General features: G+C 39.8%; 3 protein-coding genes and 1 long non-coding RNA gene across 7 annotated transcripts; 1 reads left to right on the top strand and 3 right to left on the bottom strand.

The window, feature by feature from the left end:
- Positions 1 to 44055: 44055 nt before the first annotated feature.
- kif26ab (kinesin family member 26Ab) lies at positions 44056 to 109381 on the bottom strand. 3 transcript variants are annotated; one of them, XM_041972525.1, is made up of 16 exons: positions 109221 to 109381; positions 107235 to 107453; positions 84145 to 84612; positions 77365 to 77573; positions 59749 to 59932; positions 56853 to 57065; positions 55880 to 55973; positions 55092 to 55354; positions 54092 to 54275; positions 53031 to 53190; positions 52519 to 52681; positions 48104 to 51347; positions 47312 to 47505; positions 46554 to 46577; positions 46183 to 46333; positions 44056 to 46091 (listed from the first exon to the last, which is right to left on the bottom strand). In XM_041972525.1, the coding sequence occupies exons 1-16, from the start codon at positions 109353 to 109355 to the stop codon at positions 45907 to 45909; spliced, it is 6090 nt and encodes a 2029-aa protein (XP_041828459.1). In that variant the 5' UTR covers positions 109356 to 109381; the 3' UTR covers positions 44056 to 45906. The 3 variants fall into 3 exon arrangements, with proteins under 3 accessions (XP_041828459.1, XP_041828460.1, XP_041828461.1); XM_041972526.1 differs by lacking the exon at positions 109221 to 109381 and adding an exon at positions 107666 to 107864; XM_041972527.1 differs by lacking the exons at positions 77365 to 77573; positions 84145 to 84612; positions 107235 to 107453; positions 109221 to 109381 and adding an exon at positions 62165 to 62930.
- Positions 109382 to 110636: 1255 nt separating this feature from the next.
- Positions 110637 to 112763, bottom strand: LOC121631368. The gene is made up of 2 exons (XR_006008729.1): positions 112711 to 112763; positions 110637 to 112534 (listed from the first exon to the last, which is right to left on the bottom strand). It is a non-coding gene; the product is annotated as an uncharacterized LOC121631368 (long non-coding RNA).
- Positions 112764 to 113313: 550 nt separating this feature from the next.
- On the bottom strand, positions 113314 to 130483 carry aspg (asparaginase homolog (S. cerevisiae)). 2 transcript variants are annotated; one of them, XM_041972086.1, is made up of 17 exons: positions 130037 to 130483; positions 127381 to 127504; positions 123613 to 123724; positions 123270 to 123395; positions 123105 to 123188; positions 122239 to 122365; positions 122024 to 122136; positions 120317 to 120502; positions 120122 to 120235; positions 119881 to 120000; positions 119167 to 119262; positions 118453 to 118616; positions 116195 to 116281; positions 115618 to 115717; positions 115472 to 115537; positions 115295 to 115354; positions 113314 to 114350 (listed from the first exon to the last, which is right to left on the bottom strand). In XM_041972086.1, the coding sequence occupies exons 1-17, from the start codon at positions 130257 to 130259 to the stop codon at positions 114306 to 114308; spliced, it is 1947 nt and encodes a 648-aa protein (XP_041828020.1). In that variant the 5' UTR covers positions 130260 to 130483; the 3' UTR covers positions 113314 to 114305. The 2 variants fall into 2 exon arrangements, with proteins under 2 accessions (XP_041828020.1, XP_041828021.1); XM_041972087.1 differs by lacking the exon at positions 115295 to 115354.
- A 6226-nt stretch (positions 130484 to 136709) lies between these two features.
- Positions 136710 to 139300, top strand: arf6b (ADP-ribosylation factor 6b). Its single transcript, XM_041971989.1, has 2 exons — positions 136710 to 136871; positions 137118 to 139300. Exon 2 carries the CDS (start codon positions 137739 to 137741, stop codon positions 138264 to 138266), a length of 528 nt encoding a protein of 175 aa, XP_041827923.1. The 5' UTR covers positions 136710 to 136871; positions 137118 to 137738; the 3' UTR covers positions 138267 to 139300.
- Positions 139301 to 144179: the final 4879 nt, after the last annotated feature.

Here is a 144179-nt window from a genome sequence, read left to right as displayed (position 1 = left end):
ATGTAGAGGGCAAAAAAATGTCTGCCTTAGCATAACATTATGAAAACTAAATATTTTAGCCCCAACTGTGGTTCCTTTCCAAGTAGTTAAATGATGATACATCCTGTATCAACCATGAAATGGCAAAGCAACTTATTGCGTTTACATACAGCCATTGCGACACGTAAATGGCACCCATGAAGGTGGCAGTCAAGTTGGGAAAATAATGCATTAAATCCTACCAGGAAGTGAGAAAAGTGTTTTAGTAAAGTGTTGTCATGACTCATGGCTGGAAACATAACTCTTAGCTGCTCTATTTAACCACCTCCTTCCTCCTTATGCATGGCCAGTTAAACAATACATTTGACAATGACGTAAACTCTGGTCAGTAAACACTTACATGATGCATATTTACCCTATTCCACTTGCAGGAGCCATACTTTAAAGGGACAGAATTATAAGTCACATTTGAGGTTATAAAAAAAATGATGTATTACCATTTCTGTTGGGGGGATTGTTACTTTACGCTCAGCTGATCAGTGTAAATATTATTAAGGTTTAAAAATGCAATATTTGACACAAACTAGGACAAGAGATTTTCAGTTCGGAACAACTGGAACCAAATCAAAACCCAACTTCAGCTGTGTTCAGACTGCCAGCAAAATATTTCCACAGACGTGGGTCTATCTGAAGTCTCATTACTTACATTCAAAGTGTTTTGAGAATGAGGTGCACTATGATGATATGAAAAAATGTGGACAATTGCTGAAATTGTCTGCTGGCCCCCTGCTATGCTGTAAGGGAAATATTTTGTCTGATTGCTTATCACATTTGCAGCTCTCGTTGTTTTGTCCCTCAATGTTTGCCTGTAGATATTATTGCTACTATGAATAGTTGTTTTGTGTAAAATATCAAATTATGGTGATAAGTTTGTCTGAACTAGTCTGGCTACCTGAAACTGGTCCAGAGGATAAATAACTCAGATTCTTTTTGTCTATTTCCCGGCTCTACTTTATATTCTTGATATTTTTTTATTATCTACACTATTTCAGAAGGAAATCTTTCCTGATGGGAATGGATTCAGGGTCTTGTCAGAGAGTAACTGCTTTAATTTATAGTCCTGCCAGCATTTAGGATCCTGAGGGGCTAGCAATAACATGCTGACACCATTTTATCCATTTAGTTGAAAATGAGGGGAGAGTACCTTGCAATTTTATGATCTTATCCCACTTGGCGAGATTTCTGTCACTCCTGGTATGTCATTGGCCCCAGGCATGGAAAAAAAAGAAAACAAAAAAAAAAGACAAACAAATGCTCCTGTGCTCTCTCAGTATGGCTGTGTACATGCATGTGTAGTACAGTGTACTACAGTTACAAACGCCTACACTGTCTGCACACTAAAATATTTCTGTGTGGGTGTTGTAACCCCTAAGTGCTTGCGCTCTGAAATGAAAAAAAAAGAAAAAAGGATTGCTGTACCTGTCATCTCTATGCCTCTCAGCAGCTCTGTTTACCCGTTTCTGGTATCTCTTCCTCCTGGACTGAAGGGTCCACTATGTGCAGACTGAGTCAGCAGATCAGAGGGGAAGGAAGAGTTCAGGTTGAGTGCTGACTGCCTTTAGAGTCAGAACCAGAGCAGATCTCTGAGTGACCTGTAAAGAGGCAGTGACAGCAAGAGCAACAAACTGTACCTTCTATAGCTTTAGGCTACAGAAAACACTCTATTACCTCATGCAATATCATGACTCTGCTTGTATCTAATGCAGAAACATCCCTGGATAAGTGACTTTTTCACATAAAAGCTATGTAGCCACAAAATAATCAAAATAATCTCTAACGTTGGTCTAAAGTATTCACTTTGAAGAAATTTCTATGAGAGCTAACATGCTGTAAATCAAATTAGTCAACTTTAAACAGCATAACAAACAAAATTAGAAAGATTTACTCATCGCCCAATATGCCTGCACCTACAAAGTATGCTATAAAGATGACTTGTTTACATAATTCTAACAGCTTACAGGAGCCATTTGTTTTATGGGTTTGATAGAAAGACCCTCAGCCTGCATTGTCAGTTGTTCAAATTCTTTTAACAAATAATTAATAAGCATGCTTTGACCTTTATACCTGCAACAAAATCAAGTCCCCAAAGCTGAAGTTAATCTTAGAGATTAAAAATGAAAATTATGCTGTGTATGAATGAATAAATAAATAAATACTTAAAAAGAACAGCAACAGCAAACATTACTGTGTGATTATTAGTCATAACATACTAGGCAGGAGACAGGGGGTGTCCTGCCAGACTGTTAATCACTGCCTGGGCTCCCCTGAGCTTTTTCAGAAGTGACAGCTCCAGACCTCATCTCCACTACTCCGCACTTCTTCCATAGTCACAAATGGTCAAAACACAACTCATGCATAATGAATGTGGAGGCACAATGACATTTATTCAATTACTGTAGTATCATATTTGTACTGGCAATTAATCAAAACTTTCTGCATACAAATCAGGCAGAAGGGTGTTGGTGGTGAAGTGACAGGAAGCTATCTGCTCATAGGACACTCAATTTAAAACAAGCAAATCTTTCTTTAAATGAAAAGTTGTGTTGAGAAGGCAGATGTGATCATACATGGCCTTTGAAGTAATCTAGTTGGACTGGACCCAATACAAACTTTACAATACAGCATAGACAGTGCAGTAATAGATGTAGGGAATACCACGAAACTCAGTGGACAAAAACCAAACTTTTACTCTGTCACAAACATAATAATTATTAACTGTAGCAAGGAATACGAAGGCTTTGTAGCAAAAATACGACCATTTATCCCCCATCTGTGGTGGCATCTGTTTCACTGTTCTCACTCTCTGTTTGCCAGTGTTTGGCACCAGTGCATTCAAATGTTATTTCTATCTGAATATACAAGAAGGAGGGAGGTAATATTTCTCTTTTTATGTGATTTTCCTAGTGGCATCTAGCAATTTTAGATGATTTATAAGAATGACTGTCAAGTAAATGTTCAAGCGGTGCAAGCTTGAAGAATAAATGACTACCTCTTATTCTCAGCATAACATTTCTTTTAAAAAGAAAAGAAAAATAAAGATTTAAATTTGTCACTGTCAGTTGGAAGGGCATATAAAACCACTTTTGTTAAAAGCCAGGGTCACTGTGAACCTTATGTCTTCCATGTTCCATCTTCCACAAGGTGAGGATCCTGTCAAGTTAAATGACCCTGGCCAGGGGTCAAGATTATGGTCACCACACATGGTGCATTTTAGAAGAATCTCCATCTGGGAACTGGCGGCAAAGGTCATTGACGAGACACTTCTGAATTAATTTAATAGCAACAGTCCTGCACTTAGAGTGGCCTTACACATACTTGCTTTGGATTGCAGTGTGGTGGGCCATGAAGTTATAAATTTCCCCTCAAGACATAAAACTGTCCAATCAAGACTACATAAGCACTGTGGAGGTGTTTCTCCTTTTTCTGCTTTGCAAGGGCCCCTTAATAATATATTTAAATCTGCATTTTATTGTAAAAGAGATCTACTACTTTTACATAAATTAAAAAAAAATGTTTTCTGATGTGCTGTCAACTGTTCACATTCTGTATTCTGCTTTTAAGGTCCAGATTGAATAGTAATGGAGCCCAAAAGGAGGTGCTTTCTCCACTAAAAGAATAAGAAGTAGGATTCACCACATACCATTTCACACATGCTGGTCTCAGCCGAAGAATTAATGTCTAAGGTGCTGTTCAAAAACCTTGTGCATTTACAAAACCGTAACCCTCACCCACTAAAGAGGGGGGTGGTGTAATGCATGTGCCAACCATGAAATTAACCATTTCAGAGACACGTCATCTTAAAGAAACCAACACAATTCCACACACCTGCAAGGCTGAAAATTCAAGTAGAGTTTAAACCAAATGCACTTCTACTGAATAGGCCAACAAAAGAAATGCATTCAGCAGACAGCAGAGCCTCCACCATATTCACTGGGTTTTTAGCCATTTTTCCAAGACAGTGCACCACCGGGTACTGCTGTATGAACTCTATGCAAAACAGCATGAAAACTGAGAAGCACAATTTCAGAAAATATTAGAAAATAACAACACTTCCAAAAATGCTTACTAGTATTTAATATACTAATATTGTATTTTTTTGCTGTATTAAAAAATGTCCCTTGTATCTCCATTTTTTATGTTATTGATTTTTCAGAAATGTCACATTTTATATTTTATTATAGTGTTTTTTTTTAACATTATGGTTGGTGAGATGTGATGCTTTCTGAAAAGTTACTTAAATTTTGGTGCTTTTTCGTTGTCTGTTTGTTTTGTCCACATCAGAGCCACATGCAAATACATTAGGTTGATGTTAACAGGAACAACCTGTACATTGCATCAGTTCGTAAAGGACAAAAAGATATTTGGGTGATCCAAGGGGAAGATGTGTGTTGGATTGTGGTCTGTGACCAGTAACCAAAGTGTTCCAGTCTGTCAGAAATAAGCAGGGTAAGCTGTTTATACATTTCCAGTCTTCACTCATTAAACCTAAACAGCAGCTTCACACTGACCAGACGGGAACAAGTGTCATCAGTCTTACCTTACACCAACTGTTCCAGCAAAGGAATATGATATAGATTCATCTTTGTGCAATGGCAACAAGCCTTCTTTCCATGAAATGAACCCAAAATATCCTGAGAAATCCTCTGACATTGACAATTAGTGTGCGAGAAGCACTGAGCATCTGGGAAAAGGATTAAATTTGTTTAAATCTACACTGTGGGTAACAACAAAGGATGTGTCACTGCAAACCCAACAATGCATGATCTGATTCAAAGAGCTTGCACCAATTAACCAGAAACTTTCCTTATAAAACAGAGGAAGTGACAGAAATATGCCGGCTTAGTCATATTGGCTAGTGGGAGCAGCTTGGCCCCCCTCTCTTATACTTCTTGAGTGACTTAGCATTGAAGTACTTTGTGTCAGTGCACTGCAAACAGAGTAAAGAGATGTGAAGAGGGCAGCTTTACTATGTGGAGCTGTAAACCTATTTTATGGTGACTTTCATAAGGCTTTTGCTACTCACTCTTTATCCCCTAAGCAGCCAACAGGCTGCAGCTTGACCGCAACCTCTGATCTCATTTACATTTGCCTTTCAACCTTTGAATTCTTAAGTCCAGCTGGAGTCCAGGAAGTTGAAAGCTTAGTCTTTGAAGCTGGGTGTGATTAACACATTATTGCAGAAAACTTTCCTTTTAACTAATCATGCTAAGATTGACTTATTTCATCAGTAGCAGAAAATTTTGAACCATAGTTATATTAACACTAACTGAGCTGGTTTTATGTGAACGTTTTTTAACAAAAACTTTGTTTTTCTCAATTTATAGACAGTACAGAAATAGTGTTATTGCCCACAAAGGTGACTAATGAGGGTTCGGTGAGAAGTGAAGCTTGTCATTAGAGTGAAGAATATGAGGAGTAAGCTGAGAGGGTCAAGACTCGTGTGAAAGAAAATGGGGATGGTGATTGAAACTGCCAAGTAAAACTTGAGCTATGGGGTTGTGATTATACTGAAAGGACGGACATTATAGCCTTACTATCATCTAACACCTTCATTGCATGTCTGTCACCTCCCTGTCAGATTGACTGCTTCATCAAAGGTCTGTCTGGTTAGATGGCCCATTTGGTTCTGGGCAGCTCCCTGGAGACCACAGAAGACATGACAAAAGTAGCATGGAATAAAAAAAAAAATAGCCATAAAAATATCATAGATCCATGAGGCTTTATAGAATTATTCCATAATCATGTGAACTAAATTGATGAGAGTTTCTAACTATATCAGACAGCACAACATTATGATTACCATATGCGGCTATTTATCAAGAAACTAACCTAACACACAAATGAAATTTTTGTAACATTTAAGTCTCTGATTTTTCATCTAGCTGCACCATTTGCTCAAAGTTCAATTTAGTCAAACACTGAAAAAGTACCTCCAAATGTAAGTCTTGTAGCAACCTGCTAAGCTGAACTAACATCTTGAACATGGAAGAGGAATCTAAACATCCCCATGTCAATCACTGTCATTAGTATTCTAATTATAAAGCGTCAAATGTAATCCTTTTAAATCTGTGTTCCTTTTATAACAAAACAATCAATAACTGTTTTCACATATAAAAAGAATATGAGCAATTTGTTCAGTCTTTTCTCTGCAGTTGCTGTTTACACAACCACATCACGGCAGGAGTAGATGCGTTCTTCTGACTGCAAATGCAAAACGGGGGTAAAGGGCTGTCTGAAGTGCAAAGGAGACAGCACATGATGCAGAAATTAGGCTGCGAAAATTGCTGTGTTTTCTTTACAACATGTTGGGAATAGCAGATGAGGCTCCTTATTGTGTTTGGATTGCATGTATTTCTGAGTAGCAGCGAGTAGAGAGTGTGCAGAAAGCAGTGTACAGGTATCAGCTCATTCTCACAGTAGCAGCAAATACTTGCTAACATTGTCTCATCCAACAATCTGAGATTTAGAGTCTGTGCGGTAAGTCTCAGCAGAAATTCCAGGCTAACATTATAGACGTTTGTAATCAAATCTAGTTCATTTTGTCTATATAGCACATAATAAAAACACATGGTTGCCAGTGTGCTGTACATAAGGCATATGACAGTCAAAACAAGACATTCCATACACAGGCAGAAAATCTGTACTCCAAAAAGACATTAAAAGACTTGAGAAACAAAGTAAACTAAAACAAATTAAATATACCAAAGACATCTAAAAACTGTAGAATCTACTAAAAGAAATTAACAATTTAAGGACTAAAAGACACTAAAAAAGAAATTAAAATATTAACATACACCAGAAGAAATTTCAAGACCAAAACACTTAAAGAATGAAACACTAAAACACTAAAAGAAATTAGAAAATTAAATAAAAATACATAAAAAGATAAACAGAGACCACATAATTCTCATGCTCTGCTAAAAGCCAAGGAGTAAAAATGTGTTTTAAGAGGCAATTTCGATGTTCTCATATGCCACCATTCAGAACATGTCAGGACTCCAGCTCCTGGTCTGGTCTGTATTTATATAATGTTTTACTGTACCTGGAATGATGCCCAAAGCGCTTTACATCATACATCACATTCACCCATTCACACACTAATGGCGGAAGCTGCCATGCAAGGCACTCAACCACAGCCCATCAGGAGCAATTTGGGATTTGGTGTCTTGCTCAGGGACACCTCGACATGAGCTTGACAGGCCGAGGATCGAACCAGCAACCCTCAGGCTACAAGACGACCACTCTACCCACTGAGCCACATGCACAAAAGCAGGCAATGTTGTGTAGCATTTGATATCATAGTAATTCACAGTCAGACCTGTGATAAGCACATGCTAAAATAGAAGATGAAACTCAGAAAATTAAAGAACTGTTAATTATAATATTGGATACTTTTTTTTTTTTTTTTTACAAAGACGTCTTAAAATACTGATGACGTATTCCACATTTGTGTGTGGATGCCAGTTTTGTGTTCAATAAAACACTTTCTTAAGATTCTGATTTCAGGAGAGTGGATGCTTAATTAGCATTTATCTTTGTTATATTTAACATTATCTTTATTGAAGCCACAGTTTTTACATGACTGACAGCATAATTATCTTTCTTTTTTGTCTGCACTCATGTTTGCTTCTGTTTCTCCCACGTCTGCAGGCTCTTTGAAACTGTAAATGAACATTTCATCATCTGTCCATTATTTGTTGTTACTGACTGTTTGATTTTAGCGTTTTTCATATGCACATTAACTGTGTTCATTAAATCATAACTGTGTTGATTTCAACACGTTAAGCAACCTTTTTATTTATCAACTTTTTAAAAAAGCATGCACTTTTGTGTCCTGATTCGTAGCTCTTCCCTCCAGCCTCCTGTCTCATTCAGATGTATTTTAGGGGTCTCATCCTTCAACACGGTGCACTGGGATCAATTTTGGGTCAGACAAATAAAGAAGGAGGACACAACATTGGTGAGAATGGCCCCAAAGAGCCCAGACATCAAACACACTAATGCTGCAGTGATGGCCATTTATAATTGAATTTTTTTAACACCAATGAAAATGAAAGCATAAATACATGAATGCTCATGACTGCCAAACAGGCAACTTTAACTTTTAACTCTCACTTTTCTCACCAGTCTGATTAGGCCTTTCATATTCCCAGAAAACGAAACAAAAAAAGCTAAAAATGATGTAATTGTAAGGTGTGGCATCTGAGGCTCATAAATGTGTTGCATAACAGAAAATGCATGTTTGGTTGTTTGGAAGGAGACTTTGAAACGTTGCTGAAGGTACAGATTAGTTAAGGCACCTCCAAATATCCATTTAGGTTGACTGTCTAGTAGAAACATGATTTATCAAACACGTCAAAATGAGCTGATTATTCTAGCAAAACATTCAATTAACTGCCCAACACGACTGTAGACATTAGGTTTTGTTAACGAGTATATGCAGAATTATTCAATCCTGTCTTTAATTAGTTTTTTTTGTTAGTTTTTTTTTTTTTTTTTACTCTAAGGCTTTCATCATTATTAGGGCCAACAACAGAACAGTGAGTGAACTGACACAAAAAAATGCAAGTTTTGGTGAATAGTTCATATAAAATGAAGATTAAATGCCAATTCTAAAATGAGTCAGGGAGCAAATTATGTCCGAATCACTTCTCCTCTTAATGCATTCAATAAAATGCCTCAAAATTATTAAGGGGTTATGGGGTGCCACATCAAAATGACAGAATAATTATGGCCAAGGCTATTTCACTGGAATAAAAAGACTAATCTGACGAGGGAAGCCTCAGAGGTAATGCAGCAGTTCTTCTATCTGCAGTCTCCCAAAGTAACAGACAATAACAACTTGGCTCAGTATTTTGAGGAAAATTTGGGGATTAATTCATTGTACACCTTTGTTCTACATCTTAATTTTCTTGTCAGTATTTATAAGACTCATACACTCTAGTTTAGTACCCACCCAGGAAATTTGGCTCTCCCTGTGACCCTAGTGTACTCAGTTGGACAAAACAATGATCCTGGGTCACCTCCTCATGGCCCAAGACAGATGGCTGGCTCCTCTCTGCAGTCGTCACCATAACCAAGGTCACCTCCCGTGCGCATGATGCACCTGCACCCCAACACTCCCTTCATCACCTTCATCTTTATTCCTGCCACATCTTGGACACACAAACACACACAGTGCAACCCTTACAACGTTACTAGAAGAGAAAATAAACCACTTAGGTTCTGTTGTGTAAGTCACACATAAAAAGAAAATAATGTGTAAATGCAAACCTGTGGAAGAGAGGGTTTATTTTCATTTTAAAAGAGATACTCATCAGTAACAAAGGGAAGATGCAAATTTAGCAAAAGCCAATAGAAAAGAAATGACAAAATAATTTCATAATGTGTTAAATCATAACAGAAGCCTCCCCAGCAATACCTCAAATCAATTGACACCTTTGTCGTTCTAAGAAATGCTTCACAGCACAATACTGAAGAAAAGAAATGGTATTGATGAGAAGCTGTGATCCATGAGACAGGCTACCTGTCACCATCACAAGAGTTCCTCCCTCATCCATTCAATACGGCAAACCATCAGATCAATGTCCACATACACAGTCCCTCCCCTGCAAAACTAATTATCTAAGCATTTTATACTGCCAAGTCCCCTCCACACTTTGTTTATGCAGGCTGCAATTAGTGGCATAGTCAACAAAAAGCTGGAGGGGGTACTGGTGAGGGAGGCAGGAGGTGGATGTTGAGTCCTAGGAAAGCTGCCATGGCATAAGTGAGTTTGGTAGGCAGGAGGCACCACAACAGGGCTGAATGTGTGAATGCACAGACTGCAGACATGGGAATTTTTCCTGACACCAAGATTTGTTCCTGTGAGTTTCTCACAAGTCATGTCCCTGTGAGGTGCCAAAGTATTCTGTACTGTGGCATCAACTCCTCATACGTGCAACGCTGGTGGGTCTTTATATCACTTCAGCACGCACAATTAAGTTGCTGTGAATATTTATGACAGGTTTAAAAGACATCTTTCTCAGTCTCCCAGGTGTCACAAAGTGGCTGTAATCAGGATTCAGAAGGGTCTCCTGCCTTCCGTCGATAGCTTGCTAGTCACCTGGGAGCTATAAAATCCAGAGTTCCACTCTGCCTCTAAGTAGCAGAAAGGCAAGCTACAGCAGCTCAATCTGCCATTATCACCATTAATCCTACTTATACATGCAAGAGGTATCTTTCCAGAGAAGTCCAAAGCAATCTTTTCAAAATGGTAAGATTTTTAAGGTGGGATTTATGAGAATAATTGAATTTAAAAATTTAATGAAAAGTTAAACTAAATTAAATATCCTAATTGTAGCTGTGTTAATTTCACTTTGTGTCTCTAAACACCTGGCAAAGATGTGAGGTATCACAGTTCAACTGCTGCAATCTGTATGGGTCTAATTTCTATAGCAAAAAATCTTTCTGACATGACGTGATTAAATTTTGAGTCTATTTGTAAATGCACAAATAATACAGATTTTCATATAAAAATTATGAATTAGATTCGATTGTTTCTTGTTTTGTTTTTTTTTACCCAACATGATTAATAATTTACCATCCATCAGTTAGTCTGAAGTTTGCTCATTTTGCACAATTCTGGAAGCAGGTTAAGTGTAGTGAATTTCTGTGGACATTTTACCCCAGAATCTCTATCATACTAATTGTTTGTTTAGCCCTCAGCACTATTACTCTTAGGTCTGCAGGAGAGCTGATGCATAATGTTTGGTGTTGTCTTTTTGAGTCAGTGGAACCAAAGAAACAATCAGAAACAGTACTGTAGCTTCCCATTGGCCACTTCAAGAGAACTTTATGTACATACCAGTCATGTTTTTCTTTTTTTTTTACAACTCCATTAGCAGCACTGTTATGCCCCTGAAAAGTTAAGGTCTTGGACATCCGCTTGAGCACAGATAGCAGAAACATCTCAGTCCTGATAGTTCTGGATATCATCGCTGCATTTGACACGGTCGACCATAGCATCTTACAAGACCAGCGGAACAATGGAGTAGGACTTTCTGACACTGCAATTAATCAGTTTGAGTCCTATTTAAAAGACAGGGGCTACTTTGTGTCTATAGGTAACTATAATTCTAAGCAAACTAAAATATGTGGAGATCCCCAAGGCTCCATCTTGGGGCCGCCACTGTTCAACATCTACATGCTGCCATTTGCTCAAATTACAAAAAATCAACTAAATATGTTACCATAACTATGCTGATGACACACAAACATAACCATCTCACCAGGAGACTATAGCCTGATCCAAACACTGATCAAATGCACTGATCTGATCAAAGATTGGCTGTGTCAGAACTTCCTTCAGTTAAATTCTATTCTATTCTACAGTCATTTAGCAGACGCTTTTATCTAAAGCAACTTACATTTGAGAGTGAGGAACAACACAAGCAAGAATTCAAACAAAATGGGACGTCATCATTAAATGAAGACAAAAATGAAAAAATATTTTTTCGAGGATGATACATTAAGTCAGCTGCCAGCTTCCATAAGTTCAAAACTAACAACCAAACCAGAAATCTGGGAGTAATCATGGACTTAGACTTGAATTTTAGCAGTTACATTAAGACAGTTGTGAGGTCAGCCTATTATCACTTAAAGAACATATCAAGGATTAAAGGACTGAAAACTTTTCCAAGCATTTACCTGCAGTAGACTAGACTGCTATAGTGTTGTCTTTCCATGTCTTACTAAAAAGTCCATCAGACATCTGCAGTTAAAAAAATGAAAAACTTTTTTTTTGACACTTTTCTATTTCTTTTATCAAAGCAACTGTAAATTCTTAACACTAACTTTCATTTCTTGCCTTTTATAAATTTTACTTTAGCTTTTGTCTTTATGTTATTTTATTTCTTTCAGATAGTCTGCCATAAACCCCTCACCCAGCCACCTAAACAAGCCCCGAAGAACAGTTAATCTCCAGCCTACCTCCTACTCTTTTCAGCACCTTATTTTAAGGGCCCATCGCACCTTAAAATCTTAATGCATACATCCTAGTTTTTAATTCTATTTATTTTCTATTTATATATTGGTCTTTTATCTCTATTTAAAGGGAATATGATTTTTTTTTTATCTTTTTTTTGTATGCTGCACAGTGGCTCTGAGTGAATGCTCTCAATTTTGTTGTAACAGTACAATGACAATAAAGGCTATCTTATCTTATCTTATCTTAATAATTCCTCTGTACCCTGCTGTAATGCTTTCAATGTTTTATGTAAAGCACTTTGAATTGTCTTGTACATGAAATGTGCTATACAAATAAACCCACCGTGTCTTAACTTCCCTTGAAACTAACTTAGCCCTTTGACTTCCTTGTTAACAGTAGAGTAGTGTTGACTGTCCTCCAGAGTGCAGCCAAGCCTGATCCACCAGCTTGTAAAGAACTAACGACCTTCACACTGCAATCCAAGTGCGGCCATATATTTAATTAAATTAAAACCTTGATTTCCCTCAGCTTAGAATTGATTTCCTCCTGGTATAATTACGCTGGTTTAAAGTGTGGAGTGGTGTGTTTGGTCAGTGGCAGATGATGTATCCAGGGAGCACTGATCCCTGAACGTGATAGCCTTGAGCATGTATTACCTTAGTTTACATCAGTCATGGGTGTCCAAAGAACTTAATGTGCTAATGATAAAGCGGTCACTCTTTCTCAGTCACAAAGTGTTGAACAGATTTAATGATGTGTTTAAAACTATGAATTGCAGAATTAATACATTAAAATAAACAAATAAAATGTTGATAGTCACTTCCTTCCTGCCACACTCTGTTGTGCATTTTTAAAAACTGATAAATTTACTTTATTCATTAGATTAACTTGGACTTCTTATTTTATCTAAAACTTGGCATTAGAATGATTTGTGGATTGAGTTTCATGATATCAAAACCATATAAAAAATGATAAATTTATTTCTTATTTTATACAGTAAACATTGGACTAATGTTGTTTTCTAAAAATGTCCCTACTGGGACAATAAAGTGTATCATATCATATAGAACTGTGTTGTGTCATATCGTATAGCACTGTTTAATGTTGTATCATATCATATTGTAACTCATTGTACCGTATCGTATCATACCATTTTGTACTGTTTTGTACAGTCTTGAACTGTATTGTGTTGTATTTAATTGTATCGTATTGTATCGTACTGTATCGTATTGTATCATACTGTATCATATTGTATTGTATTGTATCATAAAATTTGTTGATTAATGTTGATTTTTGATTCAGTTTCATGATATCAAAACCTGCCAAGTGCATGTGAAAATTTGTTCAATTTTATTTCATACTTGGGCATTGAAATTATGCTCTTTTCTTCTAGAAATTTTCCAATAGGGACAATAAAGTGTATTTTATCGTATAGTACATGTCGCGTTATATTGTATTGTACTGTATCTTATCGTATTTCATCATATCATATCGTATTGTGTATTGTGCAGTAGTACCATTCCGTACCATTTCATACAGTTTTCTACTGTATCTCATTGCATCGTATTGCATCGTATTTTATCCTATTTTATCCTATTTTATCCTGTTTTATCCTATTGTATCATAAGATTTGTTGGTTGTGGTCTTTCATACACTTGTTATTGCTTTTGTGTTTTTACTGTTCCTGTCAACAAAGAATGGCTGTTTTGTAACAAATTTAATCAATATTCACATAATTAAAATGAGAACATAATTTGAAATATGATGTCCATGATCATAAATAAGCAAAACAAGTGAATTTTTTCCTATTTGTTTGCATTTGTCTTCCCTTTCAAAAAACTATATGTCTATACTGATGTCTGGATTGATATGCAGTGACTTCACAGTAAACATTATAGAGTTCTATTTATCAGTCTGCTGATTGCTGAGCTGCATGAACACTTTTCAAATATTATGGTTGGGAGCACCACAAATACAGAAGAAAATGCAGCAATATACAATGCCTTGAAATTGTTCCTTTGAAATGATGCTTTGTTCCAGTCACTGATTACACCAGAGGACATAAATAAATTCATTGCAGAGCTACAATACAAACTGTGGCCTACATGTTTTCTTAAGCTAAAATTAATTTCAGATATTTTTCTTATAATTGTTTCCTTTCATGCATAGTGAGTAAACAGAGCATGGCTAGCTGACTAAATTCCACTGCCCTACAGGTATGCAAACAATTACAAAAGCCTGTGTTTGGTATAATTCCCTGTAGCTGTTCTGATGAAGGCAGCAGAGTGGTGGTGCCTTTTAATCAGCACCAATGTAGGGAGCTCCCATGTGTGACCAAAACCCTTCAAGACAATCTAAAATGAGTCAAGACAAATAAGCATCAGCTTTTATTTATTTATTTTTTTTTTTTTGCCCATACTCCTTCACACTGATCCCCTTCTTGGTTTCTTCCACTGCTCTGCATTTGGCGGGTGACTCCACTCTTAATGTTATGTCAAAACCTTGTGTAGAAAACAAAAGCTCCTGTCTCAAATACTCCAAGATAGCATCATTATATATCGGATGTTTCAGGTTTAAGAACAACCTAAATAGCATTTTTATTCTCTATCCATATAAGAAATCATTCATTCTATTCATGTTCACTGGAGTTAGGGGCTTACACTAGCATAAAGTGGGTTAATTTTATGTAGACAATGTGTAAAAACACTTACCAGTCTACAATAGATAATTTAGTTTCTTAAGTCCTTTTTCTGTGTTGTTTGGTCAGAAGTCTCCCTCTAAAACTAGGAAATGAGAACACATTTTTTAAAATTGCCTACGTTTTTGTTTAATATGTTATAGAAGCAAAACAAAGGATTTCCCAGCTCAGGCATTTTCCTGACATCGGGTATGAGATGGAAGCATACTACCACATCACAGAGGAAGACACTCTTTGTTCTGAACATACTTGTGAGAATCTTTGACAGCATCAAAGAGTTGCGTCGCATTTCTCCGACTGCAGCGTTAATGAGATACGACTGTCCTGCACGAGCGTGATTACAGCAGCTTCATTAAGGGATGAACTGATATTGTGTGTTTGGCTCTGCAGCTGCCACCTTTGGGAGCTTCCCTCCTACACAAAACTCATACTCACTGAACATCAGGTGTTTCAGTGATGACTGTTTAAACACTTCTTTTACAGAAATAATAATGACTGGTTTTGATTGTTAGATCTTGATAGGATATGGCAAGCTTGTTGAAAGATGATGGCATGTATGCCACTGAAGCTGACAGCAACTTTTCTACTTTGTAGGAATTCTCAGCGGGGTGTAAAGATCTTGTGTGCAGCTGAGCTGTTTATTATTGCTTTGAGAGCTTGAGAGCTATTCGCTCAAAACAAAGGGGAAGGGAAAAACCAAAAGGGAGTCAGTTTACATTACAAGTCACAAAACATAAACCCAACAAATCACCAGAAACCAACAGAGAGCAAGAAAGACGAGGAGAAATGAGAACTTGACCCTGGATTTCATTCCTTCTCTGAGAGACACCAATAAAAGTTTATTTCCACCTCAGCCTTCAGCAGCCATGCATCACAGCAGCTAGCTGCTATATTTACAGCCTGGCTCCCTCACACTGATATTAAAATGGATTATTCTGTAAAATTGGTCTTTATAATTTATCGTAGTTTATGGTTAGATTAACTGCTTGACCTTTTAACCATGTGTGTGGAAGTTTTGGTGTGTCAGTGTAGAAGAGGTGTCGCTAAATGAACAACTGAACATTTGGAATTTCCACAAATAGCCATGGAAATTTTTAGATCAGTCAGCCAACCCATCACACACACCATCCCATCAACCTGCCACATAACCTCTTAGAAAAATCAATTATGAACAACAGATCTTACTTTACTTTTTGATATAGAAAACCTCCTATTTAAATTGCTCTAAACAGGGTTCAGTTTCTCTCCACTTCTTTAGCCTCAACCCATCTTTCTATAATTATTTGAGCTGTATTATTTTTCCATTTAAAATGACCATTGTTTCATGGTAATTACGTTTAGAAAAAAAAGAAAAGACTTGTTGCCGAGGGAGATTATTATCATGATTATTCAGGATCTCCAAAAGATACATAGGACACAGCCTCCAGTTTGCTTCAGGCCAATTTTACCCACAAGTGGAAATAATTGAAATGTGGCAGTGAAATGTTTAATTAGTGCCATTTTAAACACAGCAGTGAAGTGTATCGTTCTAATACTACCAAATATGCTAATCATACATTTTCATTCAGGCTGAGGGTAATTATTATCTTGGGTTTTCTAAATGTAGAATTAGTGAAATGTTTCTCAAAGATTATGATTCATTTTTTAGGAGATGCCTAAATTAAAAACAGTTTGCAGCAATAAATACTATTCTTTGTCTTCTTGTTTTTTTGAAGAAAACATGCAGCACTAAAATAGAAACTAATAATAATAAAATCTACAGGAAACAAGACTTAAAACACAATGATGTATGATTTGTGCAATGCCAGTTTTGAAATGGAATTTCCAGTTGGACACCAAAGGAAACCAGTCCGGTATGATCTGGTATTCTCTTAATAATATGTGTAGACACATGGGCACTGGTCTCAAAGGAAGTCATCTATAATTCATCTGAAGATCTTATGAATTAACAATGAGATAATACAACCATATATGTATCACATCAAAAAACAGGAAACATATTATTATCGCTATTGTTGTTGTTTCCTTACGATTAGAAATCTAAATGTGCTGCACAATAAAAACGAAATAAATTTGCATGTAGAGAACCAAGAAAACGTTTAAAAAGCACTTTCAATTAAAACAGAATGGTAATAACTGAAGGAGGTAAACAAGCCATATTCCCATGAGAAGCAACACCATAATTTTCCAATTAAATGCCACAATACTAGAACAGTAGTTCAAGAAAGAGGAACTGATGTGCATCAAAGGTATATCAAGATCATTTTGTCAAGGTGAATTTTAAATTACGTTGAAAGAACAAAGCCCAGAACAAGTCCTATTTGATGCTTCGCTCTGTGCTTATCTTCCTGTTTGCTGTTTCAGATTCTAAACATGGGAAACTATGAAAATATGACTTTAATAGGTTGGTTATTTAAAAAAGAAAGAAAAAAATTAAATGAAAGAAGAAGCCAAAAAGTTACATTTTTATTATCAAGAAGGATACGATCTTCCTCGTTACCTGCTCAAATCCAAGTTAAACTAATGGCATGAAAATACTTGAGCATCTCTGAGTTTCTTTTCATTCATCAAAGATACTCCAGTGTATTCTCTATATTCTATATACTATGCTAGTCTCTTCTTTGTTTACCCAAGTAAAGAAACAGGAAACTTGTCATATTTTATTTTAGCAGACTTAATTCTAGACTTAACAAGATGAAAATGGAAGTAGCAAACACATTTCCCCAACATTTAAAAAGCTTCACTGAGGGCATGGAATGGACAGCGAAGCTTTAAAGCAGTGGTTCCTGGGCTTCACCAGTACAACGCTGGGTAATGAACATAAACCACAGTGTGTCATATTCCTCTAAATACTAGCATGACAGCAAATATTGACTGACAGTTAGCCAGAAAAGTTACCAAGGCACCTGGGGTCGTCTTATCCTGAACACAAAGAAAAGCCTGTTGATTACCTCAGAAATAAACTACTAAACTATAGCAGAGCTGTTTTACTAAAGCAGCATATATCCCATCAAATGCTCAATTCATCTCATATAAAGTAATGTGCAGTTTCCAGTTTAAACATTGACATTATTGCTTGATAATTATTGTTGTTGATGGAAAAGGGGGCCCTGCAAAAAAAAGTTAGGGAACTACGGATTGAGAGTATTCCTCTGGCTTTTATTTGTGTTCCAGGTGATTTCCCTCAGCAAAGCCTTGCTTCTTCACATGGTCACAGTGAGATGGGAAATAAATGCAGGTCTCCTGAATGATGCAGATTTTTGTATTTCAAGGTTGGAAGGTATTGCGAATTTGATCATTTCATGAAATGCTGTGATAACTGAAAGAATTACAACACTGATTATGTAAATTACTTTTTCCCAAATTACTACAATGTTGGTATATTTCTTGACAAAACTACAAGATGGATTGCCTGCAGCTTTATCAGATTTATCAGGTATTGACTCAAAATCAGAAGTCAAAAATCCTCATATACTTTTATACTCCAGATCATTAATAAAACAATCCTATGTTTGCATTGATAAGCATAAGACAACCCCATGTAGATGTCCATCTGCCTTGGTGCTTGTGAGGGCAGATGTCTCTCACCCTATGGTCCACCTCTCACCCTCTGAGTGTCCCTCCTTTGAAGCAGGTCTTTTAATTAAAACATCGCACGATACTTTACCATGTGAGTATCACCTCTCCTCCCATTAAGAAAGCAGGTTGAGCCCAGCAGCAAACTGAAATGGATGCACAGGGCCTGCTGGGAGAGAGATATGATAAGAGTAGACACAATACAAGCACTTCACAGCAGGATGGAGTGAAGACTTAGAGATAAGGCTATAGTCCAGCTGGCTCTTCCTTAATGCCAAATAAAACAACTCAGCACGGACAAACAAACAGGAAACATGTCATAAAGCATTACTAGGGATAAACAATATGGTTAAGGAAAATCTGGACTGAAAGACAAAAAAACTCACTTGCATAGTCTGAGCAAAGATCTTGTTAGTGCCGTCAGCTAACAGATTAAATGCAAACTCATCATGTATCAAGTACATTGCACTCAGAGCGACAACTACATGTGGAGACACACTGGTGTCTTGTGGCTCTTCGCTCCTTATTTTGAGAGGGAACTCACAGAATCAGACAAACAGCTTTATCAGTCTGTATGTTTGGCAGTGTGAAAGCAGCAACAGCATAAAAGCCACTAATGGATGATGGAAATTACATTGATCATTTTATTATTATCAAATGTTCTGCTGGGAAACCTTGGCACGCATTTGGATGTTATTTGACATGTGCCACCCACACAAACATTGTTCCAGACTAAATATACACCTCCAGCATGGAAGAGATACTTGCGGGTGCCGGCAGTCTCCCAGGCAGTACAATGAGTTTCAGTATACTGCAAGAACTACACATTTAGTGATGTTTTTCTTTTTTTTTTCTCATTGTCATGTCTAGTAACTGTCATGGAAACAGTGTTTTTGAATACAAATGATTGTCAACACCCATTCATGGCTAAAGATGGTTTATGAAATCAGGCTTGTGGGCATGCATACAATTTCATGATGATTGATATTTATTAAAAAGGATCATGCATATGCATGGTTATATAAATCTGACAGAAACAATGTGTATGCACACACAGCTCACAACAAAACATGTATTATGTACATTTGTCACCATGCTCAAAATATATTAGTGTCACAATTCAGGGTTAAAAACGCTGAGATAGCAAAGTATGTTTATGCTCTTTTTTTATGTTTTATTTATTTATTTTATTTATTTATTTGTCTTTTTGTGTGTGTAGGGAAGCATCCATATAAATAAAAGATAATACACTTCCTAATTATTGTCATGTACAAATGAGAGTGCATTGAAAAAAGGTATGGATGTTGGAAAATGTGTAGATGGGTGTCAGATGTGTAACATGTACAGTATAATTTGTATTTTTTTTTTCTTTTTTGCATGTATTTCTCATATTTTTTCTGTATTCTAGTCTAATTCTCTGCCACTGCAATATTGATCATTTTGGGGACCTTTTAGGGACTACTAAAGGATTATCATATTCAGCCCTTTTATTCATTAATATTGACCAAATCAGCAATATGAGATGTATATTCTCATGTAGAAACCCCCCCCAAAAAATGTGTGAATGCTTAACCAATATGCAACTCCAATATTTTTCTCTTCAAGCCAACATGGCTCATGTCTGCCCTGTGCATGCATATAATTCAAGTTGTGCACCTACAGAGTTGTATGGCTCTGGCCCCTGATCAAATTAACTGTTATCATTGTGAAAATAGACTTTAACACAATACTTCATGTATACATACTCCAGTTTGTATCAGGTATAATGTAATGGAAATGGAAATGCTCTGATACCAATTTTGATTCTAAGACCAAGTAAATAACCCAAAGGAAATTATCTCAATACCTCAGCTCCATTATTAGCTCCATTTAAGAGACCAAATAAGCAAGCCAGCTTTCATCACACCAGCATTACTGTGGTTAATGTGGCCGAAGTCTGCACACACAAGCTTTGACTACCCACATCCACAATCTCTGAGCAAATCTTATTCAGTCAAGAATTAATGTAATTTAATAGGTAGGGAAAATGAACATATAGTTTTTGTGAATGAGGTAGGTAGGTGTTACACTGTGAGTGCATATGGGACAAGATTTGCATACAGGGTTTTTCTGGCAAATCCAATAATGTACCAATTTACACCTCCTCATGGTTCTGTGCTGCATTTATCTTTAGTAAAGTGCACTTAGGTTGAAATGAGGCACGGTGATGGTGCCCGTTATGAACACTATCAAAACACAGCTGAATTGTCTGCCATATGCTCAAACCATGCTCAGGTTTCCCAGCAAAATGGCTTCAAATTAGAAACAATTCATCCCCTGTGTTCCTATTTGGTTTGGGCTTTCACTCCAAATGCACTTAGTCGCAGCATATGACCACTAATTAGTGTCTTTCTTCTTGCCAGGACAGTTGACTTATCCTGTTGCTTCAGCATCTCTCATGTCTTGGTGCTTTAATGTCTTTAAAATGCGCTGTTCAGTTGTTAACGGTTTGACTCTGCGGCCCATTGAGTTGCTTTCCACTAACACTTGTTTGGGTGAGTGACTGAGGAGCAAGTGTAAATCACCTGAAGTAGTGGTGCGTCTACAAACACCATTTAACAATGCCTGATGAATATTCGGTGTTCTCCTGCCCAGACAGGAAATCCCTATAAGCCATTTTACAAAGTATAGCACGTAATTATGCCACCTCTAAAATGAAGATCCAACACCCAGTCTTGTCTGATGCCCCCAAGCTTTTAATTAACAAAATTACTGCACACCATTGATTACTGCAATGGGGATTGGGTTTTTTTTCACATGTGCACAAACACACACACACACACACACACAAAGAATTGCTGCAAGTGAGAAAACCACAGTTCTTTAAACATTATTCTGTTCTAGTGGTGTATGTAATCATAAAACTTTCAACAAAACCTTTACTCTGACTAAATAAAATTACACTATAGACATAGTGTTTGACTTTCATTCCACTGCTCGACCACATTTGCAAATAAAACGTAATTTTTTTTGCCTTGGTGGGTCCAAATCACTGTAAAGCACAGAACACAGAGAGCTACAGATTACCTGATATTGACTAGAGCAAAGGGGTGGATCCCATTTGTAGTGAGTTGGAGGAGATGGGCAGCTGCATCTTAAGCACACTATAAGAAAACTGTCACTCTGAACCAATGTTAAATTAACTTGGTGGAAATGTGTAGTCGCTGCTTTATCCATGGCAGTGTGAGTAGTAGTATTTGGTGTGAGCAGAACCTCGTGAATGGGGAGATGCTGGTGATTCTGGTTTTTGCTTCACCTTTCTCAATCTATCACCACATCTCAAGTAAAAGGTAATAATTAAAAATAATCATTAGACTTCCCGTCTCTTCTTTGTACTAATTTAGAATAGCAGAAAAAAACATCTGAGCAACACAATGACGCCAAATTTTAATAGCACATAATTTTCAAAGTGAAAATAAAGTGAAATTTTGAGTAAAAATCTACTTAAATGTGTAAATGCTCCATTTTTAACTTGTAGTTGGTGACCTGTCTACCTCATGACAACAGAAAAATGTAGGTGAATAATAATTTCAGGTCACCTTTTTAAATGACAGAGTATTAACTATTTCAATTAAAACACAAACCTGTGTGTCTTAAAAATTAATTAAAAGACAAAAACATGATTGTGCTACCAACCCAATGTGGGCCAGAATTAGCAAAGGTACAAGCTATTAACACTGATATTAAAAATTCAGAGCCTAAAGTTAATCAGACTGTGCCTGCTTGTCCGGATTTCTGCTGGCTGCTGCCATTCAGTAAACAAAGGTAACGCTGCATAATGAGGTTGTCACCTCTGTTGCACTTGAGGGTAAATTAGTCCGTTAAATGTGTCTGGAGATTTTTGTTTTCATCTTGTTCAGCCTCAGCAAAATGTATCTGTGATTCAGAGGATTTATCTGCATTTAAGCTTCATCTTGTGTGTCCAAATTTTCATCTTAACTGCAGTACATGGTGTTTAAATGAGAAACTGATTGGTTGCCTTGATGTCTTGAAGTACCTCAAAATAAACTAGATGTTATATGTATCTTTTTAATGCAAGTACACTAAATCTCAGCTTGATTAGAATATTGTGTTTCTTCCATTACTGTAAATGAAAATATTAATAATAATGAAAAAAAAAAAAACAATTTGCCTTAGACACTTGAAGGAATGGATGTATTTCCATTTACTGCATGGTTAACAAAGCTCACATCATCACACATAGTGTTACTGTGCCTGAGGCGCCCTTTGAGCGAGCTGCAGGGCTTTCACTCTCTGAAATAGTGAAGTCTTCTAACCACAGAAAGTCTGAATTAAAGACAATCCCAGATAACGTTGTAGGTTAGTTTAAAGACCTACTGGTGTGAAGATGCAGCAACTTTAAACAACTGTCAAACTCCACTGATTATGAACTTTGCCTTTCTCTTACGTGAAGGGACCGATCATCTGGTGACACATCTGTCCAGAAGCCTGCTGGTCATTATTTTCATTGAAAGGAGCAAATGTTGTAGCTGTATGCATATGGCACCTTTAGTGACATTCAGAAGAAAAGTGGTCTCTGCGCCACACTGACATTCAACAACACTGGTTCCATGTTATGATAAGACCCCACCCCCCTCTCTCTCTGCCTTGTTCTTCCTCTCCTGGGTTCTCAGAGATGGTACAAGCTGCAGCTGCCACAGCCCTGCTGTCAGACTGCCACGGCAGCATCTTTTTCTCCCTCTCTCACCCCATGGGGTACAGCTGACAACACACGATCCTCAGAGCCAGACAGTCAACTTGAGCACAGCAGGAAAGCCCTCAGCTAGTGCTGACATATTCTGGGGCCTATTTCAACAGATGGAGTTTTTACAGGTACCCTTTGGGGTAAAATACCTTGCTTGAGGGTACAGCATCTGGCCCATCGCAAATTGGATGGTGTACCCCGCCTTTCCCCACCACTCTGCCTCATATCTCCAAACCTTATCACGTAACCCGGGAGTCTGCAACCTTTACAATTCAAAGAGCCACTTTTTCCACAGCCCAGCTAAATAAAATACTTTTAGGGCCACAAATGTTTTAAAAAACAACTTGTGATTTTTGATAAATATCTACTATAGGAAACTTGTTGTCACCACATTTTTATTTCTATTTTTAGGTTTTAAAATGAAGAAAAATGTAAAACTTTTGAAAAAAAGAGAATAGACAGACTTTCTTCAATGGGATGTAGATATTTGTAGAAAATAATGTAAAACAGAAAAAGCCCATACTTTCCAACCTAATCACAAGAAAAATATATAAAAGATATATTACTGGTACTTTTAGTGTCTATATGTTGTGGGAATTCAACGCTATTATTCCATTAAAAAAATAGAAACATTGCTAAAAACCTGCATTTGTCATTGTATCTTTATTTAAAAACATTAGTTAGTTCTTTGGCATTTTTAGTCATGTATTAAAAACCATTGTGAATGATCCAGAAATCCACTTGGATCATTCACTCTTGAGCAGGTTGCATCCCCCTGACCTAACCCTTTCACGCTCTGTTCCTCCACTATGTGCTGACACACAGGTACATCCTTATACATGTAAAAAAAAAAATGCCCTGAAGTGGACAATGCAAAATATTGGATGCAATCCACATAAATTAGTATATTTCTACCATTAAAATGCATTAAATCTCTCCATCATCGTACTAATGAACACAACTCAGTATTACTCAGAATTCTTTCCCTTCTCTGAAAAGCTAAGGTTTCTGAGATGACACAGTGTTAAATCTAATTTGTGCAGCAACTTGAGCCTTGTGGACCCCTCCATGTCTCCATCACTCACACAGCGCTCAATAACCTTGGACTCATATTTCTTTGCCAGTGATTTAACGACTTGCAAAATTACACTGCGGTTGGAAGAGCCAGTGTGGATGTTGATATCTCTACTCTTTACTGTCCAATGTCCTGTCAGCCCCCTCAAGTTATTTATCATGACTTACGCCATGACACATGAGCAGCACCCAATCGGCCATTCATCTCCCTGTTAAATAATATGTGCCAGGCTGGGTACAGATCAGACGAGCAAGGTGAGCTACGAGGTTTTGAGAACTGCAGCGGGTGAATTACAGCCTTCCAGGAGTTCCTCTAAAGTTGTGCTGCTGTGCATCTATTCAAGGCTCGACAGGCTGTAAAAAGAAATTTACACATGCACAGCATTTTCTCTGATTAGATGAGAGAGCTGCTGCATCCCATTAGCTGCAATTTAAATGTTTTTTATGTTATAGAAAGCTACAAATTTACCATTGAGTTATGTGGGAACTGATGCAAATCTTCAATATAAAAAGGAGACCTGTAAACTAGACAGTGATCTGGCTTACTACTATAGCCTAACTGTGTTTTTACAGTTCTTGCAGGGAGGCTAAATCAGAGGTTCCCTGCAGAAAAACACTATTGAAAAAGGGAGAAAATCAATATTTGAAGAGTATCAGTCTGTGCATCTTAAGTAGTCCATGAGAGAAAAAGCATGCATATTCCACTATCTGAATTATTTAACAATTCATAGTTTGTCTCACCATTAGGCACAATGTAAGGAGGATATATGAAACATATGCTGTTGGCAATTTCATGTTTTTAAAAGTGTAAAATTGTATGCAAGTTGTATATCAATTTAATGAAATAGGCTGTGACTTAATAAAACTACTTCAAGTTTTACTCAAACTTACTAGCAGGAAAACACATTCACAAATATTTTAATACTCATGTGTAATTTAGGCCAACACCCCAGTTTACTGTAAATATCTGCTATTCCAGGAGCATTCCTTCCAGTTGACATCCCCAGTGACTATTTATTTATGCAAACTAATCATAATTCAGTGCACACCACTCCTTCACAACAATTACTACATACTGCACATTCTTGACAATTATTCACTGAAAATGTGTGCAGCAGCTGAAGCACATGAACATGTACATTACAGAAATACTTTATGCATGCAGTAATACACATTTGTACCTCAGTAAGCTGTATATGGATATTCTGCAAAGCTCACCTTGCTGCAGAGCTGCAAAAAACTCTAGTTCAAATATTTTTCTACAGCAGTGAAAGAGCTCCTCCCTGAGCCGCCACCTTATCGTGGTGGAGGAGTTCACCGGGGTTTGAAGCTCTACACCTTCTTCAGGGTCTTTGAGGGGGCATGGGAGTTTGCCCAACCAATCTACATGTGCTTTGTGGACTTGGAGAAGGCATTCAACCCTGTCCCCCGGGGACTCCTGTGGTGATCCGTGAGGGGCTCAGAGTAGAGCCGCTTCTCCTCCACATCGAGAGGAGCCAGATGAGGTGGCTCAGGCATCTGGTTAGAATGCCTCCTGGACGCCTCCCTGGTGAGGTGTTCTGGGCACGTCCCACCGGGAAGAGGCCCCGGGGAAGACCTAGGATGTGCTGGACGGACTACATCTCTCGGCTGGCCTGGGAACGCCTCGGGATCCCTTCGGATGAGCTGGTGAATGTGGCCGGGGAGAGGGAAGTCTGGGTTTCCCTGCTTAGGCAGCTGCCCACGCGACCCGACTCCGGATAAGCGGCAGAAAATGGATGGATGGATGGAAGCAGTGAAACAGATGTGGAGAAAAATTAGCATGTTTGAAGAATGCTTTACTTGAACCTGATTTTACTATGAATTTAAAGGTAACTAAAACACATGCACTTATTTATGACTAAGATTACACATGATTTCAAACATATTTCAAATATTGGTGAAAAGAGGTCCCATTTTGAGGTTTGAGTGAGAATACATGTTTGTAGACATAAAGAAAACATTACCTTGTAAACATAATAATTCAATTGAAGAACAGATGACCTGAAATGGGTATCCTAAAACAATGAAAATGATAATATGCTCTTTTGTCCTTCAGTCACATCTTATGAAGACATGTTGGATGGCACCCACAACAAGATTAACACTGATATGACAGCAAGACAATCATGACAGACAAATGGCCAGTAATTCAATCATTGGAGCAGGACATGTCGTGTCAGTCAGTCTATTGACTCTGACAGGCTGCAAGAGGTGATGGCAGACTTCTATTGACCCAGGGCACACAAAGTGCTGATGCACCATTGTGTAAATTAGGGTGAGTCTGGCCCCCTTTACCTTTGCCCAGCTGATTAGGAAAAAATAATTCAAATTTTTAAAAAGCTACACAGCCTCCATACACTCGATAAAGCTGCGTTATATGATCAGTTCTGTTAAAATCAATTCTGTTAAAAAATATGGAAAAAATGTTTCTTGGGAAAACCAGTATGAATTCAAACCAGTTTTTGCAACAAATACAGAAGTCTGTAAAAACTGTAAACAGCACTGAATAAATATCAGTTTGGTATTTGAGAGATGGAGGCACTGACATCCTCCATCCCTTCGGCTTGGACGCATACGGAGGCACACTAGTTCCAGATGCCATTCATTAAATAATTAACGTCTAGCTGAGATGAACTTTGATTTAATTGATCTGAGCAGGCCTGGTGGAGAAAAATTGATGGGCCACCATGTTTGGATTTGCTTCCAAACTGTGAGAGAATCACTGTGTCTTCAGGATTTATTGAACACATTACAGCAGGAAGCAGAAACAAGGGTTTTTCACCAGCATGACTAACAGCATTACAAAATGAAAACTGCAGTTTATGTTCAGCTAATGACTGTTCACAGTGATGGACCGTTTATTAGCACCCATGCTCATTCACCATGATGTGGATGTGAACCATAGCCCCATTCACTTTTCTGCAAATTCCCTGTTGGCAGTCAAATACGCCTCTTTCAAAGGTTTTGCCTTCTTTAGAGCACTGAAAGACTTTGATGCCTATAAGATTCAGATCCAGATTTCGATTAAGATTCTACAGAAGCGTGTTGTACTAGCTTAAAAAAAAAAAAAAAAAAGGCAAAAAAGCTCTGTTTTTCTGAATTAAAATGACAATTTAAAAAAAAAAATCTGTTTTTCTGAATTGTTGAGCTAAGTTTCCTCAGGATCAGCTGTTTACTGCATTCAGGCTACATACTGACACAGGAGACATTCAGGAGCTAGCTGAAAAAAAGGCTGCTGAATCTTGCAAATTGCAGCTGAGATAGGAGAACAAGTCAGAGCAGACGTTACTCTCCTTGCTGAGAATGGAACAAAAGGTTCACCTGAACGACCAGGATCCAGGATTACCACTGAAGAAACAACGCTTGTTGGAGAAGAAGTTGCTGGATAAAGAAAGGGACTGAAACCAGATTAAAATTATCATTGTATTTCCAAAGTGGAGAGCACTGTGAGAGCTAAAGCGGCTATGATTTGTGAGGTGTGGCTTATAACTCTTAGTTTTGGTCTACAGGCAGTGCACAACAGCAAACCGTGTGGTGAAGCGATTTCACTTTTTTCTCCTTAAAAAGGGATGTGATGTCTTTTGTTATTCATGGCTTGTTGTTTGGGTAACACTGGACAGCCTTGGCTAGAAAAATGGAGTTGGTGCGAAGACCATGCAATATGTCCTGTGCCCATCAGTATCCACACCAAATGCCTGCGTTTGTCACCTTAAAACACTTCCCTGTGCAGATGGGTTCTCAGCTTCCTGACTGGCAGACTACAGGTAGTTTGCGCAGACAACCACACCTCACCCCTTCTCACCTTTAACACTGGAGATCCTCAAAGGTGTGTACTCAGCCCCCTCATCATCTGCGAGACACAGGTGGAGTCAGCTTCAAATATTTGTGAGTCAACATCTCAGAGGATCTGAAATGGCCCACCCACATCAATGCTGTGGTGAAGAAGACCTGCCAGCAGCTGCCCCTTCAGACATATGCTTGATTTCAGACTCCCAATTAGGATACTCTAGAACTTTTACACCTGCACTGTGGAAAGTATCCTTACAGAGAGCATCATCACATGGATGTCCAAGCAGGACATTCTGGCCATCAGGAGGGTGGTCCACTCAGCTGAGCAGATCATCAGAATCACTCTCCCACACCTACAGGACCTTTATAACAAATGCTCCAGAACTTCAAGGCCACCAGAATCCTTTAAGTTTCCACTCAACCCTGCCATAGACTGTTCACCCTGCTGCTTTCAGGGAGATGTTACTGCTGCCTAAAGGCTTACACAGAGAGGATGAGGGAGAGTTTCTTTCCCCTGGCCATCCGCGTGCTCAATGGACACTGACACTTGCACGTATTTATATTTTCATTTGCACATATGATCCTGGTTTTATTATGTTGGTGTGTGTAAGCATCTAGAGATGCACAAAGCATTTCACTACCCATTTTACCGTATGATGTGTATATGAAAAATAATGGTAATTTGAAATTTGAATTTGAAACATCCCTGCAGTACCTCACAAGCCTCTTCAGACCAGCTCCTCACAGTCCTTGTGATCACTGGCTATCTTTTCACTAGAGGCACATTGCAGACAAAAGGTACATCAGGTTGTGATCTTCCCTTTCCAAATGGACTGTATACTTTTTTGTGTTTCCATGCCTAACATTTAAAGGTTTCTTCTCTCCGGTGAAACAGCTCTCTTGTTGGTTGAAGCTGGAGAGCATGTTGTCCATGGTAATGTGGTTGAAATGATCCAAAATAGCAATGAATGTACTTGGGTGTTGTCTTTTTAGCCAGGCTATGGCAGAGCGGACAATGTCACATGCATATTAGACAGGTTTATCTGACATCAACTTGTGTTTGCTGACAGAGAGAGGCATTATGAGGGTTTGTCCTATCATAGAGAAATACATTTTCTGTCTTTTGTTCAAAGGCACACAAAAAGACTTCACCACAATAAAAACAGAAGTGAAAATAAAGTAGGCGTGTCCTTGGCACAGTATGCGGGGTGATGATGGGTGAAGGTAAGTGGTGATATTTTAGCTGCACAGCTTGTCTGAGGCAGGTGTTGCCAGCCTCAGGAGTTGGATTCTCTTCCACCTTACTGTACATGATATTATTCCACCACCCAATGTATGCAGAATAATACAGACACTGCACACAGAAACATGGGCAAACAAGTGTTCATACAAAGAATATAGGGGTGGATGGGGGTGGATACACTGCCAAGACTACTGAAAGAAGGTACAGCACAAGAAAAGCTGCTGCTGCTTGTGTAAATTGGCTGATGCTGCCTCCTCTTTGCCAGATTAACTCCACAGGGCAAGGAAGAGAAGAAGGGAGGGAAAGGAGTGTGAGTGGGGGGCTGGGTTCTGTCCTTTCATCAAAGAGCCTTTCTTGTTGCCCCTTCTTTCTTTCTGGGTGAGGAAGTGCCAGCTCCAGAGTGGGCAATCTATTCTGTGATTGCATGTCTAGAAGTATGCAACACTGACTGCAGTGGAAATAACACCTGAGAAATTATATGCTTTGCCTAAAGTCTTGGAAAATAGTAGCCATCACACGTGTTTTAACAGTTATGATTAAATTTACTGCAACAAAAACAGACTGCTGCATTTTTATGGAAGCTAGCTTGGTGGATGTGTTTAAACCAATGGCATAGCACTGGAATACCAATGAATTATGTGCATCATCCGTATGTCCCATTATTCAAATGTTAGCTTCCTCTCCTTGTTTGGGTGTACTGTTTTCAGCCCCTGAGGCCAGGATGTTTTAATTTCTTGTGTGTGGCCTAAGGCCATGAGGGCGACCCTCACCCTGAGAGACAGGTCTGCTGACAGTCCTCTGCTCTCTATTGTGAGGCTGTCACATCCTTCTCTCAAATTCCCTGCCCACTTCTGTCTCCGTCTCCCCAGAGTGGATGTAATTACATTAAGGAGTCAATCCATGCCCAACCTGCCGTTACCCACATCTCCATCCCATTGCATATCTTGTTAGTTTTTCCATAATCCTGACCTAAGGCCATAATAATGACCTGTGTCTAAGGGGCTAACCTCCTTTAACCCCCAAAACATTAATCTGTTCACCTCTTCCAGAGGAAATGTCATGCCCAAAAAATAAAATGAAATTATAAAAAACATTTTAAAAAATATTTGACTCATGTTCTCAGCTTATTTGGCTGCGTTAGGAATAAGTCAAACATCTACTGACATCTCATCTTTGCAGCCGCTGTGGAAAAATAGATAAAACATGGAGGTTACTAAGGTAGGAATGAGAGATAATTTATTAAATCAAGTGTTTTGACAAGATTTCTTAAGGAACAACAGCTTTAAGTTGATTTAGTGAAAAAACACTGAGCATCAGTCTTGCTTCAAGAGACAAGTCAAAGGCAAACCAAGGTGTAAACATGCTCTCCACAGATAAATGTCATTGTCGACAATGTGGTAATGTTGACGTTCACCATCTTAATTTGATGTGGGAATATTCACTCATCTTGGTAATCGCTTTAGCAACCAGCCTGTTATAATTATATCATCTAGTTAATATCAAAACTCAGCTTTTGCTAATTTAATTTGGAGTGAAGTGGTCATGGATAGCTGTAAAGTTATCTTACCTGAGTTTAATTACATAATTTTCTAAAAATTAGGTGGGATCTTCACCATCCAAAATGATGATTGGCTGATGTGCAACATCCCTAAAGAACATCCTAACCTGATCAAACAAGAAACTCAAGAGGCAGAACCATTACATTAAAACAGATTAGTTACTGAAGTTAAATAGCTGATTTACAATTAAATACACTGCATGACTAATGAGTGTAATGATTGATGTTTCAAGTGAGGGGGAGAAACTGAAACTGAAGCTATTTTACATGGGTTATGAATCCATTTCTAAAAGAAAAGATTAGAAGGGCTTGCTCATGTCATTAAAAGAGTATGTTGGTTAACTAATAGTTTGAGATATTAAGTTAAAGATTTTATGTTTGTTTTCAACATATTTAAATATGTGTTATATAATTTAATCTAAAAACAAGAAGAAAACTTCACAATGCTTTATTTAATTTCATGTAGGATGTTTTTGTTCCTTCAAAGGATACTGTGACTTTTAAATAATTTGCTTTTTAGATTGCTTTTGGCATAAAGACTGAGGTGACTGTTGTTATCTGATAAGACAGTCAAGCAAGCAGCAAGTAGAGCCACACAGTTTGTTTTTTTGTTTTTTTTTTTACCACTTTTCTCTCACTCTATTTCTTGGAATTTTATATTTCATACTTGAGAGAACTACTGTACCAGTTGTACAAGTTTTAAGTAAACTGTTCAGCTGTATTCTGGGAATCCTGTGGAGTTGTTTGTAATTTGTTTGTTATTTGTTGTTTGTGTGTGTGTTATGTGGATTACAACAAGGGATTAGGACATCAAACTAAAGCTTTATTATTAATCTAATTACACTAATACAGGCATTATGTAAAAATATTTGGCACATTGAAAAAAGAAACAAGAAAAGAAACAACACATGCAACTGTCCCAACATTTCAAATAACGGTTGTCATTAAAATATCAGACAACTTCACATCCAGCTTTTCTTCTGTCCTTCTAACCTTTGGAAACAACTTAAAACATTTGATGAAATTATCAAACCAAAGCATAAAATAAATAAATAAATAAAAACCATCTATAGTCAAAAATGTCTTTTTTAGTGTGAATCAAAGAGAGTCTTGGAATTGTAGCAATAACAATTTCCACTTTGTCACTATTTCAGATGGAAGTGCTGCTGGTAGACATCAAATCACCTACAGTTGTACTTATTATTGCTCCATAACTCTTCAGTCGATTAGTATGGAAGGATCAGTGAAGTGCTTTTCAATCATCGATAACTTGCAATGCTGTGAGGGGGTAAGACAGACAGGAGAAAAACATCCCCACTAAAAGCTGAAGCACTATGCTTCACTTCACCTTATAGATATGTTTGAAAAAACTTTCATCCATCGTTTGCTTGGTGAAAACAATGAATTTTGCATGGCTTCCCTCCAAAGACAAAAGTAAAAGGTTTCTGAAGAGAGCAAGCATCATGGTGCCCCCCAGAATCCACTCCAGACCCCCTGCAATGAACTTCGTCTGAAGTTACTGTGAAGATGGGAGATGCCTGCCTCCCTGCCTGCTCGAAGCCCTGCTACTTCATATTCATGGCTGGAGTTGGGGGGGGGGGAGTCACCCATCAAACACTGCAAAAAGTCACACTCAAAGCATCTCCTTTTACTAGGGCTTGATGTTTGGAGGGATGAAAAAAATCTATACAGACAAAAGTCACATCAATGTTCTCTTCTGTGGTGCAAAAAATAGCCCAGACAAGTGGATGAACTACGATTCCACTGAAATGCTTATAAGGGACCATGAAAATACTTCACACAGGAGTCGTGTGTGCATACTGTACATGGCAGGGATTTTACAACAGAAAGACAAAACAGTGTCAGACAATTTCTTTTCCTTTGAATCATATCACCCAAAAGACCATAAATGGGTGGCATTATACTGTGGCATGTTCAAAATTTAGCCAGCAAAGGAAAATCTGACATTTTTTTGTAACACTTATTTATTGCAACTCCTTTGAGACTGAACCATATGCTTTTTGATGTCCTTTTTCTATCCATCACAAACCAAAGCCTGTTCAAAAGCACTGCAGATGGTTAGGAGGTCTTTTAACAGGAAACAATACGCACCAAGCATTTGTGTGTGTTTTATGACTGTGTATGGCTTTCTCTGAAAAGATAAAAGACAAGAGGACAGACTGTCAAAATGCCCTCAGTGAAGAGCTCAGCAGCTGCTGTTTCAGTGTACTCGCCTTTATTCCAGCAAATACATTTAGTAAAACAAAAGTTTAAACACATACTGTACACACTGAAACGTTACCCAGTTTAGAATTTAAATTTAGAAAATCACCCATCAGTTTTTTGGGATTTCTTTTTGGGCAGTTTACATCTAATAACGATGTGGGACTTGATCTTTATACAAAATAATTTTTTAAAAGTCCTACAAAAATATGTGGTACAGTAGTCAAATGTAAGTGGGTACAAAGACTGTAATATATGAGATAATCTTTCCTCCCTATGATGAGACAGGAGTCTGTTGCAGCTGTGCACTAGTGCCTTTCAACATCTCAGCTAAGATGAGCAGTCAGTGTATGAGTGCGTCCAGCAGTGTAACATGAGATATCTGAGGCTGTTAACACAACTACACAACTGCAATGTAATTTAGGAACTAATCAAAGTGTGGCACAAGAAACTAACCAAGAAGCTACAGGGCTTTTATCTCCAGGAATTATTTGTCTTCTTGACTTCAGCTGGTTGTTACCTTCTCTATCAGAGCATTTGGAGGTTTTATGGTGATGTGATTTATATGGGCTTGTGGCATGTTAATGATGCCAGGGAGCCTTGCTTGCCATCCATATTCATGAACAACTGTGTTTGGGGAGCTGTGGAGATGGAGGGAGGAAGAGGAGGGACTGCTACATGCCCGCCAAGTCTCCCAAGCACAAGGTTTGCTTGATAGAGCTGCTGAGCCCTCGAGTTCACACGCCTGTAGCCATGGACCCACCTGTCCACTCAAACTTGTCATATTCCCAGAGAGAAGATCAATGGTTACACATAAACAAAAAAATCCATGCTGAGATGAGGAAACTCAACATTCCGGTGCCAAACCTTTATCGTGCACAGTGGCTGCTTGCACTGGCACTTATTAAAATGGATAGCTCAGGGTGTTCAGTGTATTTAATTTTTAATTTAAGACTGGTAAGAAACACGAAACTGGGCAATATTTTAGCCTCTAATTTATTAACTGGAGGGGATCTAGCAAATAAGTCTGTTTACATGTTCACACACATTTAGTCTCCCTCAGAGGACTTATTGTACAACTGTTAAACATGGTCAGTTTCTTTCAGATATTTTCTAAGACAACCTCTCTGAGTGCTACAGTTTTTACTTGAACAAGTTTTAGAAACTAAGACAGAAAGTTTTCTGTAAGCTAATCTGCTTATATATTTTTATAGCATCTGTATGCAAGAAACAATAATTTGTATATATATATATATATATATATATATATACATATATCCAAGTGCTTTAAGTCATTTAAGTGTGCATGATTGAAAATATGTCTGTTTTTAATCATGCATATGATTTGTTTCTCTACTTCTGAGTTACACTTTCTTCACTTCCTGGTTCGGTTTGGACAATAACGTTCCTTTGTTAGGGTTAGAGAAAGATTGGAGGTTAGGGCTTAAATTATTTTACAACATTACTACCATCATTTTCACATATGCAGTTTTCTCTGGTTGCCTCAGTAATATGTAAATACAACGTCTTATGATTATCCACGTCCCTTGTTATTAGGGTTTAGCCAATAATTTTATTTGGATATGTTTAAAAAATTATCAAGACTAGGAGTAAAATGGATTATTTTTACAACACAGGTTTTACCTTCATGGTCACTATTTTTGCATTTCCCATCAGTTGCTCTTATGTACACAAAAGATTACTGGAATATTGAATATCAACAGCTGCTATCTTGGTTACAAAGCTGAAGAGAAAGACCATCAAAACATTTTCCACTAGTTAAAGGTTACGTTCTCTGAGCAGTTGGTGACATAAATGCTAAGTAGCCAGCCAGCAAACAAACACTGGTCAACTTAATGCTGCTTCACATGTGTTTGGGGTTTATGTCTGTTAAACTGTCCTCACTGTAGAATCAAAAGTATAATCAAAGGCTTGACAAGTTGTAAATATAGCAAAATACTGCAGCTCCTGTGACAGAGCAGCACAGTTAGCATTTTTGATAAGATCTTGATTGATTTGAACCATGTCAACTAAGTAAGCTACGTACTATACATATTAATGAGACAGCATAGCATTTCACTTTTTCCATTCTACAAAAATCTGATACAGACTCAACTGTTAAAATCTGATATCTTGCATCAACCTGAAATTTCCATTTGTTGTAGCACAAATCAGAAGGATTTCACGTACTGTTAGCAATCATGATCTAATCAATAGGTTGCTTAAAACAGCTGACTGCTAATTATGAGGGCAGATTGCTGTGAGTCATGTCATTCAGGTAACCTGTGGTAATTAAAGAGAGGAAAGAAATATCTGTTGAAGGTTGCTCATGGCAGAACAGAAGTCAAAAGGAGTGAATTGCATGTCTACTCCCGGGTGAAGCCTAATTTGCTCCCAAGAAAAATCAATAAAACCTTTTCATCTCGGTTGCTATGGAACTACATATAGTAAAACACAATGAACATTACCTTGGGGAAACTGGTTCCAAAAATGATCTCACAGTTGTCATTTTGAACAATGTCTTGTTATTTTTTTTTTTTTTTTTTTTTTTTGGAAAAGAGGCTCAGCTTTGTCAAGGACATAATGTTTTGTTCTGTTCTCAAATTTCATCCAGTTTAATTTCTGTTAGAAAAAATCAAGCTACTTTCTTTTAGTACAGAAAATTCAAACAGATAGTTTTTTTTGTAAATATTATTTCTGTGACAAATGACTGAATATAATTCTAACATATTTTATATCAGTAATAGATCCTATTTTTGAAAAAAAAAAAAAATAATAATAATAATTGCCCGATTTTAAGACATAGGGTGGCTGCATGGTTGCACCATTTTCCACAGTACCACAGAGACATTTAAACAAACTGTAGAACAAATATCATCCCTGGAGCCTTAAACATTCGGAGATCATATGTTATTACCTCTTTCCAATATTAGTGTCATTCACAAATGTTACACTACAACTTGACATATTTCCGCAATTAAACCACAATTTCTCAAATCATATCAAAGTTTATTTAGTTGTTTACCTGCTCTACAAAATCAATAAGACGTCTTACACTCAGACTGCAAGCATTTTGATGGTATCTCTGACAGGACAAAGATGGTCATGCTCTAAAACAAACTAGATGAAAGCTGTACAGATGTGAGTTCAAATGGCAGATTGATGGTGTTGACGTGCTGCAACCGGTGGCAGGTAGAGCTCTTTCAGCTGTGGATGAGGGCCTTTGTGTTAAAATGTCAGCTTACAAAGGTGGAACGGGAAGGAATACGGTTACAAGCTAGGTCATGGGCAACGCTAATTGGACCAACACCAAAGTGTAAGAAAATGAGGTTTTCATTTTGGTGACTAAATATCTTCAATTAAATGTCAATGTATTAAGCAGCCATGTTTGCATGATGAGCTCTAGTAGTAAGAGACTAAATGTAAGTCTTCCCATGTTGCCCATGTTGGTTCCTAACCTGCTTTTGAGCCAGCTGGTGCATTTAGACTGAAAAATTTTGATCTGAAACATAAAAAATTCTCTACTGCAATCTAAAAATAAAGGCTCCTCTATGCAAACCATGACATCATCAATGGGTCAAAGCTGGGTTCACTCAAGAGCTAGACTGCTGTATAATTTTGCTTCAATAAAATTAAAGAAAAAAAATACCAGACCAAATCACTGAAGAAATTATGCAAGTGAAAAGGGTATATCACAACAGTAAAAAGACAAAATTGGGCAAAAGTAAAGACGGACCTGGTTACATGTTCATCTTTTGAGCTGCTGGACAGCCATCGCAGCAACTACAACGGATGAGGCACCCTCTTTTATGGGTCTTCCACAAATGAGGAGAGTAGGTTGACTACAGATCATAAATAAAGTTCAGATTGGCTAACTTTAGTCGATCAAATACTGGACGCTTCCCTGGTGAGGTGTTCCAGGCACGTCCCAATGGAAAGGGGCCCCAAGGAAAACCCAGGACACGGTGGACAGTCTACACCTCTCGGCTGGCCTGGGAGCGCTTCGGGATCCTCCTGGATGAGCTGGTGGAAGTTGCCGGGGAGAGGGAAGTCTGGGTTTCCCTGCTTAGGCTGCTGCCCCTGCGACCTGACTCCCGATAAGCAGCAGACAAGGGATGGATGGATGACATCCTAACATCTTATGAAGCTATATTCAGATACGTCTTCAACAGTATTTCTTCACTGGCTTTATTAGCATTACATCTGAATGAGATCTTTATTTCTACAGATAGCCTGAGTCCTTTTTTACAAATCCTACTGCACAGCACCATCATGTTCATACATTAGCCCTAAGTGGACTTACCAGGCACTGAAGTTAATTTATTTCATCTGCTTGGAAAAAAAAAGGTAAGACACAATGTATTTAGAAAATGAAACCTCAGCTTTACTACATATTACCAAATCCTACACAATGTTCCATTGAACTGAGGTTGCAGTAAAATAAAAAAAATAATAATAATAAAAATAGGCCACAATGTCCCATGTTTTACAAGCAAGTTACTGGGATTAAAAAAAGTCTACTCATGTTGTAGTGTTTGAACAGTAGATAAATGGTTTGTATTTTTTACAAGAATTAATGGAGCAGAAACGCAAACAAGAACGATTCAGTCTGTCAGTAATTCAGAGAACACATTTATTCTCTTCTGGCTATGAATGAACAGCAGTAAAAGAGAAAGGGGGATTAGACCAGCCTGCCAAACAACTCAAACAGGCAAACAGCAGGACGTGTGCACCCTGCCAGACAAGCAACCATCACAGCAACATTTGCTATGGCGAAAAGCTGCCAGCCTGCGTTTGATTCGTATGTGTTTTGGACGTGATTGGCTACAGTATGAATTGTGAGGCGTGGAAGGGTCTTCAATTTTGTGTAATTAACCCCTTCACTTGCACATATTCCACTTCAGACATTACATCTACTGACAGCCTCCTGTCAGCAACCTGCACCAATCACTCTTTTATGTGGGAGACGAATACAAAGACAGTGTTTGGGCTGTCACTACTGTGGTGCCTCTGCAACTGTCTGATGAGACAATGTGCATGAAGACAATGAAGTAACCCTCACTGATGCAATGGAAATACCTCATTATAATCATCATTATATATAAACAAAAACAGCACTCGTAATGTAAAGGTAATGTAATGTAAAGTGATGGACAGGTCAAAACATTATAAATAAAAGAAGGTTCAGTCTAACTGGTGGGTCTATCCAAAGGTAAGTTTTTATAGTGGGCTAATAGTACAGTAAAAGCCTAATACAAAATGAGTGTGCATATCACATAATGAAACTAGTACAGCTTGAAAGCACTTTGCCATCACACAGGACTTAATTTTTCCTTAGAGAAACCAATTAGAGTAAAGTTTAGAACAGAACAGATTTAGTGAGGAATAAACTGTACCATACATCCTGCAATATTTTAAGCATTCCCATATAATAAAAACACAGTGGCTACTTCACTATCAGACATGTTCTTACACAGCTGCTAGTTTTGAGGCTTGGGCAACACCAAAAGGGGGAATACTATGGTAGAATTTATCACACTTGAAGCTTTGTTAGTGGGCATAAAGCCAGTTTTCATTGGAAGGCAGCTTGATTTGATGCAAACAGAATTCTTATAACACAATCAAAGCACTGAGGAGAAAAACATAAAATGCTCAAAATGATTGTTTCCTGTAAAAAAAAAGAAACAGAGAGAGAAACGCCCTGCTATCCACCAAGGGTAGGAAATCTAATTCATCTTATCAGTAGCAAAACAGACACCAGAAACTGCATTAACCTTTGCATTTTATGAGCTACAGTTCATCAGAACAAGCAGGGGGAGAGAAGTACTGTTCCATTTAAACAAGTGCTGATCTACTGACCAGAAATGGACAGAATTTAAGGTACCTGATTCACCACAAGGCTAAAACTGAATGTGAAATCATCCTTGCTCTAAGGAGATGCTTCAATAGTCACCTCGTAAATTGTAACCTACAATCTGCTGATGCAAGTATCTCACATCACCTATCAAAAGTGCATTCACAGGTGGTACACTTTGAAAGCTATCACATTAAGTTAATGGTTTTACTAATAAAGGGTCACCAGAAGGCTTCAGATGACACCACAACTATGCATTTTATATAATTGTACTATGTGTAAGAAGCAATTTACATTTGTTAATAGCTTTTTTATGGCCAATATGTGAGCAGATTGTAATGCAACTTAAATGAGACCTTGTGACTTTATTACCTGTATGTAACAGCATTAAAGGATGTGACAATGGCATTATGTTTGCTCTGACCTCAATGTTTCCTTATTGGTCTACAACAGGATTACAACCTCTGACAAAAAGTTATGGAACCACCACTCTTATTCATTTAGTTGTTTTGTTTTATCTAAACAAAAAAAAAAAAAAGAGGAACAAATTATACATATGCACATTTACTGTTAAGGTAATGACTGCCATCTCCCCTGGACATGCAACCATATATCAATAATGAAGCCATCATTGGATCTGTATACAACATAATTCCTGGTTTCTTCTCCTCACATAATACAGATCTATGATTCATCCCTGAATACTACACAATGTGAAGTTTGATCATTTGATCCCTGATACTTACACAGAGTAAAAGTATCACATATAAGGGAGTATAATCCTTTCAGAAATTGCTTTTTGTTTGTCCTTGGGCTATGTGACAGCTCAGTGGAGTGGGAAGCCACCCTATAGGCCGGGTTCTGCTGTCCACCAGATGGTTGCCGCTGTTCGGAGCCAGCTAAGAGTCTGCCTGGTGGCCACTGAAAGTACAGTGCAGGGGGAGCTGTCTGTTATGAAAAAATGTCTTCAGACATACTAATTAAAGAAGGTCTTTTTCACCACGTCTGCCCATCTGTTAAGAGAACGCAACCTGATGGAATGACTTGCTACTCATTTTCGCTGTTCAATTAACAGCAATATCTCACAGCAGTTTTTCTGCAATCAAAGTATTTTACTTCTTCTGTGGGAACAATGAAAATTTTAATAGCTACCTATTTCATGAGTACATTTTACAGACCTTTAAATGAGCCGAAATCTTTACTAAAATAAAGACTGTCAATAGAGTAAGTCATTAACCTGACTGTAATGTACTGTGACCTACTCAACAACAGGTGTAATCAAGGACTTTACACTGTTTATTTCTTCCTGCTCACTTGTGTAGAACCTGTTCTATAATGAATATTCATTGAACATTAACTCAAACATCAGTATTCTGAAAGCATTTTAAAGCAGTGCTTCAAAACAAAGCCTTTATGTAAATCTGTGGTTATCTACAAGCAATCTGGACCAAGGGACTTGAGAGCACAGAAAAAAACAAGGTTAACCCTATAGATGAAGGAATTTTTCATTTCTGACAAGGTCAGTGCATCCTGTGTACTTGTGGATAACCAGCATTGCAAATTACATAATAAATTCACTTTCATCGCTGTTCATAAACATATAAAGCATGCATGTATAAAAAACTTTTATAAAATAATGAATCATCCGACTCACCTGTGACTTACAGTATTCACCTACCATTATTAGACTGCATTAAAAAGGGGACAACACAGCCAGCTCGCTGTCAGACATCATCAGAGACGGGCTGTGTCAGTATGACTACGTGAGCATCTTCATCGCTTAAACACTCATTAACTTGGCAGCTCACAGGCTGTTTGAACTCATGACCCACATCGTGCTCCTCATTACCGTGCAAACCTGATAGGATGGATGATGGCTTTGGGAGTTCAGTAACAGTGCTACAATGGAGGGGATTCCCATTATAATTTGTTCAAAAGTATTAAATTATTAGCTGTTCTCATTTGGATTGTTACAACTTCTAATGGCAAGTCTTGCTAGTTCCCTTGACTCTCATGCCCCTGATGCTCCGCTGTATTAAATACAGAAAACAAGTTTACAGCTGTACCTAAAAAAGCTTGTAAATCCTCCCATAATGGATTTTTTTTATTTACAGTATGTATGGGGGGAAAGCTTTCTGGACTCAGCCTCTTCAAGGTTTCTGCGTAACTCCTCACACACATGCAATCTGTTTTGTCAATAGTTACGACCCTCATGAAGCACAACCAGAGACTATGTGTGTGCGTGGCTTACATTTTGCATAGCCTCTGAAAATTTAAAGACTTTTCTCCACACCAGCTTGTTGTAATTACATTGAAGAAGTGGCAGCATGTGGTTAGGTTTATGAGTGTTCTTCAAAAAGAAGGCTTGGTTTAGACAGACCCATCTGCAGTAAATCCAAAACTGAGCAACAACAGCCACTAAACGTGAGTGTTCAGAAAGTCTGCGTTCCTTATAAAAACACATCTGAAGCCAAAGTTTAGATTTGTCTTCAAACATGACATCATCTAAAGTATTTCCATTAAGCAACAATTGCAAGAGTCAAACTTTCTTTCAAGTGTTAACTAGCAAAGAGAACTCAAATGCAAATTCTTGGTTCAACAGGAGAAACTGTTCAGAGTAATGTGGATGCAGGATGGAATTAGACAATAATGGAAACAAAGACAGAAAAGGGGCATCAAATGTATCCATAATTTGATTGAATGGAGATCACATCTGGATAAAACTTTATAAGGAAAGTCATGAGTCTCAGCAAAGGGTAAGTGCTGGGTTGTTGTGAAGGTGAGGGTGGTGTTGGTGGTGGAGTGGCGTGGTGTGGTGGGGGGAGGCTTTTGACTCTCCCATGAACTCATTTTTATTCTCACACAACACCCTGCTCCTTGCTAATGATGAGAGCCCTGAGGCAAGTAGGCTGGGATATATGAAGGCTGGCTGTGCTCAGACAGCCGCCGTCAGACGTCTGCAGCAGCCTCAGCCAAATGTTTCCACTCAGACACACAGACTTCCAAAGAGAAATGAGGTACAGCACTGACAGATTCTTGAATGATTTGTCAAAAGGCTGACAGTGTCTGCTGAAAATGGCTGTTTATTTAAGAGTAACTGAATACTCCCTTTAAAAAGAAAGAAGAAAAAAGCAACAAAAGAAACATCGTATGTTTGTCAGAATTGTGTGTTGTGCATACAATTCGATAAGGCCTGACTGTACAGTGAGTCAATCTTCACAATGACTGAAAAAGTGCCAGAAACCACCAAGCCACAGAGCAGAAGTCTGCCACAGAATTTGATTTAAAACACTGTGACCAGCTGGTATTTCCAGTCAACCAAATTAACCTCTCAAGCTTTTGATCAAAACAGAATTAACAAGGAGGAGGCAAGATGTTATTGCACAGCAGGGCCCATTTTGAAGCTGAACACATCTCCACAGTTAGAGTATATTAATCAACAGGATTTCATGTGTCATACTGAGCAACAGGACGTTCTAGGGAGTAATTAATCTCTCTAGACCTCCTATATGTCCATTCCAACCTTTTTACAATTTCAGCAATTTGCCTCTTCAGAGTCAATTCAGAGGGGAATACAAATATTATAAATTCAATTAGAAAGTCACTGATTACAGTATATATTGAACCAAAGAGGGAGTAGAAGATAGTGGTGCAAGGTGGCTCAATATGGTAAATCAAAAAAAATTAGAAGTTTTAGAGGATCTCATGATGACCTAAAATACCTCAAATCCATCCTGAGATTCAGTGAAAAATAGATGCTTAATTTCAAACCAAAATTAACAACATGGGTTCAGCGAATGCCAGATATACTGTCATTCTTAAATATAGTAAGTTTCCTCATAACATTTTGTCTGTAAAAACAAATGAGACATAATGCTTTTGTTGCTTAGCCTGTTGTAAAATTTACATAAGTGCAGATTCACCAAATCTTTTGCAGAAGAAATTAACAGCTAAAATACATTGAGCTCGCAGTGATAAGAACCAGTGTCTGTTTGATATTATGCAATTATGATCTCTAACAAATTTTCATAATGCATTCACCATTTCTTTGTTATTTAACTGAATTTCTGCAAAGGTGTTTTGGATAGAGGGTTGACAGTCACAGATCATAAGAATAAATAATTTAATCTGACTTGAATTTAGTACTGGTCAGTTTTACAGCAGTTATTCAGAAAGCAAACCAGAGAACCTAATGGAGATTTAACAGGTGAACAGGACAAACTGTTTCTGCACTGTCCTCCAGGACTGACATCTGGATCAACATTTATGACAAAATAAAATAAAATTAAACAAATTAAGAAATTAATCACCCCTCACAAGGGTTACATCAAGTAAAGAAAACACATGCACAGCATATATTTACGGATGCCTTCTTCCATATTGCATCGATCTGATAGCCAGTTTACTCTTGCAGAATAGCAGCAGAACAGTTACAGAATGCGTCATTCTGCTTTAAATTTTCATAGAAAATGATAATCTCCCAATTAAACCACTGATTTATTTTTTTCATCACCAAGGAAGCAATCCCTCTAAAATATAAAAAATCATTAAATAACACTTATTGTGTTGACCTTTTAATATATTTCACCTCAGACCAAATACCACCACAAACCAATACAAACATGACAAACACACTATATCCCCAAATTTTATGCATGGGTTCAGCTGCCTCTGCCATATCATCTTTTGGAAACTTCCAATCTAGCTTTTCTATTATATTTACTATTGAGAAGTCTTCTCTTTATGGCAGATAATGAGATGTCTATCTCTATGAGACTGTTCTTCATTTGAATGAAATGTTGTTATGGGGTTTTTCTTTATCTTGAAAAGAATCTTACAGTCTTCCACCACTGTGCACTACCTTTAAATGTTGCTTTTTCTTCTCTTAGTATGTCAATTTGGACATTGCTATTGCTAAATTTTTCATTTACTGCTCCAGACACCATGTTGTCCAGCTTCCCATACAATAAAAATGAAGCTTATATCAAAATAAAATTTAATTGCAAACATTATCAAAGAAGCACAACCTGACAGGAATTGTAGGGTGTCTGATATGGCCTGCTGCTCAAGATTTCTTTGTCCTCGGATACTTATTAAGAAATTAAACAGAAAACTATGAAAGTGGCTTTAGTTTGTTATTTATCAACATTCCCTCTTAGCAAAATATGTATTAGAAACTATTTTTTCAGGCAGTGTCAAAAGAACCTTGCGAAAAATAGTGTGTAAAATGGGGAAAAAAAAACTCTCAGCACTGAGTCATCATTAAGAAGAAACATTTTATTCACAGATACTATAAAAGAGAACACAAGCTGCCGTATTATACATTTATACACAAGGTGTGAAAATCCTATACAAAAACAAAGGTATTAGAAAATATGGGTTTTGATATGAAATATGACCTCACATATAATTTCTTGGAAAAAAGGTCTTGGTTTGGTAATAATCATTTAGTTCATGAGCCTAACCCCATGTTAGTGAAAAGTGAACTTATTGTAAAAAAATCTGAATGATAAAAATGGAGTAGAAATCATCCTTAAAAATACTTAAAAAAATCTCATGCAGCATCTTAAGAGAGGGCCTGAGAGAGTAAATTCTTTCAAAGGAAACAAAAGCCAAATGAAGTCATAGATATAGAAATCAAACACAAGACACATCATAACCAGTCTTATTTTTGTAACAATCATTTTCACCTCTCTTTGTTCTCTCCGTGTCAGCTGTTTGATTCATAAGCATATTCTAGTAGCTTCAAAGAGCCGATAACATGATTGATTTAGTCTAACAATGCCATGATCTTTTGTCCGCTTCTTTGCATGCTTTCATAGAAATTAACAATTTGGAGGTCTTTGTTTAAAACACCTAATTAACACTGTTTTTAAAATAGTTAAAAAAAAAAAAAAAAAACAGTCATGTAGCAGTGTGGCCAAACTATGTTTCTGAATTCAAGCCAGTACTGAGTTTCTTAAAGTAGTTGTAGTATAAATGTATTGGAATGCATAGAGCCGAGGTTTGGCAGAGCTTGGGGGGAAAAAAGCACTATAGAGGCTGGCAGACTTGTGCTGTCTCATCTGTGCCTGTTTGTTTTCCCGTATATAGAAAACTCCCCCACTCCAAACCTATTTGGAGTAAAACTGGACTAAGTGATGAGCACCGTTATCAGTGTCACCATTCATCATACTAACGTCACAGGTGAGAGAAAGGAAGTCTCTGAGGGTTGCATGACCACTTACTGAGGCACCAGAGAGAATGGCTGAATCAAGAATAATCACTCACTGTCCATCACAGTAGCCCCTCTGATTGATATGTTTTGGCTTAATATCTCATTCTCACTTAGATAAACATGGGCAAGCACAGCTTGAATAAGCTCACCTTCCTCCAACATCACTGCTGATCTAACTTAGTGCATCCACTGAGACCTATTTTGATCAAGGCAACTGGAGGGAAAAACATTCACTCCACCCTGCAAGCTTTCACAAGCCAGCTAGCAGGACAGAAGCGACAACAGCAAATGTAGTCCTTGATGATATAACATAATCCAGCTTGAAAAATCTAGGAAACCACATAACCAGAGTTAAAATAAGGCGCAAGAGGCTGAATGAACATGAATAAAATGCTGACTGAGGTTTGAAACAAGAGAAAAGGCAAAGTACGGGAGCGCAATAACATTAGCTTATTGCTTCTTCTTTTTTCTTTTCCCCCTTAAAAAGATAAATATACACACCACATATTTATTTAAATACACTATACAATGCAATATAAAATATTTTTCTTAAAAGCCATATGTTCAGGTTTGCTTAGGTATGCTGAAGATACCTGCACCATATGAAAAATAATGAATAAAAAACAATAAAGAAGGCACTTCCAGGTGTTGTTCATTGACTCATGAGTAAGTGATGGCCACTGCCTTGCCACAGAGGCAACAGCATTTGTGCTCATGCTTTTTTTTCTCTGCCATGTCAACGCAGCACAGAAGCTGTGTGGCGGTTTTCTTGTAAAGCTCCACTTTCATCTTGTCTGTGTCTTGTTGTTCATCCAAGTGGCATCTACTGAATTACTGCTACATTTCTTCTTCCCTTGTCTTTACACTTGCTCTTTCCTTTCCACTTCTACTTTCTTTTGTCCTCAGACTTCGACTTCACGCAGTCCCTCCTGAGTGCCCAACGTTGATGGCATGCTGATATCAAAGCAGGTCACCATCATGACGTGGGACTTGCACAGGTTGACACAGAACTCCAGCTCCTCAGTGGCCTGGGCCAAAGCTTCCAGGTATTCTGGAGACTCCTTGTCCAAACTCTGGTCCACCTCAACTGTTGAAACAACACATTGAAATTTTGTTATGTGGTTAAAAATCTTTTAAATGTTATAGGTGAACAATAAAGGGAAATAACAGGTACTTACACTCTCCTACCCACTTGCTGGGCTCCATCATCAGTCGAGCCTTTGTGTCCTCCAGCTCCTCCAACAACACTTGATGCTTTGCCCGTAGTTCTTTTACTTGCTGTTGCCTTCTCTCCAGCATCTTTAGCTTACTGTTAAAATACAGCAGGCCCTAAGAGAAAAAGAACAGATTATCAATCACAGTAACTGTGTTAAACTTGCTTCAGCAATTTAAGACAAATAGCTCATGTTTATTCATATTCCATTCATATTTTAATTAAAGCAATTATGTGCAATAAAAAATAAAAAAACATTTAAATTTGTGTTGCAACCACTGCATCGTAAATGGTGCTGTTGCAATTAAAATCAGTCATTGTGAAAAATAAACTCACCTTGTCAACATCTTGGAATGGTTGCTGAGGAAAGAAAAAAGGACAAGTTAGCATGAGAGGGATTAAGGATCATATTTCCTACATAAAAGTAAATCTGGCTACAATCTATATAGCTTTTTTGTCCCTTTCTGGCAGTGATGTACTTTTGAAAGCTGTTAATGATCCAAAGAAAAGGAACCAGCTATAAAAAGCCAATAGGCACCCAGCGATGAGTGCTGGTGGGGAGCTGATCTGAGGTTGTGTGGCACCTTTGTAGTTATCACACATTCCCTTCACCAAACTTTTTTATCAACTTTTCCTTTCATTTGTACACACGTCCTCCGACATCACCATCCGTAGTAAACCAAACCATCTCTCATACCCAAATCAATTAACCCACATCAGTTGTTACTATCTGAACTTCTGACATTACTGAGGAATGCTGCCAAAATACCAGGCTCTAGGAGTCTGGACTAAGACATTTTAACTCCGGGATTTGCTGTTAAGCTCACTGAAGGTCAGTCGTCTGGGACATTTTATTCCTGTCCTGCTCTCAAAAAAGAAACTGGGAAGATGGGATCTAAGAAATTCCCATAACGTACTGTAAGTCCATTTGCTACATCTTGATCATGTGTGGTATTAACGTTGCACTTGCAAGATAATACTATAGATTAGCAAGTAGAAGTCACAAGACCTTGACCCAGACATGAAATTATTAAGAACAGGTTCAGTTAGATGAACCACCACAAAGAACAAGTCATAATTGACCCTCTGCTCACCTCTGTGTTTTCCTCTTGACGCCGTCTTTGGAGCCGTTCCACATCGTCAATCTCATACACTTTGATCTCAAAGGACTCCTTCAGCGGTCCAGATTTAGGAGGCAAGTCCACCCACTGGCCTGCTGTGCTCACTTTCTTCCCTAGGGATGAGGTGTCTGGCAAGGGTGCTGGGATCAGCCGCCTCCTCTGGAAGCCTACAAACCATGCATATCATATTATTATGTAGGCACCAGTTATGTTGCTGACAGTGATGATATTTCTCAGAACTATGGGGAAATATGTATGAGTCCCATGCAGAGATGTAAGGACATGCAAGTTTTTAAACGGGATGTCCAAGATGTGGTTACTGCATATTTAAAAGGGTTCAATGAGTAATTTCACAGTAGGAATCAATTCAAAAGCTTAATTTAAGCACATGGATTCAAAAGGTTGGATAAAATAAAAAAAAAAATGGAAAAGGTCATCAGTTTAACTTTACTGATTCATTGCCAGATGAAAGTAATTTTATTTGAGGGATTTACTATCATTTTTATATACTGCATAAATAATGTATGCTGCTGATTCAGTAGTAGAGAAAATTCAAAGAAAACACCAACTCATGACTTAAATAATTACACTTTTTGAAGATAGTACTAATTTCTTGTGCATTTTCTTAAATGAAACATTCTTTGAGATATATATATATATATATATATATATATATATACAAACTTCTAGGATCAGCATAATATTTGAGCAATAATATTAGTGAGTGGGTACATTAGTTCTTGTACAACACTTAATTCTTCTCACCATTAGCTCTCTTCTTGGGATACTTGGAGCTCCTTGCTCTGCCTATAGACGACATGCCACTTTCGCTCATGGAGTCATGGGCAGAGGAAGCGCTGCCTGTAGCTTCACTGTCTCTGATCATGCTTTCATATCCGCTGCTGCCTCCACTGTGGTAGAACAGAGCTGTGCGGCCCATAGCTGGAGGCAGCTCCCCGCTCAGCACACTGCTGTTGTCGCTGCCATGGCCACTGCTGTAGCGTTGAGGCCGTCGAGGTGCAGTGATTTTGCTATATGGAGAGGGCAGCATGGCTATGGGCGATTTGTCATCATTCACATTTACTCCACTGTCATTCCCACTGTCTGAATCTCCTGAACCTTTCCCGTGTTTGCCTGATATGTTGCCTGTTGCAAGTTCACTCACGCGACTATTTGCTGCCCTAATTGCCTGCTTTGTACCCATGATAGTCCCTCTCCCAGGCTTATTAGTGGCTGGAGTAGTAGTCCGAGGGGCTGGCGTTCGTCCTGACGGAGGTAGGTTGGCATTGGTGTTTCTCGACACAGGAGATGCCAAAGATTTTGTTGAGGAACTAAGACCCTTAGAACTGTTGGCTGACAGTGACCGTGCTTTACTACTATTAACTGCTCCTAATGCTCTGGGATTTACAGAAGCTTTCACCTGACCAGTTTTGCTATTATTTCCTCCACTTGGAGTAGATGGACAGGTAGCTATAGGAGAGCTAGATGAGTTAGGGATACCAAATCTTGGAATTGACCTGTTAGATTTGCCACCCAGACTTGCTCCACTGTTCTCTCTATTAAGTGCAGCTCTAGAACCAGATAAAGACAGGCTTTCACACCTTTCCAGTGACATTTGGCTACTATAATGCAGATCAGTCTCTCCTCTAGGCCCTTTGGCCTTCAGGCTTGAGGTAACTTTGGATGTGTTGAGGCTGGAAGTTTTGAAACTGGTGGAGTCAACTCTTTGTTGTACCTCAAGCTCATCCTCTGATACAGTTGTCCTTGCCCCGGAAGTCCTCCCTGCATCCCCATATGCTGACTTTAAGGCACTTTGGGGCAGCAGGATCTTTGTCTTGTGGTCAAGACTAGACTTTCGAACTGGAGGTGGAGGGGGCGAGATGCAGCCAGGTTTAGGGATATTACTCGCTTTCTGTGAACTAGCCTTGTTTTTCCCCAAAGAGGAGAATTTAAGGCTTGTGGTAGATGCAATGATTTCTTGGGTTCCCTTGTAGTCTGTAGAGGAATGGATGACAGGCACCGTCCCCAGGGTGGTGGCACCTCGTCTCAGCAGAGGCATTTTACTGGGTGGATTCTTAATTGCTGACTTCTCACAGCCATCAACCACCCTCTGGGATGAGGTAGGACCTTGCACCTTGGGTGGGCGAGGTACACTGTTGGTGTTGTTGGATGGTTTGCTAGAAGGAATACCGCTTGGGGGATTTCTGAGAAATTTGCTGGTGTTGCTAGAGTCAGAAAATTGAGGTTCTGAGTGGTTGTCAACACGCTGCCAGGGATCCGCCTGCTTAACTTGCTGCCTTGGTGGATCTCTACTGCTGTTGCTACTGTTACTACTATGGGAAATGGATGAGGTAGGCTTAATCTTCCTGGGAAGACTAGAGTGGACTAAAGAGGGGCCCTGTGAAAGTGGGGAAGAACTAAGCGAATGAGCTTTAGTTAATTTAGATGTGAATCTGAGAGAGCCTTTTGTTGATTCTGGTGATGGGGGGCATTTTGTCAGTGATAGTTTGCTTGAGGCAGCACTATCACTGTCTTGTTCAGAAAAACTAAAACCACTGTCATTTAAGGAGTTCTTGGCATCTCTAGGAGATGATGCGCAATGAAAGATATCAAGGGAATCGAAGTAAAACGTGGCCTCTGGTCCCATGTGTTTGGACCGTGGAAGGAAAACGTCTGTAGAATGAGCCCCTTCACTTTCCATGGTGCACACACTAACCTCACTCAGCCAAGAGCTGATGGATGAACCCCTACTGTCTATACAGTTTGTTGCTCCTTCCTGAAGGGGTGTGACCACTGCAATGTTCACCTCTGATCCTCCCACAGATGATGTATAGGCATCAAATTCATCATTGATGCTGCTGATGATGCTTACAGGTCGGGAGCCAGAGGCCAAGGCCTGAAGTGAACAGTCACTGTTAAAGCTAATAATGCTTGATGGCCGACCCTTATCCATAATACTGCCAATAGACAGCTCTTCCACCACAGTGAACACCAACTCATCCTCTCCATTCAGCTCCACGGGTTGCTGCAGAGTAACAGTAGCTCTAAGAATGTCCTGATCAAGAGACCTTTCCCTTAAGGTTGAGCGCACTTGGCACACCTCCACTGGAGCTCTGAGCAAAGGGGAAGTGTAAGGGTCTCTTCTTTTCATAGCTTGGTGGCTCATTCCCACAGGTGGCATTCTGGTGCTGGATCTTTCTTCATTGCCTCCATTTTCTATTTGCTGTGTAGGAGGTGGGGCTGGTTTTGGCAATGCTTTCTTGTTGAAGTAGACTTTCTCCCTCACCACAGGCTCTGAGTTTGGCACTGTAGCTGGTCCAAGTTTATTTGTACTAACTGGGCTTTCAAAGACCAAGGCCTTCTCACCATCAGCACTGGTTCTGCACTGATTCTCCGATGGCACCCTTTCTGCAGGTATGCATTGCCTCTTAGCATTGTCTGCTTTAGATTTAGCATTGGGACTACAAGATAGTTGTGTGGGGACTGATTTAGGAGATTGTTTGGTTGAGGCGCCCTCTTGGTTGGTAGAAATATTTGCTACAGTCTTTGGTGAATTCAAGCCTTGGCTCTCCTTTGATTTGTCAGTCTTGGGGCTAGCCTGGCTCCGCTTGCCCTCTCCAACAAAGGCAGTGGGTTCTTCACTACCATCTATACACTCCAGCCTCTCCTGCAGCTCAGCAAATGTGTTACATTTAAAGAACTGGTCTCTGTCCAGAGGGCCCTCTTTTGAGGATTTCTTCTTATTCAAGGAGGGGATGATTGGAACAAAGGCAGGTGGGCCTTCGTTGTCACTAAGCTCCCTGTCGGAGATTGCAGTTCCTCCAGGGCCCACATAAATTACAGTATCACAAGACTGTTCACTACTAGAAGAGTAGTCTGGGTCGCTGAGCAGGGAGGGCAGGTCTGGGTCCAGGGCTACTGTTCGAGGGTGGAAGGGCCTAAGGTGGGGTGGCCGGCGAATCCTCCCTTCCTCACACGAACTTTCCCCTCCAGATGAACTGGATGCATACTATAAAGAAGAGTGAAACAGAGCAGGCATTAGCTTCTCAGTAGTATTTGATTTTAAAATTAAACATTAAGATGAAAATATTAATGTTTTCAGATTTTTGTAAATGACACTTGCATAGAACTGTATAAATATAAACCAATATAAGTCTTGAATGAAGCAGTGAGTGAAGATTAAAAAAAAAGAAAGAAACCTCAGCGAGACACTGACTAAGCAAGCTCTGATTGCATGATTTCAAGAGGAAGCAGCTGCTTGTGAGGCTAAAGTTTAGTGCTTGCTGGTTAACTATTTTCCTATTTTTTTCTTGATAATTTTGGTTTTAGTTTTGTGCTATTGCACTTCTTTTATGTTTCAACATAGTTGATGGATGGCTAATGTTTTATCATAAGCCAAGTCAGCTTATTTTATCAAAGCTTTAGTTGCTAGCTAAATTTATTTATGAGAGTATCTGTCTTATTCTAATATAACCTCCAACAACAAATTTTACTGTACAAAAAAACAGTGTTTACGTGGCAAATTCATAAAATTAAAATGGAGAATGTACTAAGTTACTTATACTGGTTTATTCCAATAAAGCACATAGTCTAGGCTGCCTGTTACTAAGGAGAATAAAATTGCTCGTTTGTATGCTGAGATGAGGATTTTATGTTGATTGCATTGTATGTGAAATAGAATTAAGCACGATCTTAAAGCGGCATTGGGACCATGTAAATACTCCTTGTCACCACAGAGGGCACTGTTGCTTCTGCTCAGTTGATGCTTCATACTTAATGTGATGACAGCAGCCTCTCATTTGAAACCTGCTGAAGATTAATTTACAGTTTAATTGAGAAAAATGTTTGTTTTTCAAAGCTCTGACTTAACAACATTAAAGTATTTCATTTGCAGCTGCATTTATTTGCTTAATAGCTCCAAAATCATAAGAGGAGGAAAATTTAAGATTTAAATTTCTCAGTTATGATGAATGTTGTCAAAGCTGTAAATTATTAGAAGTATATCAGCATGCAATGAACAACATTAAAAGAGACACAATTATGATTTATGAGTATTAGAATAAGTTAAAAGAAAAACTGTGAAAATACACCATTACTGCTGTAGATAAAGTTTTATTCTAGACTTATGTTGGTTTATTACAGCATGTGTTTAACTACAGCGTTAAAGTTTGAAAGTGTACCTTAGATTTCTTCTTCCTCATGCGGTGAATGCGGGATGCCAGCTGGATAGTGGTGAGAGAGTCGGCATAGTTGGCTGGGGAATCTGAGATGTGGGCAATCATTGTGGTCCTGCAGTTGATGTTGCCGAGGGATTCCCTCAACAACATTGTCAGTTTGCTGTCCCTACAGAGTGCATTAACATTGTTATTAGCAAACACTACGGTCATATTTCAAAACTGTGACAAAGACAACTGACATGACTCCAGGCAGAGAGACTTTAAACACTCTGAGCTGAAAAATACTCCCAAATGACAAGTCATTAATCTTTTCCTACCTGAGAAACTATATGATGTTGTGCAACACCAGTGAAAGCTGTTATCTGAAGCTAACGAAACAGACTAAATAAACAGACAAGTCACTACAGACAAACTCGTGCAGCGACTTGTTTGAAACAATTAACATATAGATGCAAGTTTTCAGAAGCTAAAACACATTAATGTTGACAGCAAAACTAATGGCCTTTTTTTCTTACCTGTAAGGTACATGTTTTGCTCCATTTGCCAGCGCCATTATGACGTTTCCCAGTGCATTCAAGGAGAGACACAAACCTCCCCCTCCATCTCTGCTTTTACTTAGGACCTTTTCACAGCTCCCCAAGTCAATGAGGTGCAGCCTGCTCCGTCCGCCTGACACTGTGGCAACAGCAGAAGAAGAACCAGGTGAGCCCAGAATAGACACTCCCTCTCTGAAGTTACTTCTTCACACACAATGCTATGACAATAGGAGTGGCACACCTCTCTGTTTGAGCCATCTGGTTTATTAATGAGTGAGATTCCCACACAGAGGTGATTCAAACTGCAGACAGCTGAACTCCCGTCTGATGCGTAACTTGTGGTATCAAGGAGATTTCTTCATTAACAAAGCACTACCTGACTGTCTGACCTCAGACTCATTTAATGGCACAGTGACATGTATTATGTGCATTTATGAAGCACGCAGTGCACAGCAGCGTCCCGAGGCTGAGAAACCGCACTTTATAACTTTTTCTTCCAGATAAAGTTGCAACTGTGTTTTGCTTTACGCATCATGTCACACAACCGTCTTGAAAACTGTGGCTAATTCAGCAAAAAAAAACAAAAAAAAACAAAAAACACAAAAGGACATTTTCAGAGGGAGAGGGGAAGATAAGACAAGAGTTAAGATAAGAATATCTTTTACTGGCTGGAGAGAGTTCACAGTACAAGTGGGATGCAAGAGGGATGCTGTATTAGCTGTCAACAAGGAGTGTGTCACTTAGAAAATCTGCAAAAATTTTCTAGTGTGTCTTTAACACACATAAAAATGAAATAACTCAAGATTTCTAAACAATGACTTTTTAAAAACAATTTTGAGTGAGGTTTCAAACCTTAAATTGCACTTTATCAAAGCATAACAGAGAGTTTTCTGTTCATATTGCTTAAGATTACAGAGTTTATGGTACTTTTGAAACAGAAAATATATACTGATCTACATACATTCATAACCATAACCATCATGTAATCTTTTTCTTGCAGATGTTGTGCTTCAGAACTGTAAAAATGCAAAAATACTAACTTCCGCCTTTGCCGCTCTTCTCCATGCGGTATTGGTAAATGTGCAGTGTAAACAGCATGTGGGAATTGCGTCTTTCATCCTCATCAACATTTGGCCTGCTGGTGCTGCGTGCAGCGATGGCCGCATCCAGGAAAAAGGCAGCTTTCTCTGCGGTGGGGGCACGAAGCTCACTCTGATTCTGAAGCTACAGGGAGAGAAGACAGACAACGGGGTTAGGGAGAGCAAAAGAGACCACGTAGGGCTTGGGAAAGAAGATAGATGTGAAAAGATAGGCATGAAAAAAGAGTTAATTGGACCCCAGCATACATTTCTTGCCCATTAGAATGGGTCTCTGGGGCAATTAAAACAAAAGATATGCACACAGAGGGAGGAGGATTAGGAGAGGTAATGGTGGAGCAGGAGGCAGGACACTTCCCTCAACGTGATGGGGTGAGGGAAGTTGTGGGATACAGAAAGAAAGCAAGGGGGTAGAAGAGAGGAAAGGCAGCAACATTGAAAAGGAGCACACACATGGCTGCAGAGAAGTAGAGGAACTTCACAGAACTGCACATCCTTTGATGTCAGAGTCCATAGTTATCCCCAAAAAACAACATCTGTCAGCAACACCTGTCAGTGCCTTCAAACCTACTGTACTCCACCATCCCCCCAAATTTTATCTGTTGTGCTATAGATGGCTGACTCCCAGTCATGGGCAATAGATGCTGACAGGAGAGTCAATACAGGAAAGAAGAAAGCTATCAATAACAGATGAATTTGGCTGAAATTTAAAAGATTTCAGAAGCAGGTAGGATAAAGCAAGATGGATTAAGAAGTCCTAGGAGATAAAATGTCTCACACACAAACTCACAAGAAACTTTAAACATCATTGGAAGAAGAAGAAGTGGTAGATCATAGACAGAAAAAGATCAATACTCAGACAGTCTAATACTTAAACCCAGAGAGAGAGAGAGAGAAAGGATCAGTGAACAAAGAGAAATTGAAGAAATGGAGCACTTCTCACCTGAGTGCCACAGATGGGATCCTCTTTCAGATGGATTCCTGGGGACTGGCCTTCCTGTAGGCTGCCTGTTGACACTTCAGACAGCAAGTCCTTCAGCTCTTCATCTTTTCCAAAGATTTCCACTGCAGACACACGGATTGAGAAGCGTGTGCCAGTCTTCTCCTTGCGCTCACTGATGAGCTTGAAGAGCCAGGAAATGGCACAGGGCACAATGCCGAGGCTCTGAGTGGAGCTGTCTTTGCCAATCATGGTGTATGTCTTGCCTGAGGATGTAAGATAAGTACAGGGGAATGACAAAGGAAATATAGCCTTGTGTTTACAAAAATACTCAATATGCTCTTTCACCAAAATGTCGACGAAGGGCATGAATTTTTAAAAAAAAAGTGCACATAAAAAATGGCTGGTGTTGAAGATCTGGGGTAATATTAACTACAAGTAAAAATCAAATGCTAATCCATGGACTAATTTTAAAAGCAGTCATTCTGGGGAGAATTATAGCTAACAGCGGCAGAAGAAAAGCAAGCTCTTCACCCTGAGAACATTGGCCAGACCAATTACTTAGATTTTAATTACTGACTGCGCTGAAGCTTGGATGCAGCACTTTAGCCCTCACCCCCACCTCACACTCACTACCTATTCTTTTCCCCTCCAATCTCTCATTCCTTAACTCGCCCCAGTGCACCGCTAAGCCAATTGTGGACATCAAGTGTAGCTAACAAAGAGCAATGAGAGTTTTTCTCTGGCTAACAAAGGCACTTGTCTAATCTGTTGCCGATGTAGGAGCTTACCGAGCTTGACTTGACCGAAGCAGAAGATGCAGCCGTCTGCACCATTCACCACAGACTGGATGACCTCAGCTACTGTCCCTGAGCACACCTCAGCCTGTGTACAAACAAAGACACAACCCGCTCACAGTCAGTTTTACAGTTTAGTATAATAATAAAAATATCCCACAAGAAAAACAGTTATTTGATATTAGTTGCATCAAATTATATTAATGGTTTTAGGGTTTTTCATCACTCAGGTATGTGTTTAACATTTCACATTTGGCTTGTTATTTGGCTATTTATTTCTGCATGGGCCCTCTGGGGCAGAGCTTCTGCGGCAGAGCCCCGTTACCATACATCAAACTGCAAACAAGACCTCTAACAGCAGAACAGCTTGCTGTAACTGTTACCTGTCAGCTACCAGCAGCTTATTTAGAAAAATAACTGCTTAAAGTAGGAAGTGTTTTAAAATGTCTGAGTTATTGAGAAAAATTAAATGCCATCCTATTCCTCCAATGACAATCACCTCTGCTCTTTTAGTTATTTTGAGTTTACTACTCTATGTGGGAATAAATAAAAAGATTGTTGTCAGATTTCAAGGAAATTTGTCTTGGATAATATGGATCCAGTAGCTTTCAAACAAATCTGTGCAGATAACATTACTGTTCTTTCCTTCATAAAGTCATTAAAAAAAAACATATAGCTGACCTTTGTCTTTGATCTCAGTGGGCGTCGTATAGTTTTATATAGCTGTTCTATGAAAGAAGCGGTTAGATATGAGTGGAGTGGATTCAAATCATTCTTCAGATGGTTTAAAAGGCCCAGCTGTTTGCCCCGCACTGGTAAGAATGCCCCTTTGACCCAAGACAGACATTTTTGCCCTAAGCCCCTGGTCACACCCTGCAAGCATAAAGATGTCCCTTCGTCCTTGAGTGGCTGAATTCCAAGCCAACACCTTAAAAAAAAAAACACAAACACCAATAATGGCCCTTACTTGTGAGGCATCCTGGGTAAAAACAGCATCGAAGGCAAATATCTTTGGGACGGCCACAGTGGCGGATCTCCTGTGCCCTGAGCTTGAGTGTGGGCTGGACGCTGGGTCGTAGAGTGTCAGCTGCTTCTTTCTGCTGTCGACTTTCAAGAAGGACTGCGACTCTGAGGAGTCTGCAGTCTCCAGAGGTGGACAGATACGCATCATCACTTTCACCTAGTAATAAATGAAAAAAGAGAGAGGGAAAAGCGTGGATTAGAAAGTAAGAAAGCGTAAATTATGCAGACAAATTCAGTAGAGATTATGCTCAGGTTCAGCCTTTACTAACAATGTATGAACAGCTGGAAAGAGGAGAAATGTATGGTAGCTTCCCTAAGTATAAGTTGCAAGCTGAGAGTTCTTCAGCATTTTGCATTAACATCACGTCCACTGTTTCAGAGCTGATGTACATCCAAGGTTACCATGGAAACACTCAGTCTCACAATGACTGGCAAACTCAATGGGTCAACACGTTGCTTAATGGTGTTCGTAAAAGGCAGGAAGGTGAGTATTGAAAGTCATAGCTGAAAATAGAGGAAATTGATGTGTGTGAAGCACCCTGCTGGGGGATTATCCCACTCGAGGTTGTTTTTCTGGACCAGGAGCAGCTCGCCAGCATGGGAGAGCAGGAGCATATGGCCCCCCCCTCTCATCCCACCTACTCACTCTCCTCCTTATTTTCTCCTTCAGCTCCATTGCATGGAAAATACCAGTTCTACTTTAAGAATCTTGAAACGCACCCAGTTGAAATCTGGGGCTTGACATTCACAAAGTGAGCTTACAGTCTTAACATGCTCTGCAGGTCAAAGGACAGTTCATCAAACCATGAAAAGGATGACAGCTTATAAGTAAAGGTGTTGATTCAGCTCTGCTCTGACAAGACCATTCATGTCTGATGTTATTGCCGTGGTTACTGGAGTGAAGTCCGCCTGCTAGTTGTTTACAATTGTGCCTTTTACAAACAGCTGTACAGAAATTTTACAATTGCCTTTTTATGCACATAGATACACTGTGTATGACTTACGTGGGTATTAGTGAATGACAAGATATACAACACCTTCTTAACTTCTTTTAAAATTCTCATGTTCTATAATTTGATGATTACATATGTACCATTTGTATCTTTCTGAAGGCACTGTGAAAATACATGATTGACAGGGGACAAAAGCAGCTCCTGGGATAAGTTTAGCTGTCTTTTGAGATCCTGTCATCTCCTAGTGTTTAGTGTTACACCTTGCATTACACCAGCTGATCAGTTTTTATGATCAGTTTCTATGCAGCTGTATATGTGATAGGAAACTCAATCCTTAGCCATTTGGAAGTGTCCTTAAAAAAGTACCTGCACTGCCTCGCAGGCACTGAAATAAAACCCTTAAAATACAACCATCTCTGTTCTGTTTTTGACATAAGACAGTTTTATTCAGCCTGGGGAATCTCCACTATCCTCATGCCCACAAAAGGTCCATTCAACCCCTGACATGTGTATAAATATTTCTACAGATCTAGGCTACAGCACTGTGAGACAATGTGACTGGAAATTCCTTCATTTCAATGAGTGTATCTATCTTGAATTCTGCAGACCAAGTGCAAACTCTTTGTACTCCATAGGGGGCTCTTATTGTGACTGACATGTGCATATGCTGAGTAAATCAAATCTGTTATGACATTTAAGCTGAGCTTCTGCATATGACTGCTGAGTGTCTGTCTACAACACAGAGGCTACCAGAAGAGTTTATTTATGTTGGCAGAGATCAGATATTGTAGGCCAGAGTGTTTTCACACGTTGGACTCTGTGCTAATGGTCTGTGTTTCCATGTCCCTTGATCCCTCTGAAAATCCATTAGTGTGACCTGGCATTGCTCCATCCACTCAACTGTCTATACCTGAAACAAATGTCTCCAGGTCAGAAGTGGAGAGGTGGAAGTGACCTATATATGCCTGATGGAAACAAGATATTCACTTAAATCTTAGGCTTTACTGATATGAAACAGATGCAGACTAAGACAAATCCATGAAAGCTGCCGAAAGTGTTTTTTAGAGAGAGTTTGCATCCTTTGTGAGAGTGGGATAAAATAACAGACACCACACTGATGTTTGCTTTATGATAAGAATAACTGGCAATCTGAACTGATAACAATATCATAAAATATCATAGACACTTTGTAGCATTTTTAACAGCACTGGTGTACAATAGCTTGAAGAGGCTTGTTAACAACACAGTTTTATTATGAACTACACTTGTCAATGGGATATTTACAATATGTGGCCAAATTTCAACCGTCTGGATACCTGGCAACAGAAGCGAGCATTTCCTATCCAGGTGGGATCTAATCTTGTTCGGGGACTTCTTCTTCTTCATAAATACAGGACGTCAGCTCAGACAAACAATACCCAATAAACCACAAAGGAAGAGCGGCGTGTTTATACAGCTTTGTTTAATGACTGTCCTATAGCTGCCAGTCTGACTTTCATCACTGCACACTGCAGCTAGAATGGATTAGAAATCCTGCTGTTAACAGGACCACAGATTTGTGAATTACAGCTTTTACTGTCTTTCAGTATTCAGAGAGAGGAATGCTGGTCTCACAAACTAAGTGAATTCATGACATTCCAGCAGGCTTATCTGGCTGCATCTGCATGGATTGGACCAGACGGCATGCTGCCTCTGGACCAGTCTGTCGCCACTCTGCATTTCACCCCTTCAAACAGGGATCTGTATGTCCGTGCATGAGGTTAATGGAAGCAGGGAATAACTGCTTATATGTGAGGGCTTTGTATATCTGGAATGCACCATCTGCATATTCTGCATTTTGCCTATATTTTACTGTGTGTGTGTGTGTGTGTGTGTGTGTACTCTCACCTTTCCCATCCCTGGATTCTCTTTCACTTTGGACACAGCTCGTAGCAGGCATGGTGGGGCAGGGGGAGGCGAGACCTGCAGGATGCCACTGAAGTTGGTGGGGTAAATAGAAGGCTCCTGCGGGTGAATCAGTGAGGGCTGGTGTTTCTTCCTCTTGGAAGAGAGGTTCAGCTTCTGAGCTGCCCTAGAAGAGTAAAATAACACACTAGAGGTTAAGCTATATTTAAAAAACCACCATGCAATAAAGTTTTTACTTAAGCAAATTTTTTTTGGCAATAAACCAAGCCAAGAGCTTACACTTTACACTAACACCATGGAATAGAGGTGGTCAGTTTCCTTTGAGTTTGCCAAAGCAAACAAAATCAGAGTGAGAGTCACACTATGCCACCACTCCCATCTATTCTCCACTCTAAAAATAAATTTATATCAACACTCAACTCACACCAAGAAGAACTATGCTGCACCCATGTACTTTACCTAGAAATGGTGGTTGAAAGAAACATCACAAGGCAGATAATTACCAGTAAAGACTATTTGCCTGACAGGAAGCAAATGCAGGATGTCATAGCAGGGGGACAGTAAATATATCCACTTATCCTGATCAAACAAAAAAAAATTTGTCATGAACATGACAGATGAGGACTGTTGGAACAATACCATCTGGTATGCACATGTCATCTCCGAAAGGAAAGCGAAGTATTTATTGCAAAGCATGTTTACCCATAATTTAGGTTAAACCTAGAGCGTGTAATCATGGTATACAAGCTGGTCAGCACTGTTAGATAAAAGGCAGGTTGGTAAACAGTGTTAATACCACAGATACAAGACCCACTGCTACACCTGAATCCAACTTTTTCACAGCTCTCCATCCAAAACTATCATCCTGGTCTCTTCTCTTTTGAAGCCAGGACTAAGCAGAGACCACTGAGTCAGACAGGAATATGCTCTCCTTTTTTCAACTCAGAGGGGAACACCAATATCTTTGCCTGGCCTGCAGGGAATGCATGCACTTAGAGTGGTTCCAGGTATGGCATTGCCCTGGATCAGCTAACACACCTCAGCAAGCAATTCAAGGTCAATGAGGAATGTAATACCCCAAGGAAATTCAAATGCACTCAAATGGTTTTCACTCAAGCAGTCCGATTTCAGTATAATACAAGGAGGACAAAGTGGTGGTTGTACATGTGGAGGAATGAGTGGCTCGGGGAATTGAAGACTGGAGTGAAAAAATGAGAAATCTGTTGAGCAAAGGATCTTAGAGGAGGTAAAAAAGACAGAGAATATGAAAAAAGAGCAAAAGGAGAAATGAAACAGAACAGATCCAGTTGCCTGCAGGTAAGCAGGGGTTTCCAAAGTAGCCAGTCTCAGTTCATTAGTCCTGTTCTGGGCTCTTCTGGACAGGACTGGGTGGGCTACTGCCAAAAACATAACCACACACCCCTTCCCCTCTCCCTGGAGTGACAACCTAACCCCTGTCTCAACTACCTCCCTCTCCACTGTACACCCCCTGCAGCGACAGCCCAAGAGCACAATCAAGGAACACGCTGTTGGCTGATGGAATAATTATTGTATCCAAGAAGGCTAGAGGAGAAGGCTCTCCCCAGGGAGCTGCCTATGTGTGAGAGCATGCAAGATATATCGTGTGACTGGAAAAAATGAGATGAAAAAGATGGATGTGAGACATATAAAAGGAAAGGGGAAACTACAACAGAGTCCACGTGGTTCTGTGCGCCTACATACATGTGTGTACCCTTGGCTCGTGAAGCGCATATGTGCATTTATTAGAGACATCCGCAGCACATTCATTCAAGAAAAATCTACCCTGTCTTCTTGTGTCTGTGTCTCACTCCCTCTGTCTCACCTCATTCTGTCTTTTTGCTTCCAACAGAGACATAATTCAACTGTTACGTGTCCTCCTAAGACACCAAACAAGAAATAAGGCACCAAACTGATTTGTACCTGTCTTGTCCAGTGAGGAATGTCCACAGCACAAAGCTGAGCTTGTAACCTTGACATTTAATTTATGCAGCACATTGACTATCAGTGCACATGTGTGCTTTTGAATAAAAGAAAGAATGCTCTTTTTTTTTTACATAACATAACCTCCCCAGCTCACCTTGCTTCTTCCTCCCTCCTTCTGTTTTCCCCTCTCTCTGTCTCACTCAACTATATGACCACTCACTGGAAACAGGCAGTGAATTTTGTTAGCCCACAACAGCTTTTACACCTGTTTGCTCTCCATGCTGATAAAGCAAAACTCTCTCTAATTGCTCAAAGCTAAACCTGCATTGCTTTGTAATACAAAATCTGCTATCACAAAAGTTTGAGTAAAATATTTACATACTGTTTGTGCTCTGTGAAGCTTAGCTTTGTTCCAACATGCACCAGTAAAAACATGCTGCAGTGATGTACTTACAGCTCTTTCCAATCCATCATCTAGTTTACGCTCATAGTCAGAAAACAGACAACTGATGGAGTTCAACTTTGTGGTCCGTGTCTGTGTTGTCGCTGTTCTCCATTATTTGCACATTTGATAGATTTGATACACCGGCACAGTCACTGAGAACAGAACAAGAAGGGAGTTGCTCACTATTCGGGGCACAGGGGTCCTTTTTTCTCTGATCACAATCATTGAGGTTCCACTTGATTTCACAGAGGTTTGTAAGAAGCTGGGGGGGCGGAGGGAAGATGGGGGGCAGGAGGCGTGGGTATCATAGTGACTAAATGGAACAAGCACCAGGTGGAGCAGGGAGGAGATGGGCAGACAAGATGAGTGCCCTGCAGGAAAAGCAGGATAGGTGCACAGTAAGAGAGTGGAGATAATCCAGAGAGTTTCTTAAGAGGAAACAAGGAGGAGGCCAGGATGAGAAGAAACACCCTTTGTTAGAGCTTCTCTAACTCCTTCCATATGTCTTCAGCAGAAAAAGTTCAGTTCAGAAGCATGACAACAGCTTGCTCTCTAACTCAGTTTTCCACTCCTCTTGCGTCCAATTCTCCCCTCATGCAACATGCTGCACGATTTTCTGCCATGCAGTTAATCCACTGTGCTGCATGTGCTGTGAGTGGTTGTAGCTCCTGATGGTCTTTCCCAGAGTCTCCACTGCTCCCAAGCAGAAGGAATGGGAGAGATTCAATACTCGGAGCTGGGCTGGAAGATTTCCTCGGGTGGCTGAGAATGAGGAGAATTCCTACTCCTGTTCCGCCTCTTGGTCCTTCTCCTGCTATCAGAGAAATTCTGGCAGCTGTCCTGCCGTGTCTCTCTTTCCCTCCCTCTCTCTCTTACACACACACACACATGTAGACACACACATACATTCCCTCCTCCCTCCTCTGCCTCTCCTTTTTCTTCCCTCAGCCCAGCCCCTTTTCCCTCCGACTGCCAGACGAGGTGTCAGCGCTCGATTGCTGGCTGCTTGCGGCGCAATTTGCCAGTACTCTTTTTTTTTCTCTCTATACCCACACGCATGCACACACACACACACGCACTAACAAAGTCTCATACAACCCCCTGCACAAACGTGCACACACGTATGCACCCCACAACACGTCACATGAATAGTTAATGCATACAGGAGCCCTCTCTTCTTTTAGGGTCCCATACTTCAAACAGATTTGGTTAGTATGCCTACAGTGCATCAATGCATGAGCTCAAGTGTGCTTCTGTATTTGGGTGAACACTTCTGTAGGTTTGTATATTTTTTTTGTCATTGTTGAAGGATGTAATTAGCCAGAAGAATGAGAATGTTATTAATCAAAAGTAGAGACACAGAGATAAGGGAGGATCTACTTAAGTGCAGAAAGATGGATTGCTTGAATGAGTGATGTTTGGACTCAATTGGGAAACTGAAAGAGATTTAAAAGAGTGGGGAAAGAGAGGGAGAAAAGACAATGAACAGATGACAGCTTGGAAAGGCATATTTTTGCTGACCAGTGAGAGGGACTGCAGTCAGTCAATGGTCAAGGTTAAAAAAAAGGGTATTGAAAGCATGTGAGTGGGTGAGCGCCGGGGTGAGAGTACCCTGTATTCCCTGGGCTGCCAATTTACCAGTAAACCCTCTCAGCCCCCGACCAGCCAGTCTTGTTTGAAAGGCTGCCGCGTTGGCTGCAGAGTGCCTACTACAACACATCGGCGAACAGAGTGGGTGTGAGACTTGCCAGATGAAAGTACATTCAGCACAAAGCGTTCTCTGCCTCTCTCCTTCTGACACAGTGCCCCTTATATGAACTCTGCTGAATCAAATATGAAGGCAAAAAAAGATAAATAAAAAAATAAAACCAGCACTGTCTACAAATTTGAAGAGCACTGTTTAGTAATGAAGCAGTTTGATATATCACATAACCTTTACCATCTTCTTTGCCACAGCACACTTACCTTTACTTTTCTGCAGCATGTCCAAATTAATTTGCCTGTGGAGGTCTTGTTTTAAAGTGCAAGGTTTGCTACATGCTTCCCCAGGACCAAATCCCTTTGACTGGCAGTAGAAGAAAAAACTAATGTGGACATTGGTCACTCTGACAGTGCTCCACTAATTAGCCTCATTCCTACTGCTGATACCCTTAGTGTGCTTTAACGTGTTATATATCAAAATGACATAAAAAGAAGGAGCAGTCACAGTTGGAACTGTCCTGATAGCCTTTCAGCTCCATCAATGTCTCCTTATGAACAGACCTTAGGGACAAATAATGACCCCTATATACATATGTATTTATATAAATGAGCCAAAGCAAGACAGATGTAAATTTTAGCACCTTTGTAAAAAAAATTCTCCTGGTGCCTTTGTTTAAGAAAGGACACCGAAATTTTGCCCTTGCCTACTAAGGGAATGACGCAGACAGTGGAGAGGATGTCAATGACTGCAGAACAGACAGAACACGGGAGCTGAGTTGCCTGCTGCTTTCAGAGCTTCACTTTGGCCTCCTGTCAATAATCACTCCATTTTTTTTTTCATTCAAGCTTTGTGAAATTGGCCAGAGAAATTCCTCGGCCCCAGAGAATCATTAACTGGCACACCCATCAGCTTGTTTGTGCAAATTTGTCTCTGTTCTCCAAGCCAGCTATACAGCTCTTTAGGTAAGCTTTGTCTGTGGCTAATTACCATGTTGGCTGCATTTACTATTCTTGACATTTCCTTTCTGTGATTCTCCTCTTTTATTCTCTCTCCACAGACAAGATAAGGCTGTTCTGCCCATTCATGCAGGGATCAGATCATTGCATCTGATAACACACTGTTTCACCTCCCTGACAGCCGGCAAATCTCCCATTGCTCCTGATTAGCAGTCCTGCGTAGCTCTTCATGAATGGAGATACACCAGTGATAATGACCACAGCACGACCATTCTCCCTGTCTCTTTGAGACACTGACAATTTATCCTGGACTCAGTGGCAAAGACATTTGTGAGATTTCTTTTGTTTGGATGTGCATGAAAGCGTTTTTGTTGTGAGCCAAACCCAAAACGCCAAATCAGCAGCTGAACCTGATTGACTATGCTGGCTGTCTGTTGGCCAATCAGATGAGGTACTATGTTTTTGAGGGGAAAAATAATCATTAGGAAACCTCCCCAGAGCTAAAATCAGTGCATGCTGTCTTATTGATGGGCTGCCCTTGACACGATCAAACAGCTCTTTGCCCCAAAGGTGTGGGGAGGCAACATAAATCTGCCAGTTGCAAGAGAAACACAGACTTCAGTCAAAACAAGCGCACCAGGCTAATGTTTAGACTCCTCACCGTAGACAGACATCACTGCATTGTTTGCTCTTCGCCGCATTTGGATGGGATTAAAGTGAATCTGCATCTTTGCTCTTCCATCATTGTCAGTGGTACCTGATCTCCCCCAGCCTGACCCGGCCATCACTAAGCTTTAGTGGTGATTATGTGACCATGACATCAGCCTGTGAGTGCACACACATTCATACGGGTGCACAGACAAGAGGAGGTGATGTCATACTCAACCAAGTAGCCCTGGCAGCATTAAAGCCCTTCCAGACAAGATTTACAAGCAAGGTCAGGATGCCAATCATTAAATAATGTATAAGGGAAATGCTTCCAAACCATAAATGCTTTCTCATCCTTTGAAATTGTTTGCTGTGGGTGTCAGCATCTCCCAGAAGTATGACCATTCATTTATAAATATATTCATTACTCACACACTAAAAGCTTACATAAAATAGGCTTTAACACACTAAGCTTCTCTGCAGCATTTGTGAGTAACTGCCTCCATGTGAAGAAGGCACCTCAGGGTTTCACGAGTTAAAAAAAACTAAGAAATGTGCAGATTTCTAATTACTTTTGTGGGGACTAAAACAGAGGGACATCCTGTTGAATGCATGGCGAAGCAGATTTAAACCTATGCAGCATAGACATTTAGTCTGGTAATGAGCCCATCTTCTTTTCAAAGTCTCCCTGCAATCAAGGGGGCCCTTGTATAAACATTAATTTAGTTTTTCTCACTTCCTCTACCTTATACTAAAACACTCAAAACATCCTTCCGGTGGCAACAGTACCATGAAAACTGAGATTATTCTTGGAATGCTGCTCAAAAAAAGTTAATTGAACAAAAAATTGACTATTTTACTTCAAAGAAGCTGACGAAAAAGCTCCCACCTGGAGATACAGGAACAGAAGTTCCCCTCTGTTCACTGCAGTTATCTTATGGTTTAGATATAGATTAGCATCAACCAACCAAGATCTTTCCAGTCGTTTTGAAAAATGTGTTTCCTCTCTCTTTTGGCGGGCCAAGATGCATTAAATTGGAAGAGAGAAGTAACAGGCTTATCTGGCTGTCGGTTGAGTCTTATCAATCCAAAGCTCTGAATCTTTCAACCGACTGTGAGCCTGCTTCCTCCTGCATGGCTGTTTTAAAAGTAGTCTGAAGGCACCTCTCTCTCCTGTGTCAGTTTACACAGCAGCCGTTTGCAGGAAGCGGCCAAACACCCCCGGCTAGGATTTATAGACTTTCTATAAATCCTCAAAAAAAGATAAATGAATCTCAACAAAACTAGACAGCAATGAATGTGACGTCCAGTTAGCTGAGTAATATCCTGCAAGACACGTTCCAAACACATTGGACTAAGGCCTTCAAAAAAGCCTTTTGTTCCAACAAGGTGTTCAACAAGCCTTTTGTTCCTGAATACTGTCTGACCTTGGACACAAAAAATCAAATGGTGCATTATTTGTGTGCTGACTGCTGACAGCCCAAGGCTGCACACACATCTTCACTGCACCAGTCCCCAGCCAATTAGGTAAGGCCAAATGCATTCATGTAACATCTGTGGATACAATGTGAACATAATCTGTCGCATAAGAAAAGATTTTCCTCCAAAGACTGACACTGTCTTATGCATTTGTCATATCTGAATAATGATGCAGATTCAAAGAGGTCTGCAGTCAGAATAGGACAAAAATGCAGCTTTCTGTAAATGAAATCCTAAATTCTACCAGCAGGTTGTAAACCTGTTCTGTCACGGCTTCCTCTGAACTCTTTTCAAACGGTGTGTGGACTGAGGTGAAAAACACGGGATTAGGGGCATCCTCTGGAGAATAACTTGAATAACAGGGAACTGTTTGAAACGTGGGGAAAATAAAGAATTGTGAGTGGTAAACAGGGAAGAAAGCACTGCAGAGGTAAGAATGGTATTAAGAAATAAATTGGTGGGAACAAACATGAAGAGAAAAATGCAAAGGAAACAAACAGAAAGAGACGGTGTGAGAAGAAGCAGCAGGGTGTGCAGCCAAGTCCTCTCTTCGATCAGTGGCCCTGGCTTCATGCCAGTGAATCGCTGTCCATGAGGAGGTAAATCATTTTCTGCCTGAGAAAGAAACAGGGAAAAATGATTGCTGGGGCTCTGCCACAGCCAGCTTGGAATTGCTTTATTCCCAAAGATGGGAATCCCCAGTCGGCCAAGAATAAATGAAACAGTTGGTGAGAAAAAGTGAAAAAACTCATCAATATTCAAGAAAGTCTGGTGTAGTGCCACAGTCAGTCAACAGAAATACAAGCTCTGACTTGTAGCAACATGGATGTAAAAAACAAAATGTTTTGGTATTTTATATCTAAATTGATGTAAAAATAGATATTCTCTGATTTATTCCCCCCCCAAAATTTTTTTTTAATTAGCTGCCCACAGAGCATTGCATCTCCAACCTACACCCATCTTCCCAGTAACACACCCTCTTATTTGCCTCATTCCCACAGTGAAAGACCATAAAACTGTGTTGCCAAGCTTAGGGCTTAAGGAAGGCTTAAGACAAGCACAGGAAGGAAATTTGTGGGTATAATTCTATTTGCAGTTTACTTTATTGTTCCTTCCAGCATTCAGGATCACATCTTGCTAATGTGGCCTTAACTAGCTTGAACATTAGGCCATGAAAAGGTGAACAAAGCATGGGGCTTTGGCTTTGCAGGACTATTTGTCAGTCAATGAGATAAGCAGGCCAATTTAGGTCCCCTGGAGGAAAGAACTGAAGATACCTGCAATAAGAGTCAAAAGGTCATCGCAGGAAAATCTGTAGCAATCGACTAACTTGTCTTCCAGAAAACTGCAGTGCTGGGAAAACTCTCAGCTGTTATGCCAGAACTGTTTCAGGCAGCAAAAGTAAAACTCTTGGTAATAAATTTACTTTTCAGCTGATGGGTGACAGATGATAATGAAGACATACTTTTTTTCCCCACCTCCACAGACTGCAGTCTCCCCCACCTCTGGCTTTGCTGAAAAAGATTAACAGCAGCTTTCATCTCTTGCAGTGCATTTTCACTTTGCTCCTCAGACACCGCTCCAGGTATTCTACTGTACATTCCTCTGTGAGGCTGAAGAGGAGCTGGAATAACTTCACATCCTCAATACACATGTTGAACTCCGATTCACCTACTATCCCACCCACGTCTTCCCTTGGAAACCTCGAGCTGCTGCGCTCAGGGCATGCAATGCTCTCTTGGCAAGCAAGTTATCACAGACTGAGTGACGTTTCCTGTCTGGGTTCACCACACAGTGGGAAAAGGATATTTCATGCACAAAAGACAAATGAGCAATGTGAAACAATTCCTCAATCAAATATATCCCCTTAACTTTATGCTTAACACAACTTAAGACCATGACAAGTGTGGGAGAGACAGAGGGGTAAAAGTCAGCATACTTCTGCTCCACTTCTCTGCTTCATTAATCACTTTCTGCCATGCTAATACACCTTGCGATTATTTATTTGCACTTCTTCACACAGAGGCTATCACAACAAACAGGCCCGCAGGCTGCTATGAACATTTGGGGGTGATTAATCAGCGTGCTGTCAGTAGAGACAGAACGCAGGGGGAGGGGATTTCTAACACGTGTTTCTTAATCTTTTATCTATATTCTAGTCAACAGGCAACCCAATAAAAACTAGAGGGGGTCCAAGTCGGGTGAAATAAGCTGTACTATCAGGAAGATGGCCAGGATAGCAGATGTAAGAGTAGTGGATGAAGTGATAAATAAAAGGCGGAAATAAGTATTTGGGTCAGGCAGAATCAATAAACACATCATGGAATCCTGATCTTGGAGCATGGGAAATGTGTTTACAGCTTCCTTATTCAAATTAAGCAGTTTATTCCATATCACGCACTCATAAAGTCTAGCCCAGAAATGCACGCATCTACACTTACCGGACTACATTGAGCGTGTGGGGATAAAGGGATTTTGCAAGCACACTGCAGCTGGCTCTCATGACTGGGTCGTGAACTGATTACAGGCTGTAATCCTCTCCGTTCAAGACGGAATGCGTAAAGAAAGTAGAGACAGAAACAGAAGAGATAAACCCTCATTGCAGCGTTTAATTTGATGTGGAGGTTTTGCACGTGTCTAAACAAAACTGGACATGAAGAGGTGGGGCACAATATCCCACAGAATAACTCTTAATCTTTATAATTCTCCATTAAGACACATATCATGGTGCAAATACGACAAGTGACATGCAATAGAAGCATAATATTTCCCCAGTGTCTGTAGCTTATTATGTATTAATTGCATCAGTTCACAGTAAGGCCAGATATTAATTTAGTACATTTGCACATGATAATCTCTCTATAGTACATTTTACTGGCTTCATCACTGTCATCGGTTCTTCTTTTTAAATCAATGTAACTGCATCTTGAACCATTTCAACCCCTCAGCCTTCATACCAGTAGATTGAGAATAAAATAAAAAGTATGATCACAATGAAGTGATTCAGCTTTCTGGATAATGAGGCAGTAGTCGCACTACCTGTCCTGAAAATCACCAATCCTCAGTGGTGATCTGAGTCTCCATTTATGAAAGGCTGAGGCCAAACAATTAACATGCAGGAAGACGAGGGATTGCACATGTGTGTTTCTGAAAAAATAAAATAAAATAAAGCTCTTGCATTTGGGGAAATCAACTTGCTACTGTTGATTAGGCATCTATTAGTTACTCATACTGAATGGAAGGCCATGGTGGGGCTGAGCATTGAGGAGCAGTGAAGCCTGAAAAGCCCCACCAGGAGCCATCTTTGTTTCTTTGAATTGTAACACATAAAGACAGCTCATGGGAGCTTATGAGGCTCTTTTCTACAACTCTGCACACATAGGTCATAAAATTCCCTGCCACCAGCAACTGCAATTGACTCCTTCTTATTGCACTATGTCTCACCCACTACGTGGAAGTGACTGCAGTTGTAATGACAAACATAATAGACTCCATTTGCATGACACCTTTCACTGAGGGGCACTAAAGAGGTTTAGATGGCATCCCTGAGCCCACACAGACATGATACATAATACCCATTCAAAAGGCTGGGGGAAAGAGAAATTTCATAGTCTAGCATGACAACTAAACACTAATGTGCTGATCATGGAGTCCCATGGGCAGCCATCAGGGCTGTTATTCAGTTAAACAAGGAATGATCATCGTGAGTCCAAAAGGGATTGATGCTGAGGGCAAGACACTTCCTGCCCACATTCAACTAATCACATACAATTTTGCCATTTTTTTTTTTTATTATTCCTACCACCACAATCCTGGTGGACATAACCAACCCAGAGTTAAGACACAAGCATACAGGACAGAAGCTTATGCTCCACATTTACTGATGTCTCTGTGTGTGATATGAATCTGTCAGGAATGAATGGTAGTGCTTTCCCTGCTCCCCACAGGGCTTAGCACACGTGGACCCAGGATGAGTGCACAGGTTTGAGTCAGCACTTCAGTTCATTGTTTGTAACCCCCTCCCTCTATGTTGCCCCCCTGCAGGCTATGTGAATGGACCAGACAGACTTCCTGACTCAGGGATTAATTTGGGGGAAGCAGGGGAAAAGGTATCAGGTTATCCCTCTCTGAGGCTGCGACAAACTCTCTGCTTCTCTTTTTTAACCTGTCTCTGGAGCTGTTTACCTCTCATAATGACAACCCCAAGTGCTTCTGCACTGTCTGTCATACCAGACCCCATCATCCTGTTTCTGCAGACGGCACAGCATCATTGCACCGTGTTATAAAATGCCAGGGAAGACACAGAGTCTCAGAGAACAGTTAGAGTGACTGATTTCAAGGGTAAATTGTTATAAGCAGGTTGTTCTCCAACTAAAAAAATCATAATGTCATTTTTAAGAGTTTTTTATGCACCATTCTTTCAGGAAGCATCAAGGATTACCTTAAAATAGACTCTCGTCACATCCACTGCATGTTAGATATTTGTTTTTATAGGTGATGAGCTCTGCTCCATCTGCAACAGACAAAACTTAGCCCAGGCACAAAGAAAATCTCCACGTGAAGTATAACATTTTTAAGATCATGGAAGCTGCTTTTCATCAGTTTCTGACTATTTCTTATTTCCAGATTAGACCTAGTAGGTAGCTGCAATTCAGTGCTGCTCTTCACATAATCTGAACACAGAATCTAAATCAGAATTTCTCATGAAATATTCAGCATCCAAGTCTCAGCGGCATACAATATATAGGAATCCCTCAGACCGAGAATGGTCCTCTCCATGCCAATGTTCAATACTGAAAAGATTGAATCTGTACCTTTATATCTAAAAACAATTTTGACTGCAACCTCAGAGCAATGTATGATTATGAGTCAGACGATGCACCCTTATGCTATTTACTGGTGGATGGGAGGACGCATGAGGGTAGAGCAATGTATCCACATGCAGTATATCCCTGAGGCTACAAGGCCAAGCTGGACCTCCATCAACACCTCAGCCTTGATGGCGCCTGACAGGGCTTGGGTTGATTCACACGTGGGTTTACAGGCTCCAGAGTTTTCATGGCCTCAGCTGGTGCTGCCACTGTCAGCCTCTGCACAGGGGCAGCCATTAGTCCCATCAGCCTGATTATGGCAGAAAATACCAGCTGGTGTTTTATCCACCAGCAAACAAAGACAAATACCACAGAGCAGCTCAACCATCCCAGCTACCACCCACTCAATACCTCTGATGAGCCATTCGCTGCCCTGGGCATGTGTTGCTCAGTTTCAACAGATTGATATGAATCAATTCTCATTTGCCAGTCTCTAGAGGTAGAGGCAGTATTAACATTTCAGCCCCACTGTGGCTATTTCCTCAAAATGGAGCCTGGATTTCTGCTGTATGTTATACATGCTATACAGTCTGCTCACACTCTTGCTTGGTGGAGGAATCCATCTCGCTGTAGGTTGACAACAAAACCATTAGCCTTTCACCTCCAGGGAGCAGACAGTCCAACTCTGACTGCACAGAACTGCACATTCCACAGAGCGGAAAAGAGAGTGACACACAAAGAAAGATAAATCGGAAGAGAGAGAAAAGAGAGAGAAAAACAGCCCATAGAGCAGAATCAAACACACAAACACGCACAAGAAGAGTATCACACGTCGAAGTGAACTCAGTGTTGACTTAGTACAACATAACTTACTTGACTCCCATGGTAGTGAATCCAATATTCTTCCCCACAGGCACAGACCTCCCACTCCTGATGCTCTCAGAGAGGAGCATCAGTCCAAGCTCTGCTTCTGAATGACAACATTTATAAGCACATTCATCCCAGACAGCCACTGCCTTGCTGTATCTTCATCCCCTGCTATGTGGGCCAGATCAGCTGCGCTCAGTAGACCCCTCTGCTCCCCGTAATCTATGCTGCCTGCTTGTCACTGACTGTGATGCCTGCTGTCAATCACAGCACAACCAACCAAACACAGCACTGTCCTGCTTTGTCTGTCTTGAGCCTCTCTGTGTGGCTCAGCCCTGCTGCTGTAGTTTAGGACTATTTCCCCAAGCTACCTTTACAAACAAACAGGATGAACTCAGTGGCCCTCATTAACAATCACACAATACATATGACTGAACAATCAGTAAGTTATTCAACATGTGTTATTGAAGCACTTGTGTTCCTACAGTACATCCACTTTGCAACATTCAGGAATCATTATTGAAGAGATGCTTGTCCCTCCCCCTGACTAAATTATAGTCCAGTGGAGGGGAGAGGAGTATTCCAACTTCCAGATTTCCAATCTACACTTTTGAAAGAAAAATCAGTCACATTTTACTCCCACAAGCTAATGACTTGTTTCTATGGTTACCCAGTGCAGCCTGGGGGATGAAGGGCAGAGTGAGTGTTGCTGACACAAAGGCAGGGTCTTGTGTGTGCAGGAAAACCAAGACTAAATGGCCCTACTGCCACAATTACAGGAGGATTCCAGTACAATCACAGTCATTACTGCGCAAACATTCACCTGGGCAGCAGCTGCAAGGCAGCCATGGGTGACCATAAAACCACTTCCTCCTGCCACTCCTCCAAGGACGCATTCCAGCAAACAGCTGTCCGCCCTGCCTTTGCAACAACCGCTCGTCTATATGTGCCCACCATTGTCTCCAAGGTACTCTATACTCTTCGATTCATCATTTCACTGTATCTTCAGAGTGAGTAAATCATCTAGCTCCAGGCAGTGTGAGGAAGCAAAATGACAGACTAGCACCCCTCCAAGCAAACACAAACAAGGGACCACCAATAAACCATGAAAACTGTCTCATGCTGCTGTGCAGAACTGAGCCCACTGATCAAAGTAGGCTGCAAACTGAGCAATGGACTCCCCTCAACAGCATGCACAAAGAAATCCCACGAGCCCAATTCCTAATAAACACACCGTCACAATCAGCAGGTGTTAATGGAACAGAAAGATGGGTAGAAGGATCTGGGAGGCGGCAGTCAGCCACACCACCTCACCCCCTGTTGTGAGCTCCGCCTGCTCTCATTACACAACTCTGTGTCAATACACTAATCATATGCTCTGTCACAAGGCAATCAGTGCTTAACGTGCAAGTCAGCTGAACACATGGCTCTAAATTCATTACCCCCCCGTAACACACTGTCGTAGCCTTGCACACATAATGATATGCAGACACACACTCTATCCAGTCAGAGCTTGACCTCTGACTCGTCCCATCTCCCTGCGACTGTATAGTTAGTCTAATTGCCAACTGGTCATTACTGACCCCGAGGTCGTCTTGGTTTCAGGCTATATTTCCCACAATTACCAGATAGAGGAAGCAAGAAAAAAGAGCAATTCAAGAGCAGTAATTTCACAAGTGGAAAGATGGATTCACTGAATGATCAGACAGTCTTTTATTTTCAACAAGCAGAAGCATCACAAGATGACTTTTGTATTTGGTGGAGATACTACTGAAATTCTTCAAAAGTCAATTATACAGTAACTACATGCACTTTGAGATTGTAAGGTTTTGTGCATGAGCACAGCTAAAGTTGTGGGAAGTAACCCCACAAAATGTGACAAAATCCCCTGTAGTATTCTCATGTTGGTATTCACTCTTGTTTTGAGTTGCTTAGTGGATTGGATGATTGCATTGTGGCCATTTTTACACTTTATTGATTTTATACGGTCTCAGGGACCTCAGTAGCACATGGAAGATCCATACATAGCCACACAACATTTCCTCCTCATGCTGGTCACCAGCCTGGTCACAGTATGTTGTGCAATGGCATCCTTTCCTTAAAGGATACCATTAAAGGAACAGCATACCAAGCTTATCCCACAATGGTGCTGGTCAGGACTGCAGGCAGGACTCTCCATCCTCTCCACTCCCAAATTCTGGCATTTCTCTATGATGATCTATGTGAGAGAGCATTATCATCCTGAATGATAAAATTAGGTCCCAGATTGTGACGATGTGAGATCACCACTGGCTTCAGAATCTCAGTCTAATATATATGTCTGTCAGTTAGGTGCCAATCAGGTACCAGTCATGCATCTGAGACTGGCACACACCTGGCAGCACTTGAATGTCGAATCAAGTGTAACACTAAACTGGGAATATTTCAGAGAACTTTGGCTCTATCCACACGTTTAGCTGTGTTGTTCATTCCACAGAAGCATGATCCTTGTAAGTTATACCTCGCTGTAAATGTGACTAGTCAGGTTTTCCAGTGATGTAGAATATATTACCACCTGGTAATTATCAAGCTGGAGAAATAACAGATCAAACACAAATATCCTTAACTTTTGTGCTAAATTTTGTTGAGTGAAATGTTTCTAAAAAATAATAAAGTACTGTTTTTAATATTGAAAAGTATCATGTTTTAAAAGGAATTAAGCTATTTGATAAAGTTATTAATAATAAATCTAAGAAAACGTATCCCTGTTTGGTTCATATTAGTTAAGATCTGCTGTTATCAAGCTGAGATTCTTTATTTTCAACTCAGTTGACATTGTAAATTAAACAAGTTAAATACTTCTTTAGGTTGTATGGATAACTTATTTTTCTAATGAAAACTTAAATGTCAGGTCTCTTTTGTTCATCAGTGCACTTCCTTCTCCTCAGCAGCTAAACCAGCTAGACTCTAGTTAATTGTATTCTAATTAAAATAACATTTCTGAGTGGAATAGTGTTGGTGAATGTCAGACAAGTGTCTAAGGAGCCTTCTCACTCCGCTGGGGTAAAAAAAAACTGCTGTTTGGTTATTCTGCTCCAACATCCTGGGCTATCAGGATTTACACATACATCCCACTAATTGAATCTTTGGAGAACAAAAAACGAATACTAATCAGTTATGAATATGACAGACATTAATTTTTATCCAATTCTCTTTTCTAAGTGAAGCACAAAGGCAGCAAAAGAAAACACAATTGATTGATTTGGCTCTTTTGTTTTCTTTTTCTTTTTCTTTTTTTTCTTTTTGGGGTGTTATATTTTAATCAACAATGACATTCATGACAAACAACAATATAATGATTATGATGAATATCGCTGTTGTAGGGAACAGCTTCAGAGGGTCAGGAAGTGGGTGTGTTTCAAATAAAGCATCTCCACCACCCGATTCCATAGCTGCAGATTGTGATGATGTTTAAGGCTGACCCATCATTACTGTATTTTTGAGGGCCAAATTAAACACAGCATTCTTGACAGCAATTTATCTTTGGGACAAAATGAAAGGTGGAACCCTCTCTACGCCCCCTCTGATCCACCGAGAGCAGCTACAGGGGAAAAAACAAACCCACCCTCCTCTTTTTAATCCTGCACTTGGCTCACACTGGATGCCAAGCTTTTCAGACTTTTCTATTTGAGCTAGCAGCCAAAATAAACATGAAAAACAATTAATCAGTGTCAGAAATTAACCCTATCTAGACAGCTTCCGCTATTCTGGGTTTAGGACAACAGGTCTTGGGACAGGAAAGCAAGAAGTAAGCTGCATATTTAGTGGAGGATCTGGATCATCCCCTTAGTCAAAGAAAGGGCCTCATGGTCCCTCTGATACATTCTGACCCTGTGAAAATTGGCAAGACAAACTTCATTTGGGCTTCTTGAAGAAAAGCATAGCTCCACACTGATCCCCCATGGGCTTTCTGTCACACTCCACAAGTCCCCTCACTGCTTGCCTCCAACTCCTGTGGTGCAGGGCTTCAACAGTCCTATGCATCATTCTTCAGCAGCTCGATTTTCACCAACATTCATTACAGCATAGCACTCTTTAGAGAAAAGAGACCAGGAATGTCTGCACTGACCAGCCTTCCAGGGAATCTATCAATGACAGTACTGCACATTTCAGTAGCCTGGATAGGGTGAAGGATTCTCCAGGGCAAAAACAACACCTGGGCCAAGCACTGCTAAGAAAGCCTCCCTAAGTCCCACATACACAAATGGTTTAACTGAACTAAAGAGCCCTTTAACAGCAGCAACAGCACCATTGGCAATAGCAGCTGCCTGGGACTCTGATGGGTTGTTTTAGGTCGAATAAGCAAAACAAAGAAAGAATAACTAAACATGAAATACTTCTGGACAATACTCAGCTTTAACCTAAGCCCCTTCGTGAGACACTCTTCCCTTCATATTAAATTATGAAAGTCTATTATTCATTCAAAGGCACTGGTGCCTGTAATTAAAGGTTCATTTAGTTCCATGATGTGTATCCTGAGGCATGCTGTAAGTCAAGCATAGCAAGAACAACATCTCTTCTCAATAGATACCCCACATGGAGGTTGACACCATAAACCATAACCCTCAGTAGGTATTTGAAGGCGAGTCTGTGCATATCTCTTCCTCATCTTTCTGCATCCACACCAACACAAACTGAAGCTTGCAGGTGTGCACGCAAACACATTTCACACCACCAGTGATTTGGAAGTACGGGGGTGCTGCTTACCTGATGAAGAATGAAGCTGCTGCAGATGAAGAAGGAGAAGGGGAGGTTGATGCACAGGTTACAGGTGCTGGGATTCCCGCTTGGATGGAGCCCCTCAGTCGGCAGGGCGTCAGGGTGCTGCCACTGCAACTGGTGGTGTTGGTCATGGTGGTGACAGCGGACTCCAAGGCTGTGCCATCCCTGTCTGCCTCCCCCTTTAAAGCTTGGGCCTGTAGCACATGGATACAGAGATAAAACCACAGTTTTCACAGCTCCTGCCCACCATCCTTCTACTCCATTTGCTTCCCCCTCTACATACTCCTTTGCCACAGATGGACGGGCAGCTGCTGCAGCCAGTAGTGGTTAGTGGCAGTCAGCAGTATCCAAAGCAAAGAGCTCCCCACAGAACAGCAAGGATGCTGCACCATTCATTGATTCTGGCAACACTCACGAGGTTGCTCTGGTTGTAGCATACTGTAATTAAGTTATAACCTACATTTAATTAGCAATTTAATCACAAGTGATTTACCTCACTCTGCACCCCATTATATCTATACTTCCATGGCTAATTTGGCATTCATACAGGATGAGTCAGAGTATCTGAGTTAGTTTCAAAGGGAGTAAAAACCTGTGAGCTGTGACCTGTGAGATTTGTTGTATAGCTTTAATGTTTTGGAGGTATGTGAATTGTGGTTACTGTAAATGGGCTTGCTGTGCTCTTGGTAACAGGAACAGGAGTAAACCGGGGTGAGCTGCATCTGTTTTAGCCCTTGGGCCAAAGAGGTGATTTACTCACTCTAAAAATACAAAGTTATAGTTGGTAAAGCACATGCATATCTACGTATTTGTTACATATGTCCTCCAGCAAGGCATCTAAAAACATTTACAACTACCAACAGCCAGTTTAGAGCAGTCAAACAAATTTTAACACTTTTACGAAGACTTTTTCTTTATTGTTGTTGTTGTAGTTTGAGAAATGCCTAAACTGGACTTTATTGTTTGTTTTGGTTGTTTGTTTTTACTTTTTCAGTATATAAGAGTTTGTTTGATATGAATTATTACTTATTCTAAATCCTCCACATCAAAGCTCTCATCCAACAATCCAGACACTGTGACAGAGGCACTGCAATATAAAAGAAAGATGCTGAAAAGGTCAAGGGTCTGGATTTAGTTTTCGTCTGGAATAACTTTAAAATTTGAACGCAATGCCAAAAAAATTCTACCATATTAATAGTTTAGCAAATACTTAATTGTGTTATATAGCATAAGTATCATGTTACGAATGCAGCCTGGATGCTAACAAGCAACAGAGGCACTAAACCTGTTCTGCTGGAGGTTGGGTTTTCTTTTCCTTGTAGGTTTCATTTTCATAGACATATCCAGTCTATTCTAGTAGAGATTTGCTTTGGTTTCCACTGTCTATAAACATTACAACAACAACAACAAAAGTGATGAATAGAATAGAATAGAATAGAATAGAATAGAATAGAATAGAGTGCTTTTATTGCAATTATATAACAAGATACAAAGAAATGAGCAGAACTCCAACAGAACCCTACTCTGTATGCAGAGTATGATGTGGGCCAGCAGCACCACTGCAGCGTCAACTCCTGTCTGATCTGTTGCATGATGTTTTTTCCAAAACAGGCAGCAACCATCACAAACTGAATATGTTTTTCTGTTTTTGTTTGTTTTTGTTTGGTTTTTTTGTTTTTTTCTTAGTGCGATGAGCTCCAAGCATTTGAAAAGGTTTCCAGCGACAACTGCAAATTTGAGATGATGAGATCTCTGGTGATTACCTCGTTGCATTTGAAAAGCATTTTTTTTATATAATATTTCTTGTGCAATCAGACAACTTTTCTGTTTTCATCATTGTGGAAAAGAATCTGGAAACAAAAATCTGTTTTTTATCCCATACAATCAACATTCAGTGTTTAATTCTGGTCATTAGAACACTCACCACACATTCAAAAAAGGTATAAAGATTATGATATGGTGTTAAAAGGACAAACACTAGAGATTAATGGAGATTAAAATCCAGCATGTAACAAACTAAGAATACATTTGTTCGAATGGAAGGTTGAAGCAAATCCCACATTTAGATGGAATTCACAGAAATCAGCTGAAGTATTGACTCCTTTAGGGTTTGACTGGTTGCACCAACGTACAAGAAGTGCAGAGCTAATTATACAAACCAAAAGCTGGTTCTGGGGCTGCACCTCAGCTGGAGTCACCAAACACACAAAGGGTTAATCCCCCACTGGAGCTACTTGTTTATTCTGCAGGACGATGATCAATAGCAGCTGACAAGAACAGGTTCTGTATGCTTTTAGCATCATAAATGAAAGAAATAAAGGCAAAAGTTTTCCTGAAAACATTTATAACACTGACACTTGAGCAATCGGTAATCAGCATTGACCTTGAATTGAGCACAACATAATGCTGCAGCTTCTGTGCCATTTGACAGGACATGTGTTATAAACATAGCTCAGGCCCTCTGCATATTTACCACCTCAGTGTTTGCAATAGATTCATGTTTGGCTACTAAAATAACATCCTCTCCAATCTTTTTATTAAGTGTGTGGCCTCCTACAAACTGCCATTTGTTAGCACAGACTGACAGCTGCACTATTTATTTGCCAAACCTGACAGGTGAATGCTCCACATCAGATTGTGAGGATATACTTACATTCCAACATTTACACAAGAGATTCTGCTCTTGCACTCTGGAGTGTTGCAACTGTTAGCTTTATAATGTAGCACAATGTGTGGCTATATTGAAGCATGGCTACAATATCCTCTCTCAGAAGAGTTTCACTGAGCAGCTGTCAAACAGTGGCCTGGTGGTGCATAGTCTTCATGAATTCCCATTTCCTCTTTTTGAGCTTGTTAGTGCCTTGTTTAAATGGTCTGGTTTTGCTCTCTTGAGACTTCATCATGGAGGCTAAGGGAGATATAAAGCTGTGGTGTGTGAAGTTATGACTTGAAACGCACACAATGTAAAATCTGGCTGCAAACTGCAATGAGCCAAATACAGATCCTCACGCAGCCGCCAGAGCGGAAAGCCTTGCACCATGCTGGTGTCGGTGACAGGTTAGGAACTCAGCACATACCAGGGAAGTAGACCCATTACACACTGGCATGAAAGACTAGAGCACTTCACACACAGCCGTACAGGAAGCTGGCGTGTGGAGCTCAGCACATCTGCTGCTGATTGAGTCGGTGGAGTGCCGGTTTTGAAATCAAGTGGCAGTGAATTTAAGGAGCACACACACACAACTGGGCACAGGTGGAGCTCCAAAAGGGTGTGGGGTGTGGACTTCGTCCAAAAGGATAAAGTATACTAAACACACACATGTAGGCACACACACATTTGAGCTCATCACAATGGCTATCAAAGAGTAGTCCCACTGGTATAAAACCTAGGGAATTAAGCTGCACACCCAAGCTGCTCTCTGTATCCTTGGACCTGGAGTGGCTCTGATTCTGGCTGAAAAGTACAATCTATCCCCTGGTCAGGTAATTAGGCTGTGTCAGTGGAGCCATGTGTGCTTGGGCCGTTTGCACCAAAAGTCAGTAATGAGCTGGCCTTCCACCCTCTAACCTCCCCAGCCCTTCTGATCTCTTTGCCTTGGTTTTTCACTGGAAAGAAAAGACAAAGAAGGAGAGAAAGACATGAAGCTAAAGGGGATTTGAACATAATGGAAAAATTGAAGAATTGAAAGAGTGAAAAAGGCTGAGCGAGTGCTTCCTCTAATGTCTGAAGTGAGCGGGGTAGGCCAGGATTCTATCAGCAGACCATCTTCCCCCAGACTACGAGGACTCCCCTGTGACCTTTAATCCCAGCAGTCAACAGACGATTACTGCTGAGGTGAAATAGGCCTTGTGTTAATCTGGCTGTCGTGCCTGACTGGCCTCTACAGCCAACAAAAACCAGCTGAGGTGAGAACTGACTGCTAACAATACTGAAGACTTCGATGTGAGAAAAGCATAAAGCTTGTTCATACCACAAGATAATTAAGTGCTTCCTCGTTTTTTTAAAAATGGGAATTCCCCTTCCCTTTCCTTCCTGTATTGTTTTCTTCTCTTGTCATAATTGTTGTTTTGTGGCACTTTTCCACTGTAGCCCAGCTGCACCAGTCAGCAGCAGCCAAGATCATCTGTTGGGCTGCAAATTGGTGGCAGTGGAGCCCACAATGGAAGCAGGCAACCAGCATGCCAATAACGGAAGCCCTCATAAGTCAAGTACACTTGGTATTTGTCAATGAATGTGCATGTGGTTGTGGATTTAATGGAGCAAAGATCAAACTGCAGATTTGGTAAAGCATTGCTTGTGCTATGATTTCCCAAATCACTTGATTAAAACAGTCAGGAACTACTTCAGTAATCGGGAAGTTTAATGTGTCAAGTTATGCTTCTGCATCAAGTTCTGAACCAGCAACAACTGTTTAGGCCTGGCACAAACATGTGTCCAGGCTGATTAGAGCATACATAGACAGCTTTAATGTCAGCTAGCATCTGGCATAAGAATGTGTCTTCGTTATTTCCATTTGCAAAGAGTCCTACACAGGACTGTTAATTATCCCAAAGTAAAATCTAGACCTAATGATTATCCAAACGTGCAATTATACTAAACAAGCAGAACAATAGCTAAAGGTATTCAAACTGGTGTAGGATTATTAAATGCAGGGTAGTTTTTTTATACAAGAAAACTGGCCACATGTGGTCCAGACTTATTCTGCAATAGTTCTGAGCAATCCCATCATCAACCCGTTTGGACTGCATTTACACCTTTACATAGGGCAGCCGACTTGTAATTGTTTAATTCATGTCAGATATAAATGCACAGCCTGAACAGACATACATTAAAGTAAATTTTTGTGCCCAATTTATAGCTGCGCAATTTTTTAAAGCAACTTAACTATACTAGTTTCATCCTGTGCAGGACAATTAGAGCTGGAGACATTTTCAGCTGATATTAGTTGAAATACACCCTGGACAGCTCACCACTCCATCATAAAGTGAATGCACAGAGGTAATCAAGCCTGCTTACACCTACTGCCAGTTACAGTAAGAATTTCCAGTAACAGTAACAGACAGAACATGGAAACGCCACACAGAAAATCTCCAGCTGTGGTTCAAAACAGGAACCTTTTATTCTGGGAAATGACAATTCTAACCACCCCCAATTTAAACAAGTGTCAACCAATTATGAAAAGTGGAACAAGACTACTTTGAAGATGCATCAAACATAACTCCAGATGTAAAGCAGAGCTTTCTCCCAAATGGGAAAGTCAAGGTGCTCTTTAATGGGATGTGTGAAGGAGCATCAGCGACCTTCTGGTTTACACTCTGAAGGATTTATGTGTAACACACACACAGTTCATTGCTCTGTTTTTGTCAGCAGCAAACACAGTGCACACACTCCTAACACAGAATCCATGAGGGAATGGTGAATTAAAGCTTGTGCCTTTCAGTTCTGTAGTTGTGTGGGTTTTTGTCATTCTGAAGGGTCTGGTTTTAATAAAAGAAACTAACTTGAGAAAAAAACACTATTTCTGCAATGTTTGTTACTTAATGTCCTGAAGGGACATTTCTCCCCATCTGAGGCCCCAGCTTTAGCTACAAGCTTTAAACAACTGATCCCTGCTCCAAGAGCCTCTAATTGCTTTTATACACATAGATGGAGAACACAAGTCAGCCTCTCCCGTCTGTGCCAGGCCGTTTGATTTGGACGAGAATGTGAACATGCAGTTAAAAGCTTTTGATGGCCTCCTATAAACCATCTCTACAGGCAGTTGTTGACGTTAAAGGAGGAGCGAAAATCTGTCTTCAATTTTTCAAGTAGAAAGAGGGAATAACCCAGCAAAGACTTGCAACACACACTCCAGTTATCAAAACACTAAAAACAGAACTAGCTAAATTTGCAGCGTACAAATCCAATAAATGCAAGAGCATTAAGAGCATCAGATGTTGTTAGCACATGTTGTTTGATCTGTAGATTGTTTAGCTGCTGTAGAATGTCACAGAGGTTTGTCACTCAGGCCAGATATCCCCATCATTGCAGGAAGAAACCTATCAGTAAACCCAAACACCTTCATATCAGTAGTCATAAATAGGCTCTGAGACACTAGTCATCACTGTCAAAACCTACTTCTTCTATTGTAAAACTGTCTATTACACAAATAAACCACGTAAAGCTGCAGCAGCTCCCAAGACATCAAGGACAAAATCCTTCCACTTCCCTAAGACATCAAACAAAACAAGGACTACTGCTTGAGCCAGCACGAGTTAAGAGTTACGGGGAGGCTATAGGGTGGTCATCTGAAATGCCCTTGAGGAGGAGGTCAGCAGATTACTTTTGAGATGACCTCTGACCTCAGATCAGTCAGGTTTCTTGACTACTAAGGAATAAGAGAGCAGCTCTCCTGCAGAGCTCTGACTCACAAATTCTCTTTAAGGCTTTGTCTTCTAAAAAGGAAATTGAAGATTTGTATTGACCTGATCTAATGAGTACTACCACCTGATGCTGAAAACAAGGGGGAGGGGGGGTTGGGGGGGGGGGCAATTTTATTGTTAATTTTTGATGATTGTGTTCAATTATTTATATAATGGGTTATAAATTTATCCTTTATAGTTGATTTCCTGATTTCTGTCACATTTCTTTCCTTGCATATGATGAACCTTTAATAGTTTGATTTAACATTACCAGATAATGCTTTTAATAGATCAGTTATATTACATGCATTGAAAACTTCGACTACTTTTATTCTAAAAATAAAGAAAAAAACAGGCACATACATGTTTAGGCTGAGGAAGAAAGTTGTTGACTCTGGAGATGCTCCACATGCCCTCAAGGTACTGTTGTGCCTGGATAGTGACGGTGCTGAGGGATCCACTGAGTTGTCCTCCTGCTACTGTCACCTGTACACTGGTCTTGGGCCCTGAGGTAGCGGGACTCTGGGACCAGCCTGGTACCCTGTGTCGCTCCCCAAGAGACAGAACAGAGCGGGTGGTGGGCTGGCTTTTTGATAACTGCTTGGAGTGGGCGCTGGAGGACGACACAGTGAATCTAGAAGGCTGAGGTAAAAAAGATGTGGTGGGCAAGGCTTCCATGTCTGAGCTGATGGTAATGGCAGGTGTGCGGAGTGTCTGCAAGGCCTCCTGCCTCAGTTGATGGAGAGGTGTGGAGCACACCTGGCAACAGCCAGGTTCACGATTTCCAGGTATCTGAAGCTGCTCGAACAGGAAGGTTGCATATCCAGGGTCCTGCAGAGAAAAGATACAAGAAGCTGATTTAAGTCAGGAAACTTAAATATTATGAATGAAACCTAATGATTTGATGCATATCTCAAATCTGCTCTGTTGCAAAGAATTCCTGTATGTTAGTGGTCTGCAAACGGTGTGGTCCTTGACCGCCCTCTGGGACCATCATTCTCTGCTTAAACCATTTCCTCTTTGTTGTTTGTTTAGATTGAGCTGCTTTGCCTGCATGCAGCTTAAGACTGCTAATAACTTTCATGAGGCATGCACTGATTACCCAGTGTCTGCTGGAAATCTGAGAACAAATAGAAAAAACATGAAAAGTAAAATGTTTTTATTTACTTTGCTAAGTTTTAGACAAATGAGACGATATTAGCCCATACTGCTTTTAGAGATAACATCCAATGGAGTTTTGTCCTCTCTTCATCTTCAATAAGACACCCTAGTGTGTCCATCTCTGCTTAGAAAGGGTAAGAAAAGAAAATGACAGCTGAGGGAACGCCAGAGCCCAAAGCTATATAATTTGCATATGATAAGTGTCCCAGTGTGAAAACATATGATAAACCACCAAATGTGAAAATAACAAGCTCTTCCAGGAAGCTGGAGACACACAGAGCTGTCATTGAACTATTCAAATCATAAGTGAAGGAGGAACATAACTTTTTGCCTGTTTTGGGGAAACAAACACAAACACACATACTCACACACAAAGATAATCTGGTCTCTTAAGAGGCATAAAGGGGCACTATCAGCGTCTGCCCGGTGGAGTTGTGGCCAAAGACAGGAGCTCACAGCCCGCACATAAATGTTTATGAGACCTTTGCTCCGCAGAACCTCCGAGGTGATCAGGAGGAGTGAAGCAGCAGGAAAAACAACAATCCACTACTGAAATGCAGTTCCACTTAACACAGCTAACCTGACAGGCGGAGAGACCAAAGAGGCAGGCCAAGGGGCCTTAAATCAACTCCCTTTGAAAGCAGCTCAATACTCAGGCTTTTAGATTACCTTTCTCTGCAAACACCCACAACATTAACAGAACGATCACGCAACTTTACTGCAGCCTTACAAGAAATAATCGACATGTCAGCATTGCATTTGTCATACTCTTAAACTCCAGCTAAGTTTTACTCAATGGGCCTGGGCAGGGAAAAGCTGCTATGGTACTATATGTCCCAATGAGGGATTTAAATATAAAAAGCGTAGAGTATAAACATGATATAAGCCTGACAGAACTTTTGTAAAATGATCCTGGATCTGTGAAGTCTCAGTTAGGCTCAGTGAGGGTATGTATGCACAAACCTGGGCAGTTCCAGTAAAAGAAGATGAAACAGTCTGTGACAAATTGGGAATGAAATGTGAGACTGAGCTGAAAAAAACACCACTGGCTGTTATTTTCACAGTCTGGCCTCGCTTCGTGTATGCGCTTCCTATGCAGGAAATTGAAGAAAAGTCATCACCAGTCTACTCCACCCCTTCACCCTTTACCTTCCGACCACTCCTTACCCACTCGGGGCACTGGTACATGGAAGAAATCAATGCCCCTCTCCCTCTTCATGCATTGTTAGGCGTTGATTTAGGGGGTGTAATAAAACGACACACAAAGCTGAGCCCATCTGCTATTCAGTTTGGCTTCTGGAGGTTAGAGAGTAGGCTTCTCCTGTAAAGCTGTCTGTAAGCTTTACGCCCAGTGGAGTGAGTAAAGGGTCAGGGCCAGGAGGCATATTGTGGATGATGGCACTTATGATGAGGATGATGATGTTGAGGAGAAGGATGTGATCAAAATGAAGGACATGGTGGAGATGTGGATAGAAGCGGAAAGGGCATCAAGAGTGGTACATATTTCACAGAAAGGCCAGCAAATGCAGGTCTGGTTGTAAAAATATCTCAAGTGAACACAATAAAGCCGACTGAAGAGTCAATGTGCTGCTGTAAACTTAAACACTTTACCCATATGTTCATGCTATCACGTTCAAGATAACTGCTTGAGAGCTTATGCATAAGCATAAAGTGGAAGACATGAACCATATGATGCATGAGTGCTTCCAGCTCTGAAGCCATATTGTTTCTTTTATTATCTTTTTGATCTATTACTGACAGGTGCAAATAAATGTGAAGAGTAGCATGCTTCAGAGGAGTATATAATGCATGCCATCATCAAAATCCAAGCGTCCAAAGCATTCCCACTGAGTGGAGCTACTGCAGGGCTTCTCAGCCATTGTTCAAGTGGGACCTGGTGTTGATTTCAACCCGTGGTTTATCCATGAAGAGTGTTAAACTGTAGGATGAGAGAAGTGGGAGGAGGAGGCCAGGGTTGTGGCCCTTGCCTGGAGGCTTGTGGGTGGTTGTATTGGTTTACTGCCTGTCAGTGCTGTTCTTTATTAAACTCTGGGGACAAATGTAGTCAGATGCTGTGGCCTTATTATGGAAAGAGGTGTGCTGAGCATGCTGGAGAGAGAAACCCTGCTTCTGGAATGAACCCTTCACAGCCCTTAGAGACTGAAGTTTGTCTTTGTCTCTCACACTAACTGTGATGAAAACCAGGGCAGCAGCAGCAGCGAGATGAGCCACCAAGCCGACGATCTCTCTGGGTTGATGGAGAGTGTCATCACAGACAGCCCATGCCCAGAGGCCGATGGAAACAAGCTCAGCCGTAACCACTTATGGATGAGGGGACAGGGAGAGAGATGTGCATGATTTCCCTCCTGTGTCTCCTTAGTGTGCAAACAGAGCCGGGAGAAGTCACACAGGTTTTTTTCCTCAAATCACACCTCATTTACCTTGTCTTGTCAGCTCACCTTCTGTCTAACCAGGCAAAGCAAACCACCATCCAACGGTTTCCTCATTTAGTGTTTGATACACCTCTGGTGTGGAGCACTGGACCAGATATAGCAAGCTGACTTAAATCACGGGAAGGTCACAGTGATTTGAATTGCATGAGGCCCCTGACTGGCCGAAACACTTTTAGGCACGCTCCATTGAAAGTAAAATACTCTGGGAAACTATTTTTCTTCCAGTTCAGCCCAACACATATTTCTCAAGGATAAAACCTCCACATGACCCTCTGCAGTCGAGATAAAAAGAAAAATGAATTGAAATTTTATCACCATGCATTCATACCGAGAAAGAAATAAAATGAAAAGTTCTGATATAATGTAGCCAACAGCTTGTCAGCTCATATCTACAATGTTGAATTTGGTTGTGTCTGATTTTTTTTTTTTTTTTTCTAACATCACTCATGGAGCAATTTGTCCAGCATCAGTCCTAAAGTTACAGTAAGACATCAGATATCCCACAGTCCAGAGTTTGTTTATGCAAGTGTTCATTAGACAACTTATCTCCAGGCTTTAAAATTTAATTGCTCACTTACTCTTCACTTCCTTCCTTTCCCTTCTGAAGGATTCTGTTTTATTGTTTTAGTGGGATAAAAACATTTCTCAAAATGAGTCAGTGCAACACCACGCTGCTTTATATATGTCCTCTCACCAGCACCAGTCCTGTTTACACATCACACAATTCTTAAGTACTTTCCACTAACTGCATTTCTTGTAAAGTCAAGACCACACAGCGGATGCTGAATCTCTCAGCTCTTAACTTTCCCTCCTTCTGCTTCATGTGATAGAGCTATCTCTGTTTACTTAACCTGAGAGAGTCTTGACCCAAACTGCACAACCTCCTCCATAAGTCTCAAACAGACTGACCCCCAATAAACCACAGGACCCCAATAGTTCAGGTCCCAGAGTGAGAACAAGAGCTTGCAGCAGGCCTGCTTTCCCACAGGTAGCTCGGCTTATTCTGACAGCCAAGTCAGAGAAAAACGAGCACAGCTGCTGGCCTTGCCCCGGGTGAGCACAGGGCATTAAGGCAGATTACATTCCCAGGATAAAAGCAACACATCCAGAGGTATAATCCCCCTCAGTCCCCTGTTCCTTCTCAACTCTCCCTACCAACACCACTTCTCTGACCCGCTCCCCAAACCCGCTGACTCTCAGATTCCCTGAATTAGCCGAAAGCTGGAAGGCCTGTACCACTGATTAGATATCAGGTAGAGCTTTTTAGTGCCGCAGCAGATCTGGGATACAGACCATTAAATTTAACCACTGCCTGCTTGGAGGCAGAGAGGACAATGACTCAGGATGTCACACTAGCATGCTATTTAACTGTGGGAACGCCTTTGGTTGAACACAAAATGTGACGGTTCAACAAATCACATCAAACAGATGTTTGCCTTGTCTGCTGACTTGACAAGATTAAACAAACCTGCAATAAGACTTTCTCCAAACAAGGCAATGGTATCTTCAGAAACACAAGAAAGACTGTCATTACCCACCTGAATATGCTGCCTCAGACAAAAAGAACACACCAATGCAGTTGAGTTCATTCATCGGCTGTGGATGTGAGTATAAACGTTGGCTGCTTCATTTTTTTGCCACTCTTTGAGGATTTTATTGGAGCACAATAGGATTCCATCAAATAAAGGTGAAATATCTCTGCTGCATCTGCAAATGTAAAAATTTGACTTTTGTCTAAATGAAGCTACATTCAGACTCTCTTCCTTTTTATTGAGCTTAAGCTTTTGTGACAGACACGGCAACAAAATTGATTCACTTCTCATCTGAAAAAAGTTGTGGCCCTCTTTGTCCCTGATTCACTTATTATTTCATATATTTTAAACTCAACAACTTCTGTGAACTACAAGAAAATCATGTTCCAGTTACCATGCTGAAAAAACTACAATTTATATCATATGCCAATATCCTTTAATTTAACTTAGCAACTTGATTACATTCTTGTGAGAAAGATAAGTTAGACAAATTGTCGATACACAACATAAACAGCATATCACAATGAGCAAACTTCCCCTTGTTTTAGATCAAACAGATTACCTTGTTTGGAAAAGAGCAGTGGTTTTTTGTGTCATTCTTACTCTAAATGAACATCTAAATCACACTGTATCGGGCATCTGTTGAAGAGGAGCTTAAAGACTGATGACAAACTGTGTGATTTAGTACTTTTGGTCTCTTTAAACTGTCAGTGAACTGCTGACAGAAAATGCAAATAGGTTTTACCTCCTGTGAGACTTTAACACCACCTGTCTGCATATCACTGTGACACGGGGAATCTGCTGTTAGAATGAGTGTACAGAGACTCTCCTAAATTCAGCTGTGACCTTTCCTTGAATATCTTGATAAGGTTGGAGGTGAAATATTATTTTGTTTCAGTACCTGTGATACATCTCAGTGTAACCTACAGCTTCCCATGACATCAACTGACACAGATGTCTGTGTCTATCGAAAATAAAAAGGTCATGGATCTTCTTGACCTTCAGGTTAAACACAGATACACTCAGATGTGCTCATTCATGACTATTTGCCAAACTACCTTGCAACCATTCACCTAACAATGTGTCACTACTCCATGCAGTTGAATCAATTATTAGTAAGCGCCTTTAGCTCCTCACTGACAACTTTCATAGATGTTTCCATAAAAGTGTAATTATATAACAGATTCATTAAACTGGTATTTACATAAGAAGGAAATTGTGTGTATGCATGTTTGTTACTCTTATGTGGTTGTCTCTTTACACCACACCCATCCATCACTCTAGCCTTTCACCACATGGCCAGTTAATTACCTTTTCCTGTTCACTCACTCACATAAAGAAAACAAGCCCCTTTCAGACTGTTTAGACAGATTTTCCAATGTCTTTCTCCTTCTTTGCAGACGCAAGGCTGCCTTCGCTGTCTCAACTCAAGATCCATCAAGCTTTCATCAGCCTTGGCTGGGGTCAAACTGCTGTAAGGCTCAGGCTTGGTCCACCACTGGTGGAGTCTTTATCACATGCCAAAAAAAATCATTCATCAGGACATGTGGCAAATGATTGTTACTTCATCTCAATATCAGGTTGATCTGAGAGATTAAACTATGTTTTACAAAAAGGGAACAGAAGTTATCTCATTCATGAAAAACTGAAAAGATAAACCAGAAGGATTAAATATTTTCTACTTCTCTGCTCGTTTCTGCAGCAAAGTGAGTCTGGTTGCAGCAAGGTTGCTTGCTATGCTGTCCTCACCAGAGACGCGGTGAATTGTGTTTATGTGTACTTGCAACAGTGATTGTGCACTTCTAATTAAAATGGTTCATTTTTGGCTCATAGATGCTCTCAAGGTAGTTCCTTTCTTTTTTTTTAATCAGGTTTGCCTGTGGAATCAAACCAAAATTAGTACATAATGAAAAATTCAACAGGCAAGCTGGAGAAACAGGAGCCAGGTGTTGTTGTAAACTGCAGGTGAAAGCAAGGACAGAGGGGAGGAAGAAAAGATGGGGGGATTAAAGGGAGGTGAAAAGGATTAAAAATCATCTGGTACACACAGACGTTGGAAGGCTTGTGGCGAACAAAGATTAATATGCACAATTCAAACAATGGCCACTTAGATTTGAAAGCTAAAACTGAGGATTTATGGGTTGAAGTATTTTTTCCAACATTATTCCATACATTACAACTGTAATTAGTGTTCCCAACTATTCACTAGAGCTTGTTGAAAGATTTATTTTTGCCCAAGTGCCTACTCTAAAACACTCACCACAGAGCACATGATCCCAATACAACAGTTCTGCACCGCTACTTCACTTGTATGTCAGAGCACTTTTCAGCCTATAAGCAGTGATGACAGCCACCTCCATTTCCACTGAGCTGCAGCCACTGCAGTTGGCTCTGGGGGAGGGCATTTTGAATGGGAATAGCATTGCTCACAGTTCCCTGCAGTTCATTTGGAGAAAAAAATCAAATCTGCCAAAAGTTTACGGCAACTAATCTCCATTGGTGGGTAAAGCATGACAGCAGTGAGCAGCCAAAGACAGAGTGAGTAATTATCAAAGAAATGTGCAATGGGAGTTACTCATGCTCCAACAGTAATTACATACAGTGCCCCATTAACAACCCCTATTCCGCATAAAGTGAAACAGTCTTTATAGAGCTATAACATGAAATCATATTAATCATATTTAGATTATTTAACAAGTATTTTTTATATTTAATGCAGCACATGTGTAAAACAATTTGCATGCACTTCATTTCATGTCATTGCAAACAACTCATCCTTCCTCCACTGTATGAAAAAAATACAAATATGATTGTAGACGTGAAAATAAATTGGTACAGTAAGTGATGACAAGGTGTTATGTTGAGTATCCTGCAGCAATTATTATGTCCACTCCTCCCTGCAATGGACAGTACAGTAATTATTCTGGCATGCTGCCACTGTATGGATAAATATTCACATATTCTGCTCCTGAGTGTTTTCTGAGCCTCAGTTACCCCTCCCACTCTATCCCTCCACATGAAGTCAGCCTGACTGTAGATCCAGCGTGTGGGGAGAAGGCACATAATGAGGCACAGTTAGTCGTTATTGTTGAGCATGTCTCAATTTTCACTTATTGGCCCCTGTGCCAGTGCAGATATGCAAGCTACAGGCTAACCGGTGAGCATCACAAAAGTATAGGGACCATAGAACAAGCCAAAGGTTAGCCCCATATTTTGGCTCCTCAACAGCGTTCATATGCTAAATCCTGATATGAGGGGAGCATCCCTGTCCCATCCTCTCTCAATGCCGAGCATTATGTCACTTACTGACATGCATTGTGTCCCACAAAGCTGCTGCGTGTCTGAAGAACAATGGCGCAGCAAAGTTGCGAGAGGCGGAATCAGTCTGGTGCAGCATCCTGATGTAGGTACAGCAGAGCTGGGGAATTATAATTTATCATGAAAGATGTCATTAGCATGCCAATGACTTCTCTGTGAGCACAATTATCACTAATAATAGAAATAGAAAACATCAGCCCAGGGCTTTCAGCCAGAAGAGGCTGTATTAATGGAAACTGTTGTCTGTTTATGAGAACCTGTCACTGGCAGATGGTGAGAGGACTGACAGAAAAACACAGCAAGATAAGCACTAACCAGTATCTATTTTTTTCTTGCTAATTTAGATGTCTAGACATATTCAGATGAATCTCAGCTAGATAAGGAAGTAGGCTGAACTATCTCGGTGGAGAATAGAACACACTAATCTACTTATTGAGTCTGCTGGATTTTCAATTACTATCCTTGAAAATGCTTAGCTTATCAAAATTTCTCCACATGCACATTTTGCCACTTTGTCTTTAAGGAACAATATCATCCTGCAAATAGCTTTGTGGACCGCAACAAAAAGCTTCTCCAACCATTTTACTTTAAATTCAAATGAGCTGCTGAGAGGAAGGCAGATTTTATATCTTTCTGTTGGGTTTTTCACTTTAATGGTGTGAAAAACAAAGTTTAACATTATATCTAGCTGTATCTTCTTAGACCTTAAGTTGCAGTAAAGTTAAATGAGATGCATTTTTGTTATATTACTTGACAAATTTAATAAAATTTAAAAGAGGCATTGCTAAAATATGCATTATAGAGTAAACCAGTTTGTAAGTCATCTACCTGTTTTTATGAATCTGTGGATGAGTAAACATATTGGACAAATCACTATCTCAGAAAACAGTCTAACCATAGGATCTGCAACAATATATACAACAATATACAAGATACAAAACTGGACATTACTGCTGTCAATTCATTTCACAAATTCAGAAGATAACTTTGACTGTCTGGCGGTTCTTGAGTTGAATTGTGCTCCTCACATTCTTTGGGAAGCTTTCTGCCAGCTTACATAAAAAGTAACAACAATTTCAGAAAGAGTGGAGGAATTAAGTTTGATGGAGAATCAAGCAACTAGGACAAATCTGAAGGTTCATAGCTGCACTGCATGCTGCAGAGCAACAGGATAGGAGATGTCAAACAAAGTGAAAATGGAGAGCTTGAGTCTGTAATGAGATTTATACCTTTAGCTCAAGGGTACAGTGGCATTCATGTGAGTCAATGTGTCTCCATAAGCCCTGAGTGATGCCCTTTGACTGCATTTAGGAGCATGAGAAACACAGACTCATTTAGGGAAGGGTTGAAGGTCTGCTGCAGAGATACAGAATAATGGGTCTTCTATATATTCATGAGAAGAAGCAAATGATGATGAGTTTATGGTGTAAATTTTACGCATGGCTCCAATTGCCTTTATTCTTACTTTAATAAAGTGCACAGAGCAATTACACCATGTAAGACTGAATCATACGTCACATCAGTGCCTTTTCTGAGTCTCACACACACACTCACAGAGTCATGCGTAAAGTAGTTTTAGGGATGCGAAAGCATGCCCAGACCACGCTTAGGGTTTGATTTGGGTACTGAGGGGTCAAAGGGTGGTTAATTGTGTGACTCATGGAGGTCAAAATTGGCGTGGCCTTCTGCCAAAGACCTGGAACACCACCTGAAGGTCTGTCAAAAAAGACAAATGAACTTCGACCTCCCTGCTGATGGCATCGACCTCAGTAAGAGAGTACATGCTACATCTTAATCTGGGTCTCGAAGAAAGGAGAAGACCATTGCTGCCGATCCAGAGGCTATGTGCTGAAGGAGCTTCTGCTGTTGTTTGCTTGTTTGGTCTCATGCTCAGGCTCAGTCAGTTTATGCTCAGTTTCTGAAGCACTGGTTGTATTTCCTGTTGTCCAACATCACGGCTGTAGTGACGTAAGTCTTAATATGCACACAAAGTTCTGGGAAGACAAAAACGGAAAAGCTTGCTTTGTTCATCTGATCAGAATAACATTCTTAAGGGAGAAGCTCCTTCATAAAGAGCTAAAATTAGCTCTGCCTTCAAACTCTTGGATTTTTACCAGAGCAAATCACAGTTTTAAGCAGTGATTCTTTTTTTTTTTTTTTTTTTTTTTTTTTTTTTTTAAGCAGTGATTCTAAGCAAAAAGTAGTTTTCATGTTTCACCAGCCAGTAAGCTGGCCAGATGCTGGAGGGTTTGCATGCCATGCCATTAGTAATAACCCACACTTTAGCCATTGTGATTGTCAATTCTACTGCCTGGAATTTCCTCATAATTGCACCCTTTAAATGTCCACTGTGCATGTACGTGTGCATGCCATCCCGTAAAGAATTAAAAAATATGTGTGATGGATGGATAAAATTACTTGACAACTCCAGCCTGGCGGAAAAGGCATTGTGATTGAGGTTCAAGGATCATCCAAAGAAAAGGAGTGTCTCACTTTCATGATTAACAAAACGTCAAAAAGGATTTCCCTTCCTAAACAGACACCACAGCCATGTGAGGCTGCCAGCCAAACGGACACAGTCAGATGGGATGTCTCTCAGACCTGTTGGACTGTTTTGGATACAAAAAAAAAAAATGATCCAGACCTGTGTCAACAGCTGGGAAAAGCATCTCTTGCTGTGCTTTGCGAAAGTGATAAAAATAACACCATGAAGTATCCCTCTGCGGGTTACACCCAGAATGGGTCTGTTTTTCCTGGCTGGGAGGGTCACTGTCAGGCAGAGCTGGACCTCCAGCCAACACACATCAAGGCAGCACTTTCCTACGCCTCCATTTTCGCCCCTGTCTTTTCCTGTTTTGACAGGAAACAGGAGATGATAACATAGTCGCACAAACAAGCAGAGATTGCCTCCGACCTGCTGCCATGCTGTCCTCGTGTTGCAGTGGATGCCTGTTTTCCTTCGAGGGCCTTGTGTCCTTTCATTTAAAAAAAAAAAAAAAAACACACAGTGGCTGTGCAGTAAAAGCATAGACACCAAGCTGCTGTGATGCGCAATGGTGCACCAAGCAAACACACCTGGCTCGAACAGCACATTTGCACCTGTCCTCCAAAAACTAAAAAAAAAAATTAACAACCTCTCTAATGCCTGGTGCACTCTCCTGTGTACATCCTCACAGACTCCCAGCAGCATGCCAGCACAGCGTCACACAAAGGAACACAATAAAACAGACCACCAGAGTCACGGATGCAAGTCTGAAAAAGGAAAGATGAAAGCTGCAGCGGTCGCCACAGGGAGCCAAACATATACTGCTGAGGCGAGCAGAGCCGCAATGTCAATATCTAGCAGGGAGAAGAAAGCTGGGCCAGTAGAGTCAGAAGGCTTTGAAAGCACAGGGAGGTGTGGACGGCTACTGTCTCGGGTCCAAGGCGTTTTTTGGAATGTGTGCCTTTTATGTTGTCAGGAAGCACACCGTAGTGAGACACAACAAGTGGAGTAACGGGGCCATTAGAGAAGGCTTTGTTGATGGTGAGTGAAGCTCAAAGAAATGGGACACTTTGCCCTCTCTGATCCCCCACTAGTCTTTGTTTATGAGCTAATTAAGCATTGTTTAGCTGCTGAGGAGCCTTGAGCCCTCCATCCACACAGCACCATGATGACTTTCCATAACTACTGTAGTGCTTTTACAGCACCCTCTTTAACTTAACAACTCAAGCAGGAATCTTATTCTGGACTGCAGCCTACTATGGGAACCAACTTCTGCTAAAAACACTACATCTGAGTTGTGTACATGTAACTGTGTACTAAAGAAAGAGAGAAAATGCATAAAGTCACTGCATGTATGTCAGGTATAGCCAGGTCAAACTGAGTTCAGATTTGGTCTCCAGTGACCGCTTCTGTGGGAGTTCAAGTGTGCTCTGGTTTCACCCCTCCATTGGACTCTGCAGCCACAACAGCTTCTTTCTCACAAAGAGATGAAGACATAAATGCCCAGCGTGGGATGAGGGCAGGCCGAGGGGTCAGTGGATGGACAGAAAGGGGAGGAAGGGGCGATGTCTCGCTACAGGGATGTGGTAATGACCGTGTGACAGTGGTGAACACATGGGAAGAAACACTGAATGCAAATGTGCAGAAATGTATTTACCTGTTTGTGGACAGAGGCAGAGAAGTCAGAAGAAGCAGAAGAAAAAGGAAACAAGAGGAAAGAATCAAGGTTTTTGTGCATCCAAGCTCTAAAATGAATATTTCAAGCCAAGTGAATTTATGACAAAAGGATGATTTATGTTGTATATCACATGGATTACATTTTCATGTAGATAAAAGCTTAAAAGAGCATCATGCAAAAGTTTGGGTACCCCAGGAGTTTGGAGCCCTCAAGCTACATTTTCAAATGCCTCAGACATTAAATTACTATTCTTTTTCTTTTATGACAGGACTTGTGCACAGTTATTGAAAGGTCACTTAATCCAAATGTCTATACTTCGTAAATGCTCACTCATTGCTCACTCAAATAATTCCAACAATCTGCAGCTGTTGTATTAGCTAAATTCACTAAACGTGAAACGTGAAACCCAGTTTGTAATATCATTAAGAAATTAAATATTGTATCTGTTGACAAAAATCAAGTTGACAAGTGAAGATCAATTTGTGAAACAGCTGGAAGACCAAATCCAAGTCCTCTTTTGACTTAAAAACACTTTTAGATGTGTCATCATAATAAAAAAACATTATCTTCTTCGCCACTAAATTTGTAATAAGAAATTTGCAAAGAAGTATTTAACCAAGTCAGATGCATTTTGGAAACACATCCTCTCAACCGCTCTCAGGGTCAAAATAAACTTTAAGCACAAGCACACGAGTGGATGGATCATGCTTTGGGGTCGTCTTTTAGCTGCCTGATGCTACATTGAACTTTTTACAAGAAGAGGGAATCAATAAATACCAGAAAATTCTGGTAGCATTCATCACATTGTCTGTTAACAAGAAGATGAAACAATGGCTTCATCAGCCGGGTGATTGTTCTAAACATAACTCAAGGTGAATGTTTAGCCATGGTATAATGCCATCTTGATCTTGTACTCTGCAGTAACAGATGTTTTGACCCAAACATCTGCCACTATGAGCTGCTGGGTTGCTGCTCATTGAGACCACAAAGTGGGGGAGGTGAGCTGGACAGAGTAAAGGATCAGAGGGCTGAACACAGCATCCAGTCTTGTTCTGAACAGTAAAAACTTAGCAGGAATTCACCAAGGCCACAAGCACAGGTGTGCTCCCCAAGAGCTTCCCTCCTTTTTGCTGGGTATCTGTGGAGGGACAGCATTTCCGTGTTGCACGAACATGTTCAAAGGCATTCCAGCAATGTTTTTGTTTGATGCATAAATTTAGAGCAGTAAACAACTGCTCCAATCTATTGTGTTGATTTAAATGCATATGAGAGAAGCACCAGGGAGAAGAGTTGCAAACAGCCTGTGGCAAATTGAAAATGAGTGCCTGAAATGGCCACCATTAATAAGGACTATTTCAAACAAAAACATCAACATGTAGGAACAAAATACCGATAGAAAGCAACACCAAACAAATATGTAATTGTGAGGCAATCTAACTACATCTAATTAGTTTAGAAAGCAGCATTCAGAGGATGGATGTTGTCAGAAAGGAAAGTCAAAAGACAAGTTTTACGGATAAACCTGCACATATACCCACTAATTTTACACACTGTTTTGCAAGTTTGTTCTCACACTCAGCATGGGAGTTGTGCGCTTAGCTGGGGGTCTGCACAAGCAGGATGGCTCATCTTTTACAAGCAATGGCAAACTGAGTAACAAACACAGACTGAAGAGGCAGTTTGGGACTCGTAAACAGAGGGGTTTAAGTTTAAGTGCCCGACACACACGAAGGAGATAAACCAACCCAGAGCTCTTCAGCAAAGAGAGTGACATCATAAAATGCAGCGGCAGTAACAAGAGGAGAAGCATAAAGGACAGATCTATTAATGGGAGTCAGCCCATCAGAGAGAAGGAAGGGATAGTTTACTCCACAAGCATCAGCTGTTTCAAGGCAGTAGAATTCTGTTACTTGAATACAAATCTAATTATCTCAATTTGGTTTATTCAGTGAATAGCAGTGACCCTTGAGTGGGCATTTGGACAAAAAAAACATATCCAAGTCCATATTCTGTTTCACTTCTGCATCAGATTGTCTCATGGACTCCTTCCAAGTAGCTTGGATCAGAATTTCCACACTAGGAGTGCTGTGGATGCCATCTACTGCTTCAGACTCTGTGCTTCTAATTTGTTTGAAGTGACAGAGCAAGAGGTAAGAGTCAGCAGAGGACTGACTTTTACTGGCTAATGAGAGCTCAGAGAAGAGACAGGATGCAAGACAGATGCTGAGTTATTCTTTGTTAGGGGGCACTGAAGTGCAAAAATCTTAAAGCTTAGGCAGCTTAAAGTTACACTCACTATATAAAAAGAGAGGACGAGGTTGAAAAGTTATTCATGCTAAAATCTTTTGTTTAGCTTTTTTTGTTTACTTTCTGTTTGCTTCATAATAAAAAATGTTTTGCATCCTCTAGGTTTGTTGGTATTTTGTATAAAACAAACAAAAAAAGACCTCCCAGATGTCTATTTTGATTGCAGATTGTAAGGCAACAAAATAGGAAAAACACCAAAAGGGTGAGTTCTGAAAGTATACTGTACTGCTTACTTTACTACACCATCTGCAAACTGTACATATATATTTATGGTCCTGTTGTTGGAAGCAATGCAAAAGTATAAATAACACATTCCATTTTTCCCTTTGCTCCTTTAAAGGATACTATAAAGGTATAAAAGTGTGCCAGTCTGCTTAAAAAGACCTTGGGTGCCAATCACAGAGAAATAACATACCCACTGTGGCTTTATTGACGTTTCTGGTAAAAATCCATTATGAAAATCTATACAGCTGCCGCTGACCTTTTCTGAGTTGCGCCTGTTGAGAAATTCTGTGCCACAATTTTCTTTTCAGTTGAAGTAAAAGCAACTTTGCTGCCATTCTGCAGAAAACAGGGCTGTGCCATTTCCTTTGAAATGTCAGCAGACAGATTGTTTTGTCAAGTCATTTAATAAAGAAAGAAAAATGACCAACACACTTCGCTCTCTTATTCTGGATGGTATATATATATATATTTATATATATATATATATATATATATATATATATATATAATGAATAATGTTTGATAATGTGATTATATTCTTGCTTGTATCAAGCATTTAGGGGCTTAAATAAGCAACATCAAACTAGGAGCAAAACACAGCAACGCTGCATGAAGCCAGAGACTGATCAGATTCAGACTAAAGCAAGGCACAGTAATGAATAAAGGTAGCGGTCAGGCACATTTTCCATTAACTAGACCACCACCAGAACTGAGTGCTGGAATGAGGACAAAACCCTTACTGTAATAATACAATCATAAATTGGTAGCGGTTAAGATTAAAAAGATAAATGAATCCTGCACAAAAATGGAAAGGATGGAAGGACTCTGAATGTGATTTGTCTTTCTTTTCTATTTGGTACTTACACACACATTCAAACAACATCAATACACACACTCATCCTCGCTCAAGGAGCTGGACGCTCAAGCATGAAATGAACATGAGCGGCATGAACTTTGACTGGTATTTTCACACTGCATCAGGATTTATGGAGCACTATATACGCATCTGAATGAGCCCATGACGATAAAGAATAGCCCAAAGCTTAGGTGGGAAGTCCAGAGAGATGGGTTAACACAACCTGTTTACCATTCCCAACTCAATCCATCTACTATTACACAAACACATATAGAATCATAGGGAGACACATGCATTATGTCACCCAGATACAAATGGAGAAATATGACATGAAAGCATTCTGGTGCACTTAAACAGCAGCTGCAAACCAGAACCAGTTTACAACTGTTGGTCAGGGAGGGGCTCCACTAAAATGAAACGAAAGAAATGTTAAACCACATCCAGTTGCCTCACATCGAAACATAACTGCTGAGATTTAAAAAGGTGTCTTTGACCAAGTTAAATGTATAACAAACTGAGTTACAATTAATCATATGGTCACATGAAAATGAGTAATATAGCATCATTTACATGTCCTTAGATATATTTTTAATCTAAGGCCAATCAATTACTGACAACTTTCTGACCAGCAGGTGAGAGCTTTAATAGCATCTGCCAGAAGAGTAAAGCAAACAAGCTAAATTCAAGTCCAACTCAGGCAACACACTCAACCGATCAACTGTTTGCTATGTGGAAGGGAGCCATGCCCAAAGTTTACTGTCTGCATATCCGTCGTGGCAATGATACACAGGGCTGGAATTATCTTTCAGCACATTGCTATAAGCCAGACGATTTGTCTGCAACCACAAGGCCTGCTGTCAATTGAGTACATTTTATGGAGCCAGCAGGAGATTACCTTCAACTCAGTGCTTCTCAGTGTCTGTGTACCATGTTGAAAATTTATCTCAACAACTATGTCCTTCCAGTACTCTGAATCAGACTCAATAATGAACTGCAGTCTACTGGATTGTGCACGTCTCACTTCACCATGACATATGGTGCTGAGCGAGAGGAAACGAGCACGCACACACGCAGTCACATATAAGCATACATGTGGTTTACCCTGAAGTCAGAAGGAAAACTGATTATTCTCAGTGGTTACACTTGTTGTTGTGTTTGTGTTCTTTGTTCAGTGACATTTCTGCCTTTTGTTGCTTGGTTCTCATGCTCTGCAGACCTGCGTTGTGCCATAACACATCGCTCTGTCAGCCTACACTGCAGATCCATTGTTTCATTTTAGTTCAGTTCTTTGTAACACATGATCCTTCACCAAATAGCAGCAAACCCATGTAGACAAGTGTTATTATGTGTGGTAATCATTTTTCAAACAGGCTACAATTGAGAAACAGTGAAGGAATATAGGTGTTGTCTGAATCTCGAAACTACAAGCTTTCATTTAAAGAGTTGTGCAAGAATTCTTGTTAACAATAACAGGCCAATTTATACTAAGAAACTTAATAAAAGTTTATTATAAACTAAATAAAGTTTTTTTTAGTAACTTTTTGCTTTCCCTGTTATCCTTTGTAAGTTAGCCATGTAGTTTGGTCCTCTCAGCACCACACTTTGCCCCACAATTTAACTTTGCTGGATAGTTAATAGACTATCAGGTAAAGATAGGCTGACTGTACATTTTTTATGCTTAAGGGAGGTGCAGTAACCTTTACAAGGACTGAAGGTGGCAGAGTAAATTTCCAGCTCTAAGCGGCTCTAAATAGCTTTGCTCACCCTGACAGGTAACTGTGGGAACATCTGGGGCACTTTCTGTGAACATTATAGTGGCATCCAACTGCAGCAGAAAGGGCCAGATGGTCAAATGAGGACGAATTCTGGTAAATCTATGCATGTGCCTGTAAGTGTGTACGTGTGTTAGTGGCCATCTGCTGAGAAGTCTCAGTCAGCGCTTGTTTAATCTTGTCCACGGTGGACTCTGCTCTGCTCCTCCAAGGTGCAGAATCCTCCTCTAACAGATCCCTGTACTGTCCTCTTGATGAAAGGGGATGAGCGCCAGCCCTCCTGCAGGTTTCTTACCATCTAAACCCATCAGCCATTGAATCTACTCACCACAAACCCATTACCTGCACTGGCTTAGCAATTTACCATTGCAATTGCAATAAGTAGTGGAGCAATCGGCAACGACTGGGGTTGATTCACTTTTCTGCTCACCAAATTAAACATGTAAAATGAAACTGCTGCAGACACACTGAAGATTTGGCCTGCATTCCAGAGCTGCCTGGAGGTTCAAAAATGAGGTCTGTGACCAGAGAAAGCACTGCAAAAGCAGGACCACAGCAAAAATCTGAGAGGAGGAACTAAGTGGGAAACTTTTTGCACTTCCTTAACAAGGACTGAGTTGTTCCACTGTCCAAATTTAAAGGGTTCTGGTTGCACTGGAAACCTCAGTAATAGAGAAGATGAAATATAAGCTCAATAATGCTTGCTGCTATAGTTGAATGGAAGGGTGGACTACTTTAGTTTCATGTAACAGTGTCTCAGTTGGTATCATTTTGATATTTCAACAGTGGAAATAGTACAAATGGCTAACAATACACTTTACATTCAGAAAAACAAACGTTTTGGGGTCTAAACAAAATGGTAGGTGGATCTCAACAATATTAATACACATCCCTCCCCTTCAACGAGAATAAATAAATCTCTGAAGCTGCTGATACTAGTACAGTTAAGCACAGTAGCTCAATGACTGATGTCTGTGGTCTCTGCACCACTTGGCACCAGATTATTGCTCTACAGTTTAATTTAGCCACATGCCATAAAGCAGAAGTCACACTGCATGCAGGGATAAGGCGAGAGCACAGCTCGACCCAGAGTCTCCTCTCTTTTCCAGTCTCGTTTCTCATCTCCACACAGGTTCTCTGCAGTGAAACGCACTACTGAGCACACTGGCACACACACACAGGACAGAAAGCCTTGGGGGCTCAGGTGCTTAAAGGTGAATAGAATAATATGGTCATGCTCTGTTTTAGCTTTACGTCAGCTCAAGTTTCACAACCAGAAGGGTTTTTCACGCAGTCTCTATTTTTCCATCCATCTGTCAGTCACTGTCTTGTGGCTTGCTCTCGCACAGCGAATCTGCCAGTGTACACCTGTTTCAGCCCAGGTCGCCTCCTGAAATGCTCACAGGCTGGGAAAACTGACTGGAAGGTCAGAGGTGAACAGGAAAAGAAGAACTGCTCCCCCAGACTGGTACATTAGAACCAGACTTACCCCATTTCTCTTACATTTCCTTGTAATATACATCAACAAACCAATATTACTGGCTATTTAGACATGGCAAGTGAACTCTCTGCCCCACTTCTCCCATGACAATTACACAAATAAGTGGGTGGGTAAAGATACATGGGGTGCATTAGAAAGCAGACTAAAAGCATACACTCAATACACTGGATTCATGTACAATCACATTACCAAAATAAAGGGTTATTTCACATACGCCAAACACAGTTAACTCAGGTTGATTTATCTACTTTCCCTCAGCCTTATGAAACAAAACCTGATTTGCAACACTTACATGGACTCATCAACAAGTCTGTGCTTTGAATGGATCAAGGGTCAAATGAGGAACAAAGCAGAAACAAATTCAACACGAATCCTAATGAGTCCTTTGTGAGAATTACTGTTCCCATAATTCATGAATTTCAACATGACAAAACTGGCAAAAGTCCTTGTGTTATAAATTAATTTGTGCAGCTACATTGGTAGTCACACTCATGCACGCCATCCATAATAAGCCTGGACACATTGGGCATATATCTGCAGTGATTGCATGCTAGCCATGATTAGCTGGAGGAGGGCTTGCTCTCTATCAGTGAGATCGCAGTTGATTCAGTGCTCACTAAACCTTGATGGCTGTAGTAGCCTGCTCCGCAGACAGTCTCTCTGTTTACACCATGCAAAGGCCACAGGAAAGGTGAGGTCTGGTCATAGCTGACCTCAACTTAGACCTAATCTAAGTCTCCAACATTTCACAGGCCTGCAAGACATTCTCTGTTAATCAGTCAGTGCAGTAATTGAGTTTACAAGGTCTGGTGCTGCTTGTATATTCATAGGCCTCAGTATTTATGAGTGAGTCAGAGCTGCTGATGTTATCACTGATCTAAAGTCTCTGCAGTGTACTCAGTGTTACAGCTTGGAAATTGAAAATAATTCAAATGCTTCCACACTCCAAAGTTTAATTCTATCACTACAAACACACACAACTGGAACCCTCTATAACACCGCAACATCTCAATATTATAGTTTTGCACAGACAAGCAATGTAAACAAGAAATCTAATATTTTCATTTTAGGGCTTTAAGCTGCATCTGTACCTTTATTCAAATTCAATTAACATAATCTGTTTTTTTTGTTGTTTTGTTTTGTTTTGTTTTTTTTTTAGGCTCCTAATCTCTAAATGTCATCTCTCATGGCTCAGTAAATACACATAAAGTCAACCCTTTCAAACTGAATGGATATTAGGTTTTTTGTGCTATCTGTTACTAAAGAGCCTGATCTGTCCCAGCTTGGCCCAGATCAGGAATTACAGTCCTTAGAGGCTGAGTGATTTGGATTTTTTTTACAGGGCGATGACCTAATTGCATTGCCCCTGTGTTCCTGCACCACCAGCAAGTGGTCACACACACATATAGACACATACGCATAGGGTTGCATGTTATCAAGGGTGTAAATCAGGGGTGCCCAAGTTCTGTCCTCGAGATCAACCATCCTGCAACTTTCAGATGCAACCCTTCTCCAACACACTTAAATCAGATGTCATCTGCATGTCATTCAGCTCTGCAGAGGCCTGGTAACGAGCCAGTCTTTTGATTCAGGTGTGTAAATCTTGATCATCTTGCTAACAAGAGAGCTGGCATCCCACTTCATACCCTCTTAAACTGCCTATTACTTACAGGTTGCAACAACTCCAAACCACTAGCTCTTTAGCTTAATATTAACTATCCTTTCATGTCATATTTTGATGAAACAGTGTTTACGAGTTGAAGCTGGATGTAATCCAGCTCCTGTCAGTTTGCAGCGATTGCTGACAGATCCTCAAATTACAGTAAAGAGCTAACTGGTTTCTTTTAAGTGGAGACTTCAGCAAGAGTCTTTCTTCAAATCGCACCTCACTTAACCGCTGTGTCCAGCCACAATAAGGAGAGTCTACAATTATTGAATCCAGACTATCATTTACTATTGAAGACTTATTATTGCAGGTTTTAATTATGCAAATTAAGTCTGTGAATTCCCTTGATTAAATCAAGTCTGGAGGTTGTCTTTCCTGTCTCTACCTGTCCTTTTACAAAAGGGTTTTTTTCCTGTTTTTTTTTTGACAACTACTGTCTTGCGAACATAAAATGTGCTTATATGCAGGAATAGTAGCTCAAGGACATGATTACAGCAAAGTTAATTTAAGCTGAGCCACTCAGTAAAATATCATATAATAGGTATAATGACAGAGAATTGCAAATAGTGTGCATAAAGCATGTAGTGAAGGATATGTTTTTTAATAATTTTCAAAACATCAAAAACCACAGTTGTAGCTGAAAGTCTATGGGCTCAATACACACTATCAGTCAAAAAGTTTGGGCACACTTTGTTGTTAAATCTAAAGGGAAAGTGTGTCCAAACGTTTGACTTTTACTGTACAAAAGAAAAAAAGTGCCTAAATTTAGAGTAGTTTTTAATGCTGAACCTGTAGTCTATGAGCAAAAACATCCCTGCACTGCTGCCATTGTCCATGTCCAATACTGGACTCTTTACCACATAGTTGCACTGTAGCACAGACAGGAGGGGTGAGGCCTCACTTTCCCAACTTTCTTGTGGATCACACTGTAAGCATGTTTCTTCAGACCCAAACAGGAAAACAGAGAAACTGTCTGGGAGGCTTCAGAGTGTGTGAAAAGTCAACATTCCCTCTAGTACGCTTCATGTTTGAAAGCACATTCACCCTACCCAAACACTCTTCCTTGAATTTACATCTGCTTGCTATTACTACTGTATTCAAACAATAAGTCTGCTTGCAGGGTGAGGGAAAGGGATGTCTGGGGTCTAAGCTGACTTCCTTTTTACAAAAACGCGATTTCAGACGGATGAGGAGGGAGGGGAAGTGTGACCTCGGGTAAACAGTCTAATTTTTTTTCCATGACAAACACCGACTGGCCCAAACTCTAGCAGGTAGTGGGATCCCAGACACGTCAACAGGTTTACCTGAATAACCCTTCTGGCCTTATGACTTCCATGGAGGAAGTAATTTGGAAGCAACCAACCATAACTGCATCCATCCTACGAGGCCCAACAGGTGAGCAGCTCAGCCTCAGATAGACAATGGATTTATTATGCTTCAGCTGGAGAAACCCATACCATAACCTTGGTACAATAACCGTAACCTGCCATCACTGGTTGCTACCCCGGAATTAAGATGCAATTTAGCCGTCAACAAGTGCAAAATAAAGGGTAAAGGGGAGGTCTTCATGTCATTCTTCCAAACAGAGCACCTGGTGATGGTCACAAAGAGTTGCTGAAGGATTCCACACAAAACAGGGTAGGTTAGGTCCCAGTGTAGATAATACCAATTAGGGGAAGTCAAAATGTGTTTACAGGGTGGACCTACCTGATACCTGAATATAGATCTGATATGCTCAGAACCTCCTACAAAGATCAGACCACACATACGCAACCCAGGTGCTACAGAAATGCCCCTTTGTCCCATTTATGCATGTTCTTGTATGAACATCAGATGGTGTGGGCTTAGAGGTGAACCTTGAAGTGGTGTAATCCAATCTGACTTTGAGACTCTCCCTCTAAAATCGGGACAACAAAGGGGTAGGGACCCAAGGGCAAGCCCAACCCACCACAACAAAAGTGGTCCTGGGGCCTATATTTAACAGTGGTGGGAATTGTAGAAGCAGCCATACAGGAACACTCTCAATGCACAGCAAAGGCCGACTGGGACTTGACTTCCTCCTCAGTCTCCAACGTGAGAGGCTGGCTCATTTCAGCCCCCTGGTCTCCCCACACCCAACAGCAAAATAAAAAGATAAGCATTGTTTAGCCAAACAATGGACCACTTTCAGCGTTTCAAAAGCCTCCAGTTTCACATCCAAGGCCAGCATTTGAAGTCAAGTATAGCAATAAATAACTTTGCAAGTGGATGATAAGAGCTTTCTGCATACAGTTAGAAAATAGCAAGAGGATATCATTTTATTGTCCATAAATCAGTGAAGAACAGGTGCAGGTGAAAAAGAAAAACCAAGACACAAGCATCTCTATAATTTTAGAGCAGCTCAGTCTGAGAGTTGTGTCTGTTTAAAATATTGTGCCACTATAACCCCCACACTTGCAGGACAATTAGTTGCTGCAATATTTAATCTTCATAGAACAAAAAAGTGTGAAAAACACTAACCTTCAATGAATTTTGATCAGCCAGGGCTAGCGCCTGCCTCTTCAGGTCTGATACTTTCTTCTGACATTGCTGGCAAAAGCCCCCTTTCTCCTCCGACTCGGATATGGAAACCGACCCGGCACCCTCAGGAGGAGGCCGACTGCTGGATTTCGCTTCCTCCGCAGAGTGAAGTCTTCTCCTGGAGATTACTGGAGACTCCCCACTCGGACATCCTTCCACCTTCAGCACAAGATGAAAAAGTTCGGTTAACTAATTAGGTTGCAAGAAAAACAGCAGTTCAGACCTCAAGTGCGCGCATGAGTTAAATTATCCTGACTTAAAACAGAACACCTGTCCCGGTGCGCGCAACAAATACGCAGGTCAGAGCGTAAGTTCAAACTACAAGAAAAAGAAATTCATATTCTTTTACAGACAGTCATAGAGACACTTACAGCGAACACGCGGTCGTCAGGGCAATCTCCATCAGGAGCTGTGTTACCCCCAAATAAGCTCATTCTCCCAGATAAAGGTTGCACCTTAAGGAGAATATCTTTTGGAAAAACTCAAAAGAGTTGCCACTTAAAAACCCGAGGCAGAGCCATGACTGACGATTACCAGTCATCTGTCAATTCACACTTTAGCAGTGGCTGCACAGAGAAGGCGGCTTGTTATAAGTTTTCAAGTTGTGCAGGAGTTTTGGTACAAGAGGGTGCGCAGCGGTGCGCAAGAAGGCGGTATCACTCCAGGAATGGGAGGGCTAAACAACTAACTTTCCAGCGCAGGGTGGGAGGCTCTGATGCAAGTTTGTACGTTTTAATAAGCCACAGACCTCTGAAATCTGGTCTGTGGTGAACAGCACGATAAGTCGACAGATTTAACACAATTCAAAACTTTCCTGTCGTTTTTTAAAATAGAAAACACATATTAATCTGTCTTAATCACATCTTTATTTATTTAAAAAGTTGTTTTAAAATATATAACGCTCAGACTGAGATACATATGATCCAGACTTTAGGTTTTACTGTTTCCTTGTGTTTCTTTCTTTTTTTTTTTTTTTTTTTTTCTTTTTCTTTTTTTTTTTAGTCATTTCTGGCGTATCCCAACAACAATGAGCAAATTCTTTTTCTTATCTTGTATTCAGTTGTGAGCGTCAACAGTTGCCTCTCCCAACCGGCGCGCTACCATGTGTCGTGGGTGTGACTTTGGTGCCATCTTCCGTCAGAAATACTGAACAGCATCGCTGCAGACTTACAGACCGAACGAGTGGTCCCACTATACAGAAGGTTTAATATTTAATTAGTAAACTTTGAATTTTTCATGGGGGTGATGTAAGCCGGAATGGCCACATGCGTTTCTGCCCCCAACATCTGAAATAGATTTTTAATTTTTTTTTCTTGTGCCCTGAAAAGAGATGTTTAGAGACCCCCAGCAAGTCTTCAGTTTTCAATACTAATAATCCCTGACCATAGACACGGCGGCTGATTAAATTGAACATGGAGCAATAAAGGCTACATTTTCTCTTGTGGACTGCAAATTTAGCAGGATTTTGATGATATTTGCAGCCAGGAGCAAGAAATTTTGATTTACCAACACACTTTCAGCAGATTACAGTCCACCAAAATTTCCAAGAAAAGCTTGTCAAATCTTATTTAAAGATGCTGCTGGTTTATAATTTGATATTTTCATAATTCTGCCCAGCTCCTAAATGGTATTTTTGTCTGTAAATTTTCTACAAAGATAAAAGTTAAGACTCTTCCGCTGCTGGGAAATGTGGGGGGGATGTTGAGGAAGAGTTTTATTACGCCGGAAATCAAAGGATGAAGTTTGAGAGTAAGAAACGGGATGGTACGAGGTGCTATTCAATGTCCTAAATATTGGATAGAAGTGCTCATACGCATTCTGTTCATCTGGCTCATCACTGCCTCGCACCTAACAGTACTAAAGTCTAAAAATAATTCTGAGATAAGATAACATACATTTCAAACACCACTTTAGGGGCTTGCCTACCTTTGTTTTTCTCTTCAGCAAGTGACTTGTAAACCCAAATATTATGTCGGAGTCAACGAAGATTGTCCCCAGGTCTATGACGCTGGGGTTGGGCTTCCCAGCTTCGGGAGACCCCGATGAGTTTGGTAAAGCCATGCAGTCTGCAGAAGATGCCTAGAGAATATTCCACTCCCAGGAAACCTATTTGATTTGTACATCCATCAAATTCACATATCTCGTACCCCCTAAAAAAATCCACAAGATTTTTTAATCCGGACATTCAGTGATTCGCAGTGAGCACTCGCACGTGTGCGTAAAATAACCTCTCTGGCTTCCAGTGGTGCGAGAGAAATAAAATCCACCGATGAAAATAAAAAGGTTTATATCCGCTAAAATAGTTCTTGTTGTTGTTGTTGTTGTTGTTTTAAGCCATCCTAAAGCTGGCCATGCCTGTTCTCTGATTGCTGTTGCAGATCTGAGAGTGAACGAGGAGCACCTTGCGCTTCTGCTGCGCACTGACCTCCAGCCTCTCTCCTTGCCTCCCCACTCTACCCCTCTCACTCAGCAGTCCTCTCTCTCTCCTAAGATCCCAGTGATGACCTGCTCTCCAGCCCGATTTGCTGCTGCGTCGTTGTCACCCCCGCAAGAAAATATAAAACACATCGGCGATCTAGACTATAACCCTTAATGTCAGACCCCCTGTAATGTTCTTGCATCACTTACTTCTAATGTGTCTGCGGCCACAGTAATGACTTCATAGCTTTTATGTTATTCCTTTGTCATATATAGGCTATTCCTTAAATGTTCCAACAAGTTGCACTGTAGCCTTACTGCTTGCTGCATCCACAAGAAAAATACATAGACCGCCAGACATTTTAATTCTTATTTATTTATCATAACGGTCCCCTGCAAGGACAATTTATGTCAAAGGATTACATTAATAATCAGTTCTTCTCTGCAAGCTTATCCATAAGTCACTCAAATTTTGACTTCTCAATAACTTGATCATTTAAAGTGTTAGGAGCTGTTAAATATTGCATCCGATGTCTAAAATTTAGAGGATCACGTGCTTTGCGGATCGATATTTAATGAATAGTTTTCAAGTAGGCTGAGGCTAGTTATCCTGCATATAAATGGAGGCAAATAGAGGTTTTCATTTGATGCAGAGGAAAAATGATAGAAGTTTAGTCGGTATTTTTAGTGGGGAAAAATACATTCAAACCACAATGCGGTTTTGTCAGTTCAGTTTTAATTTATGAATTTGAACCAGTTTCTACTGAAGCTGAAAATCAGGAGGGGTGGGGGGAGGGTGTGTGTGTGTGTGTAATAATGATGTCATCCACATGGAGCCGCTCCACGTGAACTGTATGACAGGGGCGCTGAAATATGGACTCCTCTCCCTTGGCATAACTGCATTAAGATAAGTTTGTTTAAATGCAGTTTCTGAGAAAAACTTTATTAGCATAAACCAAATATTCTTGCAATTTATTCCAGTGCCTTCTCCAGGAGCATACATTTATTTATTTTTCCATCGTGCCAGCCTTCTTTTAGCAGTAAAAAATGTAATTATTATTATTACTATCATTATTAGTAGTAGTAGCAGCAGTAGTAGTAGTAGTAGTAGTAGTAGTAGTAGTAGTAGTGCTACTACTAAAGCTCAAGGGTTTTGTTTGTCTTAGTGATGGCCAATAAGTGTCCAGCAGTGGTTTAAATGAACTTTATAATTTCATGAACTTTGCAAGGTCACTGGCACAGAAAGACAAATGTTTGCAAGTTTTTGTTTTCCACCAGGACAGAGACAATCAAGATTCCGGCTTGAGCAACAATGCTGCTGTGACATCTAAGCAGAAGGGGGTAAATAATTAATATTCTAAGGATGAATAAATTATTTTTGATCCAAAGAAGCACCTCATATATCCACGCAACTCATCACTAACAAAACAAAACACACACACACAAACACGCGTTTGGAGAAGATTGCTTGTCAGAAGAGTGATAATTGCAATCCATAGTAAAGATTATTTACCACGTCCGTCACCCAGCTCTCCCCACTACAGGAGGTCTGGGTTGGGTCTCCCCCTCTGACCGCTGATGAAATTCCGAGGACGGGATCCCCCTGGGACTGTGCACGCTGCTACATCTGCTGCCCTTGCGCACGTACAGGCAAATCGCTCTGGGCATCTCATTAATGCCTCTCCTATGTCTTATCCCTTATCCTCTGCCAGTGAGACCTCCGCATCTCCTCCCGCTGCACGGACAGGCTTTGTGAGAAACGTTTAGCAAATATTGATAGTTCTAGGCGCACGGAGGAGATCAAAGGAGAAAAGAGAAGGGGGCTGTCTGAGAGTGAGAGGGGGAATAAATGGTGCACAGTGCTTTCATGAATGATTTATACAACATAAAGTAACCCATTGCTTGGGAAAGAAGCATTTGGATTTTCTTGTGTCAGGTGTGAGTGTTAAATTCTGCTTTTCCCATGAAACTTCCCGTAAAACATCATAATGCAAACTCATGTGTTTAAAAAATGTCATTAAAGCATTTGCAATGCTGTCTGTAAATGCTTCTGTTAATCACGGCCAGATTTGGGGTAATATGTGGTTTAATGGAATATTAAAGTCCAGGAAATGTGTCCTAAATCAGCTTAAAAGCAGAAATAATGACCCATTTTTAATCATTTTGATAAAACACAAGACTTGCTGGTGATAATATTTCCCTTATTTTAATATATTATATTGAAAATGACCCCATATGTGAGTGAATTTGTCTTTTTTTTTTTAACCTAAACTACTTTCAGTGCATTGGACAGTGACCATCTCTGCAGACTCAAGGTCCATCATCCCCCACAGACCCATCACAGACAAATGGTTCTTTATTGACATGTTTTAATCAGTACCTCTGAATAGCAGTAACAATAAAGCAGTACTGCAGCAGCAGAGCTGTTAAGATTTTGTATGTACGCCAGCAGAATGAAATTACTGAACCCTAATGATTTTTACAGCCCCCCACAGTTATTGGACTGCAGGTGTAAGACTATCAAAAGGGAACACAATGAAAGAAAAAAATACTCGGAGATATTAAGAAGGCAGGAAAGCATGAGTCACACAGCTTTTCCAAAGTTATACAAACAATGCCATCAGAAACGCTTGCCTTCTTATGAAGCCACTCACATGGCAGAAATAGCACATTCCAAAGTCTGCAGCATTTGTCTGACTGGTCAAGTGGTCCTAAACATTTCACAATTTTCTCAAAGAACTGTTGAACTGTTGAGAACCACTTAATCAGAATGACAACAAACGTCTTCATTGCATCGTCCATCTTCTAAACTGCTGAGCCCACTATGAAAAGAAAAGAGGAGCTAGAGTTAGATTGTGAGAAAATCAGTTAGTTAAAGCAATCAAGAAAATGAATTAATCTACAGCTGAGTCCAGTTTCCAAACCTGGAGCAGAAAACAAATCTGCACTAAAACAAGTATAGCCTTCAGAGAATGGGGTCAAGTGTGTGAGGGTTTACCTTAAGTGAGTGCCTTCTTTCCTTGCAGTGCTGTGTCTTGGTGTCACCCTAGCCCATACTGACTGACTGGAGAGGTATCGTGCTTTATATAGTGTTTTAGGGACTAGGTTCATACAAGCCTCTCATTCAGACAAGAATGAGGCCCATGCTGGTCCAACCGGATGAACTGGGTTCCACCAGCAATGAGCAGGACGGGGCAGCCACCCCTCAAGACAAAGATAGCAAATACCAGCATTTGCAGGTTGACAAGTCACATGAATAGATGGAATTTTATGTCCTGGCTGCCTGAGTTGGTGTGATTTCTGATTAAAATGTGATTTATCTCATTATCAGGATAAGCTGGCGCACACAGACTGCTGTTTGTTTAGATTTTATGTTAACATTTTTTCCTTAAGATCTACGGCAGTTATAATGATCTGATTACCACATTTCTAGGAAAGAATATGGCCAATCCCACTTACGGAAATGACCTGACAGTTGGGTAGAAATGCACTAATTAAGAACAAGTAAAACTTGGATTTACTAAGAAATATTTGACTGGGACCATTGCATGTGCAGTTTCGTGTTTCTCTGCAACAGATTAATAAACACAGGAAACAGTTCTCATTAAACAGTTGATTTATTCTTTTATTGTTATCAGAAGAAACAGCACTGATTCCCTTTCTTACACAACCCTACAATTTCTTTTGTATTACAACTGTGGCAAAATCAGAAAAAAATAGGTGATTTTCTTTTATTATTAAGATATAAACACACAACCACTGACTGCATTTAGTTAATTAACAAGAGTGGTGCAATTAATGCTATTTGTTGCACATTAAAGAGGAGCAATAAGCACATAAGTTAATTGTTTATGATAATAGATGGAAAAATCTAAGACATTCCTTCAGAAAACGTGAGGGAAACTTTTATCTGCCTCACATGATAGTCTGGACTTCCCCTTTCCGTTTCAAAGTACAAGATATGCAACAATGCCAGCTCGTCAATCAGCACAAGAAACAGGCTGGATGAGTCCTAAAGGGACTTGTGGGTTTTCGTGATACCTGCAGAGCAGCAGGAAGTAAAGAAGCTGAGCCACCGGAGCTAAACTATCCTCTGACTCAAGTGTTCGATGCTGCAATTGATTAACACCAAAGAGAATATAAACCACAGCCTTATTTTTGTGAGTTTACATGTTTTCCAGTATTTTACTCACATTTCAAACACACAAAGACATAAAATCTCCAAATGGAAGCTATAATGTATTGCTTTGGAAACAGACTACTTGTCCAACACCACTTCACAAGACAAATAGTCATGGTCTTTAGTTTATACACAATAATTTGATGAAAACATTCAGAATAATATTTCCTCAAACATACTGTAGGCAACTGTGGAACATTAAAAAATAAACATATGTGCATCGATGCCCTTTGTGGACAACATACTTCCAAAGGTGTGCTTATATACTGTGATATTCACGTAAGGAAGGAAATACTGAAGCAGTAAAGCTAATAAACTATATGTGCAGTAAATCAGGGTAACAGTGGACGTTGTGTAAAGGACGGCTTAGCAGGAAACAACTGCAGACAAGAGTCCCTCGAGGCAGCGTTAGCTTACTTTCCTCTTATCGGGGCGGTGAATTCGATCACTTCACCGTTCTGCCAAAGAAAAAGAAACAATTAAAATGGAGTACAGGCAGGACGGACAGGTGTTTTAACACCATCACACACACATGCAAAATGAAACACACAGGTCAGGCTAGTGTGTGCAGGTTCAGGATTCACAGGGATTTGTGAGCAGTAGTTCAAACTTGATTAAAAACACTGAGACACATTCATAGCTCAAATTATTATTTGTCTCAAAGTAAGCTGATTTACATTATTAATCGGCTCATTACTTTCTTTTAAATCTAATGACCGATTTATCTTGTAGTCTGTGAAATATGCCGGTTTTCCAGAGCCTTGAATAGCTCAAAGGGAGTGTGTTGTCACCACTTTCTTTATAATGAAAAAAAAAGAAAGCAGCAAGTTTTTCAAATTTGATGGAATTTGAGTAATAGGTATTTTTGTTTGATTAATTCTATAAGGGATTAAATGATCACTAAAATGATTCCTTGTTCACTTTTTGCTCCTTGACAAATTGAACAAGATCTCCTGAAAAAATACTTCAAATCAACTTGAAGATTTACAGTAACAATAAACAATTTTTTTTTCTTGATCTCCTTTTCTGTGGAAATGTATTTAGCTCCACTGACTTTGTCAGCTTTTGCCAAGCTTAAACCAACTGAGCCTTTTTTTTGCATGAAACGGGTAAACTGGTGGAAAATTGCAAACTGAAATGTAATTGAGGGACATATTACACATTGACCAGCCCAGGTGTATTATGTCCCTCAACTGCATTTCAGTTTGGGACACACAGCCTGCTACAATGAGGATGTGAGTTCATGATATTTAGGGAAGGACATGGATCTATGATAAGCAAAGACTAGAGTACAGAAGGAAAAGGGGGAGCCACAGCAGCCATGCTAAATCTCCTGATCTCATGCTCTTTATGGAAATGTGCAAACAGGGATTTACATACATGTTCACTCCATCTAATTTACCTCATCATCATCATTTTCATCATCATATTCATCATACCTATTACATTCACCACAAAATCTCTGAAATTGAACAGGACAGATTAGGAGGCATTTATAAACTGCAGAGGAACTTGAAATCATTTTTTTTCTTTTTTGAATCAGTGACGGGAAACAGCAAAAATGGAAAACTGTTGTTACCTTTGGTTTATTGGTCATGAGCTGAGCTAAAAACACCATCACTTCGCTTTTACCAGCAGCTTCAGCCTGCAACAGATGAGGAATGAGAATTTAAATATGAGGATTAAATAGCGTTTTAAAGCAGAATGCGTCTTCCTCAAACCCACCGCCTGAACTGCCATCTTTCCATCGTATCCTGGTTTACTCAGATCTGCCCCGGCAAGGCTCCAGATTTCCAAGCCTTCCAGGTCACCGCTGACTGCCAGGCTGATACACACAATAACACTTTTATTACAAGAAAACCACTACCAATCAATGGGATTCTGGATAAAAAGAAGTCATAAAAAGGAAATTGTTTTTGGACATTGTGCCATAACAAAAACATTACTGTTGGGCCGGATGACATATTATCTTAACAGTGATACAACCCTTGCTTTTCTGTCTTACAAAAGGTGTGTTCCTGAAACTCTTAATTGGCACTGTTTCAACAAAACCTGTTAAGCATCTTGTGTAGATAAAAAAAAGAGGGGCCAGTTAAAGTGTCCTATACTTGTCGGCACTGGAGATGCAGATAGGATCCGAAGCTATGCTGCCAGGGAGCATTCCTGCAGTTTGTGTCACAGCAGGACAACAGGTTGTACCTGTGTCAGCTATGTAGGATGGGTCAATGTAGATGGCTGAGCAAGTGAGTGTGTGTGTACAGTCGTTACAAGAAGTTTTTATTTATTTGTTTTTTTTTCTGACCTGCACAGTTCATTTCCTGCTTCCTCCAACTGGTCTCTGGAAAAGTGGGCTCCAGTCTTTCTCAGCAGCTTCACAACTTCCTTTTTTCTAAATCAGAGGACATGCAATGAAATGCTCTGATTATGGGTCTTTTATTCTTATACAAATATTAGAGAACTCAGTTAAAATCAACTCAAATCATCATCTGATGAGTAATTTGCAGGTAATTGTGATCCAACAGACAGTCTTCATGTTAAACATGTTATTTTACAGTACAGCACATCTCTGTTTAAAACCCCTTAAATGTGAAATGATTAAAAACAGTTAAAAGCAGAAAACAAACAGCAGGGTATCCAGTCTTTGAGAATTAAAATGAATAAATTTATAAAATGCTGTGAAAGTCACCTTTTAATAGAGACTGAAATCTTATTTTCCAAAAACTTTTAATGTTTGTTCTTATTTAGGATCACATGTATTCATAGTGTGTTTGGTATCAGATCGCTTTTGATGTTCTTGTGAGCAAGATATTTTTTTCTTGTTTTGCCATATCTTGTATCCTCCTGTTACACAAAGTCAGGTTTCCTCTGATAAGCTCTGTTCCAAGCACGAAGCTTCAGCTTGTCTGCTTCTCAAAGCCAGATGAAATAATCTCTATGTGGTGCCATTAAAAGAAGGAGTGGTGGCACTAAGACTTGTTCATACATTCCTCTTATTGCTGTAACTATCATTGTACTCATTCCTTTGTAAATCTTTTAACCAATTTTTCTTTTATTCCTTCAGTTATTCTGTTCATATGTGGAGCTTTGAAACTGACAGTGTATCTAGAGGTCAAACTGAGAAAATTCTGCTTTCTGCACGTCTTTCTGTTTTTTTTAATTCATATTGATATTGGTTACAAGTTGGCTTGGAACTATTCCTCAGTGATAACAGGCTCATTTATTGTCACATGTGTATTTTACCTTTGTCGAAGTTTTCGTCTTTGTAGCATCAAACATTTTTAATCATTTACAGTGCGTTCATTTCTGTTGTGTACTGTTTATGTAAATGGTTTCAGTGCTTAATTTTGTCATTCATTGACTGAATTAGTGTGGCAGGTCATGTTGTTTGACAAGTAAGAACAAGCGTCTTCTCTTCTGTAATGAGCCACCCACGCAGGAGTCACCTGCAGTGACAGTCACAGTGACAGGATATAACAAGTTAAGCAAAGCTAAAGCTAAAATTATTCCCCACTGAGCAGCACAGCTGAGTAATACAAGTTGGTTAGCGATGTAACAGAGTTAGTGAGTACATGTTAAGTTTGATGCTTGGTTGTTTAGAGGTATTTAGAGCTACTTCCACTGAAACTACTGAAAGGACACAGAAGACTTCCAGAAAACTAAGGAGCTAGAGTATCTCATCTGTGAAACTGGGAACTAACTGGTAGGACTGGTTCAGAAGACACTCCCTAAATTTGTTCTTTAACCTTTCTTTCTGTGTCTCTCTTCTTCTCCTTATATGGGCATCAGGCTGTAGTAGAGCATGAGATGGCGGTGACAAAGTACGTCAAACATCCCGATGGTTACTCAAAACTCCAGTTTTATTACTTACTGTCATTTCATAAAATACATTAAAGAAGGACACGACAAGCCAACCTGTGATACAAAATGTAGGAAATGTTCTATATTGATAGATGTTTGTGCTCCAGTACATCCCAGTACATCACAAAGGAAACAAGTCCACACTTGCAGTGCCAACCGTTAAAACCAGACAACAGCCATTTGTTGCAGCTGTGACACATACGTTTCCACCCCGAGGCTCAATCTAGCACCGATGCAGGAACATTAAGTGTGGCTATTCCCTTACAGATGTTTAGAGCAATGTCAATGATTGACAAAAACCGCTTTGATAAAAAAAAAAAAAACAGTCTAAACTGGCATATGACAACTGGCCTAATTAGTTTATAATTACTGCCTGGTCTCTAAACTCCACTATGAGTTGCTTCCCCAGTTTCAAACCCCCACCCCCAACAGCCATTGCTCCCTTCTTGTCATTTAAGCGGCGCCAGATTTCCAACCTTGCAGCAGCTCATTTAATGAAATCTCTGCAGCAGCTATTAACAACATATTTTCAGGAAACACTTAGATGTCTATGAGGAATAACGGTTGTTGCTAATGGCCAAAAAGGGGGGGTTTTAAATGTCTGCAAATTCAGCAATGACAAGATTACTTTAATGGCCAGATTGATAAATAAATAAATACATAACTAAATATATACACACACAAGCCTTTGTTGTGTTTTACCTGAAGCGCACAGCATTGGATAGGGGTGTGTCTCCATAGCGATCTTTAGCATGGACCGAGGCTCCATTTTCCAGTAGGAACTCAGCCATCTTGAAGTGACCCTCACTAGCAGCAACATGTAGAGGTGTACGCCCATCATAGTCGCCCATAAACAAGCTGGCACCCTGTGACAACATGAAATGTCTGATGAAAAGATCACAACAGAGATCGATTTGATGTTTGTGATGTAAGGTCAAAGTAACCAATTATTTAAGGAAATCTTTTAGTCTTTTAAGGAAATGTAATGAGAGAAGGATATTGCACATTCCAGAGTTGTTGCAGCTATTTGAGGTGAGAAATCTAAGCATTTATTCCATTCTGGCCAAGCCACATGCAAACATTTACATGTAACTTCAGGAAGAATGACCCCGGACATTTTTTTGGCAAACAGTGTGAAAAGTTTTACTGCGTTCATTGAACCTACAAACCAAACATCATAAGATAAGACAGGACAAGTGCTTTTCTGCTGGTATTAAATTTTACTCCTAAGTTGTGTTTGGAGTTTCTGCCAACAAACACAATACTCAATAGTTTCAAAAGTTGATTAAAATAATAATAATAAAAAAAACTTTCACAGTGTTTGAGTGTATAGAAAAGTTACTGTATTTATCACCCAATCAAAAGTCGGTATGATCAGCAGCTCTATAAATATGCAGAAATCACAGACTTGTCTACCATTTCTTTGATGGTCTTTAAAGCATCTATGTCTCCGCTCTTAACAGCAGCGCATGCCAGTGGAGAAAACAGAGCGTCACGGATGGCGGCCAGGTCCTTTGGACACAGAAGAATGAAGTTTTGTTAATAATTTTAGACTTTTAACACAACAGCATCAATGATAACAAAATAATGTGATATAAATCAAAAACTTTAAAATATATACAGTATATAGTACTTCACCTTAATGTTTAGAATTTTCTCCTTTTTGTTTGGTAATTGAATTACACTCAAAGAAGAAAGTAAGGAATGCAAAGATTGTACAAACCATTTTTTAACAATAATGTAATCAGTCTGTGGTATTATCAGCAAGATATAAACACAATATTAATATTCTGGTGTTTTAATATCACAATTATTGCTAATAGTAATAGTGACACCCCAACTCTGAATATAAACATTGTGCTTTAATGTTGCTTTTTCCATTGTATGTCACAGCTTAATCTAACTCGACTATCAGCTTTTTCTTCTGCAGTAGTATGTGGTTTAAAACCAACATAGTGGAGGTGGAGGTCAGATGCTTCTATGTTACCATGGCAAACTGTACAAACACTGGTTTAGCCGTACTATGCAATACAGAAAACAAAATATAGACAAATAAAATAAAAAGTCGGGCTTTCTGAATGACATGAGCTGGTGTGTTGGAAATCCTATCAAACGTTCTGGTGTCCTCACCTCTTTGCAGCTGATGCTCAGCGTCTTGGCAATAACCTGGATGAATTGGCTGTTGCTTAGACACAGGCTAGCTCCGTGCAGTTCAATGCTCATTTCACCTCGCAGGTTCTGAGCCATCATCTGCACCAAGAGACAAACAAAGCCCTTGTTCACCTCATGTGTTTAAAGATTTATCTAAATATCTTAAATAACTTGCATTTTAACACTTTAAGTTATACCACTACTAAACAAAGGCACACACCTTCTTCTTAGATTTCAGATCGAGGTCCTTCTTGGCCAAAACATAGGAGAGTTTTGACAGAGCGGCCTCAGGAGTCATGTCACTACCAGCTATCAGGCCTGCTTCTGCCAGCACCTGTGAAATCATAAGAACAAAGTGATATTGATCCCTTCTCTGTAAGCTGTCTCTGACTAACCACTAAGCTAACTAAAGGACCTGGCCGGTAGCGTAGGACACTGACACAGTCCCCTTCAGACACTGTGTGCAGTTGATCATGATGACACCCGCATCAGTCGCCTTCTTCAACTCAGCCAGCAGGTCAGGACGGTTATCTGGTGCATTTCCACTTCCGTAGGTCTCCAGGACGATACCCTCCATGGGCGCCTGCAGGAAAGCCTTCACCTGGACACAGATGTGAACTGTTTCAGATTATAAAACACCCCAAATTTATAGCCAACTGACCTGTGTAGAATTGAATTGAAAAATTTGTATTCCATGTTATTTTTCCTGCAGCGCCTTTCACTTCAATGCACGAGACCGCTCACTCTCCTAAAAGTCCATCTGGCGCCATCTCTCCAACCAGCGTCTCAATCACTGATTGGCTGGCTGACACTGGGAGGCCCTATACCACATCATTACCCATGGCATATGACTCAAACGGCAGATGACTTCAACGGCAGAAAGGAGAGCAATTAATCTGACGCTATTAGCACTCATAAAGTCACTTGGCAAGTCCTCAGCAGTTACACTGTAAAAAGAAGAACACAATAAGCGCTCTAGTTTTAGTCAGTATTTTTTGGGTGGTCTGACAAAAAGGGTCTGACATAGATTTCCAATCACGCTTTCATACAGCAGAGACAGGGAAAGCACAAGAGCCTGGTGCCTAATCAAAGTGGTGCCTCATAAAGGCAGTTAAAGGCTGTAAGAAAGCTTTGATGGCAGAGTTGGGCAGTGAGAGCAGATTGAGACAGTAAAGTAATTCTCCCGGCAGCCTCTGCAGGGAGAGCTGCAGCTAAATCGTACAGTATCCGTGCCAATCTTTCTTTTTTACAGGGTGATTGGACATAGCCCATAACATTGTCTCATCTTTCTCAGATCTGAGTTTTGATGGCAGTTTACATGAACAGGAAAGTAGCAGAAGATGTGTAATTAAATCAAAGTTAACTATTTTATTGGACTTCAAACAAAAACAAGTCTGTTACCTTTCAAGAGCAAATAGCTTTTGATACTTGGCACTGTGAAGGGACACAAGGTTATGCCACATTCTTGGCTTACAGAACTGCACAATGCTGGCTTTATCTTTTAGCTTACTACTGTTATGATCCCACACCTGTAAGATGAAGTGCGCCTAAAAATCATGCTAGTAATTATATTTCAAGAATTTAAAATAGCCTCAAAGAGATTAAAAAACAAATAATTCTGCAGCTATGCCAAAGACAAAGAACACCAAGTATCATTTGAACATGTAAAGAATGAGGCAGAAAAATTTGTTTTTTTCTGAGCCAGTTCAGAGCAAGCAACACACAAAGAGACATTAAGGGCAGATCTTCCATTTAAAGAACCCTGAATAAAAACATAATGAGATTTCCCAGGTATGAGACAGTCTCTGCCCCTTCAGTCGGAAAGCAGATCTTCTGCCAAACAACAAAGTTCAAGTGAAATTTAAGTTAAGCTCTACGGTGGCAGGGTGTTGTATTGGGAAACTATAGATAAAGAAAGGAAGAAAACCTTACAAACTATTTGCTTTTCAGTCAGATTTATCTGGTGACTCTACACATCCTGACTGCTTGTTCACTTAGCTGCCTGGTCTTATTAACCTGAAGTAACTTTCAGAATGCATTTTAAAGATGGCTGCAATGAGATCTGATAAATTAACTTTGCTGTCATCAGGATAACAGTCTTTAGTTTCCAAGACAGACTTACTGAAGCAGCAGTGATTCCTGGGAAAAGCCTGAGCAGCCCAACGTTGCAATTCAGGTCAGTACTGACTTGGAACTTTGCCGTAGTGACTGTCCTCCACACTACGTCCCAGTTTACTGGCAAATATATGAAGAAAGCAAGTCAAGAATATATCTTTTTGAACACTTAAACAGGCTTATTTTCAACATACAGACACAAGTATTTCATCCGTGACTTACCTACAACGTCCACCTCAGCAGTGGCCAGAGGAACCAAGTTAGGAGAAGAGAATGCATTGAAACTCCCGGCATCCACCTTAGTCACACGATTCCCTCTGTAGAGTTTGTTGTAGAAATACAAGCACACCTGAGAAGAGAGAAAGATGGGGTACATAGTTCATTAGATGCCAATAAGTCATCAAATCTCATTTAAAAATGCTTTATAACACATTTGGTCATTCTGAGTTTTCTCCTTGAAATTCTTCTTTTTTGTAAATTTCTGTGTAACAAATCTATATGATGGAGAACTGCCATATACTTGAAGAGTCAGGGAAGTAAATCTCTACTTAAAGGCACCCAAAATGACTAAAGAGTGAACAAAGCAGATGTTGTTTGTTGTAATAATTTCCCCCAAAGTATTAACAAAGTATTTTTTTTTTATTTACTGCATTCACAATTACTTTTAAAATATTGTAATTAAATAAAAAGATTTTTTGGCGCTGATAACTGTTCTGGTTAACATGTAGTGCTGTGACAAACATTGTTTTCATTAGATATTTGCAGAGCATACGTATACTGTAGAGACACAGTTCAGTGTTTTTCCTGCTCTGTAACTGTTGTTCAGTGTTGCGAAACAACTCAAGGTCATTAGAAAGCATTCATCTCATCAGACGAGTCTCTTAGATGGCCGTTTGTTACCTTTTACATGCCAACCGCTTCTGTGAAACGTGGCGTATTTTCTGAACACAGATATACTGTGTATGTTCATAGTATTCCCTTAAACTTATGAGCACATTTAAAAGCGCCACAAACTAAAATGTAAGGAAAATATTCATAGACACTGCAACTCGAAGGGGTTCTTTAATGAGATAAATTCAACACATTACCTCAGGAATGATAAATTGTCCAGCAATTAGCAGCGCCCCCTGCAGGTTGTCTCTACCATCATTCCTCAGCTCATAGATGGGCACCTGAATACACAAAGTTATCGATTCAAATTCTGCAGATTTCATGAATTTGTTGCTTAGCCTCTGGATGAAAGCAGCTGTTACCTGAGAACCGGTGAGAATCACGGGTTTACCCAAATGCTCACACATGAAGGACAAGGCAGAGGCTGTATAAGCCATAGTGTCTGTGCCATGGAGGATCACAAAGCCATCGTAGCTTTCATAATGTTTCTGGTGTCAAAACAGAACACATAATGTTGGTCATTTTACATATTAATATTCATTGGTGTCATTTTTTTCTATTACATTATGTACAGGAATAGACCAGCTGTGTCAAAACTGCAGGATAAACTAATGCACAGCTTTCAAACGGACATTAAGAGTTTAGTTATTGCAGAAAGAGAGTCAGTCAAAAAACTAACAATGAAATTATTACAGTGGCAAGTACCTCAATGTCCTTTCCAATTTTGGCCCAGTCCTCTGTAGTCATGTTGGAGGAGTCAAGCAGAGGATTGTACTCCAGGACAGTGTAGACTATCCTCTTATCTGATTTACTCATCCTGGAGGAGAAAACAATTTTAATGTGAGATCCAAAAATAATTAAAATGTGATATTTACATGAAGCTTTGACAGAATGAACAACAACCATAATAATAATAATAATAATAATAATAATAATAATAATAATAATAACAATAATAATACTGATTTTTTTGTGTATTTGTGAAACAGATCTCAAAGTGATACACAATAAAAGAAAAATAAAACACAAAATATTAATGGTAAGAACAATTACTGTAAAGCCACTGATAACAATAAAAACACATTAAAATCCAGAGATATATACTGCTACTGATGCTATTGATGCTTTCAAAAGTGAAAAGGGTTTTTAAAGGAAGGAGCTCCCGTAGAGCACTACACCGCCGTTGAAATGCTGCCTGGAAGGCTGTGTCTCCTATTGTCTTGATATGGAGAATGTCTGTGAAGGTTTGGGGGAGTTCTTTCAAATATTCAGGTCCATTTTCATGTGTGGACTGGAATGTAAGGAGACAGATTTTAACCTCAATCCTCAAATTCACAGGGAGCCAGTAGAGGGAGAAGAGGACTGGGGTCAAACTTCTGTCTCCTTGTTCCTGGCAGGAGCCTCTGGAGGCTCCTACAAGGAATCCCAAAAAGAAGCACATTACAGTAGTCCAGCCTGGAGGAGGCAAAGGTGTGGACCAGCTTTTCAGGATCTGTCAGAGAGAGGGAGGCACTGATTTTGGCAATATTTCCAGATGGAAAATGCTGTTTTAGAAAGTTGCTGGATGTGGTCTTTAAAAGATAGGTGTAAGTCAAACGTGACTCCCAAGTTGGTAAGAGAGGGAAATGATATGCCTGGAAAAAGAGATGCCGGTAACAGAGTAGGATTTAGCTTAGGTTTAGTTTTATTGCTATTAAGCTGGAAAAAGTTGTTGGTCATCCATGCCTTTACTCTTCCAGGCAAGTTGTGAGGGCTGGTGGTGGCTACAGAAGAGATGGGGTCTGTCCTGAGGTAGAGCTGAGTATCGCCAGCATAGCACTGGAAAGAGATTCCATGCTTGCTGACAATGTGGCCCAGGGGGTGCATGTAGATGGTAAACAGGGGCGGCCCAAGGACCAACCCCTGGGGGACCCCACAGGTGGCATAGTGGGGCCTAGATTTAGCCTCCCCCATGGCCATACTTCAGGTCAGGGTGGAACCATCTAAGGATAGCTCCAGAGAGTCCAGCGTATGTCTGTAGTCGGTTGAGAAGAATTTTATGGTCAACAGTGTCAAATGCAGCTGAGAGGTTCAGAAGGATGAATTTCAGGATTTAGTGAATTTTTTTTGAGTGTAGGTCTGATAAAAAGCCATTTTGAGTGTCAAGAACATCACCGGTTTCCAGAGAGTTGTTTATAATGGTGGTGATGAGAGGACTTATGGCAGTGGCATTTGATTTATTGAAAGCTGTGGGTATGGGGTCCATTTTACCCCATACTTATCCACCACCTCTCTTTGAGTGGTGTTAAAGTACTCGGAGAGTGTAATGTCTGCTCTGACACTTGTATGGTCTGAGGTAAGAAAAGAGTGGATTGTGTAAATATTTTCAGCAAATAAACTAATGAATGTATTGCATTGTACCACTGTTTGGTTCAGGCAAGAGCAGGTTTGTGGTTTAAGAAGATGATTTAGGGTTGAGAATAGTTTTTGGAGTTACCAGGACTGCTTTTGGAGCACAGAAAGAGGCCATAATGTCATTGATTTGAGTTATTACAAGTAGATTCACTCAAAAACACAAAAGTGCACACGGTTAAAGATATGAAAACAATTGTCAGTGTGTGTGGATCGAGTTCTGATCAAGGTCTTTAGCCAGGCCTTCTGTCACAGCAGCACATTGCCAAAACCTGTTTCACACACACAAAGAATTTCGGAGGAGGAAAGAGAAAGGTGTTGTCATACAGGTATAGCAAGCAGCACCATTGTTAACCACAGAAAAGATGTATCAGTTTAAAGTATTAGACCACTATCTTGTGTAAATACACACAATGCTAAAGGACATAAGTCAACTTATTACTTATCATTATGAAGCAAAACATGTCTTTTTCTTTCCAAATAGGAGGGAGGGGAAATTTTTATGGAAGGAAAATCAAGTCGCCCCTAAATGTAGTTAAAACTCAGCCAAACCTTTAACACTCCATGTAAGGCAGCGTGACCAGCTCAGCAGCCATTGAAAGATTTTTTTCTAATCTTTCTTTTCAAGAAAGTGGGTGGGACAACCCCCACATTACCACAGGGTAGCCCTGTCACAGAGAGATAGGAGCTGAATGGAACAGCAGGGGGAAGAGCAGGAGAGCCCCAGCTCATCCTAACAGGGGTCCTATAGACGTTCCTCTAATTAGCCTTAAGTCCTGACACAACCCCAGAACATATGTTGCTGATAATCTTGAAGCCAAAGTGCTACAAAAAACCACTATTCAAATCACCAATTATTCATCTATCTGGCTGTGAGCCCTAAGGTATAACAGCGCTTCACATTAGCATACCCATGCTAAGAGGCCTCATAGTGTTGGAATAATAATTGCACATATATTTGTGTTTTCATGTGTGTATGAATAATTCTGAGGGGTTGGGGGCCTTGTGGCGTTGCGTCAACATTTTAAGTGAATAAAGTCTTTTAATAAATCAATAAACTTATCTCCTCTTTAGAAACAAGTATAAACCATAGACTTGGAGAGGAGCCTGCTTCAGTTTCACTTTTAAAACATTAAAAACTGACACCAAAAAAAGCTGTTTATATGCTTTTGTGCTTATAGACAGATTATGAACTGTTTTTACATCCTCATCCTCAAAATCCTCACCAAGTACTTATATCTGCATGGCACGCATCCATTTTTAGCTTTACTATACATGATGCTCCACACTGTTCCTCAGCTGCAGCATCATTCACTTTGAAAAAAAAGAAAAGAAAAAAGTGTACTCTGTTCTGTCACTGACTTTAAAACCATAAAGGGTTGTTAATCCGTTGAGAGATGGTTCACTCTCACTGAAGTGCTGATGGACAATACAGTAAGATCAGGTAAATATCCTAGGTTAAAACTAAAAATAAAAGGAAAATAGCTAAGCTCAGCCTGTTTGATTAGCTTTCACACATTGAAGCGGCTGTTTTGTTGGTAACAGAGTAGACATTAGTAAGTAAAGAGCAGGCCACACAAAAATACTTCAGGCAATATCTTATCCAGCTGCCAAAGGCCACAGAGGCAAGCATTTCCTGTCACACGAGCGCACACTGTCATTTGAACTCATGAACAGTAAGCACATCAAACCAAAGCAAACACCATGCAACTCGCTGTACAGCACCGGTGAAATGGCTGGCCAGGATAGGGCAGTGATCTCCTGTTCAAACGGCAAAAAAAGTAGTTTAGGGACATATTTTTTAGAAGAAATGTAGTTGTTTCCATTCAGTCCATTTTCATATATTTATTGTATTTTGGACTGTATGATGATCTTGGATATAACAAGGTAGAGACACAACATTTAGGGGTTTTTGGGAAATAAAGTCTTAAGCAAAACATTTTGCTCACTTGGTGAGTTCTCTGTGTTTCTAAAAGCAATTATTACTACACAGTCAAAATGAAGCCTTACACTTTTTCATAAGACAAGAGGTTTATACGGGGTTTAAAGTGACTGAGCTTAACAAAGTGTGGGTGTACTTACGGCAGGACCAGGGTGTTAGATCCATAGTACTGAAACAGGCAGGTCTGCTGGGCATACAGCTCATCATGCAGCATGGGCAGCTTGCGCAGGCTTTCCACAAGAGCATTTGCTTTCGGGGCAAGAACTGTGGGTTACAATAAAAGAAAAAGCGGAACATTTCATAGTTTGTTCTTTTTTAGGATCTCTGATTATTATTAAAAGAGATTTACCGCTTCCTTAACAACAGAACATCAGTCTCATACTGAACCCTAGAGGTAAATGTAAGAAATTACATTGTTAAGAAAGAGAGGTTTCTTATAAACAAACAGCTCAGGACTGAATACACCTGTTCATTGAAAATCAATGAGTTGGCATAACCAAACTAAGCAGTTTTTAAGCTATTTAACTGTGATCATGATGAGCAAAAGTCTCTCTCAGCTTAACGATAATAATTCCTTGTATGTGGGTATAGATTACTCCTCTCTGTGTTGTCTGTAGAATAATGGATTAGATTTCTATTGTGCTTCACTGCTGACAGCATTTAAAGCGCGTACATTAGATCCAGTTTTCATTCACTCCTCATTCATACTTGATGGTGGAAACCTACATGTGTAGCCACAGCTTTCCTAGGGCACACTTATGGATACATGGCAGCCAATCTGTGCCAACTGTCTCTTCGACCACCATCGATGCTGACACCGGAGGCAAGGAAGGTGCAGTGTCTTGCCCAAGGACACAATGGCAGATGACTGGAGCAGTGGGATTCAAACCATCAACTTTCCGGTCATTGGACGACCTGCTCTACCAACTGAGCCACTGCTTGTTTGCTAAAATTTTATTGTTAGGTTTTAAGGCTCTCAATGGACAAAAATGTCACCAACACTGACCAATAAGCCCTTGTAAATATGTCTATATTTTTCTCTATTTTAAGATTGTATCATGTGCTTACATTTGCTGTTTATATATGCTGATCTCTAATAGGTGTACCAAACTAAGCCTTTTTATTTAATGACAGTGAGGTTAAAGTCTTATTGCTATCAAATATCAAAAACAAATCAAAGGTCCAAAGCAGGTTCAATGACAGAGTCTCCTTTGGACCTTTGGAAGCAGAATGATAGAGTAAACGTACCAACAAAAGTTTATAAGTATGATAAAAATATGGACAAAGAATTGAAGAGAAAATATTAGCATTGCCCCTCTGATTGATATCACATAATACATCATTAGGTCAACTTAAATATGTCGGTGTGTAAGGAAGTAGATCTGGTGAAGATTATTTAAATATGAGAGAAAGAAAATCCTGAGACGTCGACGCAGGAAAACTTGTGTCTGGTGAGGCTGTTAATACACAGACATCTCAAATGCCACTCTTACCTTGTATTCTTTATCAGAGCCCATTATACTGTACAACAGTGTAATGAAGCATAAAATCAATCCCTCACAAGCAAGCACATACGCACAAAAGCACAAGTCACTCTCTTTTAGTTTTCCTTTAAATAACTGATGTTAAATCAATATGTTTGTATGTTTCAAATTTTTTCTTCTTTTTTTTCTTTATTGACTGTAAGGATTTGGCAAGACTGTTGACATTTATGACTGGCATGGAGACTTGGAAAAAAAAGAACGCAGAGAATAGAATACACAAAATTTAGAAAGCATCTGAAACATCAAAACAACTCTCAAAGGCAGGGCCTTAACCTCCTTAATGGTATCTTTTCCCAAAAGTGGGAAAATATTAATTATATTGTAAAAGGTAAAGACCAATTAGTAATCTAAATATAGATTACAAACTTAATTAAGTCATTTTTACTGACTGTAATTTTATCTTATCTCATCTTATCAAGTGCTGGCTTCAGAGGATCTCAGTTAAGACAAATATTGAAAAAAAAGGGAGACGCTTTTCTTTTTTCTGTACTTTCACACATTATCATATATGTTTTCTGAGCTGTGAACCTCACATTTGGTGGAATAATTGAAAGAAATATTATTATACTGTATCAGTCAAAGGTTTTGACACACTTTTCCATGAAATCCAATTGGAAAGTGTGTCCAAACTTTTGACTGGTAGTGTACACCAAAGTGCATTATGTCTGTGAAATACTTGATGTGAAACTTAGAAACTGAGAAGCGGCCTCCTTATGGCTTATATCTCTGAGTCTAGCTGGACCTTTGAATGTTATTTTACATCACTACTTACTTTAAGTGTTGCGCAATACCTCAAGTCAACATCTAGTTATTCATTGAATGGTGATTTTTTAACTGTATCATGAGCAGTTTTGTACAGTATCATTCACAGATTTCTTTTCCTTGTAAAAGGTTATCTTATTAAATTGTTTACAAGCACAACTGTGTCCATTGTATCATTTTGCCTATTATGATGTTTCTGTGCGTCACTGAAATTTTGGTTGATTTTTATTCTCAAGACGAGAACTGTCTTCTCGCTTAATTTAGTCTGTAAACTGATCATGCATTAGTTGTGAAGACTGTTCCGAGAGCTATTTTAGGATCCACGTGGTACTTGATGTCACACAGCGTGTAATGCGTACATCATGTTCAGAGTGGCATAGGACAGATGTAAACACGTGTTTACATCAGCTTGCTTTGCTAACTAAAAGCCAAGCTGTGCACCCTCACATCACAGCACGGTAAAAAAATTAGTTCATTTAGCCATATTTACCGTTATCATGCGGGGTCATCCCGATGGTTCCTCCGGTGTTGAGGACAAGGACTCGCGTTTCGGGTGCGCAAGGTGAAGTTAGCAGGTCGGCGTTCTCGAGCGAGCTGCAGCTCGACAGTTTTCTGCTACGGCATGGGTGCAGCTGAACACTTGGCCCAGAAAAATCACTCCCTTTAGTCGGAGCGAGTGTAGGTTGAGATAGTGCCCGGGAGAGGGATGTCATGTTGCAGCAGGTGGCAAAGATGGCTTGAAGAAACCGGTGCCGTTAAAACCGCTAGTTGACAAGGATGAAAATACGGTGGTCTGTAGCTGTCAGCGAGCTGTCTTACATGTCGCGTTTCTCCCGCTTTTTAAACTAGAAAACAGCTTCCATCCGGAGGGCGGAATAATTATTTAATGACTTTTTAATTTGCTGACTTCTCTGTTCCAAATCTGCACCCCTCCAAGTCTATTTTGAAATTGCGGTGGACCTTATCCGTCGTGACGTCACGGATGTGGGCGTGGACACACTGACTTCTGTACTAAGTAGTAATTACTAGAAATATATGTATTGTTTCATTTACATAGTATTTACTGCTTATAATGCTGTAGCCGATCTGTTATGTGTATTTTGTGGTATAATAAGTGTGTAGTTTCCTTTTGTACTAGGCAGTGTTTCCGATTGTTACTGTAGTTAAATTATTTCATGTACAATTGCTGTAGACTTTGATTTGAAGTGTTTTGGCACTTAAATGTAAATTAAATTGTTGTAAGAATAAGAGACTTTATATAATATTTATCAATAGTATAAATAAGCATTATGTTGTCTTTCATAGTTGTACTTAGCTGGGCTACAGTTATACAGTTATATAAATTTCATCAAGATTACACATGAATAGAACATAAACATAAATAACTTGAAGTTTTGGTAACCAAGTCTCAAAACTAAAGTTGAATTAGGTTTTTTTTTTTAGAATGATAGCCGTGCATCCTTACGAAAGAGTATTAGGTCTACTGAAGAACTAAAAAATACATTTCTGAGAAAAAAGTCAGAATTCTGACGTTTTTCTCGGAATTCTGAGATTAGTCAGAATTTTAAATTTTTCTCAGAAATGTATTTTTTCTTTCTTCAGTGGCCCTGATACTCTTCCGTACATCCTTCTAAAAAATAACCGAAAGGTTTTTTTTTTCCTTCCATCCATTGAAAATATTACTCCTTCTGCAGCTGTAAACCACCTGGATCTTAAGGAGGTGGTTTTGCTGTTTTAAAAAGACTTGCAGTCAAATCTGGCAGGAGATTTTATGGCTGGCAATTTGCCCCTAAATTTATGTTTCTTTATATTTTTGATTCTGAACTTTTATTTATTAATCTCTGTTTTCTGTACAAGTCTGTTCTCATTTTTTATAATAATGCTGCAAACACAATCTAAACATTTTGTTGCGTAACCATAACTGGTGAGCTGCTGTCTTGGTGAAAGCAACCAAACAATAAAGAAAAAAAATTTCTTGTTAGTCTGATATTCTGGTTGAATGTGTATTAAGAAAATTAAACATAAGAATGTTTTACTATTACGATGAAAACAGTCATTCATATTTAAATGAAACCGGGTGTTTATCAAAGTTTAAATTCAAGAACTATAGAAATATGTATATTTTACATTTTGGCTCTTTTTTCTATTGTTAAATGTAGATGACAAATATGACAAAAAGAAGAAGTTAAAATGTCCCTTACTGTAAACCTGGATAAAAATAATTCATAATGAAATAAACTTTCGTTTTTAATTTCATTTAGCATCAAGTTACTGTGAGGACACAGATGTTTTAAAGTCAGCAATATGTTAAAATATTAGGTGAACAGGATGTCACAGAGGAAGAGCAACTCATCATCTTCCCATCAGAATTTAATCACTGGGCTGAAACTATAAAACATTGGACAGAAATGTAGCAGGTGTATTGTGTGTTTTTAACACCCTTTTTTAGACAAAATCTAAAAATAGAAACAATAATCTCACTAATCACATCTTCAGAGACTAAGAATGGCCTTTTCTGTAAGCACTTCACTCTTTGTGGCATTAAATTGATGAGAATAATTCAGAAGGAGATTGTAGCTTAAAGATTTTATTTGGCTAATAATTAATGACAACGTCATTAAAATTGTAGGAGAAATAAAGCATTAATCTGCAAGCTCAAAAGTCCTGATTTCCAGTAAAAAAAAACAGACTTTTGTTTAATTGGTCAATTATAGCAATGGATTTAATAGACTATTTTTAGCAAATATAACTTAATCCTAATGAACAAGATGTTATTAAAATTTAAGTAAGTCCCGTGTACTGTGAGGTAGAGAAAAAGGTTGAATAAATCAATGCACTTAAGCTGAATCAATGTAAAAAGGTGAGTATGTGAAAATGATGGTGTATCATTTTGTATTTTTTGTACTTACTTTTATTTTTTTAGCGTACCTATAGTTTAAATCCCATAGCATCTTTTTGCTGACCTGTCCAGAGTCAACCAAACTGCCTCTTGCTACCCGATGGTAGCAGGGATAGGCTTACCATGAACCTGGACAGGATAAAGCCGGTAGAGAAAATGCATGGACGGATGAATTTACTAATGAAATAGTATATGTTGATGACAGTTGTTTTGATAAGGATAGATGCCTTGCCAAGTTTATCCATTTAAAATGACACCTTTGACAAGAAAATCTCTAGGGAAAACTTTAAAATCACTCAACTGGAAATTGTTGCTTCAGCAAGTTTTATGAGTATTCTTGACCTAGCTGAACAAGCCAAAAATGTCTTCAGTGCATTTTCTACTTTTAGCTAAGTGCATTCAGCAGAAAACATTTTAGCCAAAAATTTGTTCACACCAAAAACTGCACCAAAAATAACTGCATGAGAAACCTGGAAAGAACCAAAGAGCAATGCTACATCTATTTCCCGATAAGTCAGTTAACCACGCTTTTTATTTCAAGTATTTTCATCTTCACTGCTAAGCTCGATGCAGCTTGAATTGATGTTTGATGCAATCAAACATCCTATTATTTTATAGAATGGAGCACAGTAAATATTTTATAAAGTTTAAATGCTGTCATTACATTGATTTAACAGTTTTATGTGGTGGTTTTAAGTGGAATTTGCTTGCAGAGAAAATTAAGTCTGAACTGGAAGGTTTTCAAGCTGACTGGAAGAATTTATTTCATAGGTTTGTAAAACTGAGTGCAAAATGTAGGTAGATGTACAAGAACAACTGAGGAATTTGAAAAAGGTTTATAGCATTGATAAAGAGCTTTCTGTACTTGACAAGATGAGACAAATTAAGCACACAATTCTCACTGAGTAAACTGATTAGCATGGATATTGTGAGGTTTGGCTGGGTAGTGGAAGGAAGAGGTAGAAGTCCGGTCCTCGAGATCTACCATCCTGCAACTTTTGGATGCAACCCTTCTCCAACACACCTGAATCAAATGACTGGCTCATTACCAGGCCTCTGCAGAGCTGAATGACATGCAGATGACATCTGATTCAAGTGTGTTGGAGAAGGGTTGCATCTAAAAGTTGGAGGATGGTAGATCTCCAGGACCGAACTTGGGCACCTGAGGTAGACGCTCAGACTTTCACCTGGTGCTTAATTTTACTTTTCTCACCACTAAAATGATGTGCAGTAATGCAAAAGAGCATAATTTGGGAGGAAATGGTAAAACTAGAAGCTTAGTTTTTGTTGAGCCATTTAGTAAATGTTGGTAAAATATGGATATAGTTAACTATGAGACAGTATTGGACTTGAACAAGCTTAACTGAGGACAATTGAGGCCTGATCTGAGCTCCAGCCTCTGATTGGTTCTGGCTTAACAAGCCATTCATTTTTACTGTTAATCATAGCTTTGGAGCCCACAGAGCACACTAGACTATAACCGTGTTAGATTTATCGACTCATAAGGAGAACTTTTAGTGTTTGCAAGTAAAGAACACACATACAAGCCACAGACCTGCAGTATTTCTTGGAAGTATGTGTCAACTACATGCTTGGTCTCTGCAGCCTGAAAACGGCCTTTATAGTCAGTGCCATTCCTACAGAGTCAATATCTGCAAAAATATCCTACTTGAAATAAAATACTGACAAGGGCCAACACTAGGCCCATAACTGTGGGGTTCTAGTTCTTGCTGCCTTTCCAGGCCCAGGCTTTACACTCCAGGCTTTATACTAGAAGCACCAAGTGCTACAATACCACAGATATGTGGCAGAACCAGTCTTCCAACAAATACTGGTGTTTTTTTTTTTTTAAACTTGTTCTGTCCAGCATTGTAACAAACTGAATGATGGTCTAGCTAAAGTAAAGTAAAAAGGAAAGTGGAAAAAAGGAAGTAGAGACAAAAATGCAGTAGATAGAAGGCAACGGTCTGCAGTTTAACCTAACACCAGACAACCAACTGCTACACCTGTACAGAAACACAACAGAGAATTTCTTACAGCTTTTACAGGTAAACTGAAGAGTTGGTTAAAAAATTTTTTTTTTTACCAAGACAGCAACAACAAGATGTATCACGACAATAACCAAAGTATCAAAGATACACACACACACACACACACACACAAACAGAAAAGAAAAAAACCCTAAACAAAAGTAGCTCTTGTATAAACCCACTGGACAACTCAGTGACTGTCAGCAAGCAGAGTATGAGGAATGAGGAGCGAGCAAAGATGAATGTGATCGTGCAAATATTGTCTTTCATAGTTGTACTTAGCTGGGCTACAGTTTGACATTAGTTGTTTTTTATTTACCGTATATAAATCTCATTCAGATTACACATGAATAGTACATAAACATAAATAACTTGAAGTTTTAATAACCAAGTCTCAAAACTAAAGTTGAATTAGGTTTTTTCTGTACAAGTCTATGCAAACACAATCTAAACATTTTGTTGCATAACCATAACTGGTGAGCTGCTGTCTTGGTGAAAGCAACCAAACAATAAAGAAAAAAAAATCTTGTTAGTCTGATATTCTGGTTGAATGTGCAATAAGAAAATTCAATATAAATATATTCTTTTTTTTTTTTTTGTGAAGTTGTCCTGTCCAGCATTGTAGCAAACAGAATGATGGCTGGTTGCTGTGTTGTGCCAAACAAATTTGCTTTACCAAGAGGAGCTTTTATGGATATAAAGCCCCTCTTGTCCTCTTGTTATTTTATATAACATTTTTTCCTGACATCTTAAGAAACTTCTGAATGTGCACATCTCTCCTTCAACCTGTACATGGATAAGAGACTTCCTCACCAGCAGACCACAAATGGTGATGCTTGGTTGACCCCATCTCTCCTCCCCCTACACATTCAGAACTGGCTCAACCCATGGCTGCATACTGAGTCCACGTCTATATGCCCCACATACTGCAACCCCCTCCTCATACCTCCAGCAACTCCATAAAGATTGCAGATGAGGTTTCAAGAGGTGATGACTCTTTCTACAAAGAGAAGGTCCAGCAAGTGGCAATGGGTTACTTAGCAAATAATCTGCTGCTGAACACCAAGTAGGTCATCTATGACTCTTTATTGGTCTGTGAGCACCAAGGTAGTAATAAAGAGGGCGCAGGAGGAACTGCATTTCCTGAGACTCCTGAGTAAAAGCAAATTACAGCAAGAGTTGCTAATGAACTTCTATCGCGCCACAATATATAGTGTACTCTTGTATTATAGCTCAGCTTGGTATGCTGGGAGCTCTACTGCAGGAAAGAACTTCAGAGGATTGTTAACAAAGCTCAAAGGATTATTGGCTGCCCTCTGCCTTCCTTAGAAACGATTGCCAGCTGCCTAAGAAGGCCTAGATCCATTTTCCAAGACTCCTCTCACACAGCAGTGCTAGTCCATTAGTGTTTGCAGATAAAAATAAAAAATTTATATTTAATTTTATCCATACAGTTTATGAAATTATTTTAATAAAACATCTTTCTCCACTAAAGGGGTTCATAGCAGACAAAGGGGGAGAAAAAAAAATGCCCACTTCACATGACATTCAATAACGATTAATGGCCACAAGGGGGTGATATTAGTCTTTACATAAAGATAGTTTACTCAGATTTGATCACTTTCAAACAATTTACCAGTGAACTGAAGTGTTTTCGTAATTTCGATGAGACAATGAGGTCATATTTAAAGATTTAATTTAATTTTACTTCATTTAAATTTAAATAACAATTCATTCATTCATTCATTCATTCAAGAAACTATATAACATATGGATAGAATCTCAAAAACAAAGCAAACAAAACAAAACAAAAACAAAAACAAAAACAAAAACAAAAAAACAAACAAAAAAAAACACTCAATTCGTAAATGTTTGGAAAAACACAAATTATATATAGCCTACATACACACACACACACACATATAATATATATATATATATATATATATATATATATATATATATATATATATATATATATATATTACAGCATTATATCATCTTGCATAGTGAGTAGAACCTGCACAATAAACAAGAATAATAATGGTATTATTATTATTATTATTTCATATAGCAAATAAAGGTTTTCGTTGTGAGGGAGTCATTCGTACATTTGTGTGAACTATTTCGTCCCTGTAAACATTTAGAAATTAAAATTCGTAAAACATAAATAGGATACTCAACTTTATTGGGCTGCATGTCAGTGAGAGCATTGCTGACGCCCCAGACAGTCTGAAGCGAGCTAGGCGGCATTAGCTGAATGAAGCAGACGGGAGGAAGTAGCTGTTAATGCAGTTCCACACCTTTCCGGTGTAGCAGCACTGCGACCAGCTCCAGTTAAAGGAGGAAGACGAGGGTTGAGTGAATTTATCGACATCAAGGAGCACAGAAAAGGGGTTAATAATTTAGATTTTGGCTATCCATTCAGCTCATTAAAATTACTGCCATATATTCTACCATTGTATTATTTATATTATGTCCGAATAGAATTAGTTTGCTGCAGCCAACTATCGTTAGCTAGTTAGCTTAGCTTGCTAAGCATCAAGCTAGCTGTTGCTAACTTACTAACCGTTTTTAACAGCCACGAGCGGTAGCTTGCCAAATTTGAATGTTTCTGACCCTCCTCCCATTTCTCATTTCAGGGCGACTAGAGTTTTGTTAGTGGATACTTTTATCGTGGAGTCACCGTCCCTTCCAGCACGGTGAAGTCGCCTGGTGCAACGCTTTTTGGAGTAGCCGCCGAAAGCTGCTTTTTCTCCCCAGGCAACAGTGAAGAGAACAAGGGCGCACCCGGTGAGGGGGACTGCCACACATAACATCGGGAGGAATTCGATTCAAGCATCCCGGCGTTTTGGTTCGTACACATACAGTGTACAGTTCTCAATCGTCACGGCCTTCAATTCTCACGCAGCTTTGGGCTAATTTCGGCTGAACAATGAACGTCCTGCAACAGCTGCTTCCAAGTTCTTAGTCCGACCGTGTCAATGTTGAGTGTAGGCCCAGAAAACGTTGTTATATACTGAACATAAATGCCCCTGGACTCAGAATCCTGACAGACTTTTAAATGAAAAGTACCCAAGTCCTGTTTGTTAGGTCTGAACATGTGTGCACAATTTTGACTTTTCCTCCAAATATCCTCATGACAGAGTCATGTTTTCACAAGTGAGCCAATACTAAAACCGAAGCTGCATTGTGAGTGAAAAATCAACGCAAATCAGAAGCTTTTCTCTTAGGAACAAAGTATTTATGCTAAAGAGTCCAAAATGGGGAAGATGCTCTCTAAAATCTTTGGAAACAAGGAGATGAGAATATTGATGCTTGGACTTGATGCAGCTGGAAAGACAACAATCCTTTACAAACTGAAACTGGGACAGTCTGTGACCACAATCCCTACAGTTGGCTTCAATGTGGAAACGGTCACTTACAAAAATGTCAAGTTCAACGTCTGGGATGTTGGAGGCCAGGACAAGATACGTCCTCTGTGGCGACACTACTACACAGGCACCCAGGGCTTAATTTTTGTGGTGGATTGTGCGGACAGGGATCGTATAGACGAGGCAAGGCAGGAACTTCATCGCATCATTAATGACCGGGAGATGAGAGATGCCATTATCTTGATATTCGCCAACAAGCAAGACCTCCCAGATGCCATGAAGCCACATGAAATCCAGGAGAAGCTTGGATTGACCCGCATCAGAGATAGGAATTGGTATGTTCAGCCCTCCTGTGCTACCACAGGTGATGGACTGTATGAAGGTCTGACATGGCTAACCTCAAATTACAAGTCTTAATGATTGAGTGCTGACTGTTTTAGGTCAAAACTACAATAAAATTGCAAGTAACAAATAACTTCTCAAAATGAGTATGATAAAGAAAAGTTGATTATTTCCCATTTATTTTAATACTATGTTTACCCCATGACTAATTTATATTTAGCTGGGTTTGCTGGCCTAAAGTTTGCTTGTGTTCTGTACCAGGCTTATATTACATTTATTTTTGATGGGGCTTGCTTCGGTTTTTTAATCAGTCCCAATGTTAAAGCCACAGAGATCACCACCTTTGCCTGTTTTTCTTTCTTTTACTGTTTGATATAGTTTTTCTAATGAAGTTTTTATCTTCATTCTTGGACTAAAGCTTGTTTCAAGGTTCACTCTGTTGCATTGAACTTGGATTTTCTTTTTTTGGAAGGTGAGCTCTTAAACATCATGTAGCCTACTTGAAGGACTTTGACATCTGTGTTGACGCAGTACTGTGATGAAAAGTATTCTTTCTCAGTGGTGTTGAGAGAGCGGGGTTAAAAATGCAAAGGAAAAAAATTGCCAATGCTTACATTTCATAGTTATTAGTCTGGGCATCAAAGAAAAAAAACTGTTTTATTACCCCATTCAATACCCTTATGTGGGCTATATAGTTACTTAATTGACCTTTTGTGTCACATCTAATTGTGCTGAATATTCAACAAATAGGCCTCCAGTAACTCTGAAACATGCTTGTCAGGATACATTTTTAATTTTGGATAATATGTAGTCAGTTGGCACAATCTTTCCAAAGGAATGTCATTCAGCTATGAGCTCTCGATCTGATACCACAGTTGATTAGTCTCAGTATTGGGACATTATATGATAGCCTATATCTGTAGCATGAGTACGTAAGTACATTAACCCGACATCAGAGTCCATCTGTCGTGCAGTCAGAGGGAGCTGTTTACTGGTGAGATGTTTAATGACGCCATGTGGTGCAGCTCTTACTCCTCTTTTGACTGGGGGAACTATGTACAGAACAATGTCATTGTAATGTCTTATTAAAAAAGTGATTTTAAATCTTTTATGTCCTTGTTTTTTTTCTTGAAGAGTAGGACCTGTGAGGGATGATATTTGGTGGAGCTTTTTATATTGTATAAAATAATAATAAAAAAACATCCCAAATTAAAAGTTTGTACTAGAAGTCAGCGTTTCAAGAATCCTCTTGGTTTCGTTGTTATTTAGCTGATTCTTAATGAATGGCTCTACATCAGTGTATGGACTAAAAGTTTCTGGCCTCAGTTCCCTTCACCAGCGAACCAGGAAAATGTACAAAACAGGAAGTTCAGCTTGCTGACTTTTTTGGAACAGCAGCAGAACCACGTGATGGTTTGCATGCGAGTCTGTGGGGTAGTGCAGATATACAGCTGAATTGTGAATTCTTGAGTGTTGCATGTTGATTGTGTGCCAGTGATGAGATGATGCTGAGCTCTCAGTTGTAACTTCCTGAGTTTGCCTTTGCTGGGGTCAGGCTTTAAAAATCAACTCTTTCATTTATATAATGAGACTGCTCAAGTTGACAAGTGGAACGGTGCTGTTTAGAAATGGAAAATTAAATAACATGCTGTTGTGTTCTCTCACAAGCATAGATAGGTTTCATTGTGCTACATATGTTCCAAAGATATTTAAATTGTATATTCCCTCAAAAGTTAAACTAAAATTGTTGTAAACTAAGATTAGGTGAAGAAATGTACTTCATTGAAGCCTAGCAAGGGTGCCTAGCACGTTGCTTTTGAGGCCTCAGGATGTTTACTTTAGCGCCAGGTTTCCGTCAGACAGGTCAGGTGACTTAGATAAAACTCAGCTTTTGGAGATGTTTTTCAGAACCCACATCTATAATGGAGCAGTGATTAAAATTAATATTAAAATATCATAATGTAAATTATCATTGACCAGCTCCACAGGTTGAGAAAGTTTCCAAGCTGCAGAGGGGATTTGTAAATACTTGCTGTCAGTGAGGGCTTGGTCAAGGTCCTCCATTAGATTCTGATGGCAACTTAAGTGGGCTGTAATTACCACTTTGGTTTCCACCACTTCATTACAACCATATGATCCTCACAGCTTTATTGGCAACATTGGTGCCCTGGGGACAAGGACAGACACTGTAAGCAAGTTTTAATGACCACCTCTTTGTAAAGATGAGACCTCCTGGCCCTTCTGTCAACTCCCTCAGCTCAGTGTGAATTCCTTATACTTCCTGAACATAAAGTTAGGAATGGGTTTCAGGTCATAGAAGGAAGCTCAGTTAAAGGGGCTTTGTATAATGACCTTTATTCCTTTTCTTTATAAAGTGTTAGGCTGGTCGAGGTTCCCAAAAGCTGGATTCTACAGCAAGAAACAGGTTCTGTCTGCGTCCTGCCAGTGAACAGAAGGGTAATGATTTAGTGATTAAATGGTAACTAACATTATTAGAAGGACTTAAACTTTTGAGCTAGTTTGCTTAATAACGTGTATGAGTGATTTTTCTTAGGTAGCCAGAAAGCCACTTTTGGTATTACATAGGCAGCTGAGACTGCTGCTGCAAGTTTCCAGTTAGTTCCTCCATTCTACATAAAAAGAGGAAGAAAATGAAGTAATTAAAACAGACCCCGTTCTCTATGAACTAACTAAAATTGAAACAGACATTTTTGTGGTTTGTTGCTCACTAGTCAACTTACACACACACACACACACACACACACACACACACACACACACACACAAAAAAAAAAAAAAAAAACAGTACAGGAGTTGCTACGGTGTGGCTCTATAACTGCTCCTCCTATACTAAGAACTAGCTTGAATTATCTGTGGTTTTCACGGGTGTGGTTTGTTTTCCTAAATTCATTTCCTCTGAACTCCAGCTGTAGAGCATCGCTGTTATATGTTAGCATGAATACTTACTTCCGACATCGGGCCTTGAACATAGTCATTGCTGGCTTAATCCTGGCTTTGCAATGTATCAGTCACACCCATCTAGATAATCACTGTAGAATTTGTGATGCATGCAGACACGGATATTCTTGTCCACATAGCCAAACACCCTTATTACTTCACTTTATTTCTCCACTACATGGTAGGAACACCTACTCAAAACCACAGTTCTTACAGCTTTGTCCATTGGCTACATATCCAGAAGGATACTAAACTCGTCATTTCAGTTCTGAAACTCTCGCTCTCTGCCATCTGGTTAATTCTTCACACCCTCTTTAGCCTTGCTGTATATTTTGTCAATAATGAACTCGGGCAGTTTAGTGTTAAACACGTGCGGAAGTGGTTGAAAGTTGTGATAGGTTTCCTGCAGTGGGTAAGGCTGTTGAATACCATGGTAGATAGATGCAGTGTTATGTGTCTCTACTGAAAGTGTAACCTGGGTTTGTTTTTTCAGCAGGTGTTTTAGAACACATTTTGCTGTTGTTGTTCTAACAGTGGTTGTATTGTGGTATAGGCAAGTCAAATGAGGTGGAAAAATGTGAGGCTATGAAGTCCAAGGTGCACTGGGCAGTGATCCAAAACACATTCCATTCATATCTGCAGCTGAAGGTTACTGGCTGTGGTGAAATTACAAATTCGGGGAACCAGAAGATTACTGTGAAGTTGGAAGTCCATCTGACATATTCAATTTATCTGCAGTTAGAAACACAAAGTGTTCATGCAGGCATTAATAAGCAACAAACCATGCAGTTTCACTGGCCTGTAATTATGTTGATTTTTCCACCATCCAATTTAGGTGCTATTACATTTTCAAGCCTTGGGGCTCTTAGTTATAGTCCATCATGTGAAAACATTGTCCACATGGGTCCTCTTTAGAATTGACAGATGTTTTACTCAGCTGTGTGAGTGTGAGCCAGTTTGTCTTTATACTCATACTTTGTGTTTTTCTACTTGTAACACACTGAGAACAAAGAGGATCATAGCTGTGTGTTAACCACACAGAGTTCAGGTGTGAGCAATACAGTAAAAAAGGAAAAGCAGGCATTATTCATAATGCTGCAGCTTGCAGTTTCCTGGGTCTCTTAGCTGCAAGAAGCAGAATTGTACAGTAATTGCATCTGTTTCTGAAGCATTACAAAATCAGAGGTTTTTTAGATAATTTGTTGAATATGTTTACTCAAGGCTTATTTGTACAGTACAGAGCCCCAACCTTTGCTACGGAGCATGTTTTCTCAGTTAACTTTAAAGGATGATGTCAACATCATGTTGCACAGGAATATAGGCAGAAATCTTCTCCACGCTGACTAACAGCAGGATGAAGATCTATGTGAAGACACCTGAAAAGTTTCCTGCAGCAGTTTCTATCATGACCATCTGTATGTCTGATCAGATTGCTGTAATTACAGCAGAGTCAGTGTTTTGAGTGACATTGGATTAAACAACAGTGGGTGCCTGGAAGGAAATCTCAAATTTGTAGCAAGTCAGGCGCTGCTGCTCACACACAATCCATAATCAGACTACTGAGAAGTTATGACTCAGGGAAATGTTTCATCCACACACTGCTCCGCTCCCTCCTGCACTACTCCCCACTGACCTGGACCACTACACATCCTAATCATGACAAATACATCTCTGCACTAGAATAGAGTGGAGACAGCAAACACAGGAAGTAGGCACTCCTCAAACTGTGTGGTATTTATAGTAAGGGGTTCATAAACTGTTACACACAACATACAAAGACAAAAAGTAAAAGATTAAAACCTCAGACTGCATACAAGACTTAAAAGGAGCAATGCATGTTTGTGTTGCTGGATTGTCAAATCTTATCACCCAAAACAGTTACAGGCATAGTACTGATATGACTTCACTGATAGGAATGGGGAAAGAGGAAAGTGTACACAATATTCTCACAGTGCTGGATTTGTGCTCCCTCTCAACTGCAGCACAGCTGTCTTAACAGCAACCCCGCACTCCTCCCTCTCCCCCTGCAGGGTTTGGGGGGGGAGTCAGCATTGTGTTTCTATAAGCTAGTTATCCTACAGTGGTACACTCTCAATTCCTGCTCTCAAATCCACAAATTATCAGCACTGTGGCACACTTCCCATCATTCCAGATGGGGGTTAGAGAGTTAGCTGAAAGATAACACAGATCACATGCTTTGTGTTGAAAGTGAGGTCTGTTGTCTATGTGCATTATAAAGTTCAGTGAGCTCAGTTTGCCACGTGAAAGAGAGAAGGGGAATCTCTGTGTGGCTGCAAGGAGAAGGGAGGGGGTGGACACATTTGCAGGACCAGGGGAGACACACATTTATGCGGCCCTTCTTCTATTTTTAATCATCCCAGTTTGATGTCTATTCTTGAGCCACTCCCTAATAGTGAGAAACTGAGTCTTCCTTTCTGGAGCAGTGTCTCCTGGCTCCAGGCAGTGTGATGATGGTGACACAAAAGATCTTCTGTGTCACTTGGCTGTGATGCAGCAGAGTTAGGCACAACACCACACAGACTGGTAGAGTCAGTCTCTCCTCCACCCATCTGGTTTGGAGGAAAACTGCACTGCTACCTTAAGTTACCCCATTTGCAATAGACCCTACAGGCTGCATGTGGATCATGCAGAAATGCTAATTAAATTTATACACATAATTGAAACTAACTGCATATATGGGAACAGCTGTTTTAACATATAATTTACGCACACTGGAAATGTTTACAGGTAGTCCTGGGCATTTGTAGTGTGTAGTTTTCTTTTCAGGTTTTCCACTCAGGTAGGTCTAACTCCTTCTAATAGCACCATCTGTTGGTGGGAAATGCCCCCATTCTGTCTTGTTGTAGGTAGAATGTACATGAATAATCATGTTATGGTCACCACAATCAGATGCAATGTGCATATGATAACAGATTACAGACACCGCTGCTGTGGGCTGTCCTCATTTACAGTGAACTCCTCCTTATTCCCCTGCATGCTAGCCTAATTAGCAAACTGCAAGTAGCATGT

Source organism: Melanotaenia boesemani, chromosome 20 (assembly GCF_017639745.1).
Source record: "Melanotaenia boesemani isolate fMelBoe1 chromosome 20, fMelBoe1.pri, whole genome shotgun sequence".
Taxonomy (NCBI): domain Eukaryota; kingdom Metazoa; phylum Chordata; class Actinopteri; order Atheriniformes; family Melanotaeniidae; genus Melanotaenia; species Melanotaenia boesemani.
The sequence above is the reverse complement of the archived record's forward strand: the minus strand, read 5'-3'. Positions and strand labels throughout refer to the sequence as shown.

What these genes read in the sequence shown, in the direction of transcription:
- kif26ab (XM_041972525.1), bottom strand. Translation starts at nt 109,355, where the DNA reads ATGGCTTTACCAAACTCATCGGGGTCTCCCGAAGCTGGGAAGCCCAAC. An exon ending in AGAATCCAGGGATGGGAAAG is followed by an intron (nt 57,066 to 59,748) that starts GTGAGAGTACAC and finishes ATTTATTACTAG; the next exon opens with GTGAAAGTGATGATGCGTAT. An exon ending in CAGCAAGTGGGTAGGAGAGT is followed by an intron (nt 46,092 to 46,182) that starts GTAAGTACCTGT and finishes TTGTTTCAACAG; the next exon opens with TTGAGGTGGACCAGAGTTTG.
- aspg (XM_041972086.1), bottom strand. Translation starts at nt 130,259, where the DNA reads ATGACATCCCTCTCCCGGGCACTATCTCAACCTACACTCGCTCCGACT. An exon ending in TCTAACACCCTGGTCCTGCC is followed by an intron (nt 123,725 to 127,380) that starts GTAAGTACACCC and finishes TTTCTCCTCCAG; the next exon opens with GATGAGTAAATCAGATAAGA. An exon ending in TCATGACCAATAAACCAAAG is followed by an intron (nt 115,355 to 115,471) that starts GTAACAACAGTT and finishes GTTCAATTTCAG; the next exon opens with AGATTTTGTGGTGAATGTAA.
- arf6b (XM_041971989.1), top strand. Translation starts at nt 137,739, where the DNA reads ATGGGGAAGATGCTCTCTAAAATCTTTGGAAACAAGGAGATGAGAATA.